General features: G+C 38.7%; 9 protein-coding genes across 13 annotated transcripts; 5 read left to right on the forward strand and 4 right to left on the reverse strand.

Moving 5' to 3' along the window:
* Positions 1-41,708: 41,708 nt before the first annotated feature.
* Positions 41,709-46,649, reverse strand: fbxl15 (F-box and leucine-rich repeat protein 15). Its single transcript, XM_047377867.1, has 5 exons — positions 46,483-46,649; positions 45,997-46,156; positions 44,248-44,750; positions 42,631-42,857; positions 41,709-42,542 (listed from the first exon to the last, which is right to left on the reverse strand). The coding sequence occupies exons 1-4, from the start codon at positions 46,506-46,508 to the stop codon at positions 42,668-42,670; spliced, it is 879 nt and encodes a 292-aa protein (XP_047233823.1). The 5' UTR covers positions 46,509-46,649; the 3' UTR covers positions 41,709-42,542; positions 42,631-42,667.
* Positions 46,650-47,789: 1,140 nt separating this feature from the next.
* Positions 47,790-50,141, forward strand: gpx9 (glutathione peroxidase 9). The gene is made up of 5 exons (XM_047377583.1): positions 47,790-48,159; positions 48,242-48,335; positions 49,399-49,529; positions 49,628-49,758; positions 49,840-50,141. The coding sequence occupies exons 1-5, from the start codon at positions 48,028-48,030 to the stop codon at positions 49,895-49,897; spliced, it is 546 nt and encodes a 181-aa protein (XP_047233539.1). The 5' UTR covers positions 47,790-48,027; the 3' UTR covers positions 49,898-50,141.
* Positions 50,142-51,645: 1,504 nt separating this feature from the next.
* ndufb8 (NADH:ubiquinone oxidoreductase subunit B8) lies at positions 51,646-56,389 on the forward strand. The gene is made up of 5 exons (XM_047376472.1): positions 51,646-51,806; positions 52,041-52,167; positions 52,332-52,431; positions 54,038-54,193; positions 56,235-56,389. The coding sequence occupies exons 1-5, from the start codon at positions 51,716-51,718 to the stop codon at positions 56,325-56,327; spliced, it is 567 nt and encodes a 188-aa protein (XP_047232428.1). The 5' UTR covers positions 51,646-51,715; the 3' UTR covers positions 56,328-56,389.
* Positions 56,390-56,578: 189 nt separating this feature from the next.
* sec31b (SEC31 homolog B, COPII coat complex component) lies at positions 56,579-76,639 on the forward strand. Its single transcript, XM_047377321.1, has 25 exons — positions 56,579-56,695; positions 57,816-58,048; positions 58,581-58,776; positions 58,875-58,970; positions 59,289-59,429; positions 59,921-60,063; positions 60,154-60,253; positions 61,913-62,074; positions 62,256-62,408; positions 63,072-63,302; positions 63,381-63,455; positions 63,542-63,634; positions 63,721-63,832; positions 63,947-64,125; positions 64,377-64,503; positions 64,677-64,822; positions 65,592-65,765; positions 65,863-66,000; positions 66,092-66,284; positions 70,349-70,738; positions 72,716-72,774; positions 74,254-74,379; positions 74,478-74,597; positions 74,725-74,796; positions 75,307-76,639. Exons 2-25 carry the CDS (start codon positions 57,846-57,848, stop codon positions 75,484-75,486), a joined length of 3,609 nt encoding a protein of 1,202 aa, XP_047233277.1. The 5' UTR covers positions 56,579-56,695; positions 57,816-57,845; the 3' UTR covers positions 75,487-76,639.
* Positions 76,640-83,042: 6,403 nt separating this feature from the next.
* On the reverse strand, positions 83,043-89,792 carry scd (stearoyl-CoA desaturase (delta-9-desaturase)). The gene is made up of 6 exons (XM_047377693.1): positions 89,632-89,792; positions 89,131-89,394; positions 86,753-86,883; positions 86,461-86,666; positions 85,998-86,230; positions 83,043-85,633 (listed from the first exon to the last, which is right to left on the reverse strand). The coding sequence occupies exons 2-6, from the start codon at positions 89,369-89,371 to the stop codon at positions 85,434-85,436; spliced, it is 1,011 nt and encodes a 336-aa protein (XP_047233649.1). The 5' UTR covers positions 89,372-89,394; positions 89,632-89,792; the 3' UTR covers positions 83,043-85,433.
* Positions 89,793-91,045: 1,253 nt separating this feature from the next.
* dnajb12b (DnaJ heat shock protein family (Hsp40) member B12b) lies at positions 91,046-100,923 on the forward strand. 2 transcript variants are annotated; one of them, XM_047377501.1, is made up of 9 exons: positions 91,046-91,366; positions 93,388-93,565; positions 93,651-93,796; positions 93,877-94,050; positions 94,136-94,206; positions 94,700-94,809; positions 96,376-96,548; positions 96,658-96,812; positions 98,547-100,923. In XM_047377501.1, exons 1-8 carry the CDS (start codon positions 91,234-91,236, stop codon positions 96,774-96,776), a joined length of 1,104 nt encoding a protein of 367 aa, XP_047233457.1. In that variant the 5' UTR covers positions 91,046-91,233; the 3' UTR covers positions 96,777-96,812; positions 98,547-100,923. The 2 variants fall into 2 exon arrangements, with proteins under 2 accessions (XP_047233457.1, XP_047233456.1); XM_047377500.1 differs by having other exon boundaries at positions 96,658-98,570.
* Positions 100,586-102,376, reverse strand: ddit4 (DNA-damage-inducible transcript 4). Its single transcript, XM_047377506.1, has 3 exons — positions 102,156-102,376; positions 101,712-101,934; positions 100,586-101,627 (listed from the first exon to the last, which is right to left on the reverse strand). Exons 2-3 carry the CDS (start codon positions 101,887-101,889, stop codon positions 101,128-101,130), a joined length of 678 nt encoding a protein of 225 aa, XP_047233462.1. The 5' UTR covers positions 101,890-101,934; positions 102,156-102,376; the 3' UTR covers positions 100,586-101,127.
* A 1,727-nt stretch (positions 102,377-104,103) lies between these two features.
* On the reverse strand, positions 104,104-107,585 carry anapc16 (anaphase promoting complex subunit 16). The gene is made up of 4 exons (XM_047377507.1): positions 107,430-107,585; positions 106,974-107,127; positions 105,255-105,329; positions 104,104-104,524 (listed from the first exon to the last, which is right to left on the reverse strand). The coding sequence occupies exons 2-4, from the start codon at positions 107,113-107,115 to the stop codon at positions 104,415-104,417; spliced, it is 327 nt and encodes a 108-aa protein (XP_047233463.1). The 5' UTR covers positions 107,116-107,127; positions 107,430-107,585; the 3' UTR covers positions 104,104-104,414.
* ascc1 (activating signal cointegrator 1 complex subunit 1) lies at positions 107,577-120,758 on the forward strand. 4 transcript variants are annotated; one of them, XM_047377504.1, is made up of 11 exons: positions 107,577-107,711; positions 107,791-107,908; positions 108,754-108,856; positions 108,978-109,075; positions 109,160-109,338; positions 109,438-109,571; positions 109,718-109,837; positions 109,935-110,059; positions 111,634-111,701; positions 113,254-113,401; positions 120,698-120,758. In XM_047377504.1, the coding sequence occupies exons 2-10, from the start codon at positions 107,797-107,799 to the stop codon at positions 113,368-113,370; spliced, it is 1,056 nt and encodes a 351-aa protein (XP_047233460.1). In that variant the 5' UTR covers positions 107,577-107,711; positions 107,791-107,796; the 3' UTR covers positions 113,371-113,401; positions 120,698-120,758. The 4 variants fall into 4 exon arrangements, with proteins under 4 accessions (XP_047233460.1, XP_047233459.1, XP_047233458.1 ...); XM_047377503.1 differs by lacking the exon at positions 120,698-120,758 and adding an exon at positions 119,743-120,105; XM_047377502.1 differs by lacking the exon at positions 120,698-120,758 and having other exon boundaries at positions 113,254-115,562.
* The last annotated feature ends 1,138 nt before the right edge of the window (positions 120,759-121,896 follow it).

Here is a 121,896-nt window from a genome sequence, read left to right on the forward strand (position 1 = left end):
AGACATTACTCAACTTCAGGATGTTGGCCAATTATCTTCCCTGGGCCACAGGCCAGACAAGGCTTGGTGTCACAAAAGAAGGAATGTGGTGTTTTCATCTTGACGAAAATGCTGAGCAACATAATTCGGTGAGATTTTGCTTTTCATAATTTGAATACTTATCATCCAAAACAGTCTTTTGAGATGAGACAAGATTTTGTGAAAGTGAAGTTTTGTTTAAAAAAGTATACTGTTAAGGTATGCATAAATCTTAAAGTCTCACAACAGCACGTTGTTTTTGCTCATTTTGAAGCATACATTTCACTAAAATCTGGACATTCTGCTTAACATTTTCATTTTGCAGTATGCTTGATTTTGTTAAAATTGTTGTCTGAGAACATTTTCCTAGTACAAAAAGATGAATGCGTTTAAATTATGTTTCTTCCACCGGTTTGTCAGAGTCGATAAGAAGCGCAACCATGATGATGAACGCAGCTATGCAACAAATGTGGAAGTGAACAAAGATGTGTGATTATAATCCAATTAAATGTAATAACTTTTGCGTTTGTTCAAAGGAAAGGGCATTTAACAGAATCAAAACACAAGAGAATGGGAAAAAAATATTTAAAATTATTGCATTTTAATCCGTGAGACCAGTAGAGTGCAAAAAGAAAAACACTAACATTTAAAACATGTTCATATTCAATGTTGAATGTCACTGGGTGTCTTCCCTGAGTTTAAAAATCTTTTTATAATGACTTACAGTATTATTTGGTGTCTTATTTGCACAGATTTAATACTCAATTTGGCCTTGCATATTTGCTTGTTAAAGTGTGGCAGTCTATACCTGCCCGGAAACTTTAGTCCTCATTGCGTTGGAAATTCACTGCTGCCATCCTGTGATGAAATTGGACAGAGGTTAAAACAGCTCAATAGAAGAGATAACCAGTCTTTGATCCAAACAGCCATGCAGAACCTGCAGGCAATTGCATCAGAAAGTGTACTGTCAGGTATTTTGGATTTCAAATTACACCTGATTAACCTGAAGTGAAGAGTAAGAAGAGTTTGCTGGGCTTGGACAGCAGTCGTGTGGTCATGATACCTGTCAGGCTTTTCTAAAGTCTGCAGGCAAGCTCAAAGCCCAGAGAATAATAAACTTGCACAACATCACTTATCAAATCCAAAAGTAAAGCTTGGATTTACGACGGGTTTTATTTCATGCACCTGTCATTCACTTTCGTCTTCTGAGCTGCAGGAGTGTGAAAACAGCCTTTGCTGATCAAGATCAGTGAACAGTCTCATGTCTGCAGATGTTTGCCATGTCTACAATACACATCAGATTGCTATCTGGAGACATGCATCTAAACAAAGTTTGGAGAATTTGGTTTTGAAAAATAAGTACAATGATACCTCAGCCGCCCATGCAGTTTTAGGTTTCTACAGCACGGTTTATGAAAAAAGCCTTGCTTTATGAAATTTTCCAGCAAAATAGACAAGGTAGGACTAAATATTAGAAATCCCAGTTTCTGACTAACTTTAATGGTTTCCTTCATTTTGTAATTAAATCTAAAGGTATGAGTTTTCTCTAGTCAATCAGTATTTTAAAAAATCATGTTTTCTGCTGTTTATTAAAACAGTAAATTGATTCTAAATATTGTTTCAAATCCCTCAGCTCTTAAAAAATTCATGTGGGTCAGCTAAATATAGCATCATCAACCTGAGTTGCCACCCCTTCATAGGCTGACACTGCCTCTCAAAACACCTAAGGGGGAAAATTACTTCCTCATTGCCAGGCTAATGGTATTCATTTCTGTTAATCTGTAGCCCAGTGTTTTCCAATTTGGAGGGAGTATCCCCTCTACTGTCTATTATGCTCCAGGGCCATAGCAGCTACTTTCTTCCTATCTTGTGGCACTTGAATTAAATAGAAGCAAGTTTATGGCTGAGAAGCACGAAGGCTAAGTGAAAGCAATTAGGACACTCCATTCTTTGCCAGAAGATGGAGACGCGGTGGCTCAGGAGAGAATTAATTTGTATATAATGAAAGTCTTTTTTTATTCACGTTTTGTTTCATGACTCTTCTGGGCTCTTTTGTGTGAATAGAGCTCTCCTCTTTTAAGGATGTCAGTGAGATGAAAACAAATCTGTGGTTAATAGGTCCACTGAGGAGAGAAGAGCTCTATTATAGGAATGAATGTGAAGACTGGCTAAAAAGAGCATAAGAAAATATTCAGATGCTAACAAAAAGAATGGACAGTTCATTTCCGATCTCCGCAGAGGTTCTAATACCGTAATTAGAGCTTAAATGATATAGTGGTTCTGATAATTTACAAGTGTTTATAGAAATTATCCTTAAATGTTCAGTTTAGCCACCTAGTGCCATCTAAGTTAAGTTAAATACTTAATTGAAGGGTTTCTGCAAAGCATAGAATGCAAATTTTTAAGGTTAATCTAAGGTTAGTCTAAGTTCATCATCTAAAGGTTTTGGTTAAATACAACAACAAATGAAAGGGTCATACCAGGCCTTTAAGACAAACGGTGTCAGGTTTCTCTGATTTACATGGTTTCATGAACAAGCATTTTGAACATGTATTTTGCAATTTTTACGTGTACTGAGAGAAGAGTGCAATTTAGACTTCTTCCAAGCAGTCATGCAGTTTCTTATCTTGTCATGTTTATTTGTATATGTAAAAAACTGTTTTACCTAGATCTGAACATGAGAAAAGAAGCACATTTTGTGATAAATTAACTTAGAAATACAGTATGTGCACTGTTTATGATCCGTCCCCCGTTACGGACAATGTGTGTGTATTGGGATAATGGTTGTAAAATGTGCTCCCGAGTCAGCACAGTAACTTTTCCATGTTATGATAGTTTCATTTTTTTCTTTTGACCATCCTGGACTATAATGAGCTTGAGTGTCCTAAAGTAGTCAAATAATTATTTGATTTAAAAAAAGGCCCTGTCTACACTGTTCTGGACATTTTTTGTCTGTTGAAAAATGTCTCCATCTACATTGTCAGATTTTGGTAATTTTGTCCTTTCACCATTTCATACCTTTGTAGTTTTGTTAATTTTGCAGACAATATATTCTAGTACGAAATAGTACCATCTACCTCGGGATGTTTCATTCAAACCTGCTGCCTGTAAATAAACTGAAAATATTTTTTTAGACAGAGAAAAATATTTTTTTTCTTTTGAGATTATAGCCTATAATCTCAGAAGAAAAAATAATCTTAAGATTTTCAATATTAGAACTATAAAAACATTTCGTGTTTCTAAATGTGGAATAGTCTCAGTGTAGAAATAAAGAAATGTCCACATATCTTCCAGTTTAAAAGATTTAAGGATATTTCACTGAAACAGTAGGTTATGTATTTGTACCTGTTGTATTGTATGTATGTGTACAATGTTTTGTTTTGCTGTATATAATATTAATGTATATGTATATGTATTTGTGGATATATATCGATGAGGGAAAAATAATATAATGCTGTTGCGATTCACTGGTGGTTGTGCTTTGGTTTTCATTTGGGTTTGTGTTTTCATAATCCCCTTGTTGTTTATTTTCTATAGGTCTTACCATATTCAGTAAATTTATCTATGTTGTTAACAATAGGTGTCCATAGTAGTTCATTCCTTTGTGTTTAGTTTCTTAGTTTAATGTTTTCTGTTCTATGTGCATTTGTATTTAATTATTTTAGATCATTGTTAGTCTTGTTCCCTAGGTTAATAGTTTCTTACTGTCTTAGTTCAGCTCCCATTGCGTTAATTAGTGTCTCTCCCTCAGCTTCCCTGCTTTCATTCTGCCACAGCAGTTCCACATCTCCACTAATTAGCTCTTCTAGTTCCATTGTCATTGTCCACCCTTGCCTCAGTAATTAAGTTAATTTAAGTTCTGGACTATTGCTGGATTCTTCCGTTAGACTGCCCATTACTCTCTTTGTTACTCTGTCCATTACACTGCCCATTTCTCTGTCTGTGCTCCATGTCCTGTTCACCCTGCTCAAGACCTGTAAATGTATTATTTTATCATTAAATCCTTCACTATGTTCATCCAGTTACTGTCGTTACTTTGGTCCAACTCATAACCTACACAACATTACACATGCAACTTGTAACTTCATAGAGAACCTATTTTGGCATAAGTAAAAGACCAACGTTAAGTATTACGCTTAATGGATACCAAATGATCCATCAACATGATGAAACAAGGACAGTTTCGATTTTAAGGGTAGGATTTAACAAGTTTATACTTCTTCCTACCCCATTAGAACATAGCATGGAGCTGTTATACTATGAATTGCGTGAAATCTCTGTTGGCACTGGGTATGTATGAAATGCCAAAGGTAAATGGACTGAACTTATATAGTGCTTTTCCAGTCATGCAGACCACTTAAAGCACTTTACACTAGAGCCACATTCACCCAATCGCACTCAATAACACTCACACATTCATACACCGATACGCAGATCGGTAGGCAACTTCAGGTTAAGTGCCTTGCCCAGGGGCACATCAACATATGGCAGGACGAAGCTGGAATCAAACCCACAACCTTCTGATTGCAAGACGACTACTGTTCCTACTGAGCCACATTACATCCAATGTAAATTGAAAAAGAGCCTAAGCATTGCTAAGAAGGATAGTGAAAGATTATCCCCAAGCAATTGTATTTTCTGTTTCTCCCAAACTCATTATTAACTTTTGCAGCTTAAGTAGTAGTAGCAGTTTAAGTAAAACAGGTAAGACAAAGCAAGAAAGCCTCACAAGAAACTGGCCTGTTGAGATGAGTGAACCTTCATCAGTGCAGAAAGAGTGTCTGCATAGTGTGGCATGAGAATAAGTAATTTTGGTATTGGGCATTGCTGTCATTTTTTTCTTTTGACCATCCTGGACTATAATGAGCTTGAGTGTCCTAGAGTAGTCAAATAATTATTTGATTTTAAAAAAGGCCCTGTCTACACTGTTCTGGACATTTTTTGTCTGTTGAAAAATTTCTCCATCTACATTGTCAGGTTTTGGTAATTTTGTCCTTTCACCGTTTCATACCTTTGTAGTTTTGTTAATTTTGCAGACGATATTTTCTAGTACGAAATAGTACCATCTACCTCGGGATGTTTCATTCAAACCTGCTGCCTGTAAATAAACTGAAAATATTTTTTTAGACAGAGAAAAATCTATTTTTTTCTTTTGAGATTATAGCCTATAATCTCAGAAGAAAAAATAATCTTAAGATTTTCAATATTAGAACTATAAAAACATTTTGTGTTTCTATATGTGGAATAGTCTCAGTGTAGAAATAAAGAAATGTCCACATATCTTCCAGTTTAAAAGATTTAAGGATATTTCCCTGAAGTATTGGGCATTGCCGTGACATTTCAGTAGAATTTACATAAATTCCATAGTAATAGTACAATTGTGCGGTATATATGGCATCCCCTAGTTGTGAGACTTATCGCACGGAACTTTCTGGGATGTCCAAAAAAGTCTGAGGCAGCCTGGCTAAGCAGGAGTTCACATCTTGCATCCCATAAAATCATAGAAATCATAGAACAATGATGCTAGAGCATTATTTACTTAAATCCATGTGTCTTCGTAAGGCATTAAATACAAAGCAGATAAAAGCGTAAGAGAGAAAGGTAAAATTGGCAAAATGTTCAAAGTGCTGCAAATGTAATGTAAAGACCACAGGGATAATAATGTTTTAGGCTTTTCTACTCTTTGATTTTTGCTTTTCAGATGTAATGCACAAGGTTTATTTTATCATTCTTACTATGCACACAAGGCTGTATTTGGAGTATTGTTCAATGAGGGGAAAAAAGAAGTGGAAGAGTGGTGATCATTTTCTAATCACAAGTGTGATGGCTTTTAGACACTAAATGTTTGAGAGCAAACAATTTTCTCTCCAGCTGGCCTCTTTATAGATCATGAAAATATACTACTTAAATCAATGGGAGACATCCCACACACAATGGCAGTCCTGCTGTTCAATGATGGCTTTTGTACTGGGGATAATCTACAAAGGTCATCAATCATGCGATACGTCCTCCTCAAAACACACACACACACATTGTTATGTATTGGATGGAAATAAGATGAGTTGCTGCTTCTTCACTAAAAGAAAATGGGAGGGTCCCTTTGAAATAAACGTTAGAAAAAAGAGCATGCTATCAAAACACTAAGGGAACACACTAGTCTAAGCTCCAAGGGAGTCAATAAGGCAAATTGTTCCAAATTCATTGTCAGACATGTGGTGAGACAGGCATTTTCACAGCAAAAAACACCCTGTTTGAGCTGGAAGTGTACAATTGACCCTGTCTGCCTTTTTAAAATGGTGCAACATTATAACCTGGGGGAATGTGTTGTCATCCAAATGAGATAAGTTTATTTTCTGCAGTGTAGCATTTGTTCCATCAGGCAGGGAGGCTATAAAGCTAGAAGGATCAGTGGGGAGTCGAACTCAGCACATGTGGCGCGAACGAAAAGCCCGTTGAAAAGGTTTGGCCACCGCCCAAATCTCTCCTTCTGCCTTCTGTGCGGGCCCAGCCTTGGAAAGCAGGAGGCCACAATATTGTGGAACAAATTTCCCACTAATCTGAACGTGCTGGTCCAGGGGCTCCAGTGGGAAAGCTGCTCTCATGTGCCCTTTGCCGCCTGTCCCACAGATCGGACCGGTTTATCTTTCGCTGTGCCAACACACGGCAATGACGAATGAGATGAATGAGATGTCGGCAGGAGGGGGTGGTTGGAGCTGTTGGAATCTCAGCCTCGGCCCTCTCATAGGCTGCTCATGTGTGTTCTCAGCAGGCTAGCGCTTTGCCCCGGGGAAGAGGGGCTGAGTGGAGAAGGGCTGGCACAAGATTGTCCAGCTCCCACCTGCATCCTTTCAGCCAACACTAATACAACTTTAATAACTTTTACTCTCTTCATTAGTTCGTTAGCCTAAAAGCAGCTACACTAAACACTTTTATTCCTCCTTTTAAAATGCTTGAATTATAGCAAGATGACATCAGATTTTTATTAACAGATCAAACAGATGTACAATGCTTGCAACATCTCCTGGAACTCCTAGTAAAGATGTGTCTTATCTTTCATTCATGTAGCATAATGTCATAATAAAAGGTTTAGCAAAAATCCAGTCTGTAATTAGAGCATATTTACCGAGTAGGTATAAAAATCAATCTTGAGAAATATTGTTCTCAAGGTGCTTTTCTACATTTTTATCCTTTGTCTCCGTCCAAACCTCCCTGGAGTGTTTTTATTTGAAAAGCTCAATCCTAGTCTTTCCTCTGTTTCTTCCTTTTAAAGATAAAAGTAAGCAAAAGCCAAACCTCTGTATGAACTCTACAAACGACCAATACTACAAAGATACGAAATGCAGAAGGTGCAAAATGTCTTTCACAAGTTATTGAAAACATGTCAGAAATGCTTGAAAGGTCACATGTTTTGGTCCCCTTGGGTTTTCATACGCCCAGTACAGAAGAAAATGACTAAAGCTGCCTGCTCCGAGTGTCACGATCCACAGGTGTTTGGGCTTTTGTTTTCCTTTTGTCTTTGTGTTTTTATCATTTCCTTCTTTATTATGTTCTAACAGGATTTCCCATATTCATTTAATTTTGCCATAGGGCTTTGTCATATTAGTTCATTCTTTTCTGTTCAGTTTCTTCATTTTTTCTGTTCTTTGTTCATGTGGATTTATTTCTTTAGATCTCTGTTAGTCCTGTCCCCCTGACTAAGTAGCTTCTTTGTGTCTTAGTTCAGCCCCATTTGTGCTAATTAGTCTCCCTAGCTTAGTCTCCGTACTTTCCTTCTGCATAAGCTGTTTCACATTGTTCCCTGATTAACTCACCTGCATTTTATGTCATTATCCACTTTTTCCTCAGTATATAAGCTCCTGGTTTTTCACTGTGTGTTACTAGATCCTTCTGTTAGACTCCAGTTTCTGCTTTGCCCTGTTACTCTGCCTGTTTCCCTGCCCATTCTCAATGTCCTGATCTCCTTGTGCTGCCCTATAAGCCTTCTATTTAATTTTTAAAATCTTCATTATGCTAATTTCACATTCTTGTCTGTGTTTTGGCCCAGCTCTTAACCTACAAATGTACATAAATTCCATAGTAATACTACAATTGTGCGGTATATATGGCATCTCTTAGTTATGAGACTCATCGCATAGAATTTTCTGAGATGTCCAGAAAAGTATGTGGCAGCATCTTTATTTCTTAAAGTTAGAAAGACTTTGATGCGTATCTCTGTCTCTACCCAGTATACAGGGAAGGATCATCGAGTTCTATCTGTATAATACAAGTAATGCACCCTAAGCAATTTTCTGCTTACATCAAAGTTAGCTTGAAACAAGGCAGAACAATGGAAAAATTTACTTGTTAACATGGAGGGAAGGAAAAGGACTTGTATGGTTTCAAATGAGCAGTCTGGGGCATTTTCATGCACATTCGCGGGTGGACAGGCCCAGAAGAGGAGGGTGGGGGTATGATTTCCATAGTAACAGTCAAGTCCCCAGCTGTCATGTTGGGGCTGAGATAGGTGCCGTGAGCACAGGGACCACTTAACCCCAGCCACACTTCAACTTAGGAAGTTAAAATGCTGCTGAGTGTCTGTGCTGGGCCTCACTTAAAATGCAAACTCTATACCCCTGGGAAGACAAGGGAATGTTTCTGAATTAACCCAGGGATACAGGGGGTATGCAGAAAGCCTCCTCAGAAATAATTAACCATCAATGTTTTGGATGTCACTGAGAGATTTATGTTTAGAAAAAAAAGGAACAAAGAAAAACAGTTAGTATTTCCAACCAGGCACACAAGTAAAACTTCCATTTTGTTAATGTTTATTGTTTGAAATATACTGACTGGATCTGCAGTCTTATATATATATATATATATATATATATATATATATATATAGCCATTATAGCCATTGGCAGAGCATTTACTGTGACTGACTGTAATAATAATAACAATAATTGTTGTTTTAAGTTGCATTTATTATTTATAATAAAATGTATGATAATCATGATAAAGAATGCATTGAAAGTTATAATAATCTAGAGACATTCAAAAGACAAGCTGAAATGTGTTGCTTGCAAAATAGTTTAAGGTCATTCGGATTGGATGGAGAGTATCTGTGATCTGCAATTTCCAAGTCTTGTGATAGATTCTCAGTTTTGATTTGGGTTGACTCTTTACCTAGGCTATTCCACCTCAGTCTGGGCTGTGAATTTCAGAAGCTCCTCCAGAGTTACCATGGATGGGCCTCTTGACTGCTTCTCTGATTAATGCTCTCCTTCTCTGCTCTCTCAGTTTAGATGGTAGGTTTGGAGTTTTACCATATTCTTTCCATTTTTGAAAAGAACTCCATGGGATGTTCAAATGTTGGGATATTGTTTTTTAACCAAACCCTACTTTAAACTTCTCCACAGCTTTATCCTTGACCTGAGTGCTGTGTTCCTTGGTCTGTATGATTGTATTTGTTCACTAGTTGCTCTCTTACAAACCTCGCATGCCCTCAAAAAGTTGCAAACAGGTGGACTATATTTACTAATTAAGTGATTTCTGAAGGCAACTGGTTGCAACAGATTTTTAATTAGAGGTATCAGAGTAAATGGAGCCAAATCAAAATACACTGCAAACTTTTTTTCTAACCATATTGTATGAAGCGTTCTCAGGACAAGATGTGGAAAATGGACCGAATCTTGTTTTTTTGTGTACTTAATAGCGGCTTTTTTTTTAGAAAGGTTTTAATATAACAACTTTTCTCAAAAATGCACATTTTCATTAAATTAACTATGAACATAGTTGAACATAGCATCGCTCAGCCTCCTCTGAGTTCTTTCAAACAAACAGCTTTCCTTAACATAACAAATATTGCTTGTGACAGGCCAGACAAAATGTCCCAGTTATTCTGCAAGGGAAAATGTAGCATTGTCCCCTTCTGGGTGTGAATGGCCATCTAATCAAGCTCTCCCTTTCACTGCAGCTGGTTTACAGCGAGCAGCGTGCTGACCTCTGGGGGGCCTATCTCCCCCTTTCCCCGTCCTCTGGGACCCTTCAACAAGCTTTAGAGGCCAAATGAGGTGTAAGTCTATTAAAAGAGAGTTTGTGTGTAGATCACAGTCCCTCTGGGGGTAGGAGCCTTTTGCCTTGTCATTCAGGTGCAGCTAATTTCCTTCTGCTCCACACGTAGACATGAGGTCTGTCCATGGTCCTCATCACACTCAGACAAGATCTGCGGCTAGAATTTCAAATGACTGCTGCTTGTGAAGGCAGCAGGTTATTTATTGAAACAGATCACTGAAACAAAGAGATCGCTTTCTCGTTGTAGATTTCAGTCCCAATAAAATTCTGTACGACAGTACAGTGATGGAAATCTATTGTTTTTGAATTTTTACAAGACGTGTAGACACAAATGGTATTCTATAAAAGTTATAGTGAAATCTAACTTTTTTGCACACGTTAAAAATTAAATTTGATAAAATTTTGTGGTGATACAGTCTTAGGACAAATATTGTATATGGTTTTCTTCTTCTTCTTTTAATGGAATTGCCTCTAAAATAGGTTGGATGGAAAAACAAGGCCACAGGTGATCTCTGAGCTAATCCACTTCAGAAATTGGTGCGTAATTTAATTGTAGCTGAGGTTTGTAATGTAACATGATGTTCCACCATTCAGGAAGCTGTAGAGAGATCCGTGTATCGCATGTCCCAGAGAGGCGCCTTTAGAACTGAAGAAGCCCCAAACACAGCTGCAGGCATTTCAGTAACATCGAAGTTCAGACAAAAGTCGAATGTATTCCTTTTTTTTCCTTTGTATTGTGGCATGTTTAAACTGAAAACAGGCACTGACTTTGAGGTTAACTTCATACAACAATTTGAGCTTGTTTGCATGATGTGTAACGTTTTTTAGTGGCATTTGTGAGTCAAACACTTTTAATTTTACCCGATTTTAGAATATTTCCACTAGTCTGTTCAATTTTGAAAAATAACCTGAATTTGGTATTTGATGATGTCTCGTGATGGAAAATGCAAATGGAAGGAAAATCATACTATGTTGATTTTCTACAAATAATTATCTAAAATGTGTGGTGTGCATTTGTACTCACCAGCCCTATTTACTCTGATGCCCTTAAACTATCCCATTGCAGCCAATTGCCTCTCAAAGTAACCTAACTACTAAATCAAGTCCACCTGTGTGTGATTTAATCCCACAATAAATGTAGCTTTTATGTGAAGGTTTTAGAGATTTGTTACAGAACACTAGTGAACAAACAGCATCCTGAAGACAAAGAAACACACCAGATAGGTTATAAAACGCTATTAAAAGCTTTGAACATCTAACAGACCGCAGTTCAATTCATGATCTGAAAATGTTTAAAGTATGGCACAAATGCAAACATACTAAGACATGTCCGTCCACCTGAACTGACAAACCAGGGAAGGAAGCATTAATCAGAGAAGCAGCCAAGAAGCACATAGTACGACTGGAGGTGTTAAGAAGATTTACAGCTCACCGATTCTTTGTGCACTCCACAAATCTATGGATCTATGGAAAACTGGCAAGAACAAAGCCATTTTTAAAAGAAAGCCATAATAAGCTATATAGGGGACACAATAAATACATGAAAGAAGGTGCTTTGGTCAGATAAGATCAAAAACGCAAAAGATAATCTTGGGCTAAAAGCTGATGCTGAACATCTTTTTGAACATATTATCCCCACTGTGAAATATGATGATGGCAGCATCATGCTGTGGCAGTGCATTTCTTCAGAAGGGGACAAGGAACCTAACGGAGCACTTTACTCCCAAACTGCAGTTGTATAAAGTTTCTAAAAGTAGAATGGGAGGCAGATCCTTTAGTTTTCAGGCTCCTTTCCTGTGGAACCAGCTCCCAACTTTAGTCCATGAGACAGACACCCTGTCTATTTTCAAAACATTCCTTTTTGATAAAGTGTATAGTTAGAATGACCTATATTATCCTGACCTATCTCTGTAGTTATGCTGCTATAGGCTTAGGCTACTGGATAATATATTGTCCAATTTTCCTCTCACTGTTACATTCTCCAACTACTAAACTTTTTTTTCAGCTTTTGTCAATCTCCCGTTCCATTCTTCCCTCACTCATAAACAAGACCCTGAGATACTTGAACTCCTCCACTTGAGGCAGGAACTCCTCTCCAACCTGAAGAGGACACGCCACACTTTTTCGGTCAAGAACCATGGCCTCGGTGCGGCTGCCGCAGGAATGGGGGCACTGTGCCGGTCCGTTGTAGTGAAGAGAGAGCTGAACCGAAAAGCGAAGCTCTCAATTTACTCGTTGGTCTACGTTCCTACCCTCACCTATGGTCATGAACTTTGGGTCATGACCGAAAGAATGAGATCCCGGATACAACGATGAAATGAGCTTCCTCCAGAGGGTGGCCGGGCACTCCCTTAGAGATAAGGTGAGGAGCCCGGCCATCCAGGAGGGGCTCGAAGTAGAGCCGCTGATCCTCCACATCGAGAGGAGCCAGTTGAGGTGGCTCGGGCATCTATACCGGATGCCTCCTGGACACCTTCCTCAGGAGGTGCTCCAGGCACGTCCCACCGGGAGGAGGCCCAGGGGATGGCCCAGGACACGCTGGAGGTACTATGTCACTCAGCTGGTCTGGGAACGCCTTGGGCTCCCCCTAGAGGAGCTGGAGGAGGTGTCTGGGGAGAGGGACATCTGGGTGTCTCTGCTGAGTCTGGTGCCCCCGCGACCCTGTCCCGGATAAACAGCTGTTAGCTGTTAGCTGTACCACCTTCCTGGAGGGGGGTATCGGCCAAGCTACTCCTGCCCTCCTTCAACAGATGATACACTTGGCCCTGCCTTTTAATGTTAAACCCTGTCCCTGTCCTAGACATAGCCATTGGCGGAGCTTTGACTGTAACTAACTGTATGCACTGTCTTTCACTCTGTAGAGTTAAAAACTGGCTCAGATCTTATTTGTTTAGCTGTGTTTCCCTCATAGATGAAGTTACAAAAGGTGCTACTATTCCCATTAACATTTAACTTTTTCAACATAGAAAGTACCCCTTGATCAGTGCTAATGTGTTTCTTTTTGGTGTGTTTTCTCTGTCTTCTCAAACCCCCAGTGTATAAACACCTAATAAATTTCACTGAAATTTGTTGTTAAAATGTATCAAATTGTGAAAAGGCATCACTTCAGAATCACAAAAACAACTGCACTGGACGTTAACAGATTTAGGCCAGCCGAGTGTTTGAATGAGGCCATTGACAGTATTCATCAGGGGGGCCTGGGGTCAGCTGAGCAACATTAACCTCTGGAAGACCATCTCAGTGAAAGGCTTTAGTCACGTAGAGAAGGAGAAGGGATGTCCTTTAATAGATTATTGACCAGTAGGCATCACCCTGCAATGCACCATGTGGTCCTTGCAAGCTCCTGACATCTTCATCATTGATGAAGCCAACCAATTGCAGTCCACAAAATAGCCACCTACATATACAGTATCCCTGCAGAATAATGACATTCAAGAAATATTATCCTTCTTTTTTGCAAAACAACTTTCAGACCAAAGGACCTGAGTGTTATGAAGTTTTGTTCATTCATAGCAATGACGTTGGAGTCTGGGGGTCATCAAATTGAACATGTTGGGGGAAACAACAATTCCATCCATGAACTTAGACTACCTAATTAAAGTCAAGAAATGTCTCACACAGAGAGTCACACTCAGGATCTTTAATTGAAATCAAAATGAATACTGCTGGAACACTGGATGGAGTGGGAGCGGAAAGATGTTTCACCTCGTCACCGATGTCTCTGTCATATCAACAAATTTTTGATTTCTGAGAAACAGCTTCTTAAATAAAACTTTTTGCACATTTTACATCAGCAGCTAATACAGATTCATATAACTCAGAAAAATAAGACTTCCAACAATTGTTGCCAGTATCATCTGTGCTCTGTTTCCCTTTGGCTCTGCCTCACTTTTTTTTAATTGTTTGATAATTCATCTCCAAGCTCTAATTTACCCCCCGTTGTCAGCCCTGTATGTTCGACCATCGTGTGAGACATTCAGCTGAATTTCAAATGAGCTTGTAGCGTATATGAAGTCCTTCTTGCAGGGAGAGCACCTATTTATGGACGTGTTTGTTTGCTTTTCATCAACATTAACCCTTTAGGCGAGCAATGTCCGTATGCCATCTTTTCCAGAGCACTCTCAGGAACGTCCTTGGGCAGGGAGTCCCGCTGTTTCAGTTAGTTTGGATTCTCACTGACTCCTAGGTAGAAACCACAAGATAAAATTTTGTTTTCTAACTATAGAATGTGTCAGTTTTCGGGTATCTTTGTAGCCCTTATATCTTTGCCTACACATTCAGAGAATAATCTGCAATGTAGTGTACGATAATAGTGATAGAAAAAATTTTCAAAAAATTATATTCCTGTTTCTTGACTTTCAGTTTCAATTTCCTGTAGTGTTTAAAATGCTGTTTGTTTTGATTTCTATTCTAATATTTTTGGCTAATTTCTTTTCTTTATTCTGATCCTGCTGGCACTACATATATGTGTAAATTCATTGCTCTGCACCAAGAGACAGCAAGTTGCTTTGTAGAGCATCATTTATACACACGGTTATTCAAGGTGCTTTACAGGAAAACAAAGGAATAGAGATAAGACACTTGAAAAAATAAATTAAATACATCGGAAGAAAAAAAGCTAAAATGTTAGCTTCCCCTTAACAGAGAGGAATGCACATTTAAACAAATACAAAGTTAAAACATGAGAGAAATGATGAAATAGTCTTTCACCTTATGGAAACCTACAGTAAACAAATGTTTTCAGCCCTAATTTAAAGCACCCAACAGTTTCTGCATACCTCAAGTTTCCAGGCAGTCGGTTGCGGAGCTGAGGAGTATAGAAACTAAATACTATCTCCTGGTCTTTAGTCCTCATCTTATGGCAACATAAAGTAATGAGGTCCCTGATGACCTGACGAGTCTACATGGTTCATATCTGACCAGCAACTCTGAAATGTACTTAGGCCCAAGATCCATAGAGTGCTTCATAGACCATCACGATTTAAAATTTCTATATATTTCTAAGTCTGTGTTCAGCTCCTGCTGATGATGACATTTTAAACGTAGCAGTTTGCTAAAGTGCTAGGCTAATGCTAGCATGTTTACTCTTTATTTTATTGTATTTATTTGATCTTTTTTACAGAAGCAGTGGTCAGAAAGAGTTAACCGAGAGATTTATTTATTGCGGAGGTTAATGTCCTTACCTGGAAATGACAGAATCTTTTATTGTTCAATTATTGAAAGTCTTTTGTTGTTTTGCCCTGATCTCCTGGCCAGACAATCTTTAAGTTAAGGACAAGATGTCCTCACTATGGAAATGACAGGTCAAGACTGAATGTATCAATAACCTAACAGGCATTTTTTATTCTCTTGTTTTATTCAGTTCCCTTCAGGTCAGCAATATCTTATGCAACTGAAAGAAACAAATTTTCATTCTAAAATGTTTATATCATCTGTGATAGGCTTTTTAAATGATAGTCCTAAATACCTCTACAGCAGCTTCTCTATTGTATTTAATTGCTTTCATAACTGTTATTTTCTGCTTCCTGTTTTTCAGATATCTAAAACAGACGCTGAAGACCTTCAGTGGCCAACAGGTGCTAGCACACACTATCCGCTCTTTGAATTGGAGGTAAATATAACAGCTTTTCGAAAACAGTGATTTTTTTTGTAGCAGTTCAAATTACAAGCCATGCAAGATAATGACAAATCTTTGACGCATTGCTGCAACATTCATTCCTCTAAAACACTGTAAATGTTTTTTACTGAACTCTCAGCAGCGAACATACACGTCTACTTGAACAAACACCCACACACTCACACGGGACTGGGAATATGAGGCCATCAGAGCTCCCCACATTACATTGACTGGTGGAGGTCTTCACTGTTTAAGTGGAGCTGCCTGCTGAGGTTTTCCTCGCCGGCAGCGGGCCTATAAGAGTGGTAAGTGGCGGTGATGAGACACTGTCCCCTGTGCCTCCTTCAGCTGCCATTCCCCTTAAATTGAAACAGAGTCCTGCAAATAAATGCGACATTCTGAGCAGGGAGAACAGCTGAAAGTTGCATTTCATATAAGCACCCGTTGGGGAATTGGCCCCCGGCACGGTCTGCTTTATTCGCCCTCCTTTTTTGTTATTTATATGATGAAGGAACAGGGCCACATCAGGGTCATTCAGTGTTCATTTATCTTTTTATGTTGTTTTGTTCAGTTGGCGACTAGAGAAAGGCGACCTATAGCTGTGAATCCGAACTATACGACTCCCCTCCTATGGCTATGAGTATTACAGACAGTCTGATGCTTTCACCTCTTGATATCAATATGCATTAGTTTTACCCCCTGTTCATTAGCTTCGAATAGTATCTCTTTTTAAGATTAATTGAGGCTGGAATAAAAGACGATGGCTCCCAAGAGCGGGCTACTGTTTGTTATTCATGTTGCCCCGAAAACGGCAACAGTAAATCCTCCAAGTTGTTGTTAAGCTGGCTGTATTACCATATGTGTGCCATTTCCATGAAGTGACAGACCCCCCTGCTTCCATTCACCCCTCTGGATCAAATGGGGACTATTGATCCTGCAGCACTCCATTTCAAGTTAATTGTGCTTGAAATGAGGTGCACACGCTCAAGCATACCTGCATTGGGAAGGCTTTATTTATTTATATTCGTGAGGGAACACGTGTCAGACGAACAGCAAATATTCAATTCGCGTCTGATTCAATTTTGTTCAAAAAGCCGCCTTCTCCTGAAGTATGCTTTGACAGGCGTTAAACCAGATTGAAACAGACTTGTGTTACTTTCTTAGGTTGCAGGGAAACATGCTTTGGCAATGCAATGCAAAAAGGTCACCGAAATTATAGCAGAAGAGCAATGATTTCATCGCAATGATAAAAAAAAAAAAAAAAAAAAAACCTTCATTAGTATCAACCAACCCCTCCACTTTCTGTTCAAGCCCTCCCAGCTTGAGAGGCTCATTTTGTTCAGACTGGAGATACAATCTATACCTGGCTGAAAAATTTCAGCAGGGGTCAAGTGAAATTTGACCTCTCCCTGACCCTTATTCCCTCTGATACTAACAAAGCAGGCTCTAAGCTAACCAGGCATGAAAAAACATAGCAGGAGTAAAAGAGGCTGGAGTAGCTCAATAGACATCCAGCTTATCTTTAAACGTGATCATCTGCCAGATTATGACTATGAGTCCACTGTACAGACTAACAATCACTTTTCTACCTACAGGAGTGACAAGTTAAATGTAACCATATGATGGAATTTGATTACAAAATAAAAGTAGCTGTAATTTGTTAGTTACTAGGCAAAATATGTAAATAAATTACAGTTCCTTTTTAAAATTTTCATGATTACAATTTGTCTCATATTTAATTTATATTTAATAACATTTATTCATTTATTTTTTATTTATGCATTTATTTTTTATTTATGTAGACTTTTCTGCTATCTTGACCACCGCTTACATTGGTAAATATTCGATTTCCAAGTGAAAGTGCCCCTTTTCCATGGGCTCTATTTTGATCAGCTCTACTCCACTCTGCCCTGTTCACTGATTGACCATGAGTGTGGTTAGCCATATGTCAGCGGCATGAGAAAGTGTTCGCAGAGGTAGCAGAGAGAATGACAAGCGACAGATTTTACCACACACCGGAATGTTAAAAAACTCAAGAGCGACTACAAAAATATTAAGGACCATGATAGCCGGAACGGGTCAATTTGAAAGCCGTGGCGCTATTCAAAATCACTGTTGGAGGACATGGTGTGTGGTGGTGAGTGTTAATTTTACTTTGCATGTTTCTACTTGAAACTAATGTCATGTTTGGCAGGCTCACACCAGTCCATTACACAGTGATGGTTCTTAGAGGCAGATTGCAGGACTCTGACGGCTGAAGGTGGGGCTTCAAGCAATAACCAGCGAGTAACTCAGTGAGCCAATAGAAATACAAGTTTTCATTCAGAATAGAGTGAGATCGAGCAGAATGGAGCCCTGCAGTGCTGGAACGGCAAATGGAAAAGAGGCTACTGAGTTATGTAGCACACCCAATACCCCGACCATCATGATTGATCATCATGTCTGTGGAATCAAGCAGGTATGGTGAAGCTATGAGAGTAGCGCGTGGTATAGCAGTAGAGCGCACGACCCAAATATGCAAATAATTTGTATCAGCCGAGTGGTTATATGCCGGCTAAAACGAATCACTCCAAGCTTGTTTCTTAAAAATAAACAAATATATAAATGGGCCAGAACAGATCCACAAGATGAGCCCAAAAGAGCCCTAATTCCCATCCCCTACTCATCACGTAGGAGCTAGAACTCAAAGAACTACCCACCAACAGCAGATTGAAAAACAGTGAAAAGTCATTCATAAGTAACTAAATGTAATTAGTTGCATTACTTTGGAAAGTAATTGAAACAGTTATACCACTATTACACTTAAACGAAGTAACTTGTAATTGTAATATGTAACATTTTAATGGAGTGGCATTAAGAAGAAGATGGGAGACACCAGACCCAGCAATGCAGATAATCTGAAGGCCATATTAAAACAACCTGGGCTTCCCTAACACCTCATTTATGAAGCAATTCATGCAATACAGGAACCCCGACTAAGCATGAATGCAAGAGTGCATACGCTATACAGTACATTGTTACATTTTTCTGTATTAGTTTTTATTGGTCAGTCAGTCAGTCAGTCATTTTCTACCGCTTATTCCATAGTGGGTCGCGGGGCAGCTGGTGCCAATCTCCAGCAGTCTATGGGCAAGAAGCAGGATACACCCTGGACAGGTCGCCAGTCCATCGCAGGGCAACACACAAACAACCATGCACACACTCATACACCTAAGGGCAATTTAGAATGACCAATTAACTTAACAGGCATGTCTTTGGACTGTGGGAGGAAGCCGGAGTACCCGGTGAGAACCCACACATGCACGGGGAGAACATGCAAACTCCATGCAGAAAGATCCTCGGCCGGGAATCGAACCCAGGACCTTCTTGCTGCAAGGCAACAGTGCTACCAATTGCGCCACCGTGCAGCCCCAGTTTTTATTGGTCTGATGTTATATTCTAGTTTTCCAAGAACTGGACTTTGGGTTTTCATAAACTGTCATCTGTAAGCCATAATAACCCAAATAAACAGAAATAAACATTTTAAATATATCACTCTATGTGATGAATCTCTATTGTGAGTAAGTTTAACTTTTGAAAAGAATTACTGAAATAAAATAAGTTTTCCACGATATTTTAATTCATTGAGATGCACCTTTGTAAACTCACTTGAAGCAACACAGGCTTAAAAAAATCTCTAAAAGTAAAAACAAGCTAATGTTAAATTAGACTGATTGTTCACAGTTTTAGGTAGTTTTGGGTGTAATTTCTTATTTTCTATGGCAGTAGCAGCTCCAGGGGTTCAGAGTAGGGAAACAGCTCAGCACCATTTATAGTGCAAACCCCTCCCTCAGTTTGTTTATAAGCCTGTTCCTTTATATTAGTATATATAAATAAGTGAAACTGTGTAATGGATAACATTAAACAGGCAGGCATATTGAGGCAGGATTTAATTTGCATGCCAGATTAGCCTGCTATTGGCTGTGGCAGTGCCGTAGGGCAGCCTTTTCATTAATAGAATGTAGTATATTTTAATCCATTAAGTCAATTGAACTCATACATAATCTGATTTCATATTCACCATGTTAATGCTGTAGCTTGTGCGCTTGTTTCAGAGCTGGTCTTGACTGGCACTCACTTAAATGGTGTGCAAGTATTTGTATTTCAAAGAGGATGGATTCTGTTTCTGCTAACAGCAAGTAGGTCTTTGATTCCATCTGTGACAGAAAGAGACCCATTTTACCGTTAACAATCAGTTTTTCTTGAACAGAGAAAGTTAATAAAACCATTTATTTTGTTTTTCAAATACATACACTGCCTCTAATGATTTACGGAGTGAATAAGATAAAAGACTGATTTGCCTTTTGAACATTGTTCTTTGCAAAAAAAATATTCATACCACTACAATTTTTTCTCATTTTGTCATGCTGCACCCACGAGTTTCAATGTGTTTTAAATTCATAGACCAACATAAATGTGTCCATTATTGTCAAACAGAAGGAAAATAGCCCATGGTTTTACAATAAAAAATGTGAAACGTGTGGCATGCTAATGTGTCCACCCCCCATAACTATTATACTCTCTACATAAAATAAGTGTAATCTATTGCCTTAAAAAATTATATAATTAATAAATTGAGACCATTTGTATTTGATTTTAATTTTAGTAGGAATGAAGGCCTTAGAGATATCTTAGAGAACATTAATTAAGAAATATCATCATGAAGACCATAAAACCCTGCAGACAGGTCAGGAAGAAAGTTCTGGAGAAGTTTAGTGCAGAGTTAGGTTCTAAAACAAAATCCCAATCCTCTGAATAAAAATGAAACAAGTACGGAACAACTGCAAACCTACCAAGACATGACTGTCCAACTAAACTGACAGGCAGGGCAAAGATAGCATTATTCAGAGAAACAGTCAAGCAAAGCTGCAGAGATCCACAGCTCAGGTGGGAGAATGTGTAAACAGGACAACTAGTTTCACAACTTGTCAATTAGTCTTGCTCTCTACAAATCTGACCTTCATGGAAGAGGAGCAAGAAGAAAGCGATTGCAGAAAGAAAGCCTTAATTTTTGTTTCCAGTTTGCCACACGCCATAGGTGGACAGCAAACATGTGGAAGAAATTGCTCTGATAAGATTAGATCAAAATTTAACTTTCTGGCCGACATGCAAAACGCTATGTGTGGTGGAAAAGTAACACGCACATCTCCCTGAAAATATATATCACCTGATAAAACGTGGTGGTGGTAGCATCATGCTGTGGACATGGCTTTCTTCAGCAAAGACATAGAAGCTGGTCCAGATGAGGGGAAGATCATTGGTGCTAACAATCCTGAAAGGAAACCTGTTAGACGCCATAAAAGAGGTCAAGACAAGAACCCCAACCACCCACCAACAATGGCATGGTTTAGGGCCGCAAGTGGCATAAAAAGATTAAGGACAAACTAATGTGTTTTAAATATCTATATTTAAAAAACATTAGTTTGTCCTTAATAAAAAACATTATTAAGGACAAACTAATGTTTTTTAAATATAGATATTTTAACAAATGCAGGTTTTAGCAGTTTTTCATGGAATTATTGCATTGAATTCCACAATAAAGTGACGAGTACCAGTAGTATTTGTTTTTAGATATATTCTTCTTGTCATTGGGTTGGAAACTATGTGTTCATTTTTTACATCATTTCCCCAAAATATCAACATCCCAGGAAAAATGTATCCATCCTCTGGTTTTCTATCTTTTAAAACCTATAAATAGAAATAAAATGGTGGTTCCTTAAAAACGACAACAAATTTCCTATAGTTGATAAATAAAAACAAGATTTTTTTTTCATGAACCATTAGTGGTTCTAACCAAGCCTAATGTGGCTAGACTAAAGGTAACAATGGGTGACTCCCGGCCACTTTTTTGAACATGCTGGAGATACAAAGGGGTAGGGGCTGGGGGGGCTGAGATGGCCTAAATCCTTGTTTGTGAGGCTCGCTGGTCAGATTTGAAGTAGGAAGCGCTGCTGGAGGCATTCACAAGACAACAGATGACATGGTCCAGGTCATGCCTGAACAACCCAACTAGCCCCAGATTTACACTGTACACACCCCAGCATCTTGGCCAATAGGGAGCCACACACATGCATGCCCACACACACATGCACATTGTAGATGGGTAGAGAGGACTGAGACTCACCATTGGGAAATCTATACAGTTTATAATTGGGAAAAGGAAGAAGAGAACCATAACAAATCTACACAAGGGTGCATGAGGCTAAATAGAGCTGAATGTCTTAGAGAAGTCACAGGAAATGGAATAATTTCATTGTAGAGTGTAGGATTAAACATATGGAGGAGAGAAACATATACCAATATTGTAAAAACTGTACTTTTCCAATTATCCTACCTATTAGATTCAGACCTTTACATGTAATACTATTTTTTGTGTTGTTTACAAATGTTATTTCTATTTTTGTGGTAGGCAACGTTCCACATTGCAATTTATAAATAGAAAATAAAAGGTTTATTTATACTAAAACAACTGTAATTGAATCTTTACAGGTAAATGCTATAAACATACAATTTGACTTTATAATCATTTAACAGTACCAGTCTGGTCTTTGTGTCCGAGGATTTGTCACTGCTCCATTGAGGTCTTTCTGCTTTTACAAAAAAATAAAACACAATAGGGGGAAAAAATTAAATCCCCGAAGGAGGATTTGGACACTTATATAACTCTCCCAATTATAAGTTTTTCCTGAAGAAGCCTCAGTGGCGTCCCTTCTGTTTATATGATTCACAAATATCTAATACTGAAGTGTGTATTATGCCGGCATGCCCACATGACTGCAGAGAAAGCTCTTTTTGCTTTCTGCCTGACTGAGTCAGGCATAATGGGAGGTTCGAAAAGCTGCAAGCTTAAACCAGCACACTCTTGACAAAGCCTTGGTGGCTTGCTTGGAGAGTGCGTGTTTGAGGAAGTTGCCAAAAAACTAATTTTCAAGAGCACTCAGCATGCTCTTAAATCTGTCTGGAACCACACCCATAGGCCACTGGACATTAAATACCTAACCCCTGTGAGGGCAGCTTTTTGATGATGACTGTTAACATTTAGGGGCTAAAAAAAAAAAGACAGGGAGAACCAATGCAAATCAGATAGTTATGTATTGTCTTGATTAAAAACAGAACATTTAGCAGCACTATGAAAACATCTAACACACTTTTCAATAGCTGAAAATATATTACAGTTACAGTCAGGGCTGGAGAATGTGGGCCCCTGTGTTAGAGCTTTTTTGGTCACCACAATTTATTTGTCTTTTGGTAGGAGGCTAAAGGATTTTTCCACAATAAGAGTTTTCCTAAATTCCCAAATTATCTTTAATGCCCCTGGGTTCTTTGACATATATTTTATTTTTACTTTTGCATAACTTTTTTAAACTAAAGACAGCAATCTGTGTCCCTCTGTTGAGCCACTGCCATTCAAAATGTTTTCGTTAAATACACTAATATTGTAATTTGAATAGTTTTACGTTTTTTTTTTTTTTCATCTGTTTGTGTTGGAATACCTTCAGAAGGTGTGCTTTATTGTTTTGCACCAGGTGATGGTATTTCCTTTATTATAAGTCTACCAACTTCCATGTTTCAGAGGGGAGAAAACAAACCTTTTGACAACTTTGCACAAAATATTATCAGAATGAATGTTGCTCGGATCCTTTAAAAAAATCCAATTAAGATTATAAAACAGTTCAGCTGTTTTTAAGAAAGAATTGGCTTTTATCAGCAAATCTGTATATTAATATATAATATTCTGTAATTAAGAGAACATTTTTGTGCCTAAGGGACAGAGACAGGGCACAAAACAAAGAGACCTGTCATTTTTCAAACGTTCTTCGTAAACATAGCATAATTTCCAAAAATGTCTTAACCTGTAACATTTTTTTCCTTTTTCTTTTCCCTTTTTCTCCTTAACCTCTACATTGTGTCAAAATGCCATCAGTCTCATAATAGCATTCGGTCTGGTTTTATCAAAGTTCTAACTGGAGGATAAATTATTTCCCAATCAGAGTGACATCACATATTTTGACGAAGAAATTAGAAGATTTTGTCCATTTATTAAAATTGAGCTTTATTTGTCACCAATTAAATTAATTGCACTACAATGTATTAGTAATCACACTAAGGTATATTTCCTATAAGGACAAGTTTTCTGAGTAAGAAATTAAAGTCAAAAATATTATTAAAGTTCATTAAAATTCCACCTTTTTCCCAAAGTTTACCACTCTCTCTTCAGAGTTCAAAGAAAAATATTTTGTGGCTTAATTTTAAGTTATATTTTATGAAGTTATTTTAAGGTTGAAAGTTTGGGAGGAATAAAGGAGAGCAATTCAAAGGAGGAACCTGAGTATGTTCGTTTCCAGCACCAGAATAGAACTGGGAAGAGTGCTATAATGTGGATGAAAAGAGCCTGTTCACATTTTCAGTCCCAACCTTTAGTTTCCATCACATCCACCATCTCTCTTCTTGCTGGAGGGATAATCGTCCAACCCCAGCAGTAGTTCTGTCTGTCAGAAAGTTACTCATAGAAAGGCTGATTATGGTCTCTGGACCAGCTCTTTTAGATGACTTTGTGGTTCCTTATTTTGGATTCTGAACTGACTTATTAACAGGAGAAAAAGTAAACTTTTAGAATAAACTAAACCTTGCTTCCCAAATTAAAATGGGAGGGGGAAAACAATCTTTACAGAGTAAGACAAACAAGTGCGGGGATTTGTTGATAGGACATTATAGTCCTAAATTATAGTCATGCACTCCAATCTGGCGTGTATGGAAGAGTGGTGGAAAACTAACAATTTCAGCTTCATGTTTCTTCAGCAGAGACAGGTAAAAAATGTGTTATTTATATAGAGTGCAGGGAAGAAAAAAATAAGAAAAAGACAAATGGTAAATGTAATTAACGTATGTTAAAGTTATTTGAGTTAAGGTATTTTGGAAAAATAAAACATTTATTTGCTCTTGTTTTATTACAGGAACCACATTACCAGCCTGTGAGGGAGATTCCCACTCTTAGCTAAACCCCCACCTACCTGTGGGCCTCAGACCCCTTCACTTTCTTCTTATATTTCACCCCACCTTGATATTCACCTGTCTGTGGGTGGTCCAGGTGGTACTAAAACAAATCCCCTACCCTTCAAACAGGCATATTGAGAAATAGATTCTCTGTTTATCCGATTTTACAGCTAAAGCTTCCTACTTCTTTAGTAGTTTATGTGTTTTGTATTATGGTGGAGGGAAAGGATAAATTGTTGGCTACATGGGAGAAATGGATTATTCAGTGAAATGGCCCCTCATCCTGGCCTCAGGACCACCTAACCTGTGGCTTCTATTTCTGACCTCATAATGTGTGTGTGGGCAGAGGGGGGGGGGGGGTATTACCTTTTCGTCGACAGTGCTTTGCCATATTCCCTGACCCCACAAAGACATTACGGTGGGCAAATATAAAGCGGCGCTTCATGAAGCCCCAGCTTATCTGCGCCCTGAAAGTATGTGAGACATGCCTGGGAACAAAAGGCCGTCTCTCAGCCCAGGAGAGGGGCCAAGAAGATCTCTTTCAGCAGCCACAGATTGCCCAGTGTTTTCTTAATTGACAGACCCTGGCCACATTTGATAGAAATGACATGCAGCTGGCAGGGAGCCCTGGCCTTCCAGGTAGACCACCTGTCAACAGGAAAATTGTCCTCAATCTATTTCATAAAAAAGGTTCGATGGAGGTCTCTCAGACTACGTCACATGCTGAGATGTGGTAGGTTCACCTTGCTCTGGGTTACACCTGCGTGGGAAAAGTTGGTCATCGCAGAAACTGGGAGGAACTTTCTCTCCAATCTTATGCATTATCGAAGGTAAAAAAAAAAAAAAAATCAAGAGTTATCTGTAAAAGGTAAGGAACTTTGAAGCCAGGTGTATTTTTTTCAAATGCAGTTAACTTTTTTATCCTTTCAACTGAATTTTTTTGGATCTTTTTCTAGGCTATGTCCTACCTTTACTAACTTAAATTATTTTCTTATTTATGTAATATATCAAACAAAAAGAAAAATGGAGTGTAATTGCAACACAATACAGAAGGAAGGTGAGGGTACATGAAGAATTATACACTGGGTTTGCAAAGTAGTAATACTGCTTGAGCGTTTTCTCATTTTGTTACGTTCCAACCAAAAAAAAGTCCAACAAAAAAAAAAGTCCTAAATATGTGGAAGTAGCTGCTCTGACCTAAACTATTTGGGCAACATGCAAATATGCTATCGGCTGTGGGAAAATAGAGCTAAACATCACACTGAGCACATGATCCCATGGTGGTACATGGTGGTGCCAGCATCATGATGTGATTAAGCTTTTTCTTTAGCAGGGACAAGGAAGCACATCACTGGTGAACGGAAGATGGATTAAGCTAAATACAGAATAGTTCTGAAAGAAAACCTGTTAGATGCCACAAAACACTTTCTAGCAGGACAACCCTAAACATACAGCCAGACCCACAACTGAATGGTGTAAAGCAAAGCTAATTAATATTTTAGGATAGCCCAATCAAAGTCCAGACCTTAATTAAATCCAAAACCTGTAGGAAGACTTGAAAATCAACGTTTAAAGATGCTCTCCACCTAAAATGAGTAATCTTGAGGTATTTGGCAAAGCTGATAGAGATCCAAAAGACTTGCATCTTTAGTTGCAGGTGTTTCTATAAAGTATTGTTGCCTTAAGGAGCTGGATATAAATGCACATCTCACTTTCCAGATTCTTATTAGTAAAAAAACAAAAATCGAAAACCATATTTGATAGATTTTCTTTACACTTCACAAATATGCACTACCTTGTCTTGATCTTAAACTTAAAAATAAATAAATAAAATACATTGAAGTATATGGCTGTATCATGGCAAATTGTTAGAAAGGTTCAAAGAGTAATAACACTTCTGCAATGCACTGTATTTCTCTTTTCCATTGTGAGGAAAGCATGTCCCCCACTGGCCAAATAAAGTAGTGCACCCAGTGCGAGCTTCTCGGTGGGCGAAAGAAAGAAAGAAAGAAAGAAAGAAAGAAAGAAAGAAAGAAAGAAAGAAAGAAAGAAAGAAAGAAAGAAAGAAAGAAAGAATATTAATTTGTTTATGTTTGTTTATTTATATGCTATTACACACAATAAACAAGTTAACATTGATTCTTTATTTTATTTGTATATTAATTCCTGGAAACTAAAATACTCTACCTGAATGAATTAAAATTGCTATTATTTGAGGAAAAGGAGGATTGCTTATGCTCTTTAAATGCAAAATTATTTTTCTAGACACTGCAGACTCTTTCCTGTCTAATTAAATGATGACTCAATCATAAAATATCAGCTTCCATAGAATTAGGATCTTATCGGTAAAGTTACTACTTAAAATAAGTATCTTCCACATGGATGTTTGGCAATATTGTCTGTTGGGTTTAGACTATTTGACTGGTGACATGGGGATCACACAAATCTCAGACTATGGTACGATCCCACTGACGTTATTTTATGCTCCAGAGTTGGTTGTATGACTTTTTTCTTTTTTGGCTGGAGTTACAAGCAGGGAGAAATAGTATTGAACACTTTGTATTGACGTTTTCTCAGTAAATATATATCACATTGGCCCACTGACATGTAATTCCCTGCAGATGTCTGTAAAGGCCCAAGCAATACACATGCTCAAAGAAATCAAAACAAATTACCTGCAATTACTATGATACAGGTTTTTTCATAATTAGCAATGCACACTCACCGCACAAGACTCCACTGCTGAAGAAAAAGCATCCTTAAGCCTCCTCCTTTCAAGTGTGCAAAGCACTGGAACAAGTCAATGAAAAACTGGGAGGACAGGTTGGTCACATAAGAGCAAAATAAAGTACTTGGATATCATTAGACACATAGCGTTTGGATGAAGGATGGCACTGTACATCACCCCTGAGAAACACTATACCAACAGTGAGGTTTGGAGGACAGCATCCTGGGGTGGGGCTACCTTTCAGAATGTTACTAGCTTCCAATAACTAAAGGGAGGATGAATTGAGAAACACAATGAGACATTCTATATATACAGGGTTAGGGTTAGGGTCTGAAACAAGAGTGGGGTTTTCAGCCAAATAATGATGCCATACACACAGCCATGGAAACTCTCAGCTGCTTTTAGAGAATAAAAAATAAAACTGCTAGTGTCACCTTAGAATCCAACTGAAAATCTGTGGAAAGAAGTGAAGACTCACAAGATCAAAGTGCACTGAACAGATCCCAGACCCATCACCATTTGAACACTGTTTTATGGCATAATGAATCAAACTCACACCTGAATTATGCATGCTACTAGTTTCTACATACAGTAGATGTTAGTATTAAATAAGTATCATAAAGTGTTTTAATACTAAGTCCCTATGCCAGTTCACTTCATTACACATTACTTAGTTTATGGACCTTTTTGTTGATTTCTTTGAATGTGTGAATTGCTTCAGTTGCTACCTAATATCCAGTGTGAATTTCGTGTTAATAGCCTCAGAAATATATGTACTAAGAAAAATATTCACATGTTCAATACTTATTTTTCTAACAGTATTTATTTGTGTGGACAAGCTGCATGTATCTAGACAAAGTATGGCTTAAATTGTTGTCTGATAACTGTAGAAAAGGTTATCTATCGTTAAAAATAAAGGGAACAACAACATATTTGACAATTTTAGAGGGAGGTTATCCAAAACCATACCAAATATAATAATTCTTCCTCATCTTCCAGGGCAAAACATGCTTACCTCTAACAATTAAGATTTCCAAATAAAAAAAGTGTAAGACTTAACAAAATGTGCTGGAAAACTTTTACATTAAATAGACAATTTAAACACTCTCTTGTTGTATTTAAAACTGCAACTCAATCAATGTGATATGCCTGTAATGACAAATAACATAAAAGAGTAAAATGCATCTGTCAAAGAGTCTTGTGTGCGTTTTGAGGCCAGGAATCCCAAAGGCACAAACTCCACAGAGAATAAAAAGAGACCATCTGGCATCAATGTCTCGGGCCCCCATTCACAATCCACCCAAGCTTACTTCCCCATCCGGAGTGGAAAAACCAGATTTCAGGGTGCCAAACAGCGCTGGTCTCCTGAGAATATTAGCAGTGTAGGAAAGATAAGGAACAACCCATCCCAGACAGCCAGTTTCAACAGATAACAGATAAGTCCTTGCAGAGCTCGTAAAGACATACTCATTTAAAACATCTCTACCAGCTTTGTACATCCAGACACTGAAATATCTAAGCTCAAGAAAATTATATCGAGAGAGCTTCTGAACATCAATTATCACCTAAAATTCTCTATTCTCACTTCTCAAGTCTCACTTTAAAAAAGAAAAACATTTCCAACTGCCTGCAAAGGCAGGCCAGATTAGTGCAATTCTTAATCTGTGATCAGGGGCTGTACAAAATCATTCAGAGGGCTTCAAATGAACCTCAAGGCATGCTGTGGCTGCCTTAAGGTTTTTTTTATTTTTTATATTGAGAGGTTTCAATCGTGGGGTTGTTAAATAACCTACCCCACTACATTATCCCTGCCCTGTCTAGTGTGTTTCTAGGTCTTCATCATGCTTGTTCACTAACGTTCTCTTGCAGACCTCTGAGGCCTTACAGAATGGCTGTATTTACACTGAGATTAAATTAGGCAAAGTTGGGCACTGTTTACTAATTAGGTGATTCTGAAGGCAGTTAGTTGAAGTTGACTTCATTCAGGGGTATTCAAGTATCAAAGGGGTTGAATACAAATGCATACTGCACTTCATATTTTATTTCTAAAATTAAATGTAAACCGTGTATCCTTTAATTTCCGCCCCACAGTTTTGCACTACCTTTTGATGGTTTATCAGATAAACTCCCATTAAAACACGTTGAAGTTTGTGGGTATTATAGGACAAAACTTTAAAAAGTTTAACAGATATCAATACTTTTTCAACACACTGTACATTTACTCCGTGAGATGTTAGAGTTTAAACCACACTACTAAATGTATCATTGCTCACTTTAACAGTGATATAATTTGACACTGTGAAGGACACTGGGGAGATGGTCTTGTGTTGTAAGTGATTTATTCCCTGGTCTATGAAGCATTGTTTTTAGTGTCAGCAGTCTGCATCAGTATCTTTTTACTGAACGCTCACACTTCAGTAAAAGGGCTCCAGCACTAACTGAACAAGTGTTAGCTCCTTTACAAACCTCAGCATCAGCAGAAAACAGATTAAAGAATAATGGACGTTTTTGTATTTATTTATTTTATTTTTATTTGCTTCTGTCACTGCAGAAATAAGAACAATACAAAACTTGTATCACCATGGATATTATTTTGTATGTTTATTTTGGTAATCAGCAACATTACTTACACATCAGCTGCCACTCTAAGATATAAAAGCAAAAACATCAGTCAAGAGGGATATCTCATTAGTATGAACAAGAAGAGATGTGCGCTTCACTGACAGTTGGTGAATGTACATGTGGTACCAAGAACACATCTTGCATTTGATAGATTACATCACTTTTAAATAGGCATGCAGCATGAAAACCTAAGTTCTTTTGCAGGTGAGTTTGTCAGTAATGTTCAACCCCTAAAATACCAAGTTCTTCTTGACATTACCTAAAGGTGCTTGGATAATAGAATTACACTCACCGGCCACTTTATTAGGTACACCTTGCTAGTACTGTGTTGGACCCCCTTTTTCCTTCAGAACTGCCTTAATCCTTCGTGGCATAGATTCAACAAGGTACTGGAAACATTCTTCAGAGAGTTTGGTCCATATTGACATGATAGCATCACACAGATGCTGCAGATTTGTCGGCTGTACATCCATGATGCGAATCTCCCGTTCCACCACATCCCAAAGGTGCTCTATTGGATTGAGATCTGGTGACTGTGGAGGCCATTTGATTACAGTGAACTCGTTGTCATGTTCAAGAAACCAGTCTGAGATGATTTGTGCTTTATGACATGGCGCGTTATCCTGCTGGAAGTGACCATCAGAAGATGGTACACTGTGGTCATAAAGGGATGGACATGGTCAGCAACAATACTCTGGTAGGCCGTGGCGTTGACACGATGCTCAATTGGTACTAAGGGGCCCAAAGTGTGTCAAGAAAATATCACCCACACCATTACACCACCACCAGTCTGAACTGTTGATACAAGGCAGGATGGATCCATGCTTTCATGTTGTTGATGCCAAATTCTGACCCTACCATCCGAATGTCGCAGCAGAAATCGAGACTCATCAGACCAGGCAACGTTTTTCCAATCTTCTATTGACCAATATTGGTGAGCCTGTGCGAATTGTAGCCTCAGTTTCCTGTTCTTAGCTGACAGTGGCACTGGGTGTGGTCTTCTGTTGCTGTAGCCCATCCGCCTCAAGATTTGACGTGTTGTGCGTTCAGAGATGCTCTTCTGCATGCCTTGGTTGAAACGTGTGATTATTTGAGTTACGGTTGCCTTTCTATCAGCGCGACCCAGTCTGGCCATTCTCCTCTGACCTGTGGCATCAACAAGGCATTTGCGGCCACAGAACTGAGGCTGACTGGATATTTTCTCTTTTTCGGACCATTCTCTGTAAACCCTAGAGATGGTAGAGCCTGAAAATCCCAGTAGATCAGCAGTTTCTGAAATACTCAGACCAGCCCGTCTGGCAATAACAACCATGCCATGTTTAAAGTCACTTAAATCACCTTTCTTCCCCATTCTGATGCTCAGTGTGAACGGCAGCAGATCGTCTTGACCATGTCTACATGCCTAAATGCATTGAGTTGCTGCCATGTGATTGGCTGATTAGAAATGTGCGTTAACAAACAGTTGGACAGGTGTACCTAATAAAGTGGCCGGTGAGTGTAAATAATAATAGAAGATTAGAATAAAATCTGTCAAATTTTACTTATAGAGCACTTTTCAAACATTCAAATACAAAAAGGCCAAACAAAGTAAATAAATGTGTATTATCAGACAGCTAGATTCAAGATTATTAGACAGATATAAGCAGTCTAAAAATCATCAAATATTTAAAACACTAAGAATGTATATTTTAAACATATGGCAAATAAATAAACATAAAAAATAAAATTACATGTAAATAATGCAGAAATCTAAAATAGGAGTAAAACCTAGATTAAAAAGAAAAATTACACTAAAAGCATGAAGATTGATCCAAAAGTAAGGGTGGAAGAAAATTATGGCTTACTGTGTTTTTCAGTTTTATCATTAGATGTTCAAAAAAAAACCTGAGAAACAGTTTTCTTGACTTATGAAGGATAGGAATAATGCAGGTAAATGTTCTTTTTCTGAAACGGTGTGCCAGTTTCATGCCAGGCAAAACAGGACCTACATTTCTCCAAAATGCTTAAGTGTCTTCTCAGTCCACCGATATATTTTGACAAATGGGAAAACAAATCTTTGTGTTGATTTTCCATAGATTTCACCTCTCCCATGGAAGCCATTTTTGCTCTTATTTTTCAATCATGAACACTGACCTTAACTGAGGCGATTGACGTGTGCGGAGCTTTAGATTAGGTTCTTATGTGACCTCCTAGATGATGTGTGAATGAAAACTTGGGAGTAATTTTGGTAGGAGTGACACTCGTGGGATGATTTCTTTGTCCTACTGGTCTGGCAGTAATCAAAAATGAATGTGAATAGCGAAGTTGAACTTTACAAATAACTTGGTAAATCACAGTTAATTTATGATTCAACGAACAAGGCAATTGCTAATAATACAATTTTAAATTATAGGTATTTAAAGCTTTAAAGAAAGTATAAGAAAGAAATATTATATGTTACACAGTGATATTTATATTTAACTTATAGATTCCCCTAGATTTGAACATTGCTGTGAACACAGTATATTTTCACACATCCATTATTAATTGGTCTTTCTACTTCATGGGCTGGGATTTTGAAAATGGATGAAAAAAGAACAGACAAATAAAACTCATTGTTCCACCACATTGACATTATGCTTAAGGTTATATCCCAATCAAGATTCACCACATCAAATTCCTGTCATTGCTCTTCTCCAGGCTCTTATTTCTCCCACATGCCTAATAAAGGCATTGCTGGCCAAAACATTGTTTACAACTCCCCCTTCCACTGCTCTATAGATGCTGGTCGGTTAATGAAGTAACAACAAATTGGAACGCGGACTAATTTGGAGTGGCGTTTCTTGGCCCGTAGAGATGTGTTTCATTTTCTCTTATCAGTGATTCAGTCATGTGGATTTACGCATGGACGCCTCTGTCTCCCCTGATCGTTGCGCTAATGGAAACTTCGTTAATGTCATTAATCTGTGGGGTGAGACTTGTAGCAAACACATATTTTGCTGTTTGTGCTGCATTTGTCAGATAACGCTGAGAGCTTCCTTTATGCAAGTCTTTATAGAAAATTCCGAATATGGGAGAGCATGTTGAAACTAGCATTACTAATTGTTGAAATCGTGGTCCAGGCTATATAGAGTATTAAGTACCATTTCCAATATATACCATCTATGCAGATGACCTATAATTTTACATGTTAAAAATAAAGTTCAAGCAACTAACCACCAAATTTCTTAAATGATCTTTGTCTCCCTCCAAAGTAAAAGACGAGACAGCCGTGCATCTTTCAGCATCCACTAAACATAACAGGATGTGATATGTGATTATGCCAGAACGCTGAACTCTGATCTCTGCTGCCTGGAGGACACAGGTTCAACACAGTTACTCGCAGTTTAGCAGCCCAGATTAGTAAGTGGGGAAAATGCTCCTGCCAAGATGAATCCTCATCATGCTTATCCTGCATACATATTCTCTATTAGAATGTTGGTGTGTTTATACTGTTGCCAAACTGAGCGTCGCATCAAAGCTGGATGCTAAGAGTCGGGCTAAGACAGACATGGGAGAGTTGAAGGTCACCCGTTTTAATATTGGGACTAAAATACAAGAATCTATTTTCTTTACACATAAAGGCCTCACTGTGAATAATGTGATTAATGGAGAAGATAAAAATGCTTTGCATGATAAAATATTCTATTAGGGAGATTAAGCATAAGTTCGATCTCACCCAAAGATGTCAACAAATGTTTTTAAATATTTACATAGTTTGTACTACTTTACTTTTCTGCACATTTATAAAGTTATCAGACACCTGCCTTGCTCAAGTGTTCTTACTCCCAGTTTGTCATGTTGCAACCACAATCTTCAATGTATTGAAATGGGATGTCAACACAAAATTGTCAAGTAGAAGGAAAAGGACACATTTTCCTCTTTTTTGTTTTGCAAATAAAAATCTGAAAAGTCTAGTGTGCATTTGGATTATGTCCCATTTAAAGAGAGAAAAAAAAACATTGTTAAAATAAAAAACTATAGGAAATTGCTTTTAAATTATGCCACAATCCATGTGGGGGGGACAGTAAGCATGTGGAAGAAGGTGATCTGGACAGATGAACGGGCTACAAGTCTTAGATGTGCACGCTATTAGAGAAATAAACAGCTTAAATTGCAGTAAAAGTTGGTTCTACAAAATATTCACTCAGAGGGACTGAATATGAATGCAGGCCTCACTTGTCAGGTTTTGTTTTTTGTTCAAAACTTTTACTTATCTACTTTTACAAAGCACTACTTTCTTGACAAAGCAAAACAAATACCAAAACATAAGACTTACTAAAGCCACACTTTCTGTGCATTGTAAATCAAATTAAATAATGTGGCATGTTACTCATGCCTTCAGTCTAAACTTATTTTAACACGATTGTGGAATAATTTACCGAACACTACCAGTCTTCAAGAAACTCTTCAGGCTCAGCTCTAGACAACATCTCCTACCATACCACCTACCCTGTACTTCTCTGACCCTCACTGATACTCTCTGCATCTCTTTCTGCACCTTCCTTTCGGTCTGTACTCCTGTCACCCCTGACAGAACCTGACTAGTGGTCTTCCTTCTAAGTAGCTTATTGTTAGCTTTAATTTTAACTGCATTGTTATATTCTCGTTTGTACGTCCGTCTGGAGTAAAGCATCTGCCAAATGCAGAAACATAAACATAAAAAACATGAGTCGAATGATTTTCTGTCATTTTTTTGTCAACAATACTTGCACACTAATTTTACATGATGCTGGTCAATTTATAGACTTCATACAATTGTGTTCACTTGTGTTTTTTATGAAATCTCTTATTTTCAATAAATTTATATTTAATTACCAGTTCTTATGACATATATGACAACAAAAACAGAAACGTTGATACTGTCGAGCTCTGTCCCTTTTTTGTTCTTTCAAACAGCCGGCATTCATTTGTTCTCTTTGAAGCCCTGCAGATGTATTGTAAGAAATCCAACTGCGTGGCATGTTGAGACGAAGACAATCCAGCCGTAGGGGGAGGAAAGGGGTCTCATTTTAGGGAATTCTCCTGTTATGAGTGTACATTGCTTTCAAGCACATATGCTGCAATTCATTATATTATATAAAGCAAAGAAAGTTTAACACTAAATGAATAAAAAGGCCAACAATGGCGCCAATCACGTTTGCATATTCCTTAGATCAGGGTTTGGTTAATGAATAAATGCCATGATGATAAAAAGTTTCATTGTTTTTGTTATTTTTTATTAATTTTATCCTTTGAGTGTTTAGATTTTATTTATTCTATTGACAGCATTGTCATTGTTCTATTATTATTATTCAGCTAATCATATGCTTCCTGTCCAGCACGCTCTGGAACCCATAATTACAAAATGTGGCTAAAACCGAACTTGCAGATCTCTTATTTTGCATCGTCAATCACTCCACTAGGAGGCTTAAAATACAGCTATGCTTGACTTTATGTATAGCCCGGGCTTTTTAAAAAAATTGTTAAACCCCTTCATCAGTGACAAACATAAAAACCTTGAAGAGGTTCATAATCATCTTCCACAAGAAGTATATCTCCACCTCTGAAATCTGTCTAAATTGAGCCTCACAGATTGTGAAACATGCATGTTTAATCATGCAGATTTTTTTTTTAAATCCAACATTATTTCTTGCTTGGCTGATCGACACTTTGATGCCCATGCTCACAAAGGCGCTGTAATGTTGCCATTAGTTATGCTTCTCTGGTGGCCAAAAGATGGCTCCTTAAGTCCCAGGATCCAATAAGTTTGTATGTGAATGGTTGGAGGAGATAAACTACATCACATAAATGAAATAACTGATGGAAGACGAAGAGGGGAAGCCTCTTAATTAAAAATATGAAAATGAACAAAATCTCAGACTCAAATTTTAGGCCCATCTGAACAGCTACAGTAATTCTCTCTTCACCTTATATAAAGTTCATTTTAAAAAACAGTGGGCTGAGAAAGAAAAACACCCTTTTAACCAGTTTCTAATTATTTTTCTAAATCAAGATTTTACAGAAGCTACACATGTTGCGTGGTTTTACTACTTAACAAAAATAAAATATATGCACGCACGCACGGACGGACAGAGATAGATAGATAGATAGATAGATAGATAGATAGATAGATAGATAGATAGATAGATAGATAGATAGATAGATAGATAGATAGATAGATAGATAGATAGATAGATAGATAGATAGATAGATAGATAGATAGATAGATAGATAGATAGATAGATAGATAGATAGATAGATAGATAGATAGATAGATAGATAGATAGATAGATAGATAGATAGATAGATAGATAGATAGATAGATAGATAGATAGATAGATAGATAGATAGATAGATAGATAGATAGATAGATAGATAGATAGATAGATAGATAGATAGATAGATAGATAGATAGATAGATAGATAGATAGATAGATAGATAGATAAAAGAGCACCAAGATCACTGAACAGTTTTATTCTCTGGAGGGTCTCCGTTTACTAGTGTGTAACTTGTCTTACAAAGGGCAATAGGCCAGGTGCAAACAGAGAGGTTGATTGTCTAAGAAAAGCAACCCCCCAAAATAAAAATAAAAAAATAGATCATACAGTGCACTCATCCAATCAGACAGAAGGTTCAAACTACATTAGCAATCCACTCCTTTTCTCTTCCGTTCATTTTGCCTGAATGAAATGGAAACTTTTCACTTCAACCTTCTATAGGAATGAAAATGAACGCTCTACTCAGCTCTCCATCAGATCTGACCAGTCTGCCCCTGCTGAGGAAAAGCATCCCCACAGCATGATGTCACCACCGTTATGTTTCACCTTTGGGTTGGTGGGTTCAAGCTGATGTGCAATGTTAGTTTTCTACCACACAAAATGCTTTGCAAGTACGCCAAAAAGTTCAACTTTAAATGAGGCATTTTATGTCTTTCTTTTAAATGGCTTTCTACCTCTCACTCTTCCACAGAGGCCAGATTTGTGGTGTATGACAACTAATTGCCAAAAAAACTGCCATGTTTTGGTAGGTTTGCAGTTGGGCTATACTCTAGTTTTGCATTATGGATTTAAAATTGTTCTGTGGGATGTTCAATACTTGGACTATTTTTTTTTTTTTATAATCCACCCCTGCTTTAAACATCTCCACAGCTTAAGAGTTGTCTCTCTAATGTCCTCAATCAAAACTGAGGCCTTCATAGAACAGCTGGATTTATACTGTGATTAAATTACACACAGATATATTTACTCATTAGGTGACTTCTAAAGTCAATAGGTTGAGCTGGATTTGATTTAGGTCTAGCAGATTAGAGCGGGGTGAGTAAATGCATGCTATAGTTTTCAGATTTTTATTTGCAAAAAAAAATGTTGGACACCCATGTATCTTTTCCTTCCACTTTAAAATTAACCACCATACTCTGTGTTGGTCTGTGACAAAATACAAATAAAATACATTGAAGTGTATGGTTTTAATATAAAGAAGTGTAAAAATGTACAAGTATGCATACTTTGGTAGGGTAAAAAATGAACAGGTGTATTCTGGAGTTATTTGTTTCAGCTCTATTAAAATAAAAATGGCTGGAACAAGGCCTTTCTTTATAAGAAATGCAGGATTTAAATCCTGAAACCTTCATTGAGCTGCTGAATTACCAAAGAATCAAAATATTGGTCAGCTTATTAGTATTTTCTAATATGAACAGTATGATGAGAGGTCATATTTTATTTATTATTTTATGTGACCCAGTAACCACAACACACATTAACACACCTCACAGAACTCTGGGCAACATCTCTACCATCAGCAAGGACTATATATGCAGCCAGAGATTAATCTCAGATTTATTCATTGCTTTAATAAGTACCATATATTACACACTGCCTGAAGCTAAAACTGCATCATGAATGGAATGGACCAACTTCATTGCTGAGCCTTCATATAAAATGATCAGTTGCTATTGATCAATAATTTAGACAAGTGCCAGATTATTGACAGGAAGACAAAATATGTTTGGCTGGCTGTGTTTGAGAAATCCCCCCCATACACTCAATAACTGGAACAGAAATTGCTCCATGGAATATCATATTGCGGCAATGTTTCTTTTCCCTCCTGCAGATCAATGCTAATTGAGGTCCTAGATGATGAATGTAGCCTGAAATGTTTTTTTTAACCCACAGAGTGCTGCTCAGCACAAGATCTCGGGCCTTTTGGGTTGCTATAGAGTGACTTTTAGAGTCACAGAGCTGCGTAAAAGACACTTTTTTCATACATCCACTGGACAATATTAAATAAATATGACTCCACGTTGCTCTGAGTTAAATGTGGATATCTAAAGCAACTACACAAGGATTACAATCTCATGTTTTCTAAGGGCACCATACAGTCTCCTCTGAAGTAAATTATGAAGATCAACACAGCCAACAGAAGGATGCTGCTCGATTCCCAAAGCCCTACAAACACAACCAACGCGGACAGCACGCAGCAGATGGGGTAAACCATGCCGTCATGTGGAAAATAGACCTGTTGTGTTGTCGCAGAGACAAGACTCGGCATAGTCTGCCAAGTGGACCACCAGAGGAAACTGCAAGAAGCTGTGGCAACAAGGGGGGAGCTTTAATTCTTGTTGTGCATTCGCTCCGTCAGACAATGAGGCCTTTAAAGCTGATGTTAGTTGTCACAGCCTGCTAAACAAGTCAATTACAAGATTTTCGCTTCTACAGCCCTGAAACGTATAACATTTTACTAACTATTGGTGATGTACAGGGGTTGGACAATGAAACTGAAACACCTGGTTTTAGACCACAATAATTTATTAGTATGGTGTAGGGCCTCCTTTTGCGGCCAATACAGCGTCAATTCATCTTGAGAATGACATATACAAGTCCTGCACAGTGGTCAGAGGGATTTTAAGCCATTCTTCTTGCAGGATAGTGGCCAGGTCACTACGTGATACTGGTGGAGGAAAACATTTCCTGACTCGCTCCTCCAAAACACCCCAAAGTGGCTCAATAATATTTAGATCTGGTGACTGTGCAGGCCATGGGAGATGTTCAACTTCACTTTCATGTTCATCAAACCAATCTTTCACCAGTCTTGCTGTGTGTATTGGTGCATTGTCATCCTGATACACGGCACCACCTTCAGGATACAATGTTTGAACCATTGGATGCACATGGTCCTCAAGAATGGTTCTTTAGTCCTTGGCAGTGATGCGCCCATCTAGCACAAGTATTGGGCCAAGGGAATGCCATGATATGGCAGCCCAAACCATCACTGATCCACCCCCATGCTTCACTCTGGGCATGCAACAGTCTGGGTGGTACGCTTCTTTGGGGCTTCTCCACACCGTAACTCTCCTGGATGTGGGGAAATCAGTAAAGGTGGACTCATCAGAGAACAATACATGTTTCACATTGTCCACAGCCCAAGATTTGCGCTCCTTGCACCATTGAAACCGACGTTTGGCATTGGCATGAGTGACCAAAGGTTTGGCTATAGTAGCCCGGCCGTGTATATTGACCCTGTGGAGCTCCCGACGGACAGTTCTGGTGGAAACAGGAGAGTTGAGGTGCACATTTAATTCTGCCGTGGTTTTATGTTTTTTGGATACAATCCGGGTTAGCACCCGAACATCCCTTTCAGACAGCTTCCTCTTGCATCCACAGTTAATCCTGTTGGATGTGGTTCGTCCTTCTTGGTGGTATGCTGACATTACCCTGGATACCGTGGCTCTTGATACATCACAAAGACTTGCTGTCTTGGTCACAGATGCGCCAGCAAGACGTGCACCAACAATTAGTCCTCTTTTGAACTCTGGTATGTCACCCATAATGTTGTGTGCATTTCAATATTTTGAGCAAAACTGTGCTCTTACCCTGCTAATTGAACCTTCACACTCTGCTCTTATTGGTGCAATGTGCAATCAATGAAGACTGGCTACCAGGCTGGTCCAATTTATCCATGAAACCTCCCACACTAAAATGACAGGTGTTTCAGTTTCATTGTCCAACATCTGTATCTGTGCTATAAAACTGTATTATGTCTGTCATCAACTGGAGTTTAAACCAGTGGAGGCTCTTAACAGAACTGGAGACAAATATCTTGACTCTCTGCTGCCACCTTGTGTCAGATTAGGTTTTAAAGCTCAGAGTTTTTCAGAAAATAAACCACACCCTGGCATTTCATGCTGCTGGTCAATCGAGGAAGAGGGTTCGGAGTGTATTACGGTTTCTGCATTCTTTTCATGTCAACATTACAGACTTTTCCAGACTCAAATGTCATTGCAACTAAGTGTATTTGTATAGTGCCAAATTCACAAAATAATGTCATCTCAAGGTACTGCAAGATAAACAGATCCAATTCATATCCAGAAATAAGTAATCGAATGAAAGCAGTGCAGTCCAGTCAGGTAGACAGATTCCAATTCATGGACATGCATTCCAGTTTAACCCTAGTTATAATGCAATTGAGTCAGTGTATATTGCCACATGGTAAAATGTCAAGATGAAATAAAACATTTTCATAAATAAAAATCTGTAAAGTGTGGCATGCATGTGTATTAATTCTTTTACTCTGCTAAATCAAGTGCAGCACCACTAATTGTCTTCAGCAGTCAGTAAATCAACAAATACGGTCCCCCTCTGTTGGATTTCATCTCGGTACACAGCTGTTCTGTGAAGGCCTCAGAAGAATTAGTAAGCAAACAGCACCATGCAGACCGAGGAGCACAGAAAACAGGCCAAGATTGAAATTGTGGAAAGGTTTAAAGCAGAGTTAGGTTATAAAATAATATTCTATGCTTTGAACATCTCATACAGGACTGTTCAATCTATCATTTGAAAATGGAAAAAGTATAGCACACCTACCAAGACATTGCCATCCACCTAAACTGTAAGGCAAGGAAAGGAGAGCACTAATCAGAAAAGCAACCAAGAGCCTCATGGTAATTCTAGAGGAGCTGCAGAGATCCCTAGCTCTTGAAGGAAAATACTTCGACAGGACAATTATTAGTTATGGATTCCACAAACCTGACCAAATGGAAGAGCGGCAAGGAGTATGCCTTTGCTGAAAGAAAGCCATAAGAAAGTCATTTATGTTTGCTAGAAGCCATGTTGGGGATAAAGCAAACATGTGAAAGAAAGTGCTCTGTTCAGAAGAGACCAAAACAACTTTTTATTGTATGCGCAGAACACTGACAGAAAACATGCTGAACACACCACCCCGAGACTGAAACATAGTGGAGGTAGCATTATGCTGCGGGCATGCTTTTCTTTAATACGGACAAGCATCAGATGGTTTAGATCAAAACATATTCAGGTGTTAAGAAAGGTCCAGCCAAAATCCAGACCCAAATCCAAATAAATATCTGTGGTAAGACCCAAAAATCCTTGTTGACAGATACTCTACGTGTAATCTGACTGAGCATGAGCTATTTTGCAATAAAAGAATGGGCAAATTTTACCCGAAACCGCTCCAAATATAGTTGTCCGGAGAGTCCACTGCCTGCATGTTTTAGATGTGGCCCTGCTCCACCACCATTATCAAAAGGAATGCATTACTTCATCAGTATGCCATCAAACATAAACATAAAATCCAGCAGGCCCCAAGGACCACTGACATAAACAACAAAGAATTCCTTCAAAGTATAAAAACTAACAGAAAACACTTTAATTTGTAGCCTGCAGGTTAAAAAAAGACAACGATTAGTTAATATACACAAAAAATGTTCATTTGCTCTATAAATTACAGCGAATTAATACACAAATTATTTTGGGTGATTTTGTTTTTTTTGCTTACATAATTCAACTACTTAGCAAGTTCTTATAAAACCTATTGAGAGACTTACAGGGAAAAAGTCTGAATAACTTCTTATGTTTTAAACACACTTCAATCACATCACAAAAACTATGCATAATGATTGAATTATTTCTGAGTGCTTCTGATCTGGCTAAAAGTCTCCGTTTTCATCATGAAACTGCAGGTTAAAGTTAGCTGTTTCTAGAAGACATGTCATCAGTGGCAACGCAAACACTGCATTCACCTTAGTGCAGAAATGAAAACCTTAAATAAATTAAAACAAATATCTCACAAAGCAGTGAGTGCCTTGGGAATGTTTTTGAGTGCTTTGGGTGAACTAACCATTTTAGCTGCTAAACACATGCAAAATAAAATGTTTAATTAAACTCAAACATTTTTAATGTTTCTAAATGAAACATAAGATCATTTTTAGCTTTTGCATTTTGTTTTGAACAAACAACAAAACAATAAGCCATACTTTTGGTTAAAAAAGCGCTCTTACAACATCAAGTGAAGAAAAGGTGCAGTAATGTTTTGGATAAGACAGCAAGGCTAAAAAGCAAACGTGGCTTCCTTCTTTGAGTTGCAAAAATCAAACTTGCGTCGTTTTCCTGGAGCATCAAATCATTTTTTCAAACACCGTGCATCGTGTGATATCGGTTTAAGTGACCGCCGTCAGTCGCCTGCAACGACAGCAAGATGCGACTGTAAAACACCATGTCAATGTAAACCACTGAGAATAAAAATTTTATTCAAAATTCCTGTTCTTACCTCGCTTTGTGGGCTTGTTCCTAATATTTCCCTGTGGTTAGATCTGGAGATTGATAAAAGGAGCGAAGCCCAGCATATCCTGAAGAAGCACCAGAGCCCTCGGTAAAGGTGGCTCAACATCAATCAAAACGTTGCGCTTCCGCAGAGGATCGAGGCTCGACTCTGTCACGTTGTGACAGTGATTTACCCTCAGGGACTGCAGCTTTGGGCAATACTCTGCAACAGTCCTTGGAGCATAGAGGCAACAGGGGATCTCATGGATGGATGATCAAATAAGATGACTTACGTCATTATATACATTTTAGAAAAAGAAAGTGCTGGGCAGTAAAACCTTTAATGAAGATGCGTGGAGAAAAGCCCAAACACTTAATCTTCAAAGTGGGAACAATAGCTGATTTACAAACACGGTTAAGATTTTCAGTTGCTACACAATTTTAATTTCCAAATTCAAACTTAATTATTTTAATTTAGCATCTGTATCCCTCTGGACGATAAATGTAGACTGTTCCAGGCTTTCTTTTTTACTGGTACCTTTCACTCATTTCTAAATGTATAAAGAAAAAACTCAGTTTTAATGTTTTGTACTTTAACCAGACCCAGTTTAAAAACTACACCCCCCTGCTGTAGATCCAACCAGGATCTGATGGAATAAAATATCAAAAAAAATGTTTTTTAGAAAAATCGCTACACTATAGAAAGACATTCTTGTTTTGCTCTTTTATGACCTCACTTTGTTGTGTTTATTCAGTTCTGCATTTAAAGAAATGACATATTTAGCCTCAAGCAGAATGCTTTATAGAGCCACCAAACCTGGTGACAGAATCATGCTGTGAGGATGATTCTCTTCACCAAAGACAAGGAAGAGAAGCTGGATGGCGCTAAATTCAAGACAATCCTGGGAGCAACCTAGGGAGATGCTTCAAAAGACTTGAGAGTGGGGTGGAGTTCCACCTTTCAGCAGGATAACAACCCTAATGATACGGCCAGAGCTATAATGGAATGGTTTAGATCTGAGAATATTTATGTTTTAGAATGGCCAAGTCAAAGTTCAAACTTAAATCAAGATGGAAATCTGAGGCAACACCTGAAAGTTACAGTTCACAAAAACTCTCCATCCAGTCTGACTGAGAAGAACAGGCGAAGATTTTAGTTTCTCGATTTGCAAAGCTGGTTGAGAAACCTTGAAAAACTTGCAGCTGAAATTGCAGAAAAGGGTGGTTGAAAAAAGTATTGACTCAGGGCGGCTGAATACCAACGCACGATGCACTTCAACTTCTCAAATAGATACTTCTTTGTAAAGCTCCACCAGGTAAAGTTCTAATAAAATACAATAAAGTTTGTGGTTGTAACGTGAGTTGGTTAAGTCGGTAAAATTATTGCCCTGAGAAATATCCAGTTTGGACTTAAACATCAGTCAGTAAATACAACATTCTTTCCACTGCTAAGATCAAGCGTGTAGACTTTTCTCCATTCATCTGTTTGTGCTAATGCACGTGGCAGACGTTTTTATCTAAAGCGGCTTAAAGATGAGGACATAACAATGCAGTTCATATCTAAGCTAACAATAAGCTACTTATGTGAATATGTGGCCAGATTTAAAATGAATTCATAACAAACCTGATCGACTGGTTCCTGACTCGCAGACAACCTGTCAGATCCAGCTGTTCCAGACCCCTGCAATTCTTGGCCACTTCTTCCACCGACTCGTCCGTAATGTTGGCATTGACCGCTAACGACAGCGACTTGAGCTCGGAACACTTTTTTGCCAGGTAGCAGATGGCGTCGTCCTTCAGCTGGCGGCAGGCAGTGAGATCGATCGACCGAAGCCCTCCACAGTGGTCAGCCAGGCTGCGCAGAGACAGGCAGTCCACCCACTCACAGTGAGCCAGGCCAAGATGCTGGAGATGCGTGCAGGTCAAGGACACGGCCACCAAGGAGTGGCGGGTAAGGGAGGCACAGCTGCTCATGTCTACCCTCTGCAGATGCTGGTTTTGGCTGATAACAGGAAGCAATTCCTTGTCTGTGACCCAATCTGAACAGTTCTGAAGGAACAGGTTCTGGAGAACTTTATTGTCTTTTAACATTGCATGAAACGCTTCCTTTGGGATGCTTGCTCCAATCTGTAAATATTAAAAGGGAGCACATAGCTGAAATATTTTGGCAGCCTTTACAGTGCCCCTTGATTACTTTAACTACATTTTGTCATGTTACAACCACAAACATCAATACATTTTATTGGGAATTTATGTGAAAGATCAGCACAAATTAGTGCAAGGGGAAACAAAATGATACATGGTTTTCATTTCTTTGTTTTACATGTAAAAGTCTAAACTAAAACTCTTCCATAAAAGGTCACATTTATGAAGTTCACAACTATCAACCAATCCTTCTACGTAGGCTGTGGATCTCTGCAGCTCCTCCAGAGGTACCACTGGCCTCTTGCCTGCTCTCCTTGACTCATAATGTCTTCTTTGGTCAATAATATTCTCTAAAATTACAGAGATGGACTCTATTTACTAATTACAAAATTGCCTGAAGGCATTTGGCTGCACAGAGTTTTATTTAGACCAGGGTTCTGCAACTGAATCTTTGCTGCTAACTTTGGCTAAAGTTTTTAAATAAAGATATAATAACAAATGCAAGTTTTAGCAGTATTTAAGTTTTTTTTTCATGGAATAATTGCACTGAATTTCTACATCAGAATGCCACTAAAAGTCCTAGTATTATTCTTTAAGATCTATTTTTCTTGTCATCAGGCAGGTAACTATTTCCTACATCAACACCTCTTAGAGGAAAATGTATACATCCTCTTTTTGCAAATGTTTTATGTTTTTCTTTAGTTTAATACCTGAACACGTCAAGCCGGGCCAACTTTACTGATGAGCACTTTAAAAACAGCACAACTGACCAAAGTGCTAAACAGATATTCAATTCAATTCAAAAATACTTTATTAATCCCAAAGGGAAATATCATATAAACGCATTAAAAAAAAAACACAAATACAAAGAAAAAAACAGAAATCCTGGTTCTTTAAAAATGGGAAATATCCTATAACAGATCAAAAAGTCAAAGTTGTCTTTTTTCAAAAGATCATGAAACATTAACGGCTCTTAACGAGTTTTATTCTGCTGGAATGAGGGCAAAAATTGATCTTTAGATTGCAAAGATTACACACCCCTTGATTTAGGAATACCAAAATAAAGGCGGTTTTACATAAGTGCACGACACACTTTTCAGATTTCTACTGGGTAAAACTCTGAAAACCATGTATCCCCTTTCCTTTCCCTCCACTTCATTCTGTTTGGTATAAACACGTTTACAAGGCACTGTTACTTATTAAAAGTCAGCATTTTATCATTACTTACGACGGAAAAGTTAAAAGTCCTGCAGTTGGCCAGATACACCTGGACGAGGCTGTGGAAGTGCTTGCTCACCCTCTGCAGTCTGACAATGTGCTGCAGCGGTAAATAGGACAAAATGTGTGGAACGAGAACATCCTCCCAGGGCAAGTCCAGGAGCTGACATCTGCAGGAGAGCAAACCCTATCACAGATTAACTTTGACTCTGCAAACGCTCAAAACAAAAACAACATCATCTACAAATCAACGACTATGAATACATAAATGATAAGGTCATCTAACACATTAGTAATGCGCGGTGTTGTGTTGGCCCCTGGTGCTGCTGTATACAGTTAAATGAATTTACCAGCTATAAATAAATGGCATGAGCTACGTTTCAGTGGCTGGTAGTTATTATTCGTACGCTTCCGCTGTTAGCCGACGAGCTAGTCTGCCGGGGCCATCAAATCAGCTGTTTTTAAAAGATATGAACTCGTTTTAAAAGCCACTTACGTCTGCCCCTGGCCTTCTTCATCCATCGTGAACCGGCTGTGTTATACAGTGTTTTTCAGGGCGAGCTGTTCTTTACATTGACACCTAAGGAGAGTATTTTGCCTTAGCATCTTGGAAAGCGTTTGAGGAGTAACCCAAACCACCGGCTGCATTCACTGACTGTCGGAACAAATAATGTCAATAAGGGAGAGTGCTCAAATAGTCCCATTGCAGATTAGGCAACTTTGCGAAATTGTCAGTGGGCATACTGTCAGTAAAAACCACCAAATAAGGCGGTAACTGATTCCATTTGAATGGCTGTTTAGTTTAGTAATTTGTGTAGTCAAGGAGCCGATGCAGCTAAATGCAAAAATGCAAAAATAATTTGTGATATTTCTCTTTGAGGGAGTAGATTTGCAATTTCTTCTTAATCAGATACAGAAAAATATACGTTTGTAGCGGTTTAATATTGTTATTCGGGAAATTAATCACTGTTCATAGCATTTACGCTGAATACGTGAATGCATCATGCCTAATTTCCCGTGTTCTGGAGATGAAGGGATTATAATTAGACTTGTTTATTATAACTAATTATTTTTCCAATCTAGTTGATATAATGTCTGTTACTTAAAAACAAGATGCTAAATATTATTTTTACTGTTATTTATTTCTTATATTATTTAAAACTTTCCTATGCTTTCCTATGCTTGTGAAAACTATTTTGTCTACTAAACCAATACTGCGGTTCTGTTAAGCAATTAAAAGCCATTTAGATCGAACAAAAAATGTATTCTATTTAGATCCACATTGCTCAATTGATAAAATCACAAATTGAAAATATTTTACTTTACATAAAAATAGGTGCTTCCAGAGACATGACTACAGTGAAAAATGCCCTTTTTGTGCTTTGAACAACAATTCAAACAGCACTGGCACAAACATGCATGGTTCTAGAAGATCATGGATGCAGTTTAATTTATATAAATTTTATTTTTAAAAAACAAGCAAAGAAAGAAACATATTTTTGAATTTCCATGACAATAACAATAAATAAACTTGAATTATTCAAAAAATAGATCTTTAGAAACTAGTATTTGTTTACATTTAACAGTAATGTGATAGTATAGGCGCTGGCAATGTAATTACAAAACATTATAATTTTTTTTTAAATGTATTGAATATAACTAAATATTTTTTTGTATCTGATTTTATAACTTTGATTGCATGTTATCATGAAAATGTCATGCCTACGAGTACTAATTCAAGTAATCTGTTTAAAATCCACTCTTCAATGTATAAAATGTATATTAAAACTTAAAAATTAACTGTTCACTTAATCCCACAGTTCCATACAGCTGCATCCGTTTTATGGGCTGTTTTTCCAGGTATACATGTATTGAACAGCTAGCTACTCTGCCAGCTGTCCAGAGGAACAATGAAGTCAATCATGCAGAACAACTGCTGACTCACAAGTTATATTTCAGTGAATGAGACCAGCCACTAGGGTAGTTGAGTGTATGATCAGTCCTCAGTAAAAGTAGTCCATATACAAGCTACAAAACAAGAATGGCAAACAAGTCGATATATGATTTTTCCGCTGAGACGTTGGAAGGAGAGAAAATCCCACTGAGCCTTTACAGAGGAAAGGTGCTGCTCATTGTCAACGTTGCTACCTTCTGAGGGTCAACGATTGAGGAGGTGATTCTTCATGAATGTTGACTGCATTATGTTCCAACTTAATAAGTCTTACTGAAACCCTTATTTTTTATTTTTCTCTCAGTACCACCGAATGAATGCACTAATGGAAATGTTTGGCAACCGGAATTTTACTGTGTTAGGATTCCCCTGCAACCAGTTTGGTCTGCAATCACCTGGTAAGTATATGCTCTTGTTTAATGGAAATAATATTCCATTTTTATGTTGTACTTTTCAGTGCCTGGGACAGAATCCATTAAAGGTATAACCTCTATTTTCAATTCAAACTGAGCTACCTTTAGCTGGTCACATCCACATGTATTTTTAATTTTGTTTTCAAGAGATAAGGATAACATTGTGTAATTTATATTTGCCTGCCAGTCAGTGATAGATCTTGTCATCTTGCAATCAATGTTAAAACATTACCCATACAAAAAAAGTGTGGGTCTGACCTTTTGCAATTAATGATTAATCTTTTCTTGCATTGTATGTATTGTATGTGGGTCTCTCATGATAATAAAGCCCTTGTTCAAAGATAGGAGCTTGAAATTATGTCAAAGGTGCTTTAGAAGGAAAGGTTACATGCACTATGCTGACCAAAATGTTTACATATACTCACCACTTGACGTCATATTCATTTTGTGCTTTGTAGTGATATACTGGAACCATTTTTTACATATTTGAATGATTATGCAGCATACAACTTTAATAAGGTTTAAGGAGTTTCTCTAATTCACCTAGGCTTAAAATTACACATACAGGATCAAATATTTAAATGTACCCTCACCAATATTTGGTTAATTGTCTCTGAGCAAGCTGTGGTACCATTTTTGTGTTGCAATTAGCAAGGTCCTGGCAAAATTCTGGTTGGACATTTGACCATTTTTCTTGGCACGGGTATTAAAACTGATGTCAAAGTCATTGATGTTGTTTGTTGCACCATTCCTTCAAACTGTAAAAAGAACAATTTAAATGCAACTATAAAAGCCCCAAAATTAATATGATATTCATGAGCATAATAAGTAAATTTGAACTTCTGACCGACACGTCAATTTTTGGATTACACTAAGTGCAAGATATTTGATTTACTCCAATACCATCCAAACACATTTAAGAGGTAGTAGTCAGCCCTTTGTGTAGTGATTTGTCTATGATTAATGTGACATAAAAACATTTTTTATTTTTAAGTGACATGTGCTAACAGTACAAAAATTAAATCAATTTTGCATGTATCTTTTTTAGAGGTGAATGAAGAAATGCTCAATGTCCTGAAGTATGTGAGACCTGGTGGTGGGTTTGTACCAAAGTTTCCTGTCTTTGCTAAGATCGAGGTTAATGGGTTGAATGAAGAACCTCTTTTTACATATCTAAAGGTATACTGCATTCTACAAAGATTTGTAATGTATACAGTCAAAGTATTCAGGATTTTTGCTGTTGGCAGGGCTGAACCATCTCTTCTTGTTCTTCAAAGGAGTCTCTGCCATTTGTAAATCCTCTTATTGGAGACATAAAGAAGTTCTACTGGTCCCCAATAAGAGTCAATGACATTAGATGGAATTTTGAGAAGTTTCTTATTAATGCAGATGGCACCCCTTTCAAAAGGTAAAGACAACAAACAAAACCTTCTGGTAATTTAAGCCTGTCATTTGTTATATTTCAAACTGTATCTTCCCTGTGGTGCAGGTATGAACTTCACTGCCCCGTTGACATGGTCGAGAAAGACATAGCCGATCTTCTCTGATGGTCGTTAGGGAATCACTCCCTCGTGACAGAGTGACGATCACTCAGTAAATGCACACAAGGCACCTGAGCTGAATCTGATTGGAAGTGGAACATGCATCAGAGATTCAGTGCATTCTCTCTGAAAACAAGTTCTCCTTCAGCCACTTGAGGTGTTTCCATGGCGTTGTCATATTTCCCGGACGTGGAATTAGATCTGCCGTTCAGAATATGAATGAAAATTAAACACAATATTAAGAACTCGATTTTTTTTTTTTACTTTGTCATCACTGATTTTGTTTCTTAATAGACTATTTAGTCTCTGACAGTTACCACATGGTGGAGTAAAAAGGACTTTAAACTAAATATAAAATCAGCAGTGTTTCTGTAAAGATGGGTGAAACAATTAGTGTGGCACTCCATCTATCAGGACTTTAAAGTTAACTGGTTGGATAAAGCTTAGCCTACAATAAAACCTAAATTATTTCAAAAATTAAAATATCTGATTGCAATTACAAGTAGTATGTTTTAAAAAAAAAACTGCCGCTGAGCACAACTTCAAGAAACATACTCCGTAAACATGGCGGGCTGGTATCTAAAAGCTGGCCAAGGCTAAGGATAAAGGTTCTTCTTCTTTGATTTTTTTACAGCAGATTGCATCCACTTTATTGTATTACTGCCTACATAAGACAACGTCCTGTGCCTACATCTCAAATTCAGCTAAATAACCCAGTCACTTTTAAAAACCCTACAATAACTCTCCACCCATCCTCCTCTTCTCCACACCTCAGAATGTCTGTTTCTGATGGACTTCTCTGCTCCTTCTGAACATAATTATCCTTTCTTTCTCATACTTCCTACATCTAATCAATACATGCTCCACATTTTCATCCTGTTGACAAAAACTACAAGGACCAGTCTGGTGCTTCCTAATTAAATGCAGAGATTTATTCAGCAGTGATTGTCCAATTCCTTATTTGCCGAACACTAGTTCTCTCCTACCGATACCTTTATTTTTAACTACATCCACCTTTTTTTGAACCCTGAATAAATGCCTGTCCATATCTGATGTGCTCCAGTAATATGGCCAGAGCAGGACTACCTGTTTCTTAATCAGACATTTCCCTTCCTCTCTTGCAAAACAGATACCGATTTCCACCTCCTCCTTGTGAACCGCCTACGTCGCCATCCTGTCCTCTCTTTTATTTCCCACTATACCTATGTGAGCAGGTTCTCATATAAACACAACTAATTTTCCCATGCCCACCACACTAGAGTTAACTGGCATATTTTATGCAATATATCTTTGTGATTAATTGTAAACCCTGTTTCCATAAAGGCCCTTGCCGAGCTAAAGTAACTGCATATTAGGTTGTTATTTACTGTACTTTCTAAGGCCCATTCTTTTGCAGTCAACAGTGCTGCAAGCTTCGCGTGTATATGCTTAGTCCCTGTTTTTATGTGATGTACAACACAAAGCTGTGCATACACATGAATTGAAAGGAAAATGAAACATAGTTTTAAAAGTTTTACCAAAAAAATTCTAAAAGTATAGTGTACATTTGTATTTAGCCCCCTGAATCAATTCTTTGTACATTACAGCTGCAATGTTATGCCATTTGCATGAACGTAGCCAAAGTTGTGCAAATTGAAAGTTAACTCTGGAGGGTTGACAAAGGAAAATGCTCTATTTGAATAAGATTTATTTTATTATTTTTATAGACTTTTTCAGAGAAAATGTTTAGCTCGAAGCAGTTTGCCAACCGCCATAAAAACAGAAGAAGAAGAAGAAGTTTTGTGTATGCGCATGCGTACTGTCAGATAACAGCAGCCGGTAAACATGGCTGGTGTTGGTTTGGGACGATGGGCCAAGGCTCTCGCTAAGGGTAAAGGTTCTGGCCTCTCAGCCCTTGTATCGGGATGTAGAGGAGGTAGGTCGTGTTTTAGTATTGCGGGTAAGCTGTATGACAGCTTTTTTTAAACATATTTGTCATGGTTTTTAGTTTGAAGCTTCTCATAGACGTAACCTTGACTAGCGAACATTAGCTCGGGCTAGCTTAGAGGCAGCTGCTGTTCTGAATGAGTGAATAAGGGCTTGCAAGTTTTCAGTGGGGTTGTATAACCGCTTATTAATGCTTCCAGAAATGCGTTTATTGCTGTTTCAGCCTCCGGTGTGACAAAGGACAGTCTGCCCGGTCCATTCCCGAAGACCCCAGAAGAGAGAGCTGCTGCTGCAAAGAAGTACAATTTGAGGGTTGAGGACTATGAACCGTATCCAGATAACGGAGAGGGGTGAGCTTTATTCTGGAAACTATTTTGTGCATGCTGCATTAAAGTATATCTTTATTATAAGTATTGTTCATGAAATGTCCAGTGCATTAACAATCATCAACATTCGGAACTAAAGCTCGCTTTGTAAATGATCGTTTGACAACTGTGTTTTATTGTTTTCGTAGCTACGGCGATTACCCAAAACTACCAGACAGGTCCCAACATGAGAGAGACCCCTGGTACCGATGGGACCACCCTGACTTGAGGAGGAACTGGGGAGAGCCGGTAAGATAGGCATGAGATATCCTGCTAAAAACAATTGTTTTATTGTCAATATTTTTATTATTTCCTTTAGTAAATACTGAAAATTCTGGGGTTTTTTGTTAATTAAATCCATTATTTTGATTAAAAAAAAAAAAAAAAACGTGCAGTTAACAATCAACACTTCATACCCCTTCAACTTTTCCTAATTTTGTCACGTTTTAATAACCAACTTCAATGGGATATTATAGGACAGGCCAACCATTTTAGCTTTGAAGTGAAAGAAAAAACATACTCTTTTAATGCTGATGCATCTAAATAAAATCCAGTTCAGCTAAATTTCCTTTAAAAGTCCTCTTAATTGGTAAATTGAGTTCACCACTATGTGATTTGATCTCAGTGTAAATACAGCCACTCTGTGAAGGCCTCAGGTTTGTTAGCAAACAGTGATTGAATGAACAGCATAATAAAGAGCAAGAAACATGATGTCAAGGTTTAGACCAAAATTTAATGACTTGGCCTTCATGTAATACACTATGTGTGGTGGAAAAATAACACTGCACATTAACCTGAACACAAAGCAGCATCATGCTTTAGGGATCTGTTTCATCAACAGTAAAGCTGGTGTGAGCATATTGGAAGATAGAGCTACATAGAGGGAAATTATAAAATAAAGCCTTTTAGAGGCTATTAAAAACTTCAGACTGGGGCCAACGAAACATTGTTGACTGAACTATGTTTTCTTACAGTCTGATGATAAATCAACCTTTGATTTTTTTTTTCCTCGCATTTTCCTACAGTGGAATGTTTCTCGCTCTGTTGTTTTAGGCACAATTTGGATCAAATAACTTGTCTCTTTTATTTTCCAATTCAAACAAGAGAATGACCGTAAATGATGTTAAACATACAGGCAGAGCTGCTTATTGATGTGTTAAAATGGCCCAGTAAATGTACAGAACTAAATCCATTCTGCAGGAAGATTTGAAAACTGATGTTCAGACACTCTCCATCTAATCTGATGGAGGTGGAGCTGTTTTGCAAAGAAGAAAGAGAGCCCAAAAATGTATGTCTGGATGCACAAAGCTGGTAGATACACCTCAAAAGGCTTGTTCCTGTGATTGCAGGGAAGGTGGGGGACTGAAACCAATTGCACAGCACACTTTTCAGATTTATATTTGTAAAAAAAAAAAAAAAAAGTTTAAATACAATTTATTATTTTTTTTCACAAAGTGTCGATATATTGACAATGAACTACAATGTTATCCCAAAAATGTTTCTAAATCTGAAAAAAGTCTAAGCTAAACAAAGCTAATTGTTTTGTATTTTTCTGCGTTTTCAATCACTTTATATCCTACAAAAGACTTTGCTTTTACATGATCCCTATAATTTAAAAGTAAGAAATGTCCATTAAGTCCATATAGTCTCTTGTGTGATGATTGTTTGTGCATTATAATTGCTTGGCTGCATTGGTTGTTTGTGAGATATCCTTCACATGATTTTCATCTTGAAAATAATTTTCTCTAGGTTCATGCAGACAAAATGTTCTCCTCTGAAAGCTGTTTTTGTGGAGTCGGAAATTGATTTACATTAATTGGCTGTTCTGTTGTGTTTTTGTGTGCGTGTGTTTTAGATGCACTGGGATTTTGACATTTTCATCAGAAACCGGGTGGACACATCTCCAAGCCCTGTGTTGTGGTCAACTATGTTGAAACAACTGTTTGGTTTCGTTGGGTTCATGTTGTTTATGTTCTACGTTGGAGAAAAATTCCCATCCTATCAACCTGTTGTAAGTACACACCCAATTTTATTGTAAAAATCTGAATAAATTGAATCAAGTAATGTGCGTTTTTGTTTTTTTTGCCATACAGTGGCTGATACTTTACAATGCTGTGCTTCATTAATATTTCACAACCTGTTACTGATGCAGTCACATGAATGATTGGACACATACTGTAGTGACGGTTGCTCAAAAAGGAGGTTTGGAGGTGGTTATGCATCTTGTTATCAAGTTTTGAGTAGGTCAGACCAATTGGAGGAGCACTGCTACATGTGCAGAGCTAAAAGACAGAACTGATGGCTTTCATGTCCATTTACATTCCAAAACTCTCAAATAGTTATGAGCTATGGTTCTGGAGCCAAAAACATACAATTGTAAATTAAGTGGTTGTGGCCGGTCAATTAGCAATTGATTCAAATTTACAAGTTTTTCCTAATTGGCTCTTACCAGATCAGCGGATCAAATATTAGAAAAATCTAAACAGAAAGCGATATTTTCACTTCTTAAGACACAAAATCTATCGTTTGGCTCTTGCAAAGGTATTCATACCCATAGAAGCTTTTTACATTACAACCACAAACGGCATCGTAGAGATCGAGGGCCGCAGCAATAAATAATTAAAACAATATCCCAAGGTTTAAATATTTTCACTGTTTAATCCACCATCTGAAATTCGGAAAGGATCTGGCACAACACAAACCTTTTGAAAGATGGCCATCCATCTAAACTGACAAGCCAGGCAATGGGATTATTAATCACAGAACCAACCAAGAGACCCATGGTAATTCTATCTGAGTTACAAAGAGCTGAAGCTCAAGTGGGAGACTGTGTATAAGGAAGAGGAAGCTTTTATTGAAAGAGGGTGATAGAAGGTCCTATGACTGTTATGTGTGGCAGAGAACTAACACTGCACATCACCCTGAAAAGACCATCCCTAGAGTGAAACATGGTGGTGGCAGCATCATGCTGAGGGGATGCTTTACTTCAGCAGACAGTGAAGCTGGTCAGAGTTGGTTGGAAAATGAAAGGCGCTAAATACAGGACAAGTCTTGCAGAAACCTGTTAGAGCTGTCTAGCAGGACCACCACCCTTAACATAAAGCCAGAGCCATAGTGGAATGATTTAGATCAAAGCATGTTATTGTGTTAGAATAACCATGTCAAAGTTCAGACCTAAACCCTGTTGAGAATGTGACAAGACTGGAAAATTGCTGCTCACAAGTGCACCTCATACAATCTGACAGCGTTTGAGCTGCTTCTAGCTCAAACTTAGTCCACCTTAGCAATTATTTTTCCTAAATGGCCTGTATTTGTTTAATATGATTTTGGAATTCAAATACAATTTACACAAATCAGTTTTATTTCAATGAGACATCCTACAAGTTGGCTGGTAATCTTTTTTTATAGCAATTTGATCATGCTATACATTTTTGTTTTTAATCATTCTCTTAATACTGTCCTTTTACAGTGAATCTGTTGTATTTTTACTGTGGGTTTTCATAACATGAGAACCTCATATCGGCCCATGATTACTGCAGTGTAATGCAGCGTGTCAAAATGAGCTATCTACAGTGCAAAGCTTGGGTCATCCTGAGGATTAGGATCTTAGCTTATTTTGAAGAGGCTTAAGAGTATCAACGGGAGCTTGTTTTGGTGATTTTGATCATCTTATAACAATGTTTAATGCAATTGAGATGTTAAAGATATTTTTCTGGAGTGTGGTCTCTGGGCTAATATAAATCATGCTGGTGAGATTATGTGTTGCTTCTTACATCTAAACGGCGTAACATTATGCTGGAGGAGTCAGCTAGACAGCGGTCGGAGAATCTCTTAAGTTATTTTCTCCTTAACCTTGTCTCTGATAAGCTGAGGTTATGGTTACAGGATACTAAAACAAACAAAAAAAACATACAGACCTTGATTATATGTTTGTACTTTTTGTTCCTTTATTTTTCACATTTTTTGTTAAGGAACACCTGTACAGAAATGTTTTCTTTTGTATTTGTTGTATTTAATAATACACTTAATAATGTTCATTTCTCTTGTTTTAGGCCCCAAAGCAATATCCCTACAACAACCTGTACTTGGAGAGAGGAGGAGATCCTGAAAAACAACCAGAGGAAGTTAAAAATTATGAAATCTAAAATACAATTTTGCTCCTGTATATATTTTTGGCAACAATAAAGACTTATGTTAACTTCAAAAATATGTGTGTATTGTCTTTTTTCCATGTAAAGACTAAACTTGTTTCATTAAATAAAAACAATGCTTGATGGTCTGTTTTTAAATTTTCAGATAAAAACGTGAAATTCTGTAAATGTTACCCTGGAATTAGGCCAATGTGTTCAGGGATTAGGCAAAATGTGAGGCTATATGTGAAATGTCCCTGTGTGCTAACCGTAGCTTAGTGACAACACGGCATTAGCACTTTGGTCTGAGCTGCTAGTTTGATTGATAAGTAGCACTGGAGCTTGTAGACGCAAACTGTCAAGCTGTGCAACAGTCCGTCAACGTAAGTTACTCTTAAAAAACACTATTTCCTAAACAATGTTTTTAAAGTATTTGTTTTATTTGCTTTTGAGATATGTCAATTGGGGTGGTGGCTAAATGCTAGCTAGCAACAACAATATCGGCTGCGGATATTAACTATTATGGGTTGGCTCTTAAGATATAGGTTTTTTTCTTTTAAGATTGATTGCATATATTATAACTTTAACATTAACTTTACCAGAATAAGCTAACAAATGTAAATAAAATGTATATTGCCATGTAAAATTTAATGTTGAAGGCTAAGGCACCGTGAGACTTCAGACATGCTAACTCGCTAGCTACATGTCAGATAAGCTGCGGGAAATTTCTTTTTTTTTTGTGGTTTGGCAACTTCGTGGTGATATAAATCAGAACTATATCCATTTAATTTAAATGCAGTTAAGCAATAGTAATGCTATGATCAGTTTGTTATCCGGGTTCTTGCAGCCTGATGTAGATGAGTTTTAAATGTATTTCCGAAAGCAGGTAACAGAGGGAATCTGAAGGATGTTTCTGTGATTGAGCAAAGTGGGAATATAGATACATGTCAATACATTAGAATATGAGAGAATCATCACAACTGCTGATGAGGGGTTATGGTGGGCAGCGATGTCCTCTGGTGTTGGTCCACTGTTTTTTATCTAGTCCAAAGTCAGCACTTCTTGCTTCCACCTGCTAAAAAGCTTTCTTGAGATGCTAATTTCATTTTCAAGCATTACTTGGCATTTTCCACACTATGTCTTTTTGAATTTTTATAATATTATAGGATTTTTGTTCTTATTATGTTTGTCATTTACTGTAAAGCACTTTGTGATTTTTAACAATGAAACATGTATAAAAAAAGTTGATTCACTACCTAATACATTGCCAAAAGTAATAATACTTTAATGACCATGGTTACACTGTGCCTGATTGGCCAGCAACCTCATCTAATTTAAATCCTTAGATAATCTTAACACTTATGCACGGACATACTGAAGTGTGCATCCCTTTTCTATACTAAGAACAACTTATTTTGTTTATTTGTGGTAGTTTATATTGACCTGCACTGCATCAATTACTTAATCAGATGCAAATAATAATGTGGAGATTCATCTGTCCAGGCTTTGAAACTTGTACACCGGTAGTGGAAGATGAGGCTGAAGGAAATTCAGAGGACTGCCCACCAAGCGTGGAGTCCTGCTGGACACCATCCTATCTACCTAGCCTTAGGAACATCAGCACAACAGCTTGATGCTTCTTTCAACACCACAGCTGCCATAGAGATATTTGAGATGGATTTTGCTGACCCATCTCTGGAGATGCAGCTGAAAGGTTCATTACCTACCACAAACAGGTAATCTTCTGCATTTTAATGTCACATGTCCAAATTTAGCGGCAGAACTGACAATGTGTTTTTGTTTTCGATTTTGCTTTCTGGTGTATTTTTAAAACTGTATTTTTTTTTTTATAGCTGTTTACAATTGCAGTAAATGGTGTAGGATTTCTGAATTATTACTTCTTAGGTATTTGAACTGCAGCTCATTGCAAAACTATCCCTGGAACATTTTTAATTCTTTGTCACTTAACAGCCACAACCTTGAATGTATTTCGATAGCATTTTAAGGGACAGATTGACACAAAGCAGCACGCAGTTTTCAAGTGGAAAGAAAATATTGCATGATTTGAATTTTTTTTTTTTACTAACATTAAACTTAAATTGTAGTGTTCACTTTTATGTAGGCGCCCTGAGTCATTACTTCATAGAACCACCTTTTTCTGTGGAATGATTTAACCATCTTCGCACATGTAAAGGCTGGCCTTTTATTTTTTACAGGCTACGGTGGTGCTATAGTAAGTTGAACCTAATGCCTGTTTTGCCCCCGTAGGTTGCACAGTATTGTATGGGTAAATTTTGGAGCGGGCGAAGATGGAACTGGAGGGAGACTTGTTGGTGGAAGCGAAAATGGCACATTGACTGTATATAACCCAGAGGCTATAATAAGTTCTGGAGCAGAGGCAGTAGTTGGGCAGTCTGACAAACACACAGGACCAGTCCGTGCACTTGATTTCAACCCGTTTCAGGTAAATGTCTGCTTTATTTACTGTGATTATAGACTGGTGGTCCACAGGCGCATCTCTTATAGTTCATAATTTTTAATCTGTGATGATTTCTTTCTCAGAATAATCTTCTTGCATCTGGAGCTAATGACTCAGAGATATACATCTGGGATCTAAATAACTTCAGCAGTCCTATGACTCCAGGAGCAAAAACACAGGTGAGTATATGATTTAAAAAATAATCACTGGATCTAGAAAATTCACAGATCCTCTTTACTTTATAAACTTCTTTATTCTAAACTAAGAAACTGTACAACACAATAAAAAAAAAAACAAATGTCTCCAGCTGTCAGTTTGTCAGATTTAAACCTGAATTAAGAATGTAACCTCTTTTGTTTGTGGCGTCTGTTTTGCTGTTATTTGTGAAATTGCCCCGTTTGGATAGTGGTGTAGATGTGGGATCGCATTGAATAAAATGATACCTTTCAAAGTTTGACAAGCAGGGTTTTGTTCATAACTTCTTTCTCTTGTTTCAGCCTGTTGAAGACATCAGTGTTGTGTCCTGGAACAGGCAGGTTCAGCACATCATGGCTTCTGCTACCCCCAGTGGGAAAGCGGTTGTGTGGGACCTGAGAAAGAATGAACCCATCATAAAAATCAGTGATCACAGCAACAGGGTTGGTTGTTTTCACTAAACAAAGCAGTTTAAGATTTGCCTGCTGTCTTTCATGGAATCTGATAAAGGCTATTTTACCCTGAAAATGTATTCATTTATTTTAAGCATTGTAATTACTCTTTTTCTGTCCATTTTGATAGATTTGCCACTGAATTTTTTAGACTGATTTCTTTCACAGTGTCATATGATGTAATATCTGGTACCTGAGATATAAAAACATCACAGGTAAAATTTAAACTAGTCTTAAGTAATATTTTTGTTTTCTGAGAAAACTTGAGCTATAAGCCAAACTCAACAGAAATAAAATCTTGAAATATATCACTTTATGTGTATTTTTGTTTAGCTTTTTAACATTTATTACTGAAATAAAGTAACTTTTCAAAGATTTTTGTTATTTTTTATTTCAGATCTGGAAAAAAAATGAAAACTGATTGAACTTTGATGGTAACTGATTGTTGTGATTTTCTAGTCCTATCTGTTATGTGATTTCAGATGCACTGTTCAGGATTGCTCTGGCACCCTGATGTGGCCACCCAGTTGGTGTTGGCTTCAGAAGATGACCGACTGCCAGTCATCCAGATGTGGGACCTTCGTTTTGCCACATCACCCCTTAAAGTGCTGGAAAACCACAAACGGTAGAGCTTTTATTGGCTTATCTTTAGTTAACATATGTTCACTTAAATTTTAATGAATGTTCTAAATGTTTTTCCGCTGGTGTCTTCCAGAGGAATTCTGTCCATTTCTTGGAGCCAGGCTGATTCTGAGCTCCTCTTGAGTAGTGCTAAAGACAACAGGATCCTCTGCTGGAATCCAAACACTGGAGAGGTATTTGACAGTTTTATCTGCTTGTACAGGTCCTTCTCAAAATATTAGCATATTGTGATAAAGTTCATTATTTTCCATAATGTCATGATGAAAATTTAACATTCATATATTTTAGATTCATTGCACACTAACTGAAATATTTCAGGTCTTTTATTGTCTTAATACAGATGATTTTGGCATACAGCTCATGAAAACCCAAAATTCCTATCTCACAAAATTAGCATATTTCATCCGACCAATAAAAGAAAAGTGTTTTTAATACAAAAAACGTCAACCTTCAAATAATCATGTACAGTTATGCACTCAATACTTGGTCGGGAATCCTTTTGCAGAAATGACTGCTTCAATGCGGCGTGGCATGGAGGCAATCAGCCTGTGGCACTGATGAGGTCTTATGGAGGCCCAGGATGCTTCGATAGCGGCCTTTAGCTCATCCAGAGTGTTGGGTCTTGAGTCTCTCAACGTTCTCTTCACAATATCCCACAGATTCTCTATGGGGTTCAGGTCAGGAGAGTTGGCAGGCCAATTGAGCACAGTGATACCATGGTCAGTAAACCATTTACCAGTGGTTTTGGCACTGTGAGCAGGTGCCAGGTCGTGCTGAAAAATAAAATCTTCATCTACATAAAGCTTTTCAGCAGATGGAAGCATGAAGTGCTCCAAAATCTCCTGATAGCTAGCTGCATTGACCCTGCCCTTGATAAAACATAGTGGACCAACACCAGCAGCTGACACGGCACCCCAGACCATCACTGACTGTGGATACTTGACACTGGACTTCTGGCATTTTGGCATTTCCTTCTCCCCAGTCTTCCTCCAGACTCTGGCACCTTGATTTCCGAATGACATGCAGAATTTGCTTTCATCCGAAAAAAGTACTTTGGATCACTGAGCAACAGTCCAGTGCTGCTTCTCTGTAGCCCAGGTCTGGGGAATGCGGCACCTGTAGCCCATTTCCTGCACACGCCTGTGCACGGTGGCTCTGGATGTTTCTACTCCAGACTCAGTCCACTGCTTCCGCAGGTCCCCAAGGTCTGGAATCGGCCCTTCTCCACAATCTTCCTCAGGGTCCGGTCACCTCTTCTCGTTGTGCAGCGTTTTCTGCCACACTTTTTCCTTCCCACAGACTTCCCACTGAGGTGCCTTGATACAGCACTCTGGGAACAGCCTATTCGTTCAGAAATTTCTTTCTGTGTCTTACCCTCTTGCTTGAGGGTGTCAATAGTGGCCTTCTGGACAGCAGTCAGGTCGGCAGTCTTACCCATGATTGGGGTTTTGAGTGATGAACCAGTTTGGGAATTTTAAAGGCCTCAGGAATCTTTTGCAGGTGTTTAGAGTTAACTCGTTGATTCAGATGATTAGGTTCATAGCTCGTTTAGAGACCCTTTTAATGATATGCTAATTTTGTGAGATAGGAATTTTGGGTTTTCATGAGCTGTATGCCACAATCATCCGTATTAAGACAATAAAAGACCTGAAATATTTCAGTTAGTGTGCAATGAATCTAAAATATATGAATGTTAAATTTTCATCATGACATTATGGAAAATAATGAACTTTATCACAATATGCTAATATTTTGAGAAGGACCAGTATGTCCTTCCTAAATAAACTCTCTTGGCCACATTGAACTTCACCGGTGTCTTTCTTTTATTTTAGGTAATTTATGAGCTTCCAACAACAAACCAGTGGTGCTTTGATGTCCAGTGGTGCCCCAGGAATCCAGCCCTTCTTTCAACAGCATCGTTTGATGGGAGAATCACGGTTTACTCTGTGATGGGAGGGAACTTGAAGGCTCAGCAGCAAAGCACAGCTGATATGGTGATTACTAGTTTTAATTTGCATTTCACTTTTGAAAAAGGGTTTGTCTCTCCACAAGGTGGTGCTAGTGTAAAGGAAGTCATACTATCTAATGAGCAACTCTTAAGGGTGAAAGATGAATAAACAACTTTTTGGAATTACCTTTTTAACGTGTTTTGTTTTTATTTTATATTTTGAACAGATATCCTCTTCATTTGACACAATGGATCCCTTTGGTACAGGGCAAGTGCTGCCTCCTCTACAAGTTCCTCAACCCAGTGTGCAGGACACCATCATCCCTCCCCTAAAGAAGCCACCTAAATGGGTGCGCAGGCTAGTCGGAGCTTCCTTTGGTGTAAGTGTGATATTTAAATATTTTATACTGTGGCTTTCAAAAGTACTCATATCCCTTGAACATTTTCATATTTTTTCACATTATAACCACAAATTCCATTGTGTTTTAGTAGGATTTTATGTGATAGACTGACACGAAGTAGTTGTGCACTCCACAAATGTGGCGTTTATGAAAGTGTGGCAAGAAGAAAACGCCCATTTGCAGTTTGCCAGAACTAATAGTTGTCCGGTTGACAGGTTCTTCCACTTGAGGTGTGGATCTCTGCAGCTTCTCCAGGGCCACTATGGTGCTTGTCTGATGAATGCTCTCGTGGCCCAGGCTGTCAGTGTCAGTGTGCTGCCATGTCTTAGTAGATTGTGCCCTGGATGTTATTTAAGGGTATGAAAATAAAGGAGGCTGAATACATACGCATACTTTTCAGATTATTATTATTTTGTTTTTTAATGGTTGAAAACCATGTATCCTTTACCTTCCTTTTCACGATTATGCACCACTGTCTGTTGGTCTAACACATAAAATCACAGTAAAATACATTGGAATTTGTGGTTGAAATATGAATAGATGTGAAGATATTCAAGGGGTTGAATACGTTTGCATGAGGATGAACAGCTTGTTGTTTTCATAGGATTGAAATCGTTTTTGCTTTTTTGTTTTGTTTGTCAGTTTGGTGGAAAGTTGATAACCTTTGAGAATCCAAAGCTACCTCCGGTGCAGAGCCCCCAGCCTGTCCCCAGACAAGTCTTTGTGAGCCAGGTTACCACGGAGACAGAATTCCTCCAGCGCTCCAGGGAGCTTCAGGTGGCGCTGCAGTCAGGTTCATTCAACAACTACTGCCAGGCCAAGATTCAGAACTCCAAGTCAGATGCGGAACAGGACATATGGAAGTTCCTTCTGGTAGGAGTGTCCTCATGTTGAGATACAACTTCTCAGTCAGGCTTGGCAGTATGAAGTGTCACATTCCTCTGATTACAGGTCAACTTTGAGGATGAGGCTCGCATTAAATTCCTTAAACTTTTGGGTTTCAGCAAAGATGATTTGGAGAGAAAGGTACTTTTGTCTCTAAAATAGTATTCCTAACCCTTTTTTTATTAGTCATACTGTGTTGTAGCTGTTAAAACATTTTGTTCGTGTAGATTTCAAAATGTCTTGGGAAGAATTTTCAATCCAACGGCCATGGAGTTGATGCCAAAGATCTCGCAGAGAAGATGCAGCGTCTCACAACTGAGGTCAGCTGTTCTCCATAACTGTCTGTTTAACCGTCATGACTGCTGATTATTGAAAAATAAAAGCTACCTTTTTTTTTTTTTTCCAGAGGTCAGATGAAGCTGCAGCTGATGTTAGAACCTCAGGCTCCATTTCACCAGCAGACTTATTTAGTCATACTCCAAAGGACAATTCCACCTTCCAAATCCCTGTGTCGTGTGGTAAAAAAAAACTTTCTCATATAAACTCACCTTCTTGCTCTTTGTGTCGAGTGTGATCATGGCACCTTATGTTGCTGACCTGACGTATAACGACCATGTCAATCATTTGTGCAGACACTGACGGTTTGATAAGCCAGGCGCTGCTGGTTGGTAACTTTGAGGGAGCCGTGGATTTGTGTCTAAATGACGGTCGTTATGCTGAAGCCATTTTGCTATCCATCAGCGGTGGAGAGGATCTTCTTAAGAAGACGCAGCAGAAATACCTCAGCAAGCAAAAGAACAGCATATCAATGGTAAGATTACGATACAGGTGCATCTGAATAAAATGGAATATAATTGAAAAGGAAATTAAAATAATACACGCCTGAAACCGCTTTTATACATCTGTGTACATCAGTCTATATAGTTTCACGTCTTATGATAAATAAACCTTTTAATGGTTTTCTAATCTGAGATGCACTTGTTATATTGTTTCTCAGTTCATGCATCCACAGCAGAAACCTGTGTTTTGCTACATCATAATTTATTTCCCACAAACTCCCAGCTTATAGCATCAGTGGTGACCCAGAACTGGAGAGACATAGTGGAGAACTGTGAGCTGGACAACTGGAAGGAAGCTCTTGCTGCTCTACTGACTTACGCTCACCCTGAAGACTTTGCAAGTTTTTGTGGTAAGTTAAACTTTAATTGCTGCACGAATCAAGCCACAACCTGTCTCGCTTTTATAGGAATTTAAAATTCCATGTTTGAGTTTCTCACTAACACCAGCCTGTGCCTGTCTTTGCTCTATTTTTTTTTTTCTCCTGTCTTCAATATTTGGGTATTTTCTCATTTCTCCTGCCAGATACCTTGGGAAACCGGTTAGAGCGCGAGGGCACGGAAAAGCGCTGCCTGCAAGCCTGTTTGTGTTACATCTGCTCAGGAAACATTGAAAAGCTAGTGGAGTGTTGGGCCTTGCACAGAGACTGCTCTTCCCCTCTTGGGCTAGAGGTATAATCACAATATGGTTTGGCGCTTGGTTGTTAGGAGGAAATTTTGGGCTAAAGCAACTGTTGAAAAAACTGATTTGATAAAAAGAATACAATAAAATGAACAACCACTGTATTTATTTTTTTATTTTCCTGATGTTAAAGAGGTATATTCAGTTTAATTCAGTTTATTTATATAGCATCGAAACATTATTTGAGGTTTCTTTGCAGTATGGAATTTGATTTTGTCATTTTCCAGGTATATGGAAAATGACGATAAGGTGTGGTAAAATGTTTACATTTCCTGTTTTTATTTATTTTATGTGCTTTCTCTTTGATTTCCCTCATAAAAACTTAAGTTTTTGTCCAATTTATTGATTGTTTCCAGAGTTATTCTGAGATAGTAGAGATACAGTAAATGCACACATAAAACAGTGTAAAAAGAGCTTTTTTTTCTTGCCTTTTGCCTTTTTCAGAACCAGGGTTTTAAACTGGAGCTGTTGTACTTAAACAGGCTCCAGATTTGATGGGAGACTAAAAGTGAAACTTCTGTTTCACAAATCAAAAAGCGAGCTGTATTTGTGTTTAATGTAGAATAATCCAGTGCAGAAGTATCATAGAATTTAATATAGATCTGATCTAAGTTGGTCCAGATGCCAAAGAAGCTGTGAAATAGCCCCAGATTGGAAGCCAGCGTCATTTTCTGAGTTTTGCCAGAAAGCTGAGTCTGTAAATAAATTGGATTGGAACCTTGTGTTAAAATGTGAATATTGTGTTTGTTTTTGTTGTAGGATCTAGTTGAAAAAGTAATGATGCTACGAAAGTCAATTGAGCGCCTCCGCAACAGCGAGGTGGCAGTGCAGAGCCCTATCCTGGCTGAGAAGCTAACCTGCTACGCTGGCATACTGGCTGCAGAGGGCAGCTTAGCCACTGCCATGACATATCTGCCAGACAACTCAGACCAAGTAGGAATCCTAATTTCAAAACATCTAATTCCAATTTTTTTTCATGTTTTGCTTGACTTAACCAAATCTGGGTGTTTGTAAAATTTTGTCTCATTAGCCTGGGATCAGTATGCTAAGAGACCGGCTGCACCATGCTCAGGGAGAGGCTGCTGCCCGACAGCAGGCTCCAAACTCCTTCAGCAGGGTCGGCGTGCCAACAGCTAATCCCATGCCTGCAGCAAAAGCACCAATCATGGTAGAAATGAATTTGTAATAGATTCAGTCACACAAAACATTTTGGTTAAATTCCTCATTGGCTGAGCCTCTTTTTTTTTGTCTAACTTTAGAGTCCGTACCAGCCATCTGCTCCACCCCAGGGGACTTCTCAACAGCAACCTGCAATGCCATCACTTTTTACTCCTCAAGTCCCTCCACCCAACCCAGGCCCGGGTCTGCCATCCTCCACTCATGTACATCCGCCCAGTTCCACCCGCCCAGTTGTAAGACCTTCCTATCCGCAGCATCCTGCTACAGCTCCAGGTTTGACAGTTTTCTCATTAGATACCCGTCGACATACCGCTGTAGCTTTTTCACTTCGTGTCACGTTACAACACCAGACCTCAATGTATTTGAGTGGAACTTTTTGTGATACACAAACAAAACATAGCACGTAATTAAAAGGAAAAGGATACATTGTTTTTTTTTTAAAAACAAAGAAAAATCCAGTGCAATCAGCGTTGTCAAGACCAAGGCAAACAGCTGACAAGTCAAGGAGAAGTTTAAGGTAGGGTTAGGTTATAAAACAATATCTCAAATGTGTAAACATCTCAGAGCATTGTTTAATTCATTATCAGTAAATGAAAAGAGTATGGCACAGCTGCAAAGCTACCTACACGTCTGTCTACTGAAACTAACAGGCCTATTTACATCCATGTTGGTTACACCACAAACATCTGGATGTGTTGTTGTCAGAGGAGACCAGACGTGATCTTTGTGCTACATACAGCACTTTGTGAAGTGAAATTATCACTACTAGTCTCTATTAGTGTCACACCACCACTGTAAAAAAAAAAAAAAAAAGGTAGCAGCTTAATGCAATGAGGTTGCTTTTCTTTGGCATGGATAAGGATTCTCATTAGTGAGATAGACCTAAATACATGCCAATCCTGGAAGAAAACCTCTTAGAAGCTGTAGAAGATTTTAGACTGAGGCTGAAATTCACCTTCCAGCAGGACAGCGACCCTAAAAATTCAGGCAATTTACAATTGGATGGTTTAGATTAGTGGTTACCAACCTTTTTTTTTGCTGAGAGGTCCCCTTCTTGCACCGAAAACTCTTTGTCCCACCCCCACCAGAACGCTAGCACGCACACATATACACACATACCTATTTGAGCATTCACTCTCGCATGCATATACGTACAAACGTCAAAAAGAAAACTTGACGAAGTCTTCATTTCTTTATCAGCATCATAAAACGGTCACCTTGTTCTTTCAGCAAGGTCATACAGACTTACTGTTATTGTGGCGATAAGCTGATATGGCCACAGGTCTTTTGTCAATTTACTTTGCAAATCCGCCTGAAAACTCTGATGTTTAGCACAGCTTTTGCTTTTTAAGTCTCCAGTACTTCATTTGAGAAGCCTGCTTTGTATAAAATCAGTTAAAGAGACTCAATTTCCTCCTAAATCACCTTGCAGAAATGTTTGCATTAAATAGTTGATTCGGTTTTCTGCATCTGGCCTTTAGATGCTATTATAATGCAATTGTAATAAGATGGCACTGTGTTAACAGTAGCAAGGTATATGGGCTCTGCCTCCCCTTTCCTACTTTTCCTATTTTTGTGTTTATAGACGTGTTTCACTATTTTTCTATAGAGTGGGTGGAACACTGTGCAGTTGTACATATGGGAAGCGTACTATTATTATTGTTGTTTTTGGCGCTCTTTGAGATCGCACTGAGGAACCCATATGGAATTAACCGTGGCCCCATTATCTACACACGGGACCATCTCCCCGGGCTGCGCAGCCCTGCCTTTCACCACACAGAGAAGCCGGAGATTCCTGCAGAGATACAGGGGAGAAGCAGAAGCTGCAGAGGAGGCCATAAGAAATGGAGGTACAGACCATGTCTGCCCTCCGTGGTGATGGGAAATATCCGCTCCGTCTCCAACAAGACTGAGGAGCTGGCCGCGCTGACGCAACATCAGAGGGAGTACCGGGAGTGCAGCCTCTTTTTAAAACTCATGCGCGCGCACCAGAGTGTGGCGGAGAGCGGCAAGAAGAAAGGAGGAGGGCTGGCGGTGTTTGTGAATGAGAGGTGGTGTAACGGGACGCATGTCCACGTGAAGGAGCAGCTCTGCTCCCGGGACGTGGAGTTGCTTATTGTGGGCATGCGGCATTACTACCTCCCAAGGGAGTTTGGGCATGTGTTTTGCGTGCACATCCCTTCCTCAGCCGCTGCTGCCACTGCATGTGAGCGCCTCCACAGCGCAGTCACCCAGATCCAGACCCAGCATCCCCTGGCCCTCCTGCTGATTAGTGGGGACTTTAATCACGCCTCTCTCCGCTACTTTCCCAACCTTCACGCAATACATCAAGTCCCATACGAGGGACAACAAGACTCTGGACCTACTGTATGCTAACGTGATGGACGTTTACACCTCTGACCCCTCCCCCGGCGTGGACGATCGGACCACAACTTCAGATGGACCACAGTCCATCTGGTTCCCCGGTACACACCCAAGGTGAGAAGAGAGCAAGCACAGAAAAAGTCAGTGAAAGTGTGGACTGAGGAGGCCAATGAGAGATTGCAGGACTGTTTCCAGACCACAGACTGGGGCATGCTCTGCAGCTCTTATGGAGAGGACATTGATGGCCTGACCCACTGCATCACCGCCTGTATTAACTTCTGTGTGGACAGATTGTGCCAACAGAGAGGGTAAGGTACTTCTACAAAAACCAACCCTGGGTGACCCCTGAGCTTAAAACCCACCTGAACCAGAAGAAGAGGGCTTTCAACTGAGGGGAAAGAGAGGACAGACAGAGTTCAGCATGAGCTCCATTGCAGGATCAGGAGGTGTAAGAAGGATAACCGGAAGAAGCTGGAGGAGCGGCTTGCGCTGGACCGATACTGCTGCGAGGGAAGCTGGAGGACGTGGGAGTGGATGGACATCTAGCTGCCTGGACCATTGACTACCTCACTGACCAGCCTCAGTATGTGGCCGGTCACAGTTCTCTGACGACTCAGCCATTGTGGGTTGTGTATCTGAGGGGAAGGAGCTACAGTACTGGTCAAGTCATCGTGGACTTTGTGGACTGGTGTGAGCGCAACCACCTGTGCTTGAAAACCAGTAAGAGGAAAGAAATGGTGATCGACTTCAGGAGAAGGACACCACCTCACTCACCAGTAAACATCCAGGAGGAAGACATTTGACAGTTTTAAGTACCTGGGTGTTCACCTCAACAATAAACTGGACTGGTCCCATAACACTAATGCACTGTTCAAGAAGGGCCAGAGTTGCCTTTTCTGACGAGACTGAGGTCGCTACCTGCGCTACTACAGGTCCTTCATCCCCACCGCTGTCAGACTGTCCAAATCTATTGTATAACAATCTGTCAACCTCCATTACTTATTGTACATAAGTAATTTTATTTTTATTTTATTTTATTGTTGCTACTTGTTTTTGCACATTTACCTTGTTCTTTGATTGCACATTTTCCTATCTTCAACCTACTTTGTGTTATTAAGAGCTGATGTAACAAATTAATTTCTCCTTTGTGAGATCAATAAAGTCTGTCTTATCTTATTATAAAGATGGAACAAAAATATGGTCTAGTTAACACACTGTACTTTATTTTTAAATTTATTAGAAATTCGTTCATTTATATGGTCAGAAATGGTAGATTAATATTTAAAATCACAACATAATCAAGTTAAAGTTTAGCTGTTCCTTTGATCATCTTAGTGTGTTTTTTTTTTTTTGTGCCACATATGTTGATGGTTTCTTTGGCTTTAAAGTTCAGATCAAACCCAACAAAGAAAATGATAACCAGACTTAAATTGAACTTTTTAGCGTCTTTTTGGCTGCAGAGCAGCTGCATGTTTCGGAAAACTAGCGCGCCACATGTCTCTGAACACACCATCCCCACATTGAAACATGGCGGTGGCAAAATCATGCTGTGGAGAGGCTTTTTTTTAAGCCGGCACAGGTAAGTTGGTACAGGACAATCCTGGAAGCACACCTGTACAACAGACTGTGGTGGAGGTACGCCTGAGTTATTTTGCAAACAAAAGAAATATCAGTTTCTACATGTGCAAAACTATTAGATACTTGCAATTAAAGACTCGCCGCTGTAGTTACAGCAAAAGGTGGTTCTACAAAGTACTGACTTTTTAATTGTGAAACATTTAGAAAAAATATTTATTCCCTTTCCATCTAATTCACAATGAAGTCCTTTGTGTTGATTGATAACAGCATATAACAATAAAATACATTTGATGTTTTTGGTGGTAATGTGGCAAAATGTGAAAATGCTGAAACATGGATATATTTCCAAGGCAATGTCGTTTGAGTAAATATTTCCTACTTCTGTGCTTTTCCAGCTTTCCCTCATCAGCCATTCCAGCCTCAGCCCATTTCCACTGGTGGACCTTTCTCTCCCACAGGCCCTCCCATGTCAACTGCAAGCTTATCAAGGCCTCCACTACCACCTTCATCCTCCACCCCTGGAGGCCTGCCCCCCACTCCAAGCCCTGGGGTGCCCCCAATAGGCTTTGTGCCGTCTACCTCTTTACCCTCAGGCATGATGCCGCCCAGTTCGCAACCAGGGGCCCCAGGTCCTATGTACCCAGGCAGCTTCCACAACCAAGGCCCAGCATCCTCCATGGCACCTGGTCCCTATGCTCCTATTGGAGCTGGATATCCCCAAGGAGGTCCTGGAGCTCCTGCACCAAAGCCCTTCCAGGCCCCTGTTGTTGCTCCTCCTCCTACAGGTATACATAGGATTATCTATGCTCCACTCAGAAGTTAAATTCCTTTTAATCTGGTCACATTTTCCTATTTTTACCAAACTACTTGAACATAAGGAAATCATCTACATGGCCTTACTGACGTTAAAGGAATCTGATGCATGTGTTCTAGATGTGACACCATTTTTAATTTGCAGGATATTTTCCCTGGCTGGGTTTCGAGTGTGATCATCAAGGTGATGTGTCTAGAGCTTGATATGGAAAGTGGAGCCTATAACAGTGTGAACAGAAAAGCAGAAACCTGTAGACTACAATACATTTGCACAGCCAAAATAAGTTTTCTTTTTGCTATGGATTTGCTTCAGTTTTTTGGGGGGGGTTTGTGTTGCTTGCATTGCCCTATGACTGAATGAGATTTCAAAACCTAAGATTTAGTATATTGAAAATAGCTTTGAAATTTAAAATAGCGTGACTAACGTCTTTCTTTCTTTTGGTTAGGAGTAGAGATGCAGTGATCACAATTTTTGTTTTTGACAGCATTGACCTTAAATTTAGCCTATTTTTATGTTTTTAAAAACTATAGTATAGAAGATATAAAAACATCATGATTATTTGTAGTTGAAGCAAGGGTGATGTCACATAATCTGTAAGCCAGACGAGTTACATGTAAAAACATAACTTTTTTTTAAAACCAAGAAAAAACGATAACAAAATTTACTGTTTAAGCAGTCATTAGCATCTTATTTTAGTGATTAGCGGTGTTAGCATTGCTGAAAGAGCAGTCTCACTTAAAGAATGTATATCTTTACTTTCACTCTGAAATTTCTGAAAGGCTGCCACTATTTCCAAATCCATCATGTTCCATGATAGAAGCTGAACGCTCACAAGGATAAGACACAGACTCTTAAGCCTTACTGATATTTCCTGAAATACTTGGTCTCTCTTAGTCTCTCACAGCCTGAATGAACAACAGACATCTCTTGACATGTCATAGAATATAGTTTCCTTTTAGGTATTTTCTTACACCTCTGACTTCACTGGAGTGGGTAACATTGAGTCTTCTTCACTCAGTAACAGCGTCTGTAGTGCTTATAATTTTATTGTTCCTTCAGGGAACCTATTATAGAAAGCTTTCCATATATTGCATAAACCTTTAAATCTGAGTGGTAAAACTACTTGTTTTGACTTGCAGTGTGTTGCCATGTAGACTAACCTTGGCTCAAAGGTCACACATGACACATCTAAAGAGTCAAATACAGATGATGTTTGCACTTAATCAGGCAATCATTTGTAAGTCCAAAGGCAAAATGTACAAAACAATTGGAATAGCAGAGAGGCAGATAACGTAGATGCCATGCTGAAAGTTCTGGGAGCGGATGTCTACTGAAAATGTATTCATGCCCTTTGACTTTTTCCACATTTTGTCAAATTGTAACCACAAGCTTCAATGTTTTTTAGTGGGCTTTAATGTGATAGTCCAACACAAATCTGTTTACCTTTGTAGCACTTTGCATGAAAGCCATGAAAGCAGCATGGTGGTGGCGGCATAATGCTGCGAGTATGTGTTGCTTCTGCAGGGACAGGGAAGCTGATTGGAGTGGATGGGAAGATGGATGGAGCTAAATACGGGTCAATCCTGTTAGAAAACCCGATACAAATGCAATTCACTCTTTTACTTTCTTCCACTCCACATTCATGTGCTACTTTGTGTTGGTCTGTCACATAAAAGCCCGTAATATACACTAACGTTAAGGGACAATTGTGGAAAAGCTCAAAGAATATGAGCAACAAACAAACCTGTGGACAAGACAGTACAGCACTAAGCTGTACACACAAGCCTAGTCTGACGGATTTAGTCTGCTGTTTTCACAGACTGATTGTACAAGTTATAAATCATGTGTGAAGGCAGCTATATATCTGCGTTTTGTGGCTTTCTGCTTCTCTCTTAAAGGCAGTTCTTTTTAAAATGATAAAACTAATCTCATAATTGTTTTGACGTAGGACCACAAGAAGGCTGGAATGACCCACCAACGGTACGTGGTGGACCCAGGAAGAAGAAGGTATTTATTCATTTATCACGTTTTAATTATTTTTCTTAGTGATGTCATGAAAAAGGTTAGAATTTCAGGTTAATGTATATAAAGCTGTTAGATCTTGTGGTATTTTTAGGTTTCCAAACACATTGCTGCTGCTCTTAAACCCAAATTGTATTAAAAAGAAAATAATCACAGCAAAATATTTCAGTTTGGTTTATCTTAGGTAGTATTTACTGTGAATCTGAAAGGAGTGAACACTCCCCATTAAAATGCCATGTTTTAATGTAGCAAAATGATAAACCATTTCAAAACTTTTCTGACTTTATGTCCTTTATATTTTAACTGAAAAACGTGGAGATTTGTCTGAATTTGGTCAAATTATCTGGGGGCACAAATTCTTTTAATCTATCAGGTTGTCAGGACACCTCTTGTTCAGGGGCTAATTGCAGAAGACCCCTGAGATATCATCTTAGATTTAGTTTTGAACCAAAGATCTGAATTTCCTCCTGGTAAAGTCATAGTTTGGTTAATTTTGACACATGCGTTTACATTGCGGTATTTATGCAGATTGCAATAACTGTCAACTATGATTAACCCATATTTTCTTCACTTCTTTTTGTTTTCTGTCATTACAATGTTCTTACCATTGCTTTATCCTGGTCTCTTGGATCTGTATAAGCTGCTGGCATCCAAGTGGCCAAATACAATACTGGAAAGCAGATACTAGCACACTATTGCCTACCAAATAGCTAATATATTGCGGTATGGTGCAGCTCCACTGTGAATAAAACTAGCCCCTGGGCATAATTCTACCAGATTTATGCTTCACTGTGTGAGCATGGTGTTCCTTTAGCTCCTTATTTCATACATATGGGTTGTTGTCACATGTAAAACACAAACAACGCTTTCCACAAACTCTGGAAGCTCCTTCAATGTTGCCATTGGCCTCTTAGCAGCCTTTTAGATCAGTTTCTATCCTGTCTTTTCATTAATGTCCAATATTTTCACCAGTTATTAATGTGGATTTTTTTTAAACCCTTCTCCGTTCTCATATCCTCTCTGCAAACTTCGGCTTTAGCTGGTGGGTGCAAATGAGCGAGAAGATTCTTGTGTGCCAACCGAACCTTATTTCAGGTTAATCAGATTTACTGTGATTAATGGCAGGTGTTAATCAAGAAACACTGAAAACTGAAATAAAATCCAAGTTGCATCCGCACAGAGTTAACGTGTGTGCACACTTATGAACCCTGGTTTTCTGCTGTTTTTTTGTGTTTTGATTTATTCTTCAGTAGATACATAAAAATGTGGAAAAGGTTTGGAAATATTTTTTTTTTTTGTCTCATCAACTGATGCAGCACAAAAACCTGATGTTCTAACAGGTTTTCAATCCACTGAGTCTCATTGTAACAATCTGACGAGTCTGTTATTGCTTTGTTGCATCCTGATCCACAAGAAGAAAATATTCTTATTTTTCAAGCGTATTAAACTTTGATGTGTATACAGGTCGCTGACAACTACACTCCACCAGCCCCCATCACTGCTCCTGTGATGGGTTTCCCAGTGGAGGCCCCACAGCCCCACAACCACACCCAAGTCTCACCCGGAGCTCCTCAGGAGCCCAGTGTACAGGTTTGTCTCTAACAAAGGAGCGGTTATTTGAATTCTCAGCAGTAATATGCTCGGCAAGAATGGCATCAGCTTTTTATTTGTGCGTGTTTGTTGCTCAGCTCCTCCAGCAGCTGCCAGCGGAGAGAGTAGAACAGAAAGAAATCCCAGCGGAGCACGTGGTCCTCAAAACCACCTTTGATAGCTTGGTGCAGCGCTGCCAGCTCGCAGCAGGAGATCCTGTAAGTCTCAGCATGTGGGCGTAACCTGATTACACTGTTGTTTTTGTTATTCCAGTTATCATTTTGTAGCGTGTTCTCTCTGCAGGGGAAGGTTTGTAATTAGATAAAACCGTTCAATCTTTTTCAGCAAACAAAAAGGAAGCTTGAAGATGCAGGAAAGCGTTTGGGACACCTGTATGATAAGCTGAGAGAGCAGTCGGTAAGGATTTCTTTTGTGTTCAAAGAGAATAATTAATATCTTGAATCAAATTGATGCAGTTTAGAGTAGTATTTCTAACAGATGCTCTACAGCTAAGACAGATCATGCTGAGCATCCAGGCAGAGGTGATCAATATGTTCTCAGGGACGTGATGTTAACTATGGCTGATCAGAATAGATCCATGACCACAGTACTTAAAAAAAAAATCTCTGTTTCTTGTCTGCAGCATGTTTTTGAAAAGTGTAACTCAGGACTGAGAAATCAAACAAAAAAACAGCAGAGATAAAGCATCTCACATTTTAGATTGGTGTCTTTGTGCTATTGGGTACATAAAGCTAACAAAATGAAAGGGTTGCTATGCAGTCTGGAAAGGTGAAGGATTTAAGATTGAGGTCTCTGCTCATTTGAGTCTTGGCAAAATCTGGATTTTAAAGAAACATGTAGGAACCCTAAATTTAATGATCTGAAAAACATAACGGGCATAACAACTAATTCTGCCATCCATTTTAGCTCTCTCACAACATCCTGAGTGGACTCCACGAGATCAGCCGGTGCGTGGCGAGCCAGAACTACCAGCGGGGCCTGGAGATCCATACTCAAGTTGTCAGCAGCAGCAACTTCAGCGAGATTTCTGCCTTCATGCCCATCCTCAAAGTGCTCATGACCATTGGCAACAAGCTAGGCGTCTAACACCCCAAAGACAACACCAACCACTCTTCAGTGTTACCGTGTTGTTGTGTACGTATTTATTTCCTTAAAGAACCGACGATGTGTCAGCGATGAGAACAATGGCTGATACCGTTACAGAACCTGGTCCCCGTCACCCTGTAGATGGTCCCTCCTAGAGGATGTGGCTGTTTGAGGCAGTGCAGTGGAGTTTTGTAGATGGCTGTGGATGTTGCTGTGCTAATTTTTACAAAAAAAGAAGATGAATGTATTCAGAAAGTGGCTGAGTGTAAATTCAAATAGTGATGTAATACGTGAAACCAGTTGTTGCAATGTAGGTTCATTTCCATAAAACACGTTACATCGTGTTACAGTGTGTATTTTCCTTTTATAGTGCTAACAGATGTTCTTAAAGTTTAATAACACACATGCGGCACTCCGGCTGCAAAAAACAAAACATCCACGTCTCACATTTTCATAAATCATGAGAATAAAATCTGGGTCGTCTTTAAAACCCACCCTGTCGGTGTACTCTGTGTGTAGGATGACACACTTGTGTGCATCATTGTGTAAAAACAAACGGCATCAAAAGCCTTTTCTGAACTCTGTCATTGAACTTCTGATTGTTCGGAAGATTTAGTTCTGTAATTATGGGGTGGGGAGTTCCTGGGCCAAAGCACTGAAGAAGAATGTCTAATTGTTATTTTTATTTTCTATTAGATTCAACCTTGATAGCTTGTGGGAATGATCCACATATTTGCTTTAATGTACATGCTTCCCTGTATTTACACTCGGATGAATTTAAACAGCAGCTTTTAGAACTAAACTCCTAATAATTTCTGTTGAACTGCAAAGAATTAGCCACACCCTCAGTTTCAGGTCCTTACTGCACCTTTCTTGCAGACAGCAAAGTTTCAGTTTGTAACATCAGTTTTTAACTTTGTCTTAGATGCATTTATAAAATATAAGCAAACTGGTAGACTACAGGTGATGTTCATAGTTTTGTAGCTGCTTATAATAAACCTGGATTTGGTTTTTGTTCTTTTTGGGGCATTTTGTGGCGACAGAGGGCAGGGATGTGCCTCACTGTGCCTGTTTTGGTTACACATGGACATTTATACAATCCATGTTGCTGACTTTACTCATTTCTTTTTGAAATAAAGTTCCACTTACAATATTTAATGTCTTCAAACGTAAAATGACTCTTTAATTGATTATGGGCAAGAGCAGCTTTAATGGATGCACTAATCAACTGGCCAGAGGTAGGCTCGTTCCATTTTCTTTTGATTTGAAAGATTACAAATTAAAAGTGGTGAGATCCGAATTGATTTTTTTTATTTATTAAAATCCATCTAATTTAAGTACCCTTGTTACTTTCAGCTTAAAATGATGCATTCACTAACTGCATGTACCTCCTTGTGGATGATAAAAATCAGAAATGGGTTAGGGACACATTCTTTGATACATAAATGGGGATAATTTTGTAATGCCTTGATTTTCTTATGGATTCAAACATTGTACTAATACCAAAGAATCTGGATCATATTTTATCTTAATGTGCAGTGGTCCTTGGAACAAATAATTAAATTGGGACAGGCCTGGAGAGGTTTCTCTCAGCTTTGCCAAAAGGCACTGTTTGAAAAGTTAAGTAATGGCTCACTGTGTCTTCTTAGTTCCTATTTCTAGCATTAATTTTTGGCTCTTTTGAAATTGGGCAATTTTTCTTTCTTTATTTGAACACTTAAGTACCAGAGGTCTTTGATAATGACTATTACATGATTCAGATTAGTTTAAATTATTCTTGATGGAAGCATGAAGTGCTCCAAAATCTCCTGATAGCTAGCTGCATTGACCCTGCCCTTGATAAAACACAGTGGACCAACACCAGCAGCTGACACGGCACCCCAGACCATCACTGACTGTGGGTACTTGACACTGGACTTCTGGCATTTTGGCATTTTCTTCTCCCCAGTCTTCCTCCAGACTCTGGCACCTTGATTTCCGAATGACATGCAGAATTTGCTTTCATCCGAAAAAAGTACTTTGGACCACTGAGCAACAGTCCAGTGCTGCTTCTCTGTAGCCCAGGTCAGGCGCTTCTTCCGCTGTTTCTGGTTCAAAAGTGGCTTGACCTGGGGAATGCGGCACCTGTAGCCCATTTCCTGCACACGCCTGTGCACGGTGTCTCTGGATGTTTCTACTCCAGACTCAGTCCACTGCTTCCGCAGGTCCCCCAAGGTCTGGAATTGGCCCTTCTCCACAATCTTCCTCAGGGTCCGGTCACCTCTTCTCGTTGTGCAGCGTTTTCTGCCACACTTTTTCCTTCCCACAGACTTCCCACTGAGGTGCCTTGATACAGCACTCTGGGAACAGCCTATTCGTTCAGAAATTTCTTTCTGTGTCTTACCCTCTTGCTTGAGGGTGTCAATAGTGGCCTTCTGGACAGCAGTCAGGTCGGCAGTCTTACCCATGATTGGGGTTTTGAGTGATGAACCAGGCTGGGAGTTTTAAAGGCCTCAGGAATCTTTTGCAGGTGTTTAGAGTTAACTCATTGATTCAGATAATTAGGTTCATAGCTTGTTTAGAGACCCTTTTAATGATATGCTAATTTTGTGAGATAGGAATTTTGGGTTTTCATGAGCTGTATGCCAAAATCATCCGTATTAAGACAATAAAAGACCTGAAATATTTCAGTTAGTGTGCAATAAATCTAAAATATATGAATGTTAAATTTTCATCATGACATTATGTAAAATAATGAACTTTATCACAATATGCTAATATTTTGAGAAGGACCTGTATATATATATATATATATTTTATTATTTTTTTTCTGTCAGGTGTTACTCTGACCAGAAACACATTTGTCAGGACATATCTTATTTTACACGCAAATGCCCTGCGCGCTAACCACTAGGCCACTACTCCGCGTTGACTTTTGTCAGACTGGAGTTGTTTTAAGACATTAGAAGTCCACTTTTTTCGGCTCTGTTTCAACATTACCTTTAGCTACCTGAACTGAATAGCCTGGATTTTGAGTAAATGAGGAAGCCAAGCCAATACCGCAGGTAAGACAACCTTTTAACAGAACCTTGAGAAATTCTGTACTATCTCTTTAAGACCAGCTCTGGCAAAACAAAACATTTTGTTTTGTGGGGTTTGGTTTGATTTGTTGATTTGTAATCAAGGCATCTGTCTGCTATCAGTCTTTGTGTATATTCTGTTTTGTACATTTTTGTGGATCTTTGTAATTAAACGTGAAATATTTGGCTAAAATATATTTGCGTTGGAAAACTCCATGTTGAACTAGATATTTCTGGGAACACTATATTCGGCACATGGCTAATACAGTGAGGTTTTTGTGTTTAGAAAGATGTATTGTCTGCATGCTTTTTAAGGAGGTTTCACAGCGGCCGCTAAATATATGTTCCTACCCTAAGCCAGAGCACATAAATGCACTTTCACCAGTCCAGTGTTAAAGTGGTTATTCATTCACCCTGCGGGTGTCAAATATTCCTAATAGATTTCAAGTCACCACTGGTCTTTCACACGCGATGCTGCAATTGGTCCAGCAGGATCAGACGTCAGAGCCTGGCTGCTGATTGGCTGCTTTCAATCGCATGCTGAGAGCAGCATGATGCGACGATGAACGCGTGATGGGTTTTGGGGGAGTTTGAACTTTAGTAAACTTTGTCACCTCGGTACAGGCTCACAGAAACCTGAAGAAATATTTTCACACATCACACCACGAGCTGATCTGGATCGTGCCGGAACCGGATCAGAGTTGGCTCAGTTTGTCATGTGCGAGAAATGTGCTGACTGGATGCCTGAATATATCACTGGAGTCCTGGTAGGTTTGTAGAGTCATGGTCCTCTGTAATCACTATGCTGGGACCACTTTGGACATGCAGTACTACTTTCATTTTTATATGAAGATGCTAATTATTTATTTATTTGCATCTTCTGATAATACAAGGAAGTTCACAAAATCTATCCACATTGTTAAAAAAAATCTAATAACACAGTCAAAGTCCAGAGGCCCAGAATTCAAGCTGCTTGAGGCCCAGTAAGACGTTTCCACTTCATCCTTCCTTCTGCTGACAAGGTTTATGGAGAGATGTCATCTACTTACACTGTAGGTGCCACAATCCACTTGGCTTTTATGAGGGCTGCAGTTGGTATCACTGTTGCCTTGCAGCAAGAAGGTCCTAGGTTTGAATCCTGACTTGAGGACCTTCGGCACTGAGTTTGCATGTTCTCCCTGTGGATGCGTGGGTTCTCCCCAGATACTCCTATTTTGTCGCACAGTCCAAAAAACACGACTGTCAACTGAGTACTGAAAATTGCCATCAGGTATTAGTGTGTGTATGCATGATTGTCTGTCGTGTGTGCCTCTGTGTTGGACTGGCAACCTGTCCAGGGTGTACCCAACCTCTCACCCAAGGACCTGCAGAAGAAAATCATTCCCACAGAATGATACTGCCACCACCATGTGTCCCTGTATGGACGACGTATTGAGGATGACATACAGTATTAGTTTTTTCTGCCACACACAGCATTTTACATGTAGGTCAAAAATGTCTTGGTGTCATCTTCTTCCTCATTTTTGCTGTGTCCCCTACATGACTTGTGGCAGCTCATTCTAAAGTTTTCTTCTTGACAATTTTCAATAAAGCCCAGAGTTGTGGCATGCACAATTAATAGTAATAGTCTGCGTCTGTCTGGAAAGGGCTCAAGCAAATCACCAACTACAAGCCGAAAGCCCCCCACTCCATCAACGACCAACGCCTCGCCAACGACCTGAAGGAGTTCTACTGCCGCTTTGAAAGACAAAGGGACAGTCCTGCAACCATCCCCCACGACACCCCGCAACAGCTGCAGCAACAATCCACCACCCCCACCTCCCCAACTTCTATAGGGGCCTTGGCACCTCCAACCCCCACACTGAAGTTCCCCCCCACCAGCCCCCTACCCACGCTCTTTCCATCCAGGAGAGGGACGTCAACAAACTCTTCAGGAGACAGAACCCCCAGAAAGCTGCTGGACTGGATTCTGTCTCACCAGCCAGCCTGAAGCACTGCGCTGATCAGCTGTCTCTAGTCTTCACACACATTTTTAACACCTCACTAGAGACATGTCATGTGCCAGCCTGCTTCAAGTCCTCCACCATCGTCCCTGTTCCCAAGAAGCCAAGGACCACAGGGCTTAATGACTTCAGACCCGTCGCCCTGACCTCTGTGGTGATGAAGTCCTTTGAGCGCCTTGTGCTCTCACACCTAAAAGACATCATCAACCCCCTCCTGGACCCCCTGCAGTTTGCCTACAGAGCCAACAGGTCTGTAGATGATGCAGTCAACCTAGCCCTTCACTTCATCCTCCGGCACCTGGACTCCACAGGAACCTACGCCAGGATCCTGTTTGTGGATTTCAGCTCTGTCTTCAACACCATCGTCCCAGCTCTGCTACAGGAGAAGCTCTCCCAGCTGAGTGTGCCCGACTCCACCTGCAGGTGGATCACTGACTTCCTGTCTGACAGGAAGCAGCGCGTGAGGCTGGGGAAGCACGTCTCTGACTCCCTGACCATCAGCACCGGTTCCCCTCAAGGCTGTGTTCTCTCTCCTCTGCTCTTCTCCCTGTACACCAACAGCTGCACCTCCAGTCACCAGTCTGTCAAGCTTCTGAAGTTTGTGGACGACACCACCCTGATCGGACTCATCTCTGATGGTGACGAGTCTGCGTACAGATGGGAGGTGGACCATCTGTTGGACTAGTGCAGCCAGAACAACCTTGACCTCAACGCTCTAAAGACAGTGGAGATGGTTGTGGACTTCAGGCAGAACCCAGCCCCACCTGCCCCCATCACCCTCTGTGACTCCACAATTGACACTGTGGAATCTTTCCGCTTCCTGGGAACCATCATCTCCCAGGATCTCAAGTGGGAGCCAAACATCAGCTCCCTCATCAAGAAAGCCCAGCAGAGGATGTTCTTCCTGCGGCAGCTGAAGAAATTCAACCTGCCAAAGACTATGATGGTGCACTTCTACACAGCCATCATTGAGTCCATCCTCACCTCCTCCATCACCATCTGGTACGCCGCTGCTACAGCCAAGGATAAGGGCAGGCTGCAGCGTGTCATTCGGTCTGCTGAGAAGGTGATTGGCTGCAGTCTACTGTCGCTCCAGGAACTGTACACCTCCAGGACCCTGAAGCGGGCAGGGAAGATTCTGGCTGATCCCTCCCACCCCGGTCACAGACTCTTTGAGACTCTCCCCTCTGGCAGGAGGCTGCGGTCCATCCGGACCAAAACCTCACGCCACAAGAACAGTTTTTTCCCATCTGCCACCAGCCTGGTTAACAAAGCCCGGAAACCACCCTGACACTCTCCCTTTCCCCCACACCCCCCCTTTTTTGCTGACAGGACACCCATAACTTGTAACTCTATGCGTTACATTAACGTTCAGCTTGGACTCCTGCTTTACTTGCACTGCCATACTTGCACAATGATCACCTGCACTGTTGTATTGCTCTTGCATCTTATACTGCTCTACTTTTACTCTCACTCACTTAAAACTGTGCACATATATTTATATTATATTGTAGATATGTTTATACTGTTTAATTTGTATTGTATTGCACCGACTACGCCAAAACAAATTCCTTGTATGTCCAAAAACGTACTTGGCAATAAAGCTTTTCTGATTCTGATCTGATTCTAATCCTTTCAACAGATTCTCCCACCTGAGCTGTGGTACTCCTCCAGAGTTTCCATGGGTCTGGTGATCTGATTATAATGCTCTCCTTGCCTGGTCTGTCAGCGCGTCAGCTGTGTTTTTGGGTCTTCGTGGTCTACTAATGTTTGCCAGCGTTTTCACAAAATCCAAGTTATGCAATTTTAAAGGTAATTGCATAATAAAGGGTATTGCTGCTCATCGTAAACTAAAGATATTCTAAAGCAGTGGTGTCCAAACGTTTTGCCTAGCAGGCAAAAATCGTGAAGCTGAAAGTACTTGCAGACTGCAATTTTTATTTTATTTTTTCCGAATAAAAATCCCCAAATAATGTTGTTTTTTTTATTTCTATTGACTCACAAATCAACAAAACATGCAATATTTTAATAAAACAAAATGCTCCTTTTTTTTAATTTTTATTTAATCGGTATATCTTTGTAGATTTCAAACATAAAAAAGGGTCTCATATCAGTTTTTCATTTTGTTGGTCTAGATTTGTTTTTGTCAATTCTCATCAATAACATCAGGATTTGGAGCACTCTTTCTTCCAAAATCGTTGGAGTATCTTAAGTTTCATGAACGGGTGCGCCCAAGTCACAGAATGTTTGTTACTTTCTATACAATTAAAATAAAACCAAAATGTACATGCTTACTTCAAAAAAATCTTTTGTTTTACTCAACATTTTCGATTTTAAGATTAAAATTTTTAAAATTACACAAAGGGTCCATCAGCATCAACTGCTTTAGCTGTTGGACACTGCTGTTTTAGAGAAATGCAGAAGAAAGAGTCAAAACTGCAACGATGTGGTTATAGTACAGGGACACACACAAAAACGAGCAACAACCAATATGTTAGATCCAGAAGGTATTGAAAATATTGTGAATTTTATTTCAGAATAGGAAACAGTTGAAATCTGACAAACTGAAAACATTTTTATTTCCTCCCATTGTTACGGAAATGCTGATTTTCGGGGCTCTGGACAGCTGACTGATACTGTTGGCCTATGATGACATTCCCCATGACAACATTGCATCTCTGCTCCTTCCATCCACCAGGATCCTCATTTTGCAAGTAAAAATCTCACAAATGCACATTTTCACCAGTTGAATTTTTTTCCTGCACAAAGATGACCCATAATCCTTCAATTGTCACGCTTAGATTTGAAAAAAATGGAATAAAAACAATGTTATACCCTGCTTCAGCCTGTAAGCAATCATTTGGTATTTGAACCTTGAAGTCTTAATTAACTGCTGGAATGTGAAGAAATTGATGCATGTCATAAGGCATTAGGAGGCACTTTACCTTGAAAAGTATTAACACAGCCAAGAAAATTTTCACAATTTGCTACGTCACAACTATGAGCTTCAATGTATTTTACTGGGATCTTATTCGATTACACCAAAACAAAATCGCATACAATTGTGAAGCTAAAGATAAATAGGCGATGATCTGAAAAGCATGGTGTGCATTTGTCTCTATTCCCATGAGGAGCTGCAGAAATCCCCATCTAAAGTAGTAGACTGTTGACAGGACGATTATTAGCCGCGAACTCCACAAATCTGGCACTGTGGAAGATTGGGAATAAGAAAAAATATATATATAAGTTGTCTGAACATACCATTCTCACCATGAAACATGGTGGTGGCAGCATCATGCTTTGGGATGAGTCAGAGTTGATGTGGAGATGAATGGAGCTAAATAGAGGTCATTCCTGGAAGAAAGCCTGCTTTTGGCTGCAAAGATTCCCCTTTCACGAATACAATTAACCTAAACATACAGCCGGAGTAATAATGGAATACAAGGGAATGGTTTAGATCAATCGCTACATCCCCGATATTCCAATCTGACTGAACTTTTTCCAAAGTGGAAAGCCAAAAATTAAGGTTTATGGAAAGGCAAAGCTGGTGAGAAAAGACTACTGAGGCAATTTTCAGATTTTTAGCAGTTAAAAATCATTAAACCTCTTAATCATTTTCCTTCCACTTTACATTTATGAACAACTTTGTGCCTTTTATCACAAAATCCCAATAAGATTAATTAAAGTTTGTGGCTGTAATGTAACAAACTATAAAAAAGTGTGAATACTTTTGCAAGGTACCATATTCTGGCTGTTGGCGAAAGAGATAACTAGGCGCTGCAGTTTGATATACTTCACATATAATATACTTTGCCAAATCAAGGAGTGCAAAAACCATCAAGTTAGAATATTTTAAGTCAAAAGAGGGAGCCAAACAATATACAATTATACATGAATAACAAAAGCATTCTACAGACCGTAATCACAGATAAACACTGACGTTAAAAGCACCTACAATTTAAAAATGACACTCTTTTCAGACCGTGTCTCAGAGAATCAGAGAACAATTCTGATGATACAAACAGCGACTAAATAAGATGCAGTTCTGCCATGACAGCCACTGACACATCACCTCACCACAACACCTACTACAGCATATCGCCATGCAAAGGGGTGGCATGTTTTTTTCTAACACCAGATCTGTCGCGTGACTGGCTGCTGCACCGACCAATGAGAGCTCGGCCTTCACAATCATTTGATGTGAGAAAGAAACAAAAGATTTTACCACTAAAGACAGCTGAATGGAAGGCTTTAGGCAAACTTATGCTGCCGTCAGAACAGAAAGCATTTTTAATTTTTGTAGTAAACGTGGGTCTATTATTACATTATGGGATAAATGCGGCAAATCGGCTTATTTTCTAAGGTACTTCAAGTTTTGCTTTAAATTTGGTTTTGTTTCTCTGCAGAAGGCAACTGTTATAAACACGGATGTGTGCTGCATGACTCAGTTTTCAAATTTCAATAAAGTATCAAATACGGTTTTTTTTATCTGTAAATGTCATAAAGGTAAACAGAATTAATGAAAAAAAAAACATACAGTACAATAAAATCAAGATTTCAATCAACATTGAATACATTTTAAAGTAATGCATAAAACTGATCAGCTACATGGTTGAAGACTGCACAACAACCAAAAATAGTAAATTTTTAAGGCTCAACAATTAAAAAGCTGAATTAACCTTTAAGCATCGGGCAGATTTTTTATCTTCAACAATTTGTATGGCTACAGCTACAAAAGCCCGCAATGAACAAGCAAAATGTGGTAAAGGCCCTTGTGACGCTGACTTTTAACCTCAGAGGATGAGCAAATGGGCAGCTGTCAGATCAGTTAGTTATCTTCTCTTGAACCAGACAACTTCTTTAGGATGTTTTTTTCTTCTTTTTTTTAGCCACTGCGGTGGCTTCCGTCTCCGGTGCGCTGTAACCGAGACAGGACAACCTCGCGGGACACCTTCTTGCGGTCCTTGGCCAGGCCCAGGAAGCACATGAAGTCAATGAAGCAGGTGGTGAGGTTCAGCTGGCACCCGTACTCGCTGGTGGCGTAGTCGTAAGGGAACGTGTGGTGGTAGTTGTGAAATCCCTCTCCTGGATGGGTAAGAGATACAGAAAGCTCCACTTTAGTTTGAATTTTAAAACAACTATTCGCACTTATAAAAGCTACGCAACTGGTTTTACAGGACGTTTTACAAAACAAAATACATTGTTTTTCGACAGTTTGACCTGGAAGGCTTATTATCTGAGAAAGTTGTCTGCTTCCTTTTAGCCTGCTTGACTTCCTCTTCTCCACTTATTCCCATGTTGTTCCAAACTTCCCCACGCCCATCTAGTCTGTTTTTTCCACCTCACCATCCTTCTTGTCTTCACTTACCTGAATCTGGATCATTGACCGGCCCCCCCCCCCCCCCCCCCCCCCCCCCCTTAAATCCAGACAACTGAGTGTTTTTCATACCTATGGCGCTGAAAGTGACGAATCTGTTCTCCCTAGGGTTGATGTTCTTGTCGTACGGCCTGTTCCCCCACATGTGCGCCGCGCTGTTGACCAGCCAGGAGGCGTTCAGCACCAAGGCGTACCTCAGCAAGGCCGGGATGAAGTACGACACCCACAGGGACTCGCCCCAAAAGTACCAAGGCACAAACATCGGGACAAAGAAGCACATGAGGAGCACGGAGAGCTTGTAGTGCCTGATGAAAAGACAAAGAGGATGCGGAAACAGCAGATTAATAAATACACTCTTTTCTCTACCAGACACTTCTAATTGTGCTGAAAGTTAATCTGCAGACCTTTAACCATAATTTCTAGACGTTCTACTGAAACAATTTACTACCCTCTACATGCAGTCTTAATGTGTTTACCCTCTACAGGGCCTTGCAAAATTATTCATAACCATTAAATGTTAAATAATGCGACTTGCCTCCTCTGAAACATAACAACTTTGTCGGCAAACAGGTCACTGAGCTCCAGCTTTCTCCCCTTCTCGATGACGTCGGGATGTTTGCGCACCAGCAGCCAACCGACGTGAGCGAAGAAGAAGCCCCTGCTGGCGTTGTGTGGGTCTGCGTCTGTCTCGGAGTATTTGTGGTGAACCCGGTGGTCTCGAGCCCATTCAAAGATATCGTTCTAGGTTTCGGAGTTAAGATGATGTTTGCAAAAAATGTTTGTGGCAATTATGGTATTCATGACAATGCTCTCGCTTTTTTACACACCTGAAAGGCCATGGAATTACTAACAGCGAGAAAGATCCTCAGAGGTAATGAAGCCTTGTAGGTCCTGTGACTCCACAAACGATGCGCTCCTGCCGTAATTCCTAAAGCACTTAGCAGAAAGCAGACTAAAGCTGTGGAGACAAAAAACAATGTACAGGGATGAAAATTAAAGCTAAAATCCAACAAGGTCTTGCTTTGGGTTTATTAAGGCTAGACTTGATAATGGAGCATCTCCAAGTTTATCCAAGCCAGACTATGAGAAGATAAACAGGATAAGATCAGGGTTCTTTGTTCTGTCCTTGCACATACCCTTGAGTCTGAGATTGTGCACCAGAAAAACAAGACAAGTTGGCACCAGAACTTTGGATGATGTTCCTCTCTTAAATGGGGTGGAAGTGCATAGTGTCACCTTGCCTCAATGCATATAAACTTTCACCTGAATGACTTGCTCATCTGAAACTGCCTGTCGTTCTTCAAGTAGCGCTGCAATGTCCTAGTTTACATTCACGCATTATTGGCCTGATTCTCGTTAATTTAGGGCTTTAAATTCATTATTTTAACCTATCCTTTTTTGCAGGGTGGGAAGCCAAACAACTTTATTGATTTATTAGAAACAATAAGCTTGAATTTATGATGGATTTTTTCAACTTCATACAGTGTCAAAATTATTCATACATAGACTCAAATATATCCAGTTGAGATGTTGTTTAAAAAAGTGTAAAGTAGTTCTCTTTCCTCATTTAAGGGAAAATGTTTTATGTACCATAAAATGAGTGTGCAGAATAAAGAAGTTGGAAACCTACTTCAATAATATTCACAGTTAATTCAGCACTTAAGACAGCTAAAACTCTGACAAAAATGGGTTTTTCAAAAGGTACAATAATCCAAAACATGCTTAAAAAGTGTTTTTGGAGTAAATAAAGCAGAGTAAAAATTGACTTTCTGGAATTGTCTCGCCCTCATCTTGATATAAAAAGTGATCAAATATTAGTAGGGGTGTATGTATATTTCTGTCAGTTTATGTCTGATTTATAATCCCTTGATCCTCTCCAAAAAAAGGAAGAACCAAATGCATAATTCGAAGCCCAGAATTAACATGACTTATAGTGCAGATGTTTGTGTGTAAACTTGACTGGCATTGTATTTTTAGTTGTTCAAAAGCACTCCATTTAGATAAATCAAATGCATTGGGCTTATTTTTTGTTTGCTTATGAGACAAGAAGTGACATAACCTTGTGACTAAACACACACCATTATTACTGATAACAGAAAGTGTTATTTAATTAATTTAGATAAAATTGTATGCATTTTCCCAGCTACTCTACCTTTGTTTGCGTTCTTATAATGATGTTAACTGACTGAAGATCTCTGATGTTAAAGAGTATTTCCTTTCCTGACATTCGTGCATCTCAGCTATTAAATGTATGCCGTAAACTAAAATTTGCCGTGATGAGATAAATACAATGCCTTGAAAAAGTATTCGCACCCCATGAATCTTTCCACATTTTATGTTATAACCACAAACTTAAATATATATTGTACTGGGATTTTATTTTATAGAGCAACACAACGTAGCAAATAATTGTGACGTAAACGGAAAAAATATATTTTTACAAATAAAACTCTGAAAAGTGTGTACACACTAATACATTGTAAAATCCCCCTTTGCTGCGATTGCAGCTGGGTTATGTCTCTGCTGCATTTGAAAATGTTGCCTATTCTTTGCAAAATGGCTAAGGCTCAGTCAGATTGGATGGTGAGCTTTTTTAAACAACTGTTTTCAAGTCTTGCTTCTGATTCTCAATAAGATTTTGGTCTGGACTAGGCCAGTCTCACACATGAATATACTTTGATAAAGACTATTCTATTGTAATTTGGGCTTCAGATTAAAAGGTGGCACTCCTGTTTGAAGATTAATCTCAGTCCCAGTAGTTTCCAACAGGTTTTCTTCCAGAACTGACCAGTAGTTAGCTCCACGCATCTTCCATTCAACTTTGTCCAGTGTACTTGCAAAGGAAAAGTGTCCCCAAAGTTGCCAACATGTCTCACTTCGGGGATGTGAAGTGCTATTTTCTTTCACTTCACAATTATGCAATACTTGGTGTTAGTCTATCACATAAAATACAATGAAGTTTGAGTTTCTAAACGTGTCCAAATCTGAAAAAGTTCAAGGGCTAGAAATACTCTTTCTTCCAAGGCACTAAAACAACAGGAAATGATAACGGGAAGATTCGTGGTGAGCAACTGACTGAGGAGGCTGCCATGACAGCAGGTAATTTATTTAAATATGAGCCCGAATAAAAGAAAATCTGTGCAGGCATGCTCTAACATGTAGAGTTTTCTCTCCAGTTCTTTTGTTTTTGATTTCACTTACTTACCCCAAAGCAACGTAGGGGGAGATGCTGCAGGGATGAGGAATATGCCGTAAACTGCTCCTAAATGCAACAGAGTCATCAGGATGACATTTCTCCAGACCAAGATCCTAGGAGGTTTCGGGCCCTCTTTCTCCTTGTAAGTGTTATCAAACGCATCTTCTACGGCTGCCTCTGAACAGACGTCCCCGTTGCCCGGCGTGTGTTGCTGCTGCTGTTGCTTTGCAAACGGCTCCGACCCCGTCATGGTGGCTTCGGATGACTGATGCTCTAAAGGAAAAATATAAATATATATCAGCAAAAAAGCTGCGACCAAAAGGCTTCAAAACGCCGCAAACTGAGAAAATGCTTATTATTTTGTTAGCTAACAAGACTGGCAAGTTGCTAATGTGGGCCGGGGAGAAAGAGTGGTCGTGTAGCGAAGATGCTGGCAAAATAGCAACGTTGCGTAACACTGACTTAACATAAAAAAACAATAATACGTTTAAAAAATAACACACAACTCACCAAAGAAAGGGAAGTAAAATCTGTATGTCTGCTGCTATAAAGAAGAGTCCAAGTCGGCGTCTGGCACAAAATTTCAGTAACCCAGAAAGAGAGAGTTATAGTCAGCGCTGCGGCTCACATCAACGAGACACTCACCCTGCGATGTGCCTGACCAATCACAGCTCTGATGCCGCCTGACGGTTGATTCTGATTGGCTGTTTCTTTATCGGCTGTTCGCTGAGCAGCCAGATGTATTTTAACGTTCCACCGGAGAGCAGCTGCTGGGTTGCATTTCTGCTGCTGTCTAGACTTATATTGAAGTAAAGCACGCCTAATTTCACTCAGATTATAAAACGGGTCACTGCAAAAACTACGACGTTTTTTTTTTTTTTTTTTGATAACCTGGTTTAAATACATTAGCACATTTCGTTTTTATCAATTTGTTAATGAGTATTTTATAATAAATGTTTTAAACGATCACTTATGTAATGTGTTGAACTTTTTTTTTGACATTTCAGACCATACAATAGTTTTTAATATCGTGGGACCTAAAATTTAAACGGATGTGCCGAATAGTTTCCCCTTCGAGATGTTTCTCCGCCGTTTGCGCTTCTACACTGTGTTTTATGGCCGTGTCTTAACTCTTTCTATGGCGCTGTGTCGTGGATTTAGTACACTAAATATGTATGTTAAATTAACCCCCCAAAAAATATTGTTTTCCAAATCAAAAATAAAAAGAAGAAAATGATCACTTTTTAATATATTTGTTTGTTACATATATATTGTACCATATGTATTGTACCACAACCCTTTGCTGTTTTCCTTTCACTCAACTTTACGTTATACATACTTCGAGACAGCACTCTGGGAATAGATATATGATATAGATATGGAGGCTTTCAAGTCTATTGGACATTTTCAGCAATCTTCCCGATGATTGTGTGGATCACAACATGGTCAAAACATTTCTTTGTTTAAAATCCCTTCTTGTATTTTATGTAATACTGTAATTTTCTGAGAAAGTGAATTTGGGGTTTTTCTTAGGTGTAATTTGCCATTATCAGTAAAATTAACGGAAATAAACTTTTGAAATGGATCATATATCGATAATGGTTCTCATTTATTGAGGCAATATGGAACAGTAAAACCACTTGAACCTGGTTAGGTATAATATTTGGGAGCTGTTGAATGAGACTTTATTCGCATTTGATCACAACAATATGATCACATCATTTAAGATGCATTTCAGTGCAGATTATCTAATGTACTTATTGTACGTGAATGTCTCATGAGGTTATCGCTCATTAAATAACCGTAAACAACGGTGTAGTAGCGCAGTAGAGAGTACACCGGGTTATCACAGTTTTCCGTTTCATCCTAACTGACCTACATTTGGAAAGTAGGCAATTTGTCGCCATCTAGGGGAGATCGGAAGTATAGTATCTAGGATACCGCCCGAATCATTTTTAAACAAACAGGGCTAGCCTGGGCACCGGCAGTAAAAAAATCACTTCTACGTAAATATCACCATAACCGAATGACATATGTATGTTTGTTGTGTACCCGTAGATCAATCAGGGAGCGGATGCATTTATAGCCACCCTCGCTGCCGCTGTTTCTGCAATGGAAGTAAACAGGGACGAGGCGGAGCGCTGCATTGACATTGCAGCCGCAGCTTTCAAGAGTCACCAGCAAGAAAAGGCGTTGAGGTTCTTGGAGAAGGCGCAGAGACTCTTCCCAACAGAGAAAGCTCAAGGTAAGCCACAGTTGCGGTGGTTGTAAGGGATGAGGAGCCTGTAGCTGCAGCATCATTACCTGCAGCATCACCTCCATCCCAGAGGAGCTGGCAAACAGCATACAGCCGGGCCCTTCAATAGCATCAGTAGCTGACTCACTTGCTATTAAATTGTAATGTTGAATTTTTTAATACACTAAGCAGATGTTTCTTTTCATTCTTATTTTCTGTTAAATGTGCAAGTAATTAATAATGGAAAGACAAACATAGAAAGTCGGTCAGCTACAGGGCAGGGGAGGAAATTAGAGAGATTACTTGCATTCTTAAATAGCAGTTTCCTTTTACGCTGGCTAAAGTATCCGTACTCTTTTTTTCAAACATTTTGTCACATTACAAGCACAAGTTTCATGTCCTTTATAAGAATTTTTAGTGATAAACCACGCTGTTAAGTAGAAGGAAAATTGTGGGGTTTTTTTACATAACAAAAATCATCTTAATATGAAATTTCAGAATACAGCCCCGTTCACACTGATGCCCCTAATTAAAATGCAGTTGCCAAACTGGCAAACAGATTCCATTTGTGTGTAATAAAATCTCAGTATCATTGCATTAACACGGGGAGCTGGAGTGATCCACAGCCACAGACAGGAAAGCTATTAGTAGTAGTTCAATTCACAAATCTAGTCTTTATGGCAAAACAAAGCCATTGTTGAATTAAACCCAGAAGAGGTCCCATTTAATGCTTCCCAGAAGCCAGCTATGGGACACAACAAACATCTTGAAGAACGTGCTCTGATCAGATTAATCCAAAACTTACCTTTTTTGGCCTATGTGCTGTGAAGATGCTCAGCAAAGACAGGGAAGCTGGTCAAAGTTGATGGGAAGGGATGGATGGAGTTAAATATAGGGTAGTCATGGAAAAAAAAAACTGTTAAAGGTGGCAAAAGAATTGAGACTTGGGTGGAGGTTCACCTTCCAGCAGGACAACAAACCCTAAACATACAAATAGAGCTACAGTGGGAGAATTTAGATCAAAACCTGTTCATGACCCAGTCAAAGACTAGACCTAAATCTACGGCAAGACTTATAAATTGATTACTGTCGATGTTCTCCATCCAGTCTCATTGAGCTTAAAGTATTTTGCAAAGGAGAATAGGCCAACATTTGATTTCCCTAAATGTGTAAAGCTAGGAAAGACATCCCTTAAGACTTGCAGCTGTAATTGCAACAAAGGCCGGCTGAAAAGTTAAGACCCAGGAGGGCTGAATACAAATACACACCACATTTTCGGGTTTTAATTCATAAAAAATAATAATTATTCTTCCCAACGTTTATGTGCTACTGTGCGTCTTTCACATGAAACTCCATTAAAATGCTCTGAAGACTTTGAATAGGTTTGCAAGACACTGTATTTTCACTAGCTCTCACAGTGCTTAAGCAAATGCACAAACCAATTAGACACCAGAAGAGTGAACACACACGTTAGGAATAAATATTCATAAACCTGTTCTCGAGGAGTATGAATTATACATTTCCTATAGGCAACAAAGGACTGTTTAACAGATTTATTTTTTTTGAAATTTGAAAAACTAAACTTGGAGCAAGATTATTGACTCGGAGACTCGTCACAGGTTGAGATATATACAAAACCTTAATTCTATTGTATTTATATCTGCAACAAACCAGTTTAGAGCAATCTCATTGATATCTTGTACAGCGCTAAAATCATTTTTCTGCTTTATGGAGTGCCTACCCAATACTATTGCCAACATATAGTAATGGGTAGGTTCAGAAAAAGCTTAAAGAAAATGTCTTTTCAATGTAATTCGTTAACAGAGGAAGTTTTTTTTATCCTGATCCTACTGTCCATTTGTTTATCTTTCTCTAAAATGTCGCATGTTAACTTAAATCAAGAGACATAATTGAATATAAAGCCAAATAGGAGCTGCTTATCTGTTGAACAAATACTTTTTGTGCTTGCCTTACTCCATTAGTTGGGTTTAAAGAACCCTAATCACCATTTCTCACTGTATGATTGCCAGCACTGCTGGACCTAATAGCAAAGAATGGGTTCACTCCCAGAAATGGGGGCTACTCGGACTTCAGCGGCGTTTCAGGGCCTCGACAGCGACAGACCCCATGTGATGCCACCAAACCGGAAGAAAACCCTTCGGACACCTCAAAATCTTACACGATGGAGCAGCTGGAGGCTGTGAAAAGGTACAGAATAAATGGAGGTGCTGTTGAAATAATTAAATGTGTTTGATCTGCCCTTCACAATCTCAAGCATGCTTTTTACACACAGAGTAAAACAATGCAAAGACTTCTATGAAATCCTCGGGGTCCAGAAAGATTTCTCTGAGGACGAGCTCAAGAGATCGTACAGAAAACTGGCTCTGAAATTCCATCCTGACAAGAATCACGCTCCGGGGGCGACAGAGGCATTTAAAGGTGATTTAATTAGAAAAATGAAAAATGAGACAGATACCAAATGAACTTGTAGAAAGAACATAATTGTTTATTTCTCACAGCTATCGGTAATGCCTATGCAGTTCTGAGTAATGCAAACAAAAGAAGACAGTATGATCAGTGGGGAGAAGAGGGAAGACATCCTTCAAGTAGCGGCCCGGAAAATGGAAATTTTGAGCCAGATATCTCACCTGAGGACCTCTTCAACATGTTTTTTGGGGGAGGTTATCCACCAAGTTAGTACCATTGATTTGTATTTGAACAACCACCTACTTGTAATGATGTGTCTGTAAAGGGCTAAACCATATTTTCTTTTTCTAGGTAATGCTCATGTTTACACCAGTGGGCGAATGCGTAACCAGAGGCGGGAGAGAAGAGAGCGTCCAAGAGATGTAAGTTTAACTCTCATGTTTGTTCTGTGTGGTGTTTCCTACATTTTTACTCTTAATTATTTACTTAATTAATTACTTAATTGTCTTCTTCTAAAGTAATAGTAACTAACTAAATTTATTGTCATTTTATTTATTTTAACTATGTAACTTCATTAGTTCTCTCTTAGTTTTTCATGTTTAACCCTTTCTTAAATTTCAGTGTTGTTTTTTTTTTTTTTTTTAAAGTATTCTGACCAACCAATGTCAAATATCAGAAAGGCCTATTTGGTATGTGTTGAATGTTAACTCTTGGCACACCCTGGGTACCAAGTTGTACAATCAATAGTCTGTGCTGTGTTGTCTTGTGTAATTTCTGTTGGTTTCAAGGATGTCTCTTAAGTGTTAATGCAGCATGAAAAGTACGCAGCTGCTGTACAGATTGTGTGGGATAATCGCCAGCAGGGGGTGACATTTAATCACTTGCCATTTAACAAGGTTCCATCACATTTCGCAGGGAGGCCTGGCTGTCTTCGTGCAGGTCATGCCCATCCTCATCCTGGTGATTGTTTCAGCTCTCAGTCAGATAATGGTCAACAGCCCCTCCTACAGTCTGAGCTTCAGGCCGTGAGTGTGATCCCGTTCTAAAATATTGCCCGAGAAGAGTGTTTAAATAACGCGGCGAACGGCTGGTCCGCCTAACTGAAGAGGACTTCCAACAAGAGATTATCTTCACATTAAGTAAAATGTACCAACCCAGCTTAATTTAAAAGGCTATATACTACTTTTCACAGTTTCTCACATTACAACCACAAACTTCAATGTGCTTTATTGGAATTTTATGTGATATAACAGCTCATGTAGTGCATACTTTTGAAGTAGAAGTAAAATTGGACATGACTTTGAAGATGTTTTGCAAAAAAAAATCTGAAAGGTGTATTCAGACCTGTTTACCCCTAATTAGAACCCAGTGCAACCAACTGCCTTCAAAGGTCACCTTATTAGTATATAGAGTTCACTATGTGTCATTTAATTTAATTGTGAACACAGATGTTCTGTGAAGACCTCAGAGCAAAGTAATGAATGCATTAATCAGAGAAGTAGCCCATAGACCCATGGTAGCTATGGAGAACCTGCATAAATACACAGCTTATGTTCGAGTATCTTTTGCCAGGAAAAGTATTAGTCATGCATGCTACAAATCTAGCCTTTATGGTAGAAAGATGAAGATCCATGTTGAAAGAAAGCCGTACTACGTCCCATTTGTAGTTTTCCACAAGCCATGTTGTGGACACATCAAACACGTGGAAGATGGTACTTCGGTCAGAGACCAAAAGTGAACTTTTTGGCCTACATGCAAAATGCTATGTGTGGCGAAAACGAATGCTGTACATCAGTCTGAACACACCATCCCCACAGTAAAACATGGTGGTGGCAGCATCATGCTGTAGGCATGCTCATCCTTAGCAAAGACAAGGCAGCTTGTCAGAGTTTATGGAAGATGGATGAGGTGAAATACAGTGGAAAAGAAACTGTTAGAGGCTGGAAAAGATTTTAGACTGGGGAAGAGGTTCACCTTCCAGTAGAACAATGATGCAAAACGTACAATCAGAACTACAATAGAATAGTTTAGATGAAAACATATCCACGTGTTAGAATGGCCTAGTCAAAGTTCATACTTAAATCTAAATGAAAATCTGTTGCAAGACTTGGAAAACTAATGTTCCAACCAAACTGAGTAAATTTGAGCTGTTTTGCAAAAATTAAGCCATTTTCACATTTTAATTTTGAAAAATTTAAAAGCCGCATATTTATCCATCCCATTCCAAATCACAATTATGCCCTAACATATATCAGTTTATCATAAAAAAAATCCAATAGAATGCAATAAGGTTTAGGGTTTAAATGTGACAAAACGTGAAAAGGTTCAAGGGGGTATGAATAGCTTTACATGGCAGCTTAGCCATTACCCTAAAAAGCAGTTAAGCTGCCTAACTATAATCACAGTTCATTTTCAGAAATATTTATTTAGTTTGTGTAGGCTATAAATAACAGAAAAGGATTTATGTAAACAGTTTGCAATCTGAAAGCTCCTTTGAATTGAGCTGAGTTGACTCAATGCCCAGTGGGTCAGTTCTACACTGCCTGCTGTAATGTGATATGTCTCCCACACGCTGTCGTATGTCCTCTCAGGTCAGCGGGATACACGCAGAAGAGGCTGACTGAGAAGCTGAAGGTGCCATATTACGTGGGGGAGCAGTTCTCGAAAGAGCTCACTGGTGTGAATCTGAAAAATCTGGAGCGAAGCGTGGAGGATGACTACATTTCAAACCTCCGCAACAACTGCTGGAAGGAGAAACAGCAAAGTAGGGCTTCTTTTTCCACCAGGCCAGGCTGAATCTTTTGCAACACTTGAAGACATTTTTCACCCCCCCCCATATATCTCACATGATTTGTTTGTGTGGTCTGTTGCAGAGGAAGGAATGCTCTACAGAGCTCGCTATTTTGGAGACAGTGAGCTGTACCAGAGAGCACAGAGGGCTCGAACGCCAAGCTGCGCCAAGCTCTCAGAGATTACAGCCTCCTTACATTAAAACATTACTTAACCTTACAGTAATCTTCCAGAATAGGTTAGTTCTGATTATTTTCCTCGTGTTGCCTTTAGGTTTCTAGAATCATCCCAAAACACGAAGGACAGGCTGTAAATACTCAAGCTTCAACATCCTCAAGACCTTACATAGCTAAAGACACACAAGCAAAACACTAAACCTCTCCACTTTAATTTCTATGGAGATTAAGTTTGTTAGATTAACACAGAATCGTTGCCATGAAACAGAAAAAGCCATTTATCACGTCTTGACAAGATGTAGATTTGATGAGAAGCATCAGAAAAGAAGCCATGAAGATTGCATCACCTCTGTACGAGAGAGAACCCAGTGTCAAACCAGAAGGTTTAGTTATAAATAGAAATGCGGATGTTACTTACACAGCATTCTAAAAGATACCATGTTGAATGCTTCCTCTTTATTTTTATGCAGTCAGAGGAGAAACTGTCTCCACTTACTCTAAATGCACATTCTAACTATGCAGGAATATTATTGTGACAAGAGTTAGAAGATAGTCCTGTCACTTGTTGTCCTTTGATTAAATGAAGGACAGCCATATAGTGTTACCTCACTTCACTTTATATACAATGCCTTGCAAATGTATCCACATCCCTTGAAGTTTTCACACTGTCTGAAATTAAAACCACAAACCTTAGTGTGTATTATTGGGATTATTTGCAATAGACCAATACAAAGTAGTGCATAATTGTCGGGATAAAAAGCTGAACAGTCTCAAGTCTTTTGCAGCCTCTCACAGGATTTCTTACAGGGCAGTCTTGTATTTAGCTCCACCCACCCTCCATAACTTTAACTTTGAACAGCTTCCCTGTCTCTGGTGAAGAACAGCATCCCCACAGCATGATGCTGCCACAGCCATGTTTTACAATGTCAACTTTGGACTCATCTGACTTGACCGTCTCCTTACACATATTTTCTGTTTCCCGTACATGGCTTGTAGCAAACTGCTAACCTGACTTCTAATAGCTTTCTTTCACCAATTTTGACTGGATTGTATTTAGGGTTGTCAGAATGAAGGGTTACTGAATACAAATGCATGCATTTAATTTGTAATAAAAAAATTTCTCTTTCCATGAACTCTGACAATGTTCCCTTTCCATTCTGAAGAAATGCATGCCCACAGCACAATGTGGCCACTACCATGTTTCACAGTGGGGATGTGTTTAGGTCTCATCTGACCAGAGCACCTTCTTCCACCTCCTAAATCATGGGTCCATGGAAAGAGCTATGGATCTCTGCAGCTCCTACAGAGGTACCATGGGCATCTTGGTTGCTTCTCTGAATAACGCCCTCCTTTCCTGGCCAATCAGTTTAGGCAGACAGCAATGAATTTTACTTATAAGATGACTTCTGAAGGCTTGTACTGGATTTTATTTAGGGGTATCAGAGTAAAAGGGGGCATCCTACACTTTTGACTAAAGAAGCCCTGTTCCTTCCAAATCAAAATAATACTCTTCTTTATGTTGGTACATCACATTAGTTGGTACATCACATTATTAAAATGTGAGAAAGTTTAAGGGGTATGAATACTTTTGTAAGGCACTGTACCAAGAGGATGAAACGTGTGCTTATACCCACCAGGTGGGACTACAGCAGGATGTAGTTTTTGCAGTGTACTGTCTCGGAAACATCTCATATTTAGAATATATTTATTCTGTACATTAACTCTTACATACATCATCAGACTAAGAGAAAAGTATAATGCCTGCTCACTTTTTTCCACTATGTTTCTATTCCCAGATTAAAATAAAGATGGAACCCTGAGTGTGTTGGATGTGACTCATTGCTGCAAGCTGAAAAAGCATGGAGGCGAGAAAAAAAAAAAAAGCAAGACAATAGCTCAGTCAGCACAAACTGTGTCGGTAGCCTGACTAAGGCTGGCAACTAGACACATGGTAGTGTGCACGTTCGCACTTTTGAGATTGAGACGCGCAGCCCATCCCCAGGAGCAGTACGTGCAGCATCACATTCTTTCTCTATAAATAAGTTCAGCTGTTTTTGGCAGATGTTGTAACTTTACTCTCTGACTTGTTTTCCTTAAGACATGAATTTGTTTCAGCGTCAGGTTTTGCTCATACTTGTGTCAGCTGGTTTAAAGTGTGAGTACAAATCATAAGAAAAATCGGATCTCTGCACCTAAAAACCTCTTAAAAACTAAATGACATTGGCTCTATTATGCTGACTTAGTTTGAGGCTCCTTGTTACCTTCAACAAGTGTCACGGCAGATAAATACAACATTTTTCTGAGAGATCAAAAATGGGAAGGCATTTTTATTCTAAGTGGGGTTGGCTGTACGAAGATGACATTACTCCTCTCCCTAGCAGATAAAACCTTAACTTATACCAAAACAAGCAAAGTCTTCAGGGCAGCGAGAGCTTCTTTGTGATTGTCCAGCTCACAGCTTTGCACTATGTCCTTGCCGTCCTGGATCACCACTGAAGACATAAGCTGGAGGTTGTGGGGAATGAGGTTTGATTCAACAAATTAACAACTCAGCAACAATATATTGCTGCATCTAATGTAAATAATTTAGATTCATTACACAGTGGTGACTTGACAGTCGTACAGCAGATATTGACACCCTCTACAAGGAGAGTAAGATAAAAAAAAAAAAAGGCCAATGCTAATAAAGGTGGATGTTGACTGAGTACTATATTCAAGCATATTTTGAAAAGTTGTGCAAAAGCAACAGTGAAAATCACAGCTTTAAGAAGATTAATATTAAAGCAACTTGGGCTTCCTCAGCTGTGCATACATGACATACCACATCAATGCAGTATTTCATGCTAAACCAAGTGTTGTTCAAATAACTGTAAACCTCTCTTTATTGGTCTTATGCAAAATTCAAATTTTCTGACAAACTGGATTTTAGTTTTCAGTAGCTGTAAGCCATAATAATCTAACGTAATAGACACGGAAGATTGAAATACTATGGGATATGAATATGTATGAGTTTTACTTTTTATTTTTAAATATTACAGAAATTAACTTTTTTATGATATTCTGATTTACGGAGATGAAACTTGTGAACACCTGGAAAACATTCTGGAACCAAATAGAGGCATGTCACAATAGACATGTAATTACATACATACGTTTATTCTTTTAAAGTTAGAATTACACCTTGTTTTTCCTTTTTTTTTTTTATTCTCAGTAATGAGTAAAAGTCTACTGTGTGAAGAAATACTGCAGTTTTAAAAATGTTGAGCTGAAAACATTTGGATTTTATTATTCCTATTACTGTGTAACACTACAGCTCCAAAGCCATAGATCGTACTTTGGGGATATTTAAGCATTTATAATTCAAGTCTATGTTGAGTGCGAACATGCTGCATTCATCGTTACAGTGGATTTAGAAAACCCTATTAAATCTTAAAAGTTAGATTATGGATCAACAAACACTGAACTTTATTATTATATATGTGTATATTGTACATTGTAAATATGTATATTCTGTAATGCAAAAACAAAACCAAAGAGCAAAGTGAACTGGAGTCAAATTCCTTATTTGTATGTACGAACTTGGCAATAAAGCTGATTCTGAACACATCAAATATCCAAATGCAACTTTCCTTAAATAGCTTTAGAAGCAAATTAGTATGTTTTTCATGCTGGTCATAAAATTTGAATGCATTATAAGGTTGTTATTATGCCTAATTAGACTATAAATTTAGATGACAATTGATTATTAATTAAAATTGTCCAGCTTCCACTCATTTTCATAACTCTTGAAAAATGAAACACAAATACTAATGATACAACAAAATCACACAGAAAGGACTGTTATAAAAAAAAAAAAAATTATAATTTATTTGTGATCATGATAGTACAAAAACAGTGCAACGTTATGAGAATCTGAATATCAAATAAAAAGGAGGAGGTCCAAACACTTAACAAAAAAAAGAAATAAAATTCAAAGAGGTTTGAAACCTGAACTGTAGCTTGCAAATTTACAAGCACTGGCTGGTTTTAACTCTGGGAGTGTCAAAGATATCCAACACGATGGTCTAAAGTTCGATTTGCGAACATATTTATATGAAAAAAGAAATCTGCAAAGATTTAAAGAATACAGCTAGCTGCCTTAACAAAGTTTCAATAGAAACTAAGGTTCACACTTTAATATTTGCAAAATGCCCGTTTATCAAAATGAAGCACAATAGTTAGGCTAAAATCGACGCTCCAAGTACCATAAACCTCAGCTCCATTACAGTAGGAACGAAAGGCTACATTATCACAAAGTCCATCCTTACACTTCAAAAGCCATCACATATTTGAAGTTCTAAGGCCATTCTGTGAGTTTGTACCGTCAACTCAAGACATTCAACATTCCTCTATGAGCAGCCCTTCAGATGAATACAGTTTCTTTTTAATCACACGGAACCCAGTGCTGAGTTTTACAGCTTGTCTCAGAACTGGAGTGGAAGGAGACCTGGAGCTGAACAGTCCTTGGATTTTAGGCCACAGGCCCCCTGACTCTAGCCTCAGCACCAGAGTGAGCTGAAACGTCGGGACGAGATAGGGGTCCACGGATAGCTGGTCTATGCTCTCGCAGGTGGTCCCTTGCTCCACGCAGAGGTCAATGAGAGCCCCTCTTAAACCGCAGGGCTCGCTAGCTGCCAGGTGGAGGAGCTCCTGTCCGATGTGCTCCAGAAGTTTCTCAGGAATGAGCAGTTTGGTACATCTCAAAGCGCAATCTGAGTCTTTGGCCTCCCTTAGGCTTCGTGCAATAAGGTCCACTACTTCTTTCAGGATTAGTTCCTCCATTGGGTGAAAGAATAGGTCATCATCAGAGGGACACAGATCACTGGAGACATCGGATCCTGCAGAGAAAATGCAGCTTGTAAGCACTTCAAGCATTCACAACACAAATAACCTCAAATAGGAAATGGAAACAAAATGCTCACCTGAGTCTGAAAGATCACTCCTGCTGCCATTGTTGGACCCTGATACAATGCTGCAGTCGTTTGTGCTGAAATCAGCCAGTCTTTGGACCAGTTTGCCCCAGGACAGCCTTCTGGGACTGCTGTCCACTGGGGACGGAGGTATACTGCCAGCCTCTATTGGTGCAAAGACTTCAGGCATGCTTTTCTTCTCTTTAGTGTTCAACAGATGCGTCTCAGAGTTCCACTGTTTTATGAGGAAAAACAAAGAAAAACCAATTGACATTAAAACTCAACTACACCTCCCAACAGTTAAATTGAAAAATAAGGACAGGAGATAGAAAATATGCCGTTAATAAGTGTAAAGAAATGCAGACATTTACAGCAAAAGCTAGCAATAGCAGTAGATAAGCTATTGAAATTAGCTCTAATTCCAACAAAACTGACAAATATTAATATCATACTTACAGTTTTAAAATAATCTGTCGTTGTTTGAAGTGAGTATATGGATAGTTATTGTCTGGAAACTTCTACCATACGCTCCTCCCTCCAGTCGTTTCAACAGCTGCCGAGCTCCGCAGTCTCTTTACCCCCGCAACAATGCTTTTATATGCCTTCCTCGAAGCCACGCCCACTGCTCCCTAACCAGCCAATCAAAAAGAGGGGCACGGCATGTGAGCTGTATCTTGCCTGGTAACATGCCAACAGAGAAGAAAGAAAAACAGGACGAGAAAGAGGTTTAGAGGGAGGGGGGCTTCAACCCCACTATAGTGGAAATGTACAGGGACTTGCAAGCCCCATATAGCGTTTCTTTTGTCTATTATCTTCAGTAGGTATCCATATGTTGTTGTTTTTTGGTGCTGTTGGTGCATTGGCAGCCATATAAGCAAAGGATAAAGTCCATGCAGACCTGGTTATGGCTAGTTCAGGGTTGCAGTGTACAGTACATTACGTCATCTGTTTTTCTCTCATGCATTACATCAGAATTTTTTATCTGCCTACGTGCAATATGCTGCATAAAACTGCACATAAAAAGAAAATTCTTGACATTTTAAAGAGGCCTGTTTTTATTAATCTAACCAGAAAGCTTTACAATCATTCTTAAAGGAAAATTACTATGAATTTTTTAACAGTTTTACTTGTTTCACATCACACCAATCTTAAAATAAGACAAAGGTTACCGGACTAAGTACAAAACTGAAGTATTTCAGAAAAAGAACATGACAGCAACAGTGAAGCATGGTAGTGCAATGGTTTGACAGATCGAGAATGTCTTTCCATCAGTTTGTGACCTTAAACTCGAGCTGGGTTATAATCCAAAGCACTCCAACAAGTCCACATCTGAATGGATAACAAAAACCCTATAAACTCCAGTGTTTGCATTGAAACAATTCTGCTAAGAGTTGACGAACATTCATCCAAAGAATTGTAAAATATGTATGGACAGTTTTAACACCAGTTATTAGGTTTATGGGGCAATTACTTTTTCACATAGAGCCATGTTGTTTTGGATAGCTTTTCCTCCTAAATGAAATATTCACATGAAAACTACATTTTACTCATTTTAGCTTTGATATTAAATAAGTGTGACAAACCAAGCGAAAAACAAAGAAGAAATATGGTGGGGGTGCAACTACCATTACACTGTAGGATTAAGTCATGAAAGGCTGAATTGTGGGGAAATGGATAGGGGCGCTTTACTACATTTGAGCAACACAGAATGAGAATCAGGGTCTAAAAAGAGGCTGTTTAGCCTGCAAAACAGATTGTGACTGTGTCACTCATGAGTCAACAAGCTGTACATGCAAAGTACTGCTAGATCATAGAAAGAGTTCTGGATAACAGCCAGATGTTACGCTGTTCAACGTGCGTAGGTGTTTACTTTGCAAGTGAGGAACTGAAAGACATAAGCACGTGTAGGCACACTGTGTTCCTAAAAGATGCTTAGAATTAGAATAAAACTTCAAATAAAAAAAAAAAAAAAATGTATTTGAAGTAAAATTTTTGGAATCAAAGAATTTGAACTGTATAAATATATATAAACACTCACACAAACACAAGCAACAAGTGTGGAAGTGTTCTGAATCAAGCTCTTTGTAAGGGAAATCTAACCACCAGCTGGAGGCGTGTCCTGCACTGACCAGGGCCGGGCCACAGAACAGTACGTTCTGTGCATTCCCGGCCTTCATTTGGATGAAAACAACCGTCAAGAGTGCAGGGCATCTGATCTGTGTGTTCTTTCTCGCTGTAAACACAGAAAGGAAGTGGCGCGAAAACAACTGTGCTGCTGTATGTCAATCCTTGCCATGCTTAAGAAGCAGGGAATTGTGGGGAAATAAGTTACCAGATCAGGAGAAACTTAAAACTCAGTGAAAGAAATATCAAGAACAAATTACAAAACACCAAGCAAAACAAATAACATCTCAAGAATCAGCTTTATTTGTCTAAAGGAGATGAAAAATCTATTATTATGACTATTAATTGCTGTTACAAATTTGTAGTTATAAGACTTTATAGTTGAAGGAAATTATTGCAACAAAAAGCAAACACAAAATGGTAAAAAAAAAATATAAAATAACAAAACCTTTTAGGTTCATTATTTTAAAATACCTTTAAGTTTTATGTTAGTGTAAACGCTTACAGAAAGAAATATCACCTATGAGATTGAATAAAACATTTCCTTTTGGCAAAATTTCCCCCCCCCGAAAGACATTTGAATGTCTTTATTTAGGACGGTGTGAATCCCAGAAGCTGCTCTATTGGTTTGTACCGCCACTCGTCTGCTTCTAGCTCCTCCACAAGGCTCGCAAGTTTCTCCATTCTAGATGCTTGTTGATCTGAAAGAACAAACGGGTCACTTTATTACAACTCTAATTCCAATGAAATTGAGACTCTGTGTACACAGTAAATAAAAACCGAATGCAAAGATTTGCAAATCCTGTTCAACCTACATGCAATTTAATACACTACAAAGACTAGATTTAATGTTAAAACTGATATATATATATTTTTTTGGGCAAACATTCACTCATTTTGAATTTGATGCTTGAAACATGTTCCAAAAAAGCTGGGACAGGGGCAACAAAAGACTGGAAAAGTTGAGGAATGCTTAAAAACCACCTTTTTTGGATCATTCCACAGGTGAACAGATTAATTGGAAACGGGTAAGTGTCACGATTAGGTGTAAAAGGAGCATCCCTGAAAGGCTCAGTCATTCACAAGCAAGAATGGGGCAAGGTTCACAATTTGTTAACAAGTGCGTGAGGCAAATAGTCTAACAGTTTAAGAAAAACGTTTCTCAATGTACAATTGTAAGGAATTTAGGGATTTCATCATCTACAGTCCATAATATTATCAAAAGATCCAGAGAATCTGGAGAAATCTCTGCATATAAGCAGCAAGGCCAAAAACAAACATGGAACGTCCGTGACCTTCGATCCCTGAGGAGGCACTGCATTAAAAACAGACATCATTCAGTAACAGATATTACCACGTGGGTCCAGGAACACTTCAGAAAACCACTGATAGTTCAAGGGGTATGAATACTCGAGCGCAGCACCGTCTTACCTTGTTTCACCTGTTTTAGCGTGGAGGCAACTTGGTAGCTGAACACAGACTCGCATAAAAATCTGTCAGAACCATCTGAAAAAGAAATAGCATTAAAAAGGTGCAAAATGATCAACATGAATATTTGAGGGCTTAATGACATAAATTCAATTCGTTCTTAATGTGAATGTCCAGCAGATACGCTCAAAGATATAAAATCTAGTAGAACATTAATACTGCTAAGTGTAACATGAAAATGGCCAGGAAAATAATAAGTATTTTATATAAATAGTTTCAGATTAAACTTGTACTGGTTTTATATTGCAATAAAACTTCAACCCATAGTGTCATATTTAAAATGTGACACTATGGGTTGATGTTGAAATGGATCCTCTGGGTGGGGTTAGGGTTATTGGGAAAACAATCTGTCAAAATTATTTTGACAGATTATTTTCCCAATGTTGGTCTCCCTGAGAAATATAACCTAGTTGCCTATGTCCTACATCACCTCACATTTTCAGAACTAAATTAGGATGTTTAATAAAACTTAAGGACTTAGGTATCTATAACAAAACTGAAGTCAACTGAGTAATTGTCATGGGGAGTCCATTTATTACTTTATCAGAACTTTTCATTGGCTTAAAGTTGCATTACCTAGGCAGTAAGGTTTTTACATTTAGATAGATAGATCAAATTTTCTTACTAAATTTCATTTCACTGCAGACACAAATCCAAATACAAGAACTGAATTTCATACTTGCTACATTATATTGTTGCCAAAGAAACTGTAGACAGGATAACTAGTGTTTTATCCCAAGGTTGTTTTGTCGCATTTTTTTTTTTTTTTTTAAATCTTCTCTGAATTCATCACATATTCTTTATTAAAGAACATCAGAACTGCAAGCAGATAAGTTCAGTATGTATTATCTAAAAATGCAAGGTTGTCCCTGAAAGCTCCGTAAGCCGTAATCTAAGGCTGTGTATATTTTCAAAATCTTAATATACTTCCAGCATTAATGCTGCCATCACAAATGTGCCAATAACCACTGCCAATGGCACTGATACAACTCTAAAACCCTGAGATTCTTGCTTTTGGACTAAATTTTGATAATGGTCAGGATGTTCTTTTTCGTATTTGGTCCACAGCAAACTGTGTACATTTTTTCAAAAGAATATCCATTATGTTGATCTGGCATAAAGGCATTTTATTGTGAGATTGTCAATCCCGGATGTCTCAGAGCTTAGAGAACAAACCTCTAAGACCCTTACAGAATAACTGCATTTATACTATGAATACATTACAGATAACCAGACTTTATTTACTAATTAGGTGACTTTTGAATGGAACTGGTTGCAATGAATTTTATTTAGCAATATCAGAGTAAAGAGGGCTGAATACAAAGACACACCACACTTCATAGTTTATATGCAAATTTGAAAAATAAATCTACTTTGTGTTGAACTGTCACCCAAAATCACAATGAAATACATTAACATTTGTGGTTTTAACTTGACAAAATGTGGAGAAGGTCAAGGGGTAGCAACTGAGGAATGTCTAGCTTATGGTTATAAATTATTAATAGAATAACAATCATAATAATCTATTGTACCATTCTTTTCCCAATAGCATAAATTTATATTGCTCATCACGGCATATAAAAACTATATTTCCTAAAAGAAAAAAAAAAAAAGTGCTCATATGCCCTCCAGCCTGGCAATCAGACAGCTACAAAAACATACCTTCCATCATTTCTCCTGCGCCTTTAGGATAAGTGTAGAGAACCTTTCTCGGAGGGATGAGCTCTGAAGCGCTGAATCCAGAGCCTGTTACCGAGCTGCCGCTTACACCTCCCGCAGAGGAGGATGACGAGGACGCTGCCATTGCCTCAGGAAGCTACCAATCACACACAAAAAAGGCATGCGAGAACTTTATTTACCACGGACAATTGTAAAGTGTAAGAAGAACATCAAGGAATCAAAGATTAAGCTAAAATCAGCCAAACCACATCACAAACGTTAAACGGTTTCCTGTTTTATTTTCAAAAAAATGTAATACGATGATAGCAAGCTAAATTCAGCTACCAGAACAGTTGGTAGATAAGCTAACTTTAGCACTGGATTAAAGGGCCACTCGACATAAATATTTCTACACAGAACAAGACAATCAGCTCATATTTTCTAAATAGTAATACCTACCGTCAATATCCAGGTGATTCGGTTTTATTACTACGCAGTTTACTCCGGTGTTTGTTTAGCCCGTCTGTAATTTACGACAAATGAGGGTTGCTCCATTAAAAAATACCGCAACAATCTGAATGTCTCATCTCTATAACGTTCCAGTTAGCTCGCTACGTTTATATGTTTTGTAGATCTCTTCAAACGTTACCGTAAAGCAACCGAAAATGTCGTAACGTGATAGACGTTAGGCTAGCAGACGTGAGTCCTCTCTAGCTGGAAAAGTTGTCAGCAAATTTTAAGGTAATTTTCACTTCCTTTTCAGGTACTTTCTGTCACTTTATGTTGGTATTTTAACACGGTTTTAACTTGGGTTTGCTAGCTAACTATGGATGTTCTACGACCCCCGGTTATCAACATAAACGGCAGAATTTATCGAAGGAATATAGTTAAGGAAGAACATTATGAAGAAGAAGATTTCTCGTACGTGGGGCCATCGGGTTTGTAAACTTTTTACTACAATGTCTTACATAAATATTCCTAACTCGGGAATTTTGTAAAATTTTGTCACGTTTCAACCACAAACTAAAGTGCATTTTGTTGTGACTTTATGTTACGTCGGGTATAATTGTGAAATGGAAGGAAAAGGATACAACGTTTTTTTTTTGCTAATCAAAATCTGAAAAGTGGAATGTGCAAAACCTAGGTGGGAGAATGTGTTGACAATGCCACTATTAGTCTTGTCTGTGCTTTATGGAATAATAGCAGAGATGTCCACAAGAGGTCTGGGTCAACGTTTGCCACAAGCCATGCTGAGAACACAGCAGACATGTGGAAGAAAGTGCCCTGATCAAAGCATATTGTGTGTTAAAAATGGCCCAGTCAAAGTGTAGACCTCAATCCATATGAAAAAATCTGTGGCAGATCTTGGAAAATTGGCATTCACTGACTCTCTCCATCAAATCTGACTGATCTTGAGGTGTTTTGCAAAGAAGAATGTTATGTATTTTATACTCTGCTGGTGCAAATCTGGTAGATGCATACTCTAAATATTCTGCAGCTGCAATTGCAGCCAGCTTAAGTTGGTTAGTATTGACTGAGGGAGGTCACATACAAATACTTGCATTTGGGTTTATTTTTCTTTCACTTCACAATTATACACTACTTTGGGTTGGTGCCCAAATAAAATCTCAAAGAAATACACTGAAGTGAGTGATTGTAATGTGAAAAAATGTGAAATGGTTCGAAGTGTATGAATATTTTTGCAAGGCACTACAAATTACTACTATTGTTGGTGTGCTTTGCAAGAAGAAAAAAAAAAAATGCTATGTTTGTACAATTGAAGAGAGTAAAGATCTGGCAGAGGGTGAAAGCTGCGATAGCCACTTCATTGAACAGACAGACAAGGGATACCATTGTGCCATTGATGTCCCAAGTGTTCTTTACAAGTAAGTTGTGAACAAAATGCAGATTTTTTTTTCCTAAAATTGAAAAGAATTACTTTTTTTTGTGTGTAATCAGCAGTGAACTGTAGGTCTGTGAACACGTTTTTATTTTGTTGTTGTTCAGATATATCATTGGGAAAAAAGGAGAAACCCGTAGACGTCTGGAGTTTGACACCAAAACCTCTATCAGCATCCCAAAACCAGGAATTGAAGGACAAATCGGTGAGGACTAACATCAATTCTTGTCATTCTACTACCAATTTATCAGCTAAATACGTCCTCTTTATGCATTTCTTTTGTTTTTAGTTATCACGGGTGCCCAAAAAGCTGCTGTTTCCTCTGCAGTTACTCGAGTGGAGGTCCTTGTAGAGAGTTTCCGAAAGAAACAGCCATTCACTCACTTCTTGTCTTTCCCTTTGAATGACTCCAAAGTTCAAGACGGATTCCAGACATTTAAAGATGAGGTGTTGCGACAGTTTTCACAGGTGCTCCAGACAAATACAAACAAGATGAGAGCCAGCTGAAGTAGACTGAAATGTTCCACTGTGTGATAACGAATAAATCATGTGTTACCTACTTTGCAGGATCACGGAGTGGAGGAAAGCATCTTTCAAAACCCTGTAAAGCTTCATTTGACTATTGGCACCCTTGCTTTGTTAAATGACACAGAAGTGAGGAAAGCATGTGAACACCTCCAAGAATGCCAAACCTTCGTCAGGTAGCGGCTTAAGAAGTTGCTTTCTCATGCCAGGATTGAAACTATGATCAATATTTTGAAAGAAAACTACCTTTCAAAAAATATGGGTGCCTAGTTGCCCCAAACTAAGTCTTATTTTTTATTAATGTCTTTTTGGATTTCATCAGGGACATCGCTGAGGGAAAGCCTCTGCCGTTGGAGGTGACAGGTATAGAGTACATGAATGATGATCCAGCCATGGTGGACGTCTTGTATGCCAAAGTCAATGTTATAGATGGAACTGACAGGTTATTATTTGGAATAAGAATTACACATTTGTAAGGTGTTTTCAGTGTGCTTGAGTCTATGTTTTAAAGCTTCACTTGAACCTTTTCTATACTGTAGGTTGCAGATGATTGCAGACCGGATGGTGGAGTATTTTGTCTCCGTGGGGCTGATGGTCAGGGAGTGGGACAGAGTGAAGCTGCATGGCACTGTCATGAACACACTGTTCAGAAAGGACTCTACAGGTAAATATGGATGCCGTGTGGTGACAGCTTGATGCCCTCTCAGACATACAGTGCTCTCTGTTTATTAAACAGCATTACTGTTTGTTTGAGGAGTCAGCAGAGTCACTGGACAGGCATTATGATTGCTTGTCTAATTTTGTTTCTTTTGCCACCAAATCTGCTCTGACCAAACCAGTTTAGCCTCTTTTCTTTGCATCACTTTTGCCATTAGCTTAAAAATTAGCATGGTTCAGCTGAGATCTTTTGGTTTCTCATTGAAGGTTCTGTTAGATCCTGTCTGATCGGCATCCGGGGGCTTTGGAGACTTGTTTCTCTCAACCTTCCTGCATATATATATATATATATATATATACATTTTTAACTTCTCTCTTACCCCTACATTTATACGTTCATGTTAGTAAGTAAAGTTTATCCAAATCCTGGATGTGTCGGTGTGGGGTGGCCCTTGAAGCCCTGACTCCAGCCAATGAGTACCTTGTGATTTACAAGGTGTGGACTGTGACGTCAGCCACAGTCCACACCTTGTAAATCTCCCCCAAATTCTAATTCTCAAGATTTGCTCGCTTTTCTATTAACGTGCTTGGATACAGCCCTTTTTCAGCTAAATGTGACTCTTAAGGCATAAATACATGTGATACATGAATCGAGTGGCTCCACACTTTATCAAAAGCAGTGTTGTTTTTCTAAGTTGGTGTCCTCAGGAAGTAAAAGTAACTGTTAGTATCTGTTTTCTCCTCTTGATAACAGCTTCTGCAGTGGCTAGATTAAATCCATCATGAATATAACAGTATCTGTCCAATAAGCTCGGATGTGTAGAAAAAAGTGGTATTTTTCAGTTCCTTCCCTTCAAACGCAGTTATATTTTACGTGACCAACACACGTCACTTTGATGCCATACTTGATACTGTCGATATGTTAGTTTCATGCATATAGCCAAATGGATTTGTGAACTTTAATGCGAAAGTGACCAAAAGCAGAATGATAGACCGAAAATAATTCATAAACTATTTTGTGATGCATCTATTGTCACCTACCACAAACAGAAAAAGGAGACGTGCAAGGATTGTTCTAGTTATCCATTTGTCAGGAACATACTTTTCCAATGTTTCCTTATTATCTTTTGGCTCGGATCGGAGCTGGAGTGACTGCAATGCTGAGCCTCAAAACAATTATAACAACTAAATTGCCCACAGAGAAATCGGGTAGGTACTTCTCTGTTTGGCCTCAGAGCTGTGTACTTGTACGAAGCAGAGTGCTACTTTCCAAGTACTCTCACAATGCCTTCATTCATTTTGCACAGGGATCCAGTCCAGAAGCAGTTCTCACATTTGCAGCGGTCTGACCAACAACATCACTGCTTGCGTGATTACAACCGCACTGTTTGTGTCCTCCTTGCTCCTTGTTTCGCGATCTAATTTAACAAACAAAGTTACTTTGACATTCACTGGGTACTGTTAAAGTAAAACTGAAGCTGTTTGTTAACATGTTTATTGCTTCTCTGAGATAACTTCTCTCCATGTTTTTTTTTTTCCTTTTTATTGTTCTGTTTTTCTGTGATGTTTTTCCACTTGAAGACTTAGGTGGAGCAGGAAAACAAACCACAAGTGAAAGAGAGGCCTTTGATGCCAGAAACATATTAAAGGTTAGAGGGATTATGTTACTCCCATATTGCATCCAGATTTATACTCAGTGTTTTACCGCTGTTACAACAGAACATATACAAAGATTTTTAAAATGTTTATATTGTAAGATTGTTTTGTTATAAATATATACCAAGCCATATGGGTGTTTTAGATACATTTTTCTAAAACATATCAAAACATGAAGCAGATACTGCGTTTCAGCACCTGTAGATGTGTTGTACTGTAACGCATTTGGATTCAAAACATTAATAGGATTTTCAGCAGTTGATGACATTTCCTCTACATTCCAGAGTCCCATGAGAGCTAGGTAATTACCAGCTCTTTTCAAAATCGGATTTAGTTTTTTTTTGGCGAAACAGCTCGTTGCTCTGTCTCACTTCTATCAAATATTTCAAAATGTTCTTTGGGTTGAGACTCCGAGTGAAATAATACTCCCAGATTAGTCGCCATGGGAAATAAGTAGAGGTGTTTAATCGCCTTAAAGGTCACAGCGTCACCGTACAACCACACATGTCAATATATATTTTTTTGGGGGGGGGGAGCAGAGACTGGCTACTCCCTAAAAATATATATATATTTTTTGCTGATATTTATTTATAAAATACAAAGTAAAATAATTATATATATTTTTTTATGAATTTATTTTTTTTAATGGCACATTTGATTATTTAATTTCATTCTATATTATTTAATTATTGAATGGGACATTTTATTGTATATTTATTTATTTCATAGGAAATTCCCATTAATTTATTTCATGATACATTTTTTTATTATATCCCTTTTGGCCCTCCATATACCTTAGCGGTCACATCACAATGATTCTGAAAATCATCTTGCATCACCCCATCAGGTGTCTCGTGAACCCCTGGTGGGGTTCCGACCCCCAAAGTGGTACCCAGACAATAGACTAATACAATATGGTGCATAATGGAAGAAAAATAATTCATGGTGTGCAGAAGTATGCTTTTACTCTGATACTCCTGAATAAAATCCTGTATAACCAGTCTACTTAGAGAACATCAGTGAACAAACAGCATCATGAAGACCAAGGAACACAGCAGGCAGGTCAGGGAGAAAGTTGTGCAGAAGTTTAATGCATCATTAGGTTATAAAACAATAACCAAAGCTTTGATCGTCTGAGGGAGCTCTGTTCAATCCATCATCTAAAAATGGAAAGAGTATGGCAGAAGTGCAAACCTACCAAGACATGGCTGTTCATCTAAGCTGACAAGGATTAGAAAGGAGAGTATTTATCAGGTCAAGTGGGGAAAGATTTTGTATTAAGCAGTTTCCTTCCACTTCTTCATTTTAAGCTAATTTGTGTTGATTTATCATATAAAATCCAAACGAGTTCACCATTAGCAACTTTAATGTGATGAACTTTGATAACTTTAAAGGGGTTTGAATGCTTTTGTTAGGCACTGTAGATGGTAAGAAGTGTTTTTGTTTGACTGATCTCTAATGTGTTTGTTATCGAATGATTGCTTTGAACCGTTTAGAATAATGATCACATTTTGAAGCCTGAAAACATTCATGTTTTTCTTTCAGAAATTTGGTAATTATCGTTTCGGGGAGTTTGAGCTGAACACTGTCCAGCTGTCACAGAGGTACTCAACAGACTGTACTGGATACTACTCATCTGCTGGGAGCATCAGCTTCTCCTGACCTTCATCCTAGCTGGGTGTAATATTCTAAGGTGGGAAAGATGGGATGCTACTTCTGGAGCAGCAGAAAATTGCAGTTCATTTCCCTGTCCTCTAGGTGGCAGCATTTATATGCTTATACTGATCATAACTTCAGACCCAATCTGCAGAAAACGTGAAAAACTTACATCTGCATATAATATGTACCTCTGCTGCATTCATCCATATTTTTGACATGGTCTAGAAGATGGAAAATATTTTATTTTCGCAGGATCAGGAATTGTTGACATCAAAAGGATTTCATCATTAACGGGCCCTATCCTTGTTAGGTTATGTTTTTTAATTGTTTTGTAATTTGTCACATACAAAGGGACTTACCTTAAATGGATAAAAAAAATACTCAAATATTTCTTACGCTAACAAATACCGAAGGCGACCGTCTGAATAGTTTGGAGAAGAAAAAACATCACGTGTCAGAGAAGAAAGCTGTTTTTAGTTCTGGCTCACTATTGTGTTATCTTCACACCACTGAATGTCATAGCCCTGTGTAACACACTTCCTTTCACCTCGCTGAATGTGTTAATGCATCACAGACATGATTTATTACACTAACCAGTCTGTGTTTTTTTACCCCATCCTTCTTTTTGAGAGCCCTTCCCACACAAACGGCTCCAACTTTGCTCCCACTGCCGTCTGTCGAATGTGTCATTGAATACAGACGTCAGACAAAGAGCAGGGCTACTTGTCCATGACATTTTTTTTTTCTTGCTTTCCCCTCAGCTGGTGGTTCTCTCTGTTTAGCATGCAGGAGTGTGATTGCTAGGCAGCCAAAAGTTACACCAGTAACGTCTGAGGCCCCTCTTTGTTCACTATGCCATCCTTTGCTGCCTATTTTAGCAGTGGCTTAATTACTTTATTTTTCCCCTCTTCTGTTATTCTATTCACAGTCATGGACATTTTGGCTCTTCAAAACGGCTTGGTTGCTACTAAGCTTAACCGTTCAGTGGCATTTTCTTGGAATAAATCCCATTTATTCAGACAAACAAAGACACCTAATTTTGCACACTTGCTCTCCAGCTTGTTTCTGGTTCAAGAGTTCACATGTATTGTAGCACCACTTCCAGGTAACACATGTATACAGTTTTTTTCACTTTTGGTTGAGTAAACAGAGCTCAGGAGCACACAAAGAGAAAAGAGGAGAGGCGCATGATTTGCAATTTAATTAAATCTTTAAGAACTGTGTATTCTTGTCTCTTTTTGGCATGATTAAAGATGAGTTCCACAGATGTCTGCACCAAAGAGGAATTAGGGATCATGTTATGCTTAAGCAAAGAGGCAAAGATCTCATTATTTTATTTAAAAAAGAGATACTATGTTCTGAATTTGTGTTATATTTTAATCACCTTCTCACACCTGGCTTTATTTGTTGCAAAAAATAAAGTAAATGGAATACATGTCTCTGAAAAAGAATTTTAATAAAGTTTCATTTGACATTTGTAAATCTTCTTTGCAGAAAATCCTAATTGTTCTACGTTGTGGTTTGGGAAGCGAGTTACCAGTATCACAGTATACCATTTAGGGGAATTTCTAAACCCCTTTTCCAAATATTTTAAGTTGTTTTTTTATGAGATTCCAAAAAGCGATGACAGGGATTTTCTCTGGCTGTTTGGACTGTAGAGTTAGGCAGAGCAGCCCCTTGCCCACCCATTGCTGCACTGCAGGGCAGCTGGCTGAAAAAAAATCTCCTACGTTTTCCCCATGATTGCAGGAAAGACAAATGTAGCTATTTGAAAAGATGTCCAGTCATGTGAAACAAAGACAGTAAGGGTGTGAAAACTAAAGGGGTGCAAAAACGTTTGTAAAACTACAGTTGGCAAGCAACAAGCAGCAGCCGACTACAGGCATCAGCAGTCTACTGTGCTCCACCCGAGCAGATGGCCCAGCTAATTAACAAGCTAATACAAGCTTGGTATTCTTGTGGTATTCTATGAAGAGCAGAACAACAAAAAGGGATGATATTCTGCACAATTAGCATTTTTAACAAACACAAAGTGTTGTGTCCGGTAATTTAATATTTATTTGCTATTGTCTATGTTTTAAAATCACAATAAAAATCAAAATGCTATAGTTAACTACAAACTTTCATTTACTGCAATTAGCCATTGTAGTGACAATTGTTTCTGTTGAATAAAAGCAGTTTGGCCATGTTGTACACTTTTGTCTTAAACCTTTGAGTTAATACAGTGAAGTCGTGGTATTTTCACTGAATGCCATCATACAGTAAGAATCCAAATTCCTTACTTTTAAGCAAAGGCATCCCAGTTTTAGATTGCACCTTTTCTTCCTGTAGCAGCCAGCTTTGTGCTAACTTGAGTATGTACATAAACGGGAAGGCCTTTATTGTTTTTCTTATTGTCCCCTTCTATAATACAGTTAACATTGCCTACATTCTTAGATTACATTTTTAATAATATTTTGTCAGACAGCAATAAAACATAATTGAAGTAGTACCCACTGACCTTCATTTTTGCTAGCATCTCCATTTATGCAAAGATACAATAGATATTTTTTTTCTGTTGCTTTTATTTGTGAGGTATACATTTTCTTTTTTTATGGGTACCTAAACCCACCAGACACCACAAAATTGTCTCTACATTTTACACTAATCCTAATTGCTACGTGCAACACCTGTTGTACACTATTTGCAATACTGTAATGCCTTTATTAGCTGCTGTGAGTAATTTTTTTTATTGTGCATGTTATGGAAAGTGATTATTCATAAAGTGAAGGAGAAGTTAAAATCTGGAGTTTTCAGATGATGTTAATGCTAATACTATTTCCTAGATACTACTTTTTTTTTACTGACTTGTTTAGATCACCGCAATGAATTTTATAAGCATCTGTAAGTACATTTGGTCTCATTGATGTAGATTTTATTTAGGGGGATGATAACCAAAGGGAATAAGAAGCAGTTTGGGGTTGTCTGGCACCGAGGCGCTGGCCAAATAATTATTTTGTTCAAAATGTATTATTTTTATATCCATACCAGGATTGTAAGTGAAAAATGCAGATATGCATTCTTGTCGACATGCGTACATTTATACAAGTAGTTGCTCAGACAAAAGGAGCACCTCTTCTTAGCATGCTATTGTTTCTTCATCTGTCAGATGGCTGTGCCATGAACCTTACAGTGCAGAATGTAAAGCCTCATGTCTGATCTATTACACTAGACGCTTGCTCACCAGTGGTCTGACTCAATCCTCTGTAACAGGTTCTGAAAAGCTTATCATGTCTTACATTCAGCACACTGGTCTGAAAATTAATCAATGCATTTATAATATATTAGGCCTTTGGTGTGATTTCTGTCTCAACGTGAACAACGAACATCCCTTTATCTGTGAGTTTTCGTAATGCTTTGCCTCATTTGTGAATATGTTAAAGTGCCTACATCTTGTCATCTACATCTGTGCGGTTGAACTTGCTTGATCACCAGCCAAGATGCGTAGTCTATGTCCTAGACACATCTCACAATAATTAGTCAGTTTTGTTTTTCCTGCAGTGTGAAGCTCCAATAAGACCTTTAAAATCGGAGGACAAGCTTGCACAGCTTTCAGAAAGCTGAATAAATTAGATATCTGTGTACTGTGCTTGTTCCTTTTGATCCACATCCTTTTTATGGAGTTCTAATGAGGCAGAAGATGTATGTCTTAATAAAATATTAGTTTGTGTGGGAATATGTGCAAAAGTTACTTTACAGTGTTATACAAAAACTTTCCGTGCCCCATTAACTTCTCCACATTTTGTCTCCTTATAACCACAAACTTCAGTGCTTTTCATTGTAATTTTATGTGAAAGACCAAAAGCAATTAGAAGATAATTGTGAAATGTAAGAAAAATGATACTTGGTTTCATTTAAAACAATTTATAATTATTATCCAGTGCGGTGTTTATTGTTGTTTTTCTTGTTTTTATTGTAAAGCACTTTATGGCTTTTGACCTTTGAAAGGTGCTATATAAATAAAGTTTACCTACTTTCTTACCTGCAGTAGATAACTCTCCTGTTGTTCTCATTTAGTATCAGTTCAGCTTAGTTGCTCCCGGAGGCTGAAGCTAAGATAGAAAAATGGCCAAGGTGGACCTCTGTTGTTTTAAATCAACTCCAGTCTCAAAAACGTCGTAAGAACTATTGCTAACATTATTTCATGAACCATTAAAAAAAGTAAATCAGTGAAATAGAATTTGCTGAAACTAATAAAATATTTCTGCTTTTAAACGCTTGTGCTTTAGAGGAAACAATTTATTACGTTCTCAGTTCATGGTTCACATAGGAAGATTATTGGTGGCACCCCTACCTCCATTTCCTGTGTAAACATTCATCAACTTATGTGTAAATAAAAAAATGGATGCATTAATGTATTTAAAAAAGCCAAAGAGACAAAGATTGCTTTAATTTTAGACGCAGGTGAAAGATTTCAAGAAAAATCAATGGTAAATGACCTGCAGTTGTGTAGCGCTTTATCTAGTCCGAGGACCCCAAAGCGCTTTAAACTACAATCAGTCATCCACCCATTAATACACACATTCACACACTGACAGTGGTAGGCTACATTATAACCACAGCTGCCATGGGGCAGACTGACAAAAGTGAATAAATAACCTCACAACCTGGGCTTAATTCCTGCTGTTTGCATCAACCCAGCAAAAATGTACACAAATCTAAAATTCAAAGCCAATTGAATACAATAAAAATAAAAGAGCTTAATTTTTAATAGCTGCTGTCATCTTTTGCTACCATTTGAATTTCACACTAACCGCTGTGTCAGTAACAAGTGTAACAGCCCTGATTGACAGCCAAGGTGAGAGGGCAGGTGATTCGTGCAGCAGCTTATCATTCAGAGTGCTGAATCTAAATTTCTTGCAGAGGCCGCCTGCAGCAATGTGCTTCCATTTTGTGCTGCAGTCATGTTCATTGTAAATTACCCTGCAGAGTGTTTAAACAGTGGAACTGCACTCACAGGTGCTTTTTAACATGTGCTTCACAATGTAAGAGTTTAAAATGAGGCAGAAAGCAAACTGGATTATTGTTCATGCTTTGAAATGTTCACAGTCCTGAAGAAATCTGTATTTTGGATAAGTTTAGGTTCAGTAAATGGAAATGTGCATTCCCTACTGCAAACTCTGATCAGAGGCTGCAGAAGTTTAAATATTCATTTTAATTTTTAAATGTTTGGTATTTATTTTAGTATAAAGACACTCTACACAACACCTGAAAACAGTCACCATTATTATGATATAGGTAATAGTGATAACCTGTATGTGGTGATGCACAGAACAACCCATTCATAAATCTTGAGCTGGTTGCGATGCCTAGTGAGGATCATTATTTTTATCCATCACTTGTATTTTCTTGTTAGGCTCTCTGGTGATAGTCTTCGATGGTGTCTTCAGTTCTGCAGTTCACCATCAAACAAAAACAAAAATGGTGCTCCAGCAGCTATTCCCACAAGATCAGCAGTTCTCACACTCACAAGCAAAGTGCTAAACTGCATTACAAGGAGGAAAAACAATATATACCAGAAACGTTTCCAGTATGTTGTTTAAAGTTGCTTGTGTATTTGCATAAGGATAATTATGCTCAGCCTTGAAGCACAATTTTGTTTCTTTGTAATCCTAAAGTAAAACTACTGTGGATTTGTCACATATATTGCGAAAGAACATTTCCCAGAGGTGATGATGTTTAGCGGTTCATATGTTAGCAAGCCTGTGTTTACTCTTGTGCGTTTAATTGAAGAAGCTGCTGCAATTTCGCCCATATCTGCTGCTGCAAGTTGCCTGCAGTGTGAAAAACAGCCACTTCAGTGCTCAACCAACAGTGGCAAACTGCTGTCACACTGCTCCCAACCAACGTTGGGGTCTTAATAGCTGTGTGACCCAGTTTGAATCCCATTCAATTGAATCCATATGCGTTTCCAGCAGCTTCATTTACAGTTCTAAATCACTGGAGATTACTTATTAAATGCCTCCAGATGTGGTTTATTCACTCTCTTATGGCTGAAATAACCTCTGATGGGACTTTAGATCAAGCAACTTCATCTCAGGCTAGACTGACTTTTCTTCATGCTGACTTTTTAGTGTTTTGGTACCTCTAACAGGATGTAACGTCCATACAAACTGAGAAAGAAATGTTCTCTTGATCTTAGTAGATCTTAACTGCACATACAACTCCATCCTGGATTTTGCAAAAGTATGCGCCCCCTTTTTATTTGATAGACCAACACACAAGTATCACTACTTTTATTGGTGAATTTTCTTTTAAGAGATTAATTGTTGATTAATAAGAATCCGAACCTTTGCTTGCTTCAACGTGCAAATGTTCCCTGATTTTGTTTTTCAGGTCTTTGCAGGCTGATGAAGAAATAGTTGAAAGACCAAATCCCCACAGATCCAAGCAATGAATGAAAACATGAACTCAAATTGTTTGCCTTCCTGCATCGCACCCCTCCTCCCATGGCGTTCTGTAATCATCTGCTGTTTACGAGGAATTCTTGAAGAAATCCTCAGAGCTCTTTCATCATGATGACAATATGAGCGGCTGTGATAAGCTGCCTAGCTCATCGGGACTCTATGGAGCTGCTTGTAAAGAGAGGAAGGCAATGTGTTGTTTACATTTGTAATACGGGGGAATATTTTCAGATAAGAAAGCTTTCAAATTGTGCTGCATGCAGCCTTGTCTGATGTTAATAAAAATATTTCCCCAGCTTGTGCTTCTTCTAAAAATTATTATGCTTAGTAAAGTGTAGATTAGATTTATTAACGTGCATGAGTGGCGGAGAGACAAACAGGCATCAAGTCGATCTCTTTACTTTGAAGCTCATTCTACAAACATGACTCTTAACTAGATGTAAACCATGCAGAACTGCTTTCATGCCTAAAATGAAAGTATCTTCACTTCCTGTTTTGATGGATGTGAGCAAAGTGTTTGCCAAAATGATCACGAACATTACATTTTGTGTAATCTTACTGTTTCGCTGGAGAGTGTGATTGCGAATAAATAAGCTTTTAAAAATAAATTTTTGACGAAGAAATGTGCTATATGTGTTTTTAAAAGTATATTTATAATTCAGCCAGCATTATAATTCGTGATTCCAGAAACAGCTGAAGAGAAATACACTTTCAAATGCCAGCAAATCTCAGTAAAGAAGTGAAAAGTTTGAAAGAGCTTGTTTTAGGCATTTGCATAGAAATATTTTAATATGTTCTGCAAATTAAGACAAATGTAAAATTAAAAAAGGCTTTTTTTACACTGATATTAAGCAAGATGTTTTTTTGTTGTTGTTTTTGTTGTTTAGGGACAAAGGAGCAGACGGGCCAGTTTATTAAGCTCAGGGGTGAGAATGACCACCTTTTTACTGGAGCTAAAAACTCAGCCACCGTGGCTTGGAGGTACAATAACAACATTCTTTGCAGTCAGTTTCTGTCCAGTTTCAAAAACTCCCATCTTTCTAACTTTTATAAATATCCATCCAGTAATTAACATACTTCTTTTGGTTTTCCCTCTTTTCTTTTGCTTGTTTAGGACAATTCTGGAGAAGATGGGCCAACAGGGGAAGGTCACCCCTTTGCAGGCCAAAAAAAAGTGGGAAAATATGAAAAGGAAATATAAAGTTTGTTCAGAACTTCTCATGTCACATCAAATAAAAAATATTTCTAAAAGTCTTGTTGGTTTCTCTGTTTAGTCAGCTCTTTTTTATCTTCCTTCTAACTGTAGGATTGCAAGTATCCAGGGTCAGGAGGCGGAGTCAGTGAAAAGCCCACTGCTGCTACTTGGCCCTGGTTGGTCCTTATGGATGAGGTGTTGGGACAGAGGTCTTCCACAACACCTCCTGTCCTGATTGCCTCCATCCCTGAGGACACTCCAGGGCCAAGCGGAGCGGTGGGCAACCAGATGGAGAAGGAAGACAGTGAGCCAGCAGGAAGGGGTCAGAAAAGAAAGAGGGACAGAGATAATGGAGATGATGGAGTTGATCAGGGAGGACATGAGGGTACAGAGAATGGACAGACTGTTTTCCAAAGATTGGCACCAAAATAAGGTGCTATATAAGAAATAAATAAATAAATATGTTTTGTTCAGATAGTTTCTTAAAGTTTTAAGCTGTTCTAATAAATTTCAAAAGTGTTTTGTCACCAATGTATTTTATTTTCATTTGACCTAACAATACATCAACTTCATTTAAATTTCTAAATACAAAGTTTATTTTGAAAATTACAAATAGCATTTAAACAGAATGTGGGAAAAACAACATTCAAACAGATCAAGATTACAAGACAAAAGGCATAAAATAAAACTATGTACAAGTATTTACAATTGCAACAGCAGGATCAACCTGAGTGACTGGTTCCTGGAAAAACCTCTTAAACAGAACAAAGAGGCAGATGTCTTTCTGAACAGAAAGTCTGGCGGTGTGGCTAAATCTCGTGACAAGGTCAGAGACATGGATGTGATGCTGCAACTGAGATCTGTGGTTTGTCTTTCTGGATGGTGAGCGAA

Source organism: Girardinichthys multiradiatus, chromosome 10, assembly GCF_021462225.1.
Source record: "Girardinichthys multiradiatus isolate DD_20200921_A chromosome 10, DD_fGirMul_XY1, whole genome shotgun sequence".
Lineage (NCBI taxonomy): Eukaryota > Metazoa > Chordata > Actinopteri > Cyprinodontiformes > Goodeidae > Girardinichthys > Girardinichthys multiradiatus.

What these genes read in the sequence shown, in the direction of transcription:
- fbxl15 (XM_047377867.1), bottom strand. Translation starts at nt 46,508, where the DNA reads ATGGATGAAGAAGGCCAGGGGCAGAC. An exon ending in GAAGAAGGCCAGGGGCAGAC is followed by an intron (nt 46,157 to 46,482) that starts GTAAGTGGCTTT and finishes GCTCTCCTGCAG; the next exon opens with ATGTCAGCTCCTGGACTTGC. An exon ending in GTCAGGAACCAGTCGATCAG is followed by an intron (nt 42,858 to 44,247) that starts GTTTGTTATGAA and finishes CTATGCTCCAAG; the next exon opens with GACTGTTGCAGAGTATTGCC.
- ndufb8 (XM_047376472.1), top strand. Translation starts at nt 51,716, where the DNA reads ATGGCTGGTGTTGGTTTGGGACGATGGGCCAAGGCTCTCGCTAAGGGT. An exon ending in TATCCAGATAACGGAGAGGG is followed by an intron (nt 52,168 to 52,331) that starts GTGAGCTTTATT and finishes TTGTTTTCGTAG; the next exon opens with CTACGGCGATTACCCAAAAC. An exon ending in GGAGGAACTGGGGAGAGCCG is followed by an intron (nt 52,432 to 54,037) that starts GTAAGATAGGCA and finishes CGTGTGTTTTAG; the next exon opens with ATGCACTGGGATTTTGACAT.
- sec31b (XM_047377321.1), top strand. Translation starts at nt 57,846, where the DNA reads ATGAGGCTGAAGGAAATTCAGAGGACTGCCCACCAAGCGTGGAGTCCT. An exon ending in TCATTACCTACCACAAACAG is followed by an intron (nt 58,049 to 58,580) that starts GTAATCTTCTGC and finishes TTGCCCCCGTAG; the next exon opens with GTTGCACAGTATTGTATGGG. An exon ending in TTGATTTCAACCCGTTTCAG is followed by an intron (nt 58,777 to 58,874) that starts GTAAATGTCTGC and finishes TTTCTTTCTCAG; the next exon opens with AATAATCTTCTTGCATCTGG.
- scd (XM_047377693.1), bottom strand. Translation starts at nt 89,371, where the DNA reads ATGACGGGGTCGGAGCCGTTTGCAAAGCAACAGCAGCAGCAACACACG. An exon ending in TCCCCCTACGTTGCTTTGGG is followed by an intron (nt 86,884 to 89,130) that starts GTAAGTAAGTGA and finishes TTGTCTCCACAG; the next exon opens with CTTTAGTCTGCTTTCTGCTA. An exon ending in CGTCACTTTCAGCGCCATAG is followed by an intron (nt 85,634 to 85,997) that starts GTATGAAAAACA and finishes TTACCCATCCAG; the next exon opens with GAGAGGGATTTCACAACTAC.
- dnajb12b (XM_047377501.1), top strand. Translation starts at nt 91,234, where the DNA reads ATGGAAGTAAACAGGGACGAGGCGGAGCGCTGCATTGACATTGCAGCC. An exon ending in GAAGAGAGCGTCCAAGAGAT is followed by an intron (nt 94,207 to 94,699) that starts GTAAGTTTAACT and finishes CACATTTCGCAG; the next exon opens with GGAGGCCTGGCTGTCTTCGT. An exon ending in CTGGAAGGAGAAACAGCAAA is followed by an intron (nt 96,549 to 96,657) that starts GTAGGGCTTCTT and finishes GGTCTGTTGCAG; the next exon opens with AGGAAGGAATGCTCTACAGA.
- ddit4 (XM_047377506.1), bottom strand. Translation starts at nt 101,889, where the DNA reads ATGCCTGAAGTCTTTGCACCAATAGAGGCTGGCAGTATACCTCCGTCC. An exon ending in GAGTGATCTTTCAGACTCAG is followed by an intron (nt 101,628 to 101,711) that starts GTGAGCATTTTG and finishes TTTTCTCTGCAG; the next exon opens with GATCCGATGTCTCCAGTGAT.
- anapc16 (XM_047377507.1), bottom strand. Translation starts at nt 107,115, where the DNA reads ATGGCAGCGTCCTCGTCATCCTCCTCTGCGGGAGGTGTAAGCGGCAGC. An exon ending in CGCAGGAGAAATGATGGAAG is followed by an intron (nt 105,330 to 106,973) that starts GTATGTTTTTGT and finishes TTTCTTTTTCAG; the next exon opens with ATGGTTCTGACAGATTTTTA. An exon ending in GCTAAAACAGGTGAAACAAG is followed by an intron (nt 104,525 to 105,254) that starts GTAAGACGGTGC and finishes TTGTTCTTTCAG; the next exon opens with ATCAACAAGCATCTAGAATG.
- ascc1 (XM_047377504.1), top strand. Translation starts at nt 107,797, where the DNA reads ATGGATGTTCTACGACCCCCGGTTATCAACATAAACGGCAGAATTTAT. An exon ending in GTCCCAAGTGTTCTTTACAA is followed by an intron (nt 108,857 to 108,977) that starts GTAAGTTGTGAA and finishes GTTGTTGTTCAG; the next exon opens with ATATATCATTGGGAAAAAAG. An exon ending in GTTATAGATGGAACTGACAG is followed by an intron (nt 109,838 to 109,934) that starts GTTATTATTTGG and finishes TCTATACTGTAG; the next exon opens with GTTGCAGATGATTGCAGACC.